The following is a 144,179-nucleotide window of genomic DNA, read 5'->3' on the forward strand; positions in this document are numbered from 1 at the left end:
AGTTTCTCACTTCTGGCGACAGGTATATATCAATGACCTTCGACCAGAATATTTTGCGTGGTGTTCGCCACCAAGTCCTTTATTCACACCACGTGAATTGTACTGCAGTACCTTGAGGGTCATTATCATTATCGGTGATTCCTCTCGCGCTTGTTAACGGTTTACCTCATTGACCGGTAATCAAGCGATGTCTTTCCATGTTCGACTTCAGCGCAATTCTCACATGGATCGACTTGTACTTAGAGTGAAGATCGAACGAGTTTGAAGACCCCGAATCTAGTTTCATCCATCCGGGCTGCGATATATATTCAGGAAAAATAAAGACATTTGACATGTACATCATTGCAGTAGATGATCATCCTACTCAAAGGATGATAATTTCACCAAACTACCATCAGACGATTGTCTGTGCTATGTACAAAAATGAATTTATAAAGCTAAGCATGGGAATGCCCGCCTCAGCTAGATCATGAAAGCAGTATGAATCATAATGTATTGTATTGTATCTTATTACAGGTCTCCTCCTAGCAAATGGATGAACTTCGGACCCTCCTGGATAAAGCATTTCACCCGATAAATGGCCTCATACTTTAGGGGGCAACTGTTATAGAAATTTTTGTGCCTTACAGCATTGAGCATGAAATGTTCATAATCAAGGGATCCAAAGTCCCTAAACATGTTGTTCCTACCCCTAGAGGAACAAGGCTAACTAACCACAGCAATTCACAGAAGTTCTCCACCTAAAACTACTCAAAAACAAGTCAATTCTGGATCATGTCAACTGCTCCACTGAGCATCTGCGCTGAATGTCAACTGCCCCATTGTCTGCCTGTGTTGAATGTCAACTGCAACAAAGGCTACCTGCGCTAAGCGAGTTTGGACAAGTGGCAGGCTCATTCCTCAATGTGTCAATGCCCAGGAAGCTTCCAAAATGACACTTGCATCAGGGAATTCGACTGGTGATGAGTAAGAGGTTCCAAATCTCCAAGTGGAAGCAAGAACCTCCAAGTGGACTCAAGAACTGAGAGAGGGAGAGGACACTAGTCAGATCTCAAGCTGACTCATCCTCTCTCCAAAATAACTATATATAGATCTCTCCTCCATGAGATCTAGAGGCTGGAATTTTGTTATTGCAAAGAATTGTTGTTGGTTTGAGACTGGATCATTGGGTGCTTAATGCTTTGAAGGGAGCTGAAGAAGGAATTCCATTCTGCTGGGAAGGAGATGCTGGATTGGAGCCCTCTGGGTTGTATCTCTTCCTGAACCTTGTTATCAATCAATAAAGCTATCTTGGTTTGCTCCTATATACTGGTGTAGTTGTATGATTGCATTAGTATATTTGATTTACTTCTAATCTTGAATCATTTATGAATATGAATATCTGCCTTTGTGTTGTGTTCTTCTCTTGTCGCAAGTAGTTGTTCTCTTGTCATAAGTAGCTGTTCTCTTGTGATCTCGTGGGAATCAAGTAGCTGTTCTGAAAAGCAAGCGAGGAGGCAAGTAGCTGTGAACACCCAAAGAGAAGAGGATCTAGATCGAGGGACAAACGGAAGACAACGGTAAGTCTATCGATCTCCCCTCTTTCACATTTCATAAAGGAAAGAACCAGAATAGCTGTATCTGTTTGTTGCTAAGGCACTGTCACACCTTAGGTGGATAGGATCGTCCTGCATAGGCATTTTTCCCCACAACAGTCACGAGTTGCATGCGAGGAGGAAATTGAAGGAAAATAATGAAAAATGAAGAAAATACAGGCCTCATTAATGAAAAGGCTTCTAAGTATCAATCGGCAAGCTTGGTCAGTGTTAACCTTTTGTCAGTTCAAGTTTGGATATCTCTCTTTATTTTCTCTCTCTCTCACTCTTAGTCACTTAAAGCTTTCTTGGAGAACTCTAGATTTGGATAAAGAAAGGAAAAGCAAGAAAAAGGAAAGGAAGGAAAGAAAGGATCAAGGAAGACCAAGTATCAAGGATACTTAGCTACCATGAGTACTATAATTCAAACAGAACCTTACAATTTTAAAGAAGTTGTGAAGCACCAAGTATGGAAATATGCTATGGTTGAGGAATATGATTCAATCATGAAGAAAAATGTCTGAGAAGTGGTGCCTAAACCCAAGTACAAGTTGGTAGTCACTTAGAAATGGATCTACAAGATTAAACACAGAATTGATGTAAGTGATGAGAAATACAAGGCAAGCTTCATGGCTCATGACTTCTCACAAAAGGAAGGAATCGTCTATGATGAAATTTTTTCTCCAGATTCCTGATACACCACTATACGATCCATAGTTACTCTTGTTGTGAATCAAGGATGGAGCTTGCATCAAATGTGTAGGTTTTAACCATGTACAACAATTACCTACAAACGAATTATTAAAATAGAAAATATACAATGGTGAGAACATAAAACAAATACACAAAGATTTTCGCCTAGATCCCAAAACCGGGACTACAATATTAATTTTTCGTAATTTTCTTTTCAATGTTATAGTACATATATATACATTGTGAAGCATTCATAAGATTCAAACCATTAACCCTAGATTAGAACATAATTGTAGCTCCATTGACCATATCTACAAAATACCATGGGCAGAAAACTATCATGCCCAAAACCAAGTGCAAAATCCATGCACAAAACAATGTGTATGTCTAATCACCATATTTGAGTCTGCCTCCCATCCTTGGGTCTGCATTCCATCCTTCTGTCTACATATATATAGGGAAAAACAAATCCTGAGGCACTACACCCGATGCACTGAACAGGGGTAGCTTTCTCCCCCTCGCGTGTGTGTATAGTCATGGAAGTAATATAGCACACACCCAACATTCTCCCACTTGTTGTTTTCTTTTCCACACAGGGGATCACATGAGAGCTTAGTCATTGTTCCATCCCTACAACGCCCATTGTTTCTCTATACCAAGAAAACTTCTTAGTGCTCACAGACTTCGTCAATGCATTTGCAACATTCTTCAAAATGTCCACCTTTACAAGCAACACCTTTTTGTCTTCAACCATATCCCTCACAAAGTGATACTGAACATCAATATTCTTTGTCTTTGAATGATAACCAGGGTTCTTTGCCAATAAATGTGCACTTTGGTTGTCATAGTTTATCCTTATAACTCGTTGTACTAGCCCCATACTTGAATACAATCTTTGTAACCAAACTACTTTCTTTCTTGCATGATTGGTTGCCATATATTACACCTCTATAGTTGAAAGTGCCACTACATATTATGTCTTGGTCATCCAACTAATTGCTCCTCCAAATAGGTTAAACACATACCCACTTTTAGATCTTCTCTGATCCAGATCTCGAGGTCAGTCAGTATCAACAAAGCCACGAATGTCCAAAAATCTATCCAATCATGCTCTTCCTTATTAGCATAGATCATAATCACTAGTGCCACAAAAATACCCGAAAACTCACTTCACCGTTGTCCAAATCTCCTTCGCTAATTTTGATATAAACATGCTCGATACTCCCACTACATGTGCAATTTTTGGTCTAGTATAGACCATTACATACATTAGGCTACCGACTGCAATTTCATATGGAAGATGGGACATGTCCTCTTCCTCTTATTGTGCCTTGGGACATTGTTCAACAGATAACTTCACACCTACAGGAATAGGAACCTTCATTGATTTACTATCTTGAATATTAAACCTCTACAATATTGTCCTGACATAGTTCCTCTGGTTTAACCAGAGATTCCTCTTTTCCTAACCTTGTTTAATTTCCATGCCCAAAATATAGTTTGCAACACCAAGATCCTTCATGTCGAATTTGGAGGAGAATTTGGTCTTCAGATCTTAGATAATTTCTTTATCATTTCCCATCAACAACATATCATCCACATACAAGACCAAAAAAATAACACGGTCACCAATTAATTTAAAATAAACATAGGGGTTCGCTTTTCTTCTGGCGAAACCAAGCCCCCATATATATATGTATCAAATTGTTTATACCAGATCCTTGGTGATTGTTTTAACCCATACAAATAATTTTTCAACCTGCATACTAGTTCTTTATTACCCTTCACTGCAAGTCCTTCAGGTTGCTTCGTGTAAATCTCTTCTTCCAGATCCTCGTGAAGAAATGTTTTCTTCACATCCATCTTTTCTACCTCAAAATCAAAAGCAGTAGCAACAGATAAAAGTAATCTAATAGAAGCTAACTTTACAAGAGATTTTTCAGCGTAAATCACATGATATTTCATTTGTTGACGCGTTTCGAACCAAACAGTGTAGTTCATCGTTAGGACAAGTTGAAGAATCAGATCAATCTTAGCATGTTAAATAGTCAGAGCAGAACCTCCAACAATGATAATTCTTGACCGGGCAACGGCTATATTGACCAACGACTATATTTCACTGGGGATCAGTTAGGACCAAGGACATAAAATAAGTTAATCTAATTTATTAAATTGGAAGTTAGTTATATTAAACTAAAAGTCAGAGGGACATATGACTTCACCTTATATCTATATATATATATATATATATATATATATATATATATATATATATATATATAAAGTAATTTTAAATGGTTATTAAGTTAATAGTTAGTTATAAAAGGTATTAACTATTTAATAAATATATAATATAAATATTAGAATAAGTCAAGTGTTAGAAAGAATGATTAATTGTTTATCTAATTGTTAAATTAACCTAGAGGATTTTTAACTATTTAATAAATTATCCAGATTTAATTAATTGTTTATATGAATATACTTAAAGGTTTTAACTACTTTATAAAATTTTATTTATATATATATATATATATATATATATATATATATATATAGTAAAATAAATTATTTTTATTAAGATAATAGTTAGTTATAAAAGGTATTAATTGTTTAAAAATAATAATATTAGAATAAGTCAAGGGTTGGAAAGAATAAAAATATTTTAAATATTCAGTTATAAATAATCATATATCTAATTGTTAAATTAACTTATTATTATATAACGATGCAAGTAATTATATTTTCTATCAGTTAAAATTATTAGCATAAAAAAAAAAAAAGGAAACGAGATAACAAGAACAAGCCAAAAAAAATGAGGGAGGGGGGGAAGGGAAGAAAGAAACTAGGAAGAGAGTGTTGGGACCCAGCAACTACTGATCTTCCAGCCATCCTCTCTATTGAGATTGTTCGGCCTCTTTTCAATATCAAGGGCTTCCCTAAATTTTCGATGGTGGAGCTGCGAAAGTCTAGCAATAACACTAGCCTCCTCAATACAAACATGATGTTTGGTTTTTTCCACATGTTCTGCTAAAGCGGAAGACTTGGTTCTCCTATGTTTAAGGTCAGCTATGTGCTCACTAATCCTTTGATTAATGGAGCAACTGGTCTCACCAATATAGGGGGTCCCACAAGAACAAGGGAAAGTAAATACCCCTTTCATATCCTTAGGGTCAATAGGATCCTTCATTGATCTAAGGGACTTATGAATGGTGTTAAGGGGCCTAAAGGTCACGGGGACATTATGTAACTTAAGAATCCTTGCAATCTTATCAATGGTCCCCTGAACAAATGGAATATGGACACTTGGAACCGCTCCTTTGGTTCTCTTTTAGTTAGAGAATTCTTGGTATCTTTGAGGAAAGCTTTCTGACCCATGTATCTACTATAACCATTCTCAACAAAGACATCAAGGAGATTGGGATTTTTCCTTCTTAAAGCTCTTTTTATCTGAGATCCTTAGGGCACGAGTAGCAAGGGTATTGAGAACACCCATCGAGTTGGGAAATGGTGGGAACTAGCATGAAGATACTGCTCCGTATGTGTTTTCTTTCGAAACATTTGGTGGGAGAGGGAACCATCACTATTCTTAGAAATAAGAATATCAAAGAAAGGGACGCAACCATCGACTTCTTGTTCCTTAGTGAACTAATGGCCAAGGATTGATTGTTGAGATGATCAAAGAAGAGATCTAACTCCTCTTGTCTGTGAGACCAGATGACATTGGTGTCATCTACATACCTTTTCCAAAGCTTGGGCAGGAGGCGGGCTGAATTTAGAGCCTTGGATTCAAAATCTTCCATAAAAAGATTAGCAACGGCAGGGGATAGGGGTGAGCCCATGGCAACCCCATAGGTTTGCTCAAAGAACTCTCCCTCAAAACTGAAAAAGGTGGAAGTGAGGCAGATCTCAACTAACTAAGCGATGTTAGGATCTATTAGGCGGTTGATTACCTCCATGGACTCATTTATAGGGACGCAAGTGTACAGGGAAACTAAATCAAAACTAACAACAATTTACCCAGAGTCAAGCTTAATGTCCTTAAGCTCACCAATAAAGGAAGTAGAGTCTTTTACGAAGGACTCTATACGACCAACTAAGGGCTTAAGCCTTAACGCAAGGAACTTTGCAAGAAGATAGGTAGGACCTCCAATGGTGTTGACAATGGGCCTTAAGGGAGCTCCTTCCTTGTGAATTTTAGGGAGTCCATAGTGTAGCCTAAATCTACCTCAGGCTGGGAAAGGCAGATCTAGGGTAACATCAAACCACGCTTAACCTAGTAGCTAGCCCTACCAGGTTGGGAGACGGCTCTCTCCTTGTAAATCTCATAGAAAATAGGGCAAGTAAGGCTTGATATGACTAATTTGAATACTAATTTTAGGCTAGGTATATGCTCAAAGGAATTTGATTGATTTTAAATGGTTGGTTGCTGGATCAGATGAGGAAGGTAGCTTTGGATCCGGAAAATCAACTCAGATTTGCAAAGGTTTATGTGGGGCGAGGTAGGCAAGTGTTTTAGCACTTTGAAACGAATGTTATGGTGAGTCTAAAGAGGTGTGGAGTTGGAGAGGGCATGCAATTTTCATGGGTCCTCTTCAAACAGTAGAAAGCATTTAAAACTAAATAAACCCCAAGGTAGAGCACTGAACATCAATGGATTCCACCCTTTAATCTTGATTCATTTAGTTATGCAGAGAAAGATAGATGGTGGCACATATACACATAAGATAAACTGAATAACAGAGGAGAAAACAATTCTAATTCACATTACCACAAGAATCCCACAAAATGCTGTAAAATCCTGGTTCATTTCCTTGCCAAACTACAGAAGTGATTTACAAAGTAGCTCAATGCATCCACAAGAGTCCAACCTTGACAAATGACTAAGAAAGTACAAGATATAGGCATCAAACCACCTATGCTAGCCATCAGGGGTTGAATCCATGAGTCAAGGAGCTGTTTCAACAAGATTTAAACTAGGAACTAAAAAATAGGCAGTGGAACAGCTTGCCTCTAAAACTATGGAAACTTATTCATTCATCCTCAAACCAACTCTAACTGATGTATCTACCTCCTCAAGTCATTTTTCATCATATTTACATCATAGTACATCAATTTACATCATATTACATCATGAATTTACCAAAGAGAGAAGAAAAAGTCAAACTGACAGCAAACTAGGCGAAATTCTGAGTTTTTAGGCAAAATTGGCAAAATTTTGCCTGATGCACAGCACCCTGAGCCTGATGCGTAGTGCCACTTCAAGGCTGAGTTTGAAGGCCTTCCACTTCACCAAATTAGGTCCAAGATGGCTTGTTGGAAAGTTCTACCTGTCTACTTTCTAGGATAACTATAATTTTTGGATTTGGAGTCTATTTTCCCCTTCAAAAATCATTTCTCCCAAGACTTGTTCTTGTGGGTCCAAAAAGTGGTAGAGAGGGCATTTTTTAGGTGTTTTTTGCCCTTTAGGTGACCCAGATCTCCTCCACAACTTATGAAACTTTCTGGGTTTCATTATTTCTCCATGAGGAATCCAAAAATGAAGGCCATTTTGCAAAACTCATAGCCAAGTCAATGGGCAGTGCCAGTGGTGCTATGCATCAACTGAAAATTCCTATGTTTTGCATTTAAAAATTATGAAACGAAAAAAAATTTCTCAAAATTTCTTCAAAGTTGTCAAGAGGAAAGCTTACTAATTTCTTTGCTAAGACAATGAAGCTTCAACCAAAATTCTAGGTTTGTCTTGTTCCTTTTTGGCTCTCAAAGATCTCCTTAACTTAGCTTTTAGGCCATTTATCCTTGTCTTGCAAATTTTATTCCGAGCTAAGTAATGATAAGCCATGTGGCACAACATTTTCTTCTCCTTGTTAGCCTTATCAAGCCACTTCTCAAGGTGGATATTCACTCTTTCCAACCATGATTTTCGATCAGCCTCAATTTCTTGCTCTAGGGATTTCATCTTGATTTTCCTTCTTTTTGCCACTTGCCTGTTTTCTCTAATTGTTTGCAACTCCATAATTGCTTGTTTTTCCTCCAGTTTCTTGTTCTCTTGCTCAAGGAAGTTAATAATCCATTTAGCCCTCTCAAGGTCAAGTGATAAGGCTTGGATTTCAGCCTCTTTCTCTTTGATGATCATATCCTTGAGTCTTGAGCTTTGAGAGCCCAAATTAGTGTCATCTTCCTCAACCAAAACAAAATCCCTATCCTACCCTTCAGAAAGCCCTTCATCATGCATTTGTTGCTTTCCTTTTTCTTTGTCCTGTACCTATTCAACTGAAGAAGAAGGAAAAGCCCCTTTCACCCCAGGTGAAGATATCATTTGCCTGTGATCCGGTGAAGAGAACGAGACCCCTTCCACCCCTAATGGAGATAATACTCGTTTGGTAGATGAAAAAAACCTCCTAGTGCCTTTCTCATAAGTTATAAACACAAGAATGTGAGCCTCTTCAGTTTTTCTTTCAGGCTCTTTTTGTTTCCCAGAAGGTTCACCTTCCTCTTGAGGATCTGCAAAAATTTGAGGCCCCTTGAAGCTTTCATGGGCAATGAAAGTTTCCCATGACACTCCCAACTGAGTGAGCTGATGCACAACAATAATTTTAATGACAACAAAGTGATAAATACTGTTGAGCTGTTGTGGGTATGGTTTTCATTTTGCAATCACAGTCATATTCTCTATGTTTTTGCATATGTAATATGGAATACTCATCATTCTGACCCTGGTGAAGTGCATAAGTAATCTGATATGGTAGGCATAGAGTTTGGAGAACCTACCCTCACATGTGAAGTATTTGATGATCAGTTTCATAAGTGGAACATACCAGTCCTCCAAGAACCTGAAAGGAAACACCCTGCTCAGTTTACCATGATATTTGGCCTTAATATATGGTTCATAATGTTTCTTGCTGATATTCTACCTTTTGTTCCACTTTTCCCCTACATCTGGCATTCTAGTGGCTTCTGCAATAATAGCTAGTGAAAGAGTAAAATTGATCCCAGCAAGGTGCACCACATTATTTTCCATGTTTATGACAAACTACCTTGCTAACTCATGATGGTATTTAACCCTCTCAACCATCTCACAAAATTCAAAGAAAGACTGATATCTGAAACAAGTGGTAGCAAGGGGGCAAGCAAGGAGTTCAGTCATGCTAATAGGTTCCTCTCTAATAATTTTTCCACCCTTATGAGGTCTCCTAGGCTGTACATTTCTTTCTCTTGAGCTATCACTTAGTGTTTCTTCTTCATAATTTGATTCATTATTTCTTGTCATGGTGCTTAGTGCTTGTCTTAGGAAAGTGATGTGATGATAATATGGTGGAAAATGGTAATGAGGGAGGACAAGGGAGATGAGTATGAAGAGATTTTACTAATGGGAAATTGAGTTGGGGAATGAAGGGATAGGTTTTGGGAAACTAGGGTTTTGTGAGGGATTTAGGGTTTGATGAAGGGAATGAGTTGTCTTAGGGGAGTGGGATATGGAAAATGGGATTAATGGATTGATTTAGGGCAATGTAAGATAGAAAAGGGGAAAATGATGTTGGTTTTGGTTATGGAGTGAAAATTTTACAGTGAAATGGAAATTAATGAAGACAAGCTAGGGTTTGGTTTGCAAAATGCAAAACTTATGAAGAAAACATGTAGGAGATCAAATTCAACTCAAATGAGGACTTACTTGTAGAAGAGAAATGCAACATTTTTTAGGGTTATTGAGTGATTTGAAATGTTTTTGCAACTTCTAGACTGATGCGCAGCGCACTGGGCCCAATGCGCAGCGCCCTTGTAAATTTACACTGGCTGAAACCCACTGATGCGCGGCGCCAGTCTGATGTGCAGCGCCCTTGAAAATTTACACTGGCTGAAACCCACTGATGCGCAGTGCCAGTCTGATGCACAGCGCATTGCCTCTAATGCGCATCGCCATGCAAATTTGCTTGGAAAATAGGGTTTTCAAATTCCTTTGTTCAATTTGCCTCCAAATCGCGATTTTTTCTCTCCAAGGGTATCTTGCACAATGAAATAGATGAATAGCACTCCTTTCACTTTATACATGGATGTCTTTTGATTTTTCCTTATTTCAAACCCACCTTTATAATGTCATAGTCACTTTTTCTTTAAAAGTTTGTTTTTCATTTGAATTGACTTTTCTTGATCACTTGATGAACTAATGCATTGATGCTTTTGTTTCTTTTTGCAGTGGCTAGAGTTGGCAAGGTGACCAAGGGCAGCAGATGGAACTTATTACATATAGAAAACATTTTTAATTACATAAAGTTTATACATAGAAATAAAAAAACTCTGTTTTCACCTCAAAATAGAGTTTTGAGGTAAAAACCATTTATTGAGCATATCATCAGGGAATTTATGATCTTATGAACTTATAAAACCTCCTCATGTGCCTGCTGACCTTTTATTGAGTTTTGGATGACCATGGTGGCAAACCCTAGACCTAGTGAGACTAAAAACCCTAAAACTGATTTTGGTAATTGAAATGAAACAAAATGACAGTAAATGACCTAAACATGTGAAAACAGGCCAGTGAGTAAATGCCATGAGTGAAATTGACAATGAACCACTACCATCAGTTGATCCATGACCTAGTGGAATGCAGCTGATTGGATGGGACACCTAATATGCATGCAAAAAGAGAAATTTGATCATTGATTGAGGGATGAAGATACCGACACTAACACATAGATCCTAGGAGTGATAGGGTTTCTCTCAATGAGTTTATGGTGCAGGGAGCTCACTGATCCAACTTAGCAACAGGAGAAAAAATATCACCAAAATCAATTCCTAGCACCTGGGAATAACATTTTTCTACAAATCGAGCTTTGTATTTCTCCACCTTTCCTTCTACATTCATATTCTTCTTAAACACCCATTTTCTTCCAATGGGTTTCCTTCCAGCTGACAACTTCACCAGATCCCAAGCCTCATTTTTGTCTAAAGATGCCATTTCATCAACCATGGCCTCTTTCCAGAGTTTTCCACCCTTTGAATCTACTTCCTCCCTGGTAGTTATGGGATCATCATCAGTAATAGATAAATAAAAAATTGAATAGAAAGAATATGGACTATACCTTTCTGGTTTCCTTCTCTCTCAAATTGATCTTCTCAAAGCTATATTTTGTGGCTCTTCATCTTCTCATTCTTGTTTTGTTGTAGATTCTAATTCTTCCTCCTTTACCTCAAACTCTATCTTCTCAGGTTCCTTTGGTAGGAATTCATGTTTATTAAAATATTTCACCTCTATAAACACCACATCTCGGTTGTAAACAACCTTCTTGGTTTCTGGGTTCCAAATCTTATAACCTTTTAAACCATCCTTATACCCAATAATGATGCCCTTTGAAATTTACTATCCAACTTGGTTCTTTATCCTCTATAACATGTACATATGCATCATAGCCAAATACCCTCAGATGTAAAAGAGATGGTTTCTTACCAGTCCATGGCTCATGTTATTGGAAATAGCAACAAGAAATGCTAAAAATAGCATTGCTATATTTCAGGATATATTCCAATTTTAATTTGTCCTCAAATTAAAATTGAGAATTAAATTTCGAAGTTACTCTCACCGGTTGTTTGAAAAATAATTAATTAATTCATCTTGAGTTAATTAGTTGGTGAAAATCAAACATGAAGACTTTGTGAAGACATGCAACAATTATCCCTTTGATTGAGGAAGTTATCCCTTAATGAAGGATATAAGGGTGAGTTGTATTTTGAGTTGTAATTAGTTAGCTCAGTTAACTGAGTTAAGTCTAGTTAGATTAGTTCCAAACAGTTTGTGGAACTAATTGTGAGTTCAATCAGTTAATGCATGCATTCATGCAACTAGTGTTCTTAGATAGATAATTGAATATTCTCTCATAAATAACTCATGCATGTCAATTCAGACAAAGACCTAGTTGATATTAAAGGCAGGGATAGTGTATTAAAAGTTTCTAGAATATTCCCATGTGAATATCTCTTGCATATAGAAGGAATTCATTCCGTGAGGATTGCGCAGTTACTATATAGGTCAGAGTAGTGTGTGAGGTGAGAATCAAACAGGTGGTAGTTGGACGACCCAGGAGAAACTACGCAAGGAAATAGGAGGCTTGGAGGACTGAATGAAGGAATATGTGTTGTCTATTCTGTCTACAAGCAGCAGTGAGGGATTATACTGAGAGTTGGATAGATTGAGAGCTAAAGCTTTATGTAATCCTGAGATATCACCACTTGTATGATAATACAGATAGCGGGGTTTTTAGCTGAGGCTTTCCCCAGAGTATTCTTCTATGTTTCATGTGTGATTGAATTTTCTTCTCTGTTATATGTGTTCTGGTTGATCTTGCTCAAAATCGATTAAGCTTTCGCAAGTTTGATTTTAGAAGTAGATTAAGTATTTTGCTTTAGTACATTGCATAATCACTTTAATCTACAATGAGAATTTCTACATTGTATCAGAGCAAAGGCGATCAAAGTGGAGAATAGTATACAAAGAATGGAGAAGTTTGAATTTTTGAAGTTCTTGATTGTAGGTACAAAATCGTTTTCTTATCACATCTCAAAGTTCACCAAAGGCGTTCAATTGCTTGATACTCGAGTAGGCTCTAGATGGCAGCTTGAATTACATAGCATGGAAGGATTGCATGGAAGTGGTATTAGAGGACAATGGTTTGAAGGACTTAATTGATCAAGAAGTTCCCAAGCCAGCAATAGCTAATGCCCAAGAATTGGCGGAATGGAAGAAATGTGTGGTGAGAGCGAGGAGGATTCTTCTGGAGGGAGTTCGAGACCATATTGTCTCGAGTATCCATGGGAAGGAGACTCTGTTTTCAATGTGGAAGACATTGAAGGATCTATATCAGAACAACATCGACCAGAGGAAGCTAGCACTGAAGGACAAGCTTCAGAAAATCAAGTGTGAAAAGGGCAACACGATCTCTACATATCTGAACAAGCTCACCACTTGTAGAGATGAGCTTGGAAGTGTAGGAATCACAACATCCGATGATGACATGGTGAGTCTTGCTCTCCTCGGTCTTCCTAAGAGTTGGCATAGCTACCAGGACTCAGTGAATGGAAGAGAGAAACTCCCAAATTGGCAACGACTGTGGTCAGATCTGATGCAGGAGGAGATTAGGAGAAGCACCAGAGATGGTTCTTCATCTAAGCATGATGATGAAGAAAATCTAGCCTTAGCAAGTAAGGCTCGGAAAGGGTAAGGGAAGGATTCCCATTCCAAATCGAGTTCTTCCGATGGTGGGAAGAATATTGACAAATCTAAAGTGAGATGCTTTAATTGTCATGAGGTGGGCCATTATGTAACTAATTGTCCATTGAAGAAATCCAAGAAGGGATCCTCGAAGGGATCAGAAGGTGAGGCACTGGCCTCTCAGTTCGAATTAGATTTTACCCTCATCGCATGCATGGTTTCATCGATGGTGGGTTGTGTTTGGTACCTGGATAGTGGAGCCTCATTCCACATGACCAGCGATAAGAGTTTATTCAGTACCTTGGAGGAGAAAGACCTCTAGATGTGCATAGAGATGGGTGATGATGGAATGTACCGTGTTTCAGGTGAAGGTATGGTTGTGTTTTAGAGGGAGCATGGAGCTCCTCTCACCCTGACTGATGTAAAGTATGTGCCTGGACTAAAGAAAAACTTGGTATCGGTCACGATGTTGGAAGACAAAGGCTATGATGTAGTCTTCAGTAAAGGAAAGGCGTTCCTGAGACACATAGCCATGGGTCAGACCAAGAGGATTAGGATTCCAGTGAAGAATCTCTACAAGCTGGAGGTAGATGACTATGCTACATTGAGCTCCAAATCAAAATTGGTGCGAAGCCAAGATATTGGCGAGTTATGGCGTAGAAGGTTGGGCCACTTGCATCATGGGGCCTTGAAGATAATGCAGAAGATTTCTACCAGACTTCCCAAAGGTAAACTTTAGCAAGTGGACACATGCAAAGGTTGTAGCTTGGGTAAGTATGAAAAATCTTCCTTTCATGATCGAGACAATCGAGCTGAATCAATATTGGAGCGAGTTCATACAGATCTGTGTGGACCATTCTCGACAGCCTCCACTACTAAACAAAGGTACTATGTGATTTTCATTGATGATTTTTCTCGTAAATGCTGGATCTATTTCATGTAGAATAAGGATCAAACCTTATCAAGGTTTTGTGAGTTCAAAGCCTTGGTTGAGAAAGGATGAGGAAAGAAGATCAGGGCCTTGCAAAGCGACAATGGTGGAGAGTATATCTCTTAAGAGTTTAAAGACTTCTATGCTACATAAGGAATTAAACAGGAGTTGATGGCACCTCATAACCCATAGCAGAATGGGGTGGCCAAGAGGAAGAACATAATGATTGTGGGAGAAGGTTGGGCGATGCTGCATGACCAAGGCCTACCACTTCATTTGTGGGCTAAGGCATGCAACACAGAAGTTTACTTGCAGAATAGAAACCCGCATCGCATACTTGGGATGAAGACACTAGAGGAAGATTCCTCTGGGAAGAGACCAAATGTGGATCACTTCAGGATATTTAGCTCATTGGTTTATTTCCATGTGACTAAGGATGCCCATAACAAGCTAGATCCGACAACAGAGTTTGGGATACTTGTGGGGTACACTGATACTCCCCACAACTATCGAGTGTATTTGCCTACTAGTCAGAGGAAAGTGGTTTGCAGAGATCTTAAGTTCGATGAGCTGAAGGCCATGTGATTTTCCCTTGAGAGGGAGCTCATGTTGTACGCAGAGGAGGAACTTTTGGTTCCTAAGGAGGAGGAGCCTCAGACTGATGCGGAGAAGCCGCATGCAGAGGTTCCAAGAGTGGAGACATCCACTCATGCAGAGTCTTCTAGAGGGGCAGAAACGTACAAGGGAGGCTAATAGATTGTTGATGGATGCAAGAGAGAATGTGGGAGAGCCATCTTCTTAGCGCAGACAGAGGAGGTCAACTGAGTGGTACACTGGTTACATGGCCCTTGTTTGGGAATGTGTAGAGACTAAACCATCTTCCTTTGAGGAAGCAGTGCAGAAACCAGTTTGGGTTGATGCTATGGTGGAGGAGTATGACTCCATAGTTCGGAACAGTGTTTTGGATGTTGTTCCAAGATCAGAGAACAAGTTAGTTGTGAGTTCCCATTGGCTTTACAAGGTAAAGCATGCCGCTAATGGCAATGTGGAGAAACATAAGGCTATGTTTGTTGCCTATGGTTTCTCACAGGTCAAGGGGATTGACTATGATGAGACTTTTGCTCCTGTAGCAAGGTACTCATCTATCAGATCGATGTTGGCACTATCAGCACAGATGGGTTGGAAGATCCATCAGATGGATGTGAAGATTGTATTCCTCAATGGAAAGATTGAGGAAGAGGTGTACATAGAGCAGCCAAAAGGATTCGAAACCTTCGATTGTGAGTTGCATGTGTGCTAAATCAAGAGAGATTTGTACGGGCTAAAGCAGGCACCTCGTCCTTGGTACACCAGGATCGACAACTACTTCACCGGGTTGGGCTTCACAAAGAGTGAAGCAGATGAGAACTTGTACCACATCATGGTGGAAGGTAAGCAGTTGATCATTGTTCTTTATGTTGATGATCTGATATTGACAGGTGATGATTAGTTGATCATGTCTTGCAAGGACCTTGAAAGAGAGTTCAAGATGAAAGACATGGGTCTCATGCACTACTTTCTAGGCATGAAAGTGTGGCAGAAGGATGGTGAAGTGTTTGTATCTCAAGGAAAGTATGCCAATGAGATACTCAGGAGATTCCACATTGTTGTGGGGAAAAATGCATATGCAAGACGATCCTATCCACCTAAGGTGTGACAGTGCCTTAGCAACAAACAGAGACAGCTATTCTAGTATTCTTCCTTTAGGAATTAAGAATGAAGAGAGATGGATGGACTAACCGGTGTCTTCCGTTTGTCCCTCGATCCGGTTTCTCTTCTCTTTGGGAGTTCATAGCTACTTGTCTTCTCGCTCGCCCAGCTTCAACAGGTCTCTGCAAGATCACAAGAGAAGAACACTACACAAAGACATAGATTCATAATCATAACTAGTTCAGGATTAGAAATAAACCAAACATACTAATACAATCATACATCAAAGATACATCAGTATATATGAGAAACCAAGATAGCTTTATTGATGAATAACAAGGTTCAGGAAAAGATACAACCCAGAGGGCTCCAATCCAGCATCTCCTTCCCAGCAAAATGGAATTCCTATCTTCACCTCCCTTCAAAGCATTAAGCACCCAATGATTCCAATCTCAAACCAACAACAATTCTTTGCAGTAACAAAATTCCAGCCTCTAGATCTCATGGAGGAGAGATCCATATATAGATGTTTGGAGAGAGGATGAGTCAGCTTGAGATCTGACTAGTGTCCTCTCCCTCTGTCAGTTCTTGATTCCACTTGGAGGTTCTTGCTTCCACTTGGAGATTTGGAACCTCTTACTCATCACCAGTCGAATTCCCTGAGGCAAGTGTCATTTTGGAAGCTTCCTGGGTTTTGACACCTTGAGAAATGAGCTTGCCACATGTCCACTCTCGCTCAGCGCAGGTAGCCAGTGTTGGCTTTGACATTTAGCGCAGGTAGCCAGTGTTGGCTTTGACATTCAGCGCAGATAGCCAGTGGAGCCATTGACATGATCCTGAATTGACTTGTTTTTGAGCAATTTTTGGTGGAGAACTTCTGTGAATTGCTGTGGTTTGTTAGCCTTGTTCCTCTAAGGGTAGGAACAACATGTTTAGGGACTTTGGATCCCTTAGATTATGGACATTTCATGCTCAATGCTGTAAGGCACAAAAATGTCTATAACACACATGGATAATTCAAAGTCCATGCAGACTCCTCTAAAAGTAACTAGAGGAAGGAGGATGCTACTTCAAGTGAGGTAGTAGAGGCTACTGTATATCTGTAGCTTGTAGGTTCATTAATGTATTTAGTGAACACATGACTAGATTTGTGATTTGCGGTGAACCAGCTGAGTCAAGCTATGTTTCAACCTACCAAGTTGTTTTGGGAGGCAGTGAAGCATGTTTTGAGATACCTCAGAGGCACATCTCAGTTTGGATTATGGTATAGACGGTTAGAGGGAGTGAAGCTACAGGGCTTTACAGATGCAGATTAGGCAGGGAGTCCATCAGATCGGAAGAGCACATCAGGAGGAATTTTCAACCTTGGTTCAGCTGCAGTTTGTTGGTACAGTAGAAAACAAAGGTCAGTTGCACTTAGCTCAGCAGAGGTTGAATACATGGCTACAAGTTAGGTAGCATGTGAGGCCATTTGGATGTGGAAAATTCTAGTTGGTTTGTTTGATCAGAGGATGGATTCAATTGTGATCTATTGTGATAATCAGAGTTGTATCAAACTCTCTGGGAATCTAGTATTTCATGACAGGTCCAAGCATATCGACATTTAGTATCATCATCTTAGAGACTGTGTGGTGAGGAGGTTCATGTTGTTGCAGTATATTTCAACCAAGGAGAAAGATGCTGACATTTTGACTAAGGCATTGTCAAAGTGTAAATTCGAGTTCCACAGAGACAGGATCGAGGTGACAAATAATCCCTTTCTTGTTGAGAGGGAGTGTTGAAAATAGCAACAAGAAATGGTAAAAGTATAAATGATAAAAATAACATTGCTATAGGTATCATTTCAGGATATATTCCATTTTTAATTTTTCCATGAATTAAAATTCAAATTTAGTCTCACCAGTTGTTTGAAAAATAATTAATTAATTCATCTTGAGTTAATTAGTTGGTGAAAATCAAACATGAAGTCTTTGTGAAGACATGCAACAGTTATCCCTTTGATTGCGGAAGTTATCCCTTAATTAAGGAGATAAGGATGAGTTGTATTTTGAGTTGTAATTAGTTAGCTCAATTAACTGAGTTAAGTCCAGTTAGATTAGATCCAAACAGTTTTTGGAACTAATTGTGAGTTCAGTCAGTTAATGCATGCATGCATGCAATTAGTATTCTCCAGATAACTGAATATTCTCTCATAAATAACTCATGCATGTCAGTTCAAAAAAAGACCCAGTTAAGATTAAAGGCAAGGACAATGTACTATCAATTGCTAGAATATTCCCATGTGAATATCTCTTTCATGCAAAAGGAATTCATTCCTTGAGGATTGCATAGTTACTATAGAGGTCAGAGCAGTGTGTGAGGTGAGAATCACATAGGTGGAAGCTGGAGGACCCAAGAGAAACTACGCAAGGAAATAGGAGGCTTGGCGGACTGAAGGAAGGCATATGTGTTGTCTGTTCTATCTATGAGTAGCAGTGGGGGATTGTACTGAGAGCTGGATAGCTTGAGCGCTAAAGCTTTGTGTAATACTGTGATATTTCCACTTGTATGATAATATAGATAGTGGGGTTTTTAGTTGAGGCTTTCCCCAAAGTATTCTTCTATGTTTCATGTGTGATTGAATCTTCTTCTCTGTTATATGTGTTCTGGTTGATCTTGCTCAAAACCGATTAAGCTTCCGCAAGTTTGATTGTAGAAGTAGACTAAGTATTTTGGTTTAGTACATTGCATAATCAATTTAATCTACAGTGACAATTTCTACACATGCGGAGTCTTATCCTCCAATGTTGATGAAGGTGATTTGTTAACCATTTTAACATGCAGTCCCCACTGCCACTACCCAAAATTCTTAGCCTAACCCAGCATAACTAAGCAAGCTTCTTTCCTTTTCCATCAACGTTCTGTTCATTCTTTCTGCAACTCCATTTTGTCGAGGTGTGTATGGAATAGTATTTTGTGATGCTATACCACACTTCTTACAAAAATTGTCATATTCCTTCTTGCAGAACTCTCCACCATTATCTGTCCTCAACACCTTGATATTCTTCTCTATCTAATTTTCCACCAGAGCCTTAAATTATTTAAACTTGACAAATACTTCAGATTTCTTCCTGAGGAAATATATCCATGTATTCCTTGAGAAGTCATCTATAAAGGAGAGATAGTACACAGACTTACCCAGTGATGGAATCGACACAGGTCCAAACACATCATTATGCACAAACTCTAATATCGCTTTCACCCTCTTAGCACCAAAGGGGAAACTCACCCAATTTTGCTTCCCATATACAAAATATTGATAGAAATCGAAATCCAAATAGAAATTAGACATACCATTACCATGTAGTATTCGAAAGCCCTTCTCTTCAATATGTCCCAACATTGTCTTTTCTCCATAGACCACTAGGTTTTCTACTCCACTTTTAGGAACAACATAACTATTGCACCCATCAATAAAAGTGCTACCTTGAAGCTTGTATAGAGTTCCAATCCAAACTCCTAGCATCAATATGAGTTCTCCCTAAACTATCTTGTAGGTATATTTATCGAACATTGTTTTTACACCTGCATCATCCATCTAGCTTACAAAAAATAGATTTTTGGCTAAAGGAGTAATACACAAAAGACGAGGAAGTGTTCTAATCCTTTCACCTTGCAACTTTAGCTGGAATTTTCTGTGTCTAATGATTATAGCCTTCCTATCATCCCCTAAAAACACATCACCACCATCATATTTCTTATACTCGTAAAACCAATCCCTATGGGGAGTGAAGTGAAAGGATGCACCTAAGTCAATCAACCATGCCTCATGATCTACATGTGTACTTGAAGAAGAATCCAAGTACACATCCCCACCTTCATCTGATGTGTATTTCACCTCTGTAGATGGAGCATCATCAAATCCATTTCCTTTCTCAGGAGCTTTATATCTACAATCCTTTTTTTAGTGTCTGTCCTTTCCACATTTCCAATATACCTTTATAGGTTTTAATGGATATTTAGATATCCCTCTATATTTAGATCTCCCTCTATATTTAGATCTCCCACTTGAGGACTTATTTTTATTTTTGTTCTGGAACTGTCCACGTACAAATACGGCATCTCCATTTTGGCTCTCCATATTTTTCCATCTCATCTCCCCTGATAGCAAGGATGGGACTATTTCATCAAAATTCAAGGTAGTTTTATAGCTACCTATTGCAACAACCAGAATATCCCATGAATATACTAGAGAAAACAACAAATTGATGCACTTATCTTCATTTAAAATTTTTATATCAACAAATAAAAATTGGCTTACCATTGTGTTAAAGGTATTTAGATTCTCTATCATTGCATCTCCATCCTTCATCCTTAGGTTATACAACTTTTTTCTACAGAACAATTTGTTCACCAAAGACTTAGATTGGTATAAAATCCGTAACTTGACCCACAAATCCTTCTTCCTAACTTCCCTTGATACATTCAACAATACTAAATCTAAGATACATAATCATATTGTGCTCTTTTCCTTCTGATCCAACTTTTTCCATTCTTATTCTAATGTTTCCATTGGTTTAGTACCTGAATTTGCCACAATCCACTGATATTTATCAACCAAAAGATCCTCCATCTTGAGCTTCAACAACTCAAAACTTTGACCATTAAATTTCTTGATGTCTATCTTTACACTACTTTCCATATTCTTTCACCACAAGAATCGATCCCGTAGATCTCCCACTGAACAAGGTCTAGCACAGACGTGAGAAAAACCCCTCAGCAGCAGAGGTGTCCCCTTGAAGCCGAAACGAATCTGATACCAAATGTAGGTTTTAACCCTGTACAACAATTACCTACAAATGACTTCTTAAAAAAAGAAATATACAATGGAAATAGCATAAAACAAATACACATATATTTTCCCGTGGATCCCAAAACCAGGACTACCATATTGATTTTTTATTATTTTCCTTTCAAGTTACAATACATGTATATATATATATATATATATATATATATATATATATATATATATATATATATATATCTAGATACATACATACATACATTCTAAAGCATTCATAAACCCCAATCCATTAACCTTGGGTTAGAACATAGCTGTAGTTCCATTCACCAGATCTACAAAATACCATGCCAGGCAGAAAAACATCATGCCCAAAACCATGTGCAAAACCCACGCACAAGACCATGGGTAGATCCACCCACCATCTTTGCGTCTGTCTGCCATCCTTAGGTCCACATCCCATTTTTCTGTCTACATCCCATCCTCTAGTCTGCATATATATAGGGAAAACAATATTTCCTAGGGAAATGCCCCGAACCCCAAGCAGGGGGGCTATCGCCCCCAAGTAAACCCCCCCTCCCTTGTTACCCCCCTTAATGCACACAACGCAATGAACATCGGGGGTTATCACCCCCCTGTGAATGCCCTCGCTCATGTGAATAGTCATGGAAACAATATAACACACACCCAACAAAATGGATGCCAAGACCGAAATCCTACATGGCACACTTAAGGAAGAAGTCTACTTAGAACAGCCTTAGGGGTTTGAAGAGCAAGATAAAAGAACTCACGTATGTAGGTTGAAGAAATCGCTCTATGGGTTAAGGCAGGCTACTAGGGCTTGGTATGAGAGGATTGATAGCTATCTCATGAAGTTGGGTTTACATGGAGCTATGTTGTTCTGAACATATACTTCAAGGTGGAAAAGAACATGCCAATTATTTTGGTCTTATATGTTGATGATCTATTTCTGACTGGTGCAAACCCTCTCGTTTATCAATGTAAGGGGGAGTTGACTTCTAAATTTGAGATGAAGGACCTAGGATTTATGCATCACTTCCTATGCTTGGAGGTCTGGCAAAAGCTAGGTGAGACTTTCATTTCTCAAGGAAAATATATTTTGAAGTTGTTAGAAAGATGTGTCATGGTGGACTGCAAGTCTGTGACTACACCGATCAAACTAAATTTCAAAAAGATATGTCGAAGTGTTGTTGGTCCAGATTTGGCAAATCCTACCAAATATGGACAACTTGTGAGAGTGTTGATGTTCTTGGTGAACACACGACCAAAAATATGCTTTGTTGTTAATAAATTGAGTCAAATTATGGTTAAGCCTTATCATATACATTGAGTTGCTGCAAAGAATCTTCTAAGGTAACTTCATTGTACTATCAACCATGAACTGAGGTACATTACCAGGGATCTAATATTACATGGATATATTGATTCAAACTAGGCTAGAAGTGTGGTCGATAGAAAAAGCACATATGGATGTTGCTTCTCTTTGGGATTTGCTTCCATCTCATGGATGAGACAAAAAAAAAAGTTTGTTGCATTAAGTGCTGCTAATGCTAATATATTCCAACTGGTATGGCTTGTTGTGAAGCCATTTGGTTGAGGAAGCTCTTCAATGGGATATTTCAGCAAATTTTGGATACCTTCATCATTTATTTTGATAATCATAGTGGGATTCACCTTTCATAGAATCTCATGTTCCATGAACGATCCAATCATATTGATATTAGATATCATTTTATCTGAGATATGGTACAACAGGGAGCAATAAGGCTCCAACACATAAGGACAGACAAACAAATTTCTAACATCCTCACAACGCCATTGGGAAAGTCCAAGTACTTATCCTTCAAATGTAAACTTAGAGTCATGGAAAGACCCTCCCATGACAGTCCCGATTGAGTTGGAAATTGAATTTTGGGAGCTTTTGGGGGCCTAGGGTACTTCTTAGATTTATATGAGCAGAGGGTGAGTGGTTCACCTTCCCCTATGGAGTACATACCCCAACTTGTGTGCATAGGGTGAGTGGTTCACCTTCCCCTATGGAGTACATACCCCAGCTTGTGTGCGTAGGGTGATTGGTTCACCTTCCCTCATGGAAACCACATCATGTATCCTACCCTTGTAGTCTAGGACTCTTTGGAAGTAACTATCATTTTTCCAATGAGTTGGGACAAGTGGTTAGAGTTAATTATCACCACTGATGGATATGCCAAGTACTACTATATTCCCTATGGCTAGGATACATGATGTTCAACAACTTGATCACTAAGGATCAAGCCTGGTGAGGATTCTATCCCTCGACATGAGGAATTTCCTCTATCATTTTGGAAAGAGTGGCAGGGTCTTATGACTCACCCTCTTTCAATCCTTTCTTATTAAACTATGATATCAATCTTCAGTAGAGATGAGACAAGATGCAAAGATAACACATGATGGACATGATGGGATAACAATCGATGAATGTTAACAGGTGGAATTCCTCCCTAGTTGAGAGGGAGTGTTAAAGAGTTCAACTAGGGGCTAAGTCCCCAAGTTCGTAGAAGCCTTATATATATATATATATATATATAATTAACTAATTACAATAAAGATGTCCTTTTTTTAAATTGGTCATGCTAGGCATTCTCTACTTCTTTCATCTACTTTTGGCATATGTTCGTTTATTGTTTCATCCATTAACTGAATTATTTTCAAAATTTGACACCTCCACCAGGGTAACAACGAACGAGGCATGAGAAACAACTTAATAATACATGTAATACGATCAATTTGATTAACTCATTTAAAACAAAATGTAGATATCGACATCCAAATCTTACCATTAATGGTATTTATATTAACAATAAATAATGTATTATACGTGTGTGTGCCTACATGGTAAATGAATAAATTTATTCACACTTAAACGATACAAAAATTGTGAAACCTTCATTTACTGAGACGATCCATGCAAGCCATCGAACCTTGTCTGCATCTCATATCGTTCGCGGTGAAATATTTATTTACCATGACGATTGCTATAGGCCCACCGAACCTGATGTACATCTTAATCATTTTATGCTACTCCTCCGGTAGAAAACGATCTTGAGTTTGTGCAGCGAACTCAGAGGTTGATGGATTGAATCTCGTTAAATGAAGAGAAGATATATCAGCCTCATGTGGTCAAGTGCATTTGTTTCCCATTCTTTCTGAGTGTAACGAGAGATCCCTTTCTCATCGATCAAGTTTTATTGGAATGAAGTTGAAGCCACTACTAGGAAGATATCCCCGCTTTGGTTTCCCATTTCCACGCATTTCCATTTGTAGTGTCGCCAGTGAAAGTAAAACAAAACATACTATTGGCGAAGGCCAGAATTTCTATTTGAATTTAAATGATCATTTTGCTATATTTTTTCCACTTTCAAAAATAATCTATTGTGCAGGTGAATATCTGTATTTTTTATCTGAAAATTTCAAGAGAGAGAAGTTAGATCTTCAGGAAAAAAATGTTTAAAATCCAAGCATCCTAGAGTGCAATCGATGCATTTTTATGTTCAGTGTTTACCCTCAAATTCCAGGTTAACGTTTAGTGAAAAAATCAACTACTTTACTCTGGAAATTACAGATTACATTATGTGATCCCCCGCCCACCCCATTAAACTGTAGTAAGAGTCTTAAATATGCAGCGGAAGCTTAAATCATGTAAATTCTAATTTTGTATTTTTCAATTCCGAATGTCATTTGGTTGAAATAAATATTTAAACATTTAACGTCAAAAGTTTGTGATATTCGTACGCATGTGTCCAAAATTCATTTAACTAAACTAAAGGCAACTTGTAGTTCTTGTAAGAATATTTACCTTGAAATTCGAGAATAATATGTAGTTGGTTTATCTTTGCATAAATTCCCATAGTTTCTCAACCTACGACAGTCGATCCTTCACCTATTGCTTGAAATATTAAATATAATGCAGAGTCCGCACCTTGTTTCTTTCCTTTTAAATTTGAGCTACCATAAGCTTACATGGCGATTGCTGAGAGTGTACGAGATAGTCTGATTCAATGGTGCAATGAGATAATGGAGTACTATGATGAGATTAATCCTAAGGAGACTTATTATTTATCAATGGAGCTTTTAGAGGCATGATTCTATCAAATCTCATTCTTCTTCTTCATTTTTTAAGGGTTTGTGATTGGGAATACATCTGAATTCCATTTTCTTCGATGGAGGTGCATGTCTATTAAGTTTGTTTGCTAGGGGATATGAAATTTTTGCTGAAGTATAATATATGTTCGGAGGTATATATATTCAGGGACTATGTATGTTCTAAAAGATGTAACTCCACATTAACAACATAATATATTGAAAGGCATCTAAAGGAAGTTTAGTACACACTGGTATCTAAATCTTTATATTTATATATTTTTTTTGGATGGAACGCTTGTTTATATGTAACTAACCATTGTCCAGAAACAATTTTGACAATTGGTTGAGCTAACTCATAGGGCTACCATCACACATTGAAGCTAGGGTGAGATCGCTTCCTCCTTGCCATCCCCTTCACACATCTAACTAGAATGAGATCATTGGTGCCTTGCCAGGCCTAACTGGATAGTGAAGAACGAATATGCCATTAGCTCGATTTCTATTATGTAACCAACTCACAAAATAGAAGAAAAGATGGATCAACGAATTCAAAATCAGCCTCTTCAAGGGGCCAACCTCCTTTACATTACACAACTAAACAATTCTTGGATGACACGAATGAAAAAACCTCCTTTCTATATATAGGAGTCTAAGGGGTAACAATATAATCAAAGCCAACATAACGATAATAATATAAGGGCACAAAAATAACAATAGTGGGCTCCTATGGGGCACAATAATAACAATATGGGGATAATAGGGGCACAACAATAACAATAAGGGCTACAATAACAATAGTAATGGGGGAATCACTAGTATTGTAGGGACCTAACATGCCCCTCTCCTTCAAAAAAGTATTTTCCTCAATGCTTGAGTAGTTCCAGATGCTTATGTATAAGATTCTCATCCTCCCGTGTGGAATCTTCAGCGGGTAAGTTCTCCCACTTGATGAGATGCTGCGAAATTGATCGATTGTGTAGATGTCGAGTTCTTGTTTCTATTACTGCTTCAGTTTCCAATATGATTTTTCCTTCCTCGTCAAGTTTTAGCAATATTGTTTGAACTGGGAGCTATCACCTATAACCTAATTTAAGCATGCAACATGGAAAACTAGGTGAACTCGGGAAGCTGCAGGAGGCTCCAATTTGTAAGCCATAGTACCAATCTTTTGCAACACCTTTTACGGACCATAATACTCTGGTGATAATTTATTATTCTTCTTAGCTTTCTTGAGGGGCATTTGTTTATATGGTTGTAGCCGTGGAAATACCCAATCAGCTACATCAAAATTTCTTTCGCTATGATGTTGATCTCCATGTTGTTTCATTCTATTCTGCGCCAAAGTGAGGTTATCCTTTCGGAGTTGGAGAACTTGTTGTTGATGCTTGCTATGATCTTCCACTCCTTGAAACTTATAATTTTCTCTTAAATATGATGTGATGGACGGTGGATAATATCCACAAGGTGTCGTAAATGGGGTCATTTTTGTTGCAGTATGGAAGGAAGTGTTATACCATGAGTCAGCCAGAGGCAACCATTTGACCCATTGTGTCTATTTATCATATACAAAGCAACAAAGATATCCTTCCAAACATTTGTTTACTATCTCTGTTTTCCCATCAAATTGAGGATGATAACATGAGCTATGAGCTAACTGAGTAACAAGACAAGAAAATAATTTTGTCCAAAAATTTCCAGTGAAAATGGGATCTCTGTTGCTTACAATAATATTTGGGTTTCCATGTATCTTTTGAATTGTTTCTTTAAATGCAATAGAAACTGTACTGGATTTAAATGGATGAGATAATGTACAAAAGTGTGCATACTTGGTAAGTCTATCAACTACCACCATGATGACACTTTTTCCTTTGGACTTGGGTAACCCTGTGATAAAATCCATTGAAACCTCCTCCCAATGTTGGCTTAGAATGGATAAAGGTTGTAATAGACCTGGGGTCTTAATTTTTTCAACTTTATTTTGTTGGAAAACCAAACATTTCGCCAAAATTTTTTGAATATCAGATTTAAGGCCATCCCAAAAAAACTCCTTCTTAACCCTATGGTAAGTTTTTAAAAATCCTATGTGCCCTCGTAAGGGAGAGGTGTGTGATTCCATAAGAATCTTTTGTTTGAGTTGGGAATTCTTACAGAGGTATAAGCGATCTTTGTACCATAACGAATCATTTTTCCAGCTAAATGTATCAAATATACTAGGATATTGTTGTAACTTTTGAATGAGTGCACACACTTCTTCATCATTATTCCATTCATCCCTCGCTTCATTGTCCAATCTAGTTGGATAATAAAAATGGCACAAAGCAATGCTTCCTTATCCTCATCCTTTCTTGAGAGTGCATCTGCCACAACCTTTTTCTTCCCTTTTTTGTAGATGATTTCAAGGTCATAAGTCAACATCTTTTTGACCCATTTTTGTTGCCCTTTTGAAGATAATCTTTGTTCTAAAAAGTATTTAATACTATCATGATCTGTTTTTACCTTGAAGTGTCTTCCCATTAGGTAGGGCTGCCATTTATTAATTGCATGTAGTATTTCCAACATTTCCTTCTCATAAATAGCTTTGTGTAAACACTTTCCTTTGATTGGAAGACTTTTGAAAGAAATGAGTCTTTCTTCTTGCATTAAAACAACACCAATTCCATTTCCTAAGGCATCACATTCCATAATAAAGGTTTTTGTGAAGTCTGACATAGCTAAGACCAATGTTTGTCACATTGCCTTTTTAAGATGTTCAAAGGCCTTTGTTGCTTCTGGAGTCCATGAAAATGCATCTTTCTTCAATAATTTTGTTATAGGTGCTGTTATTCTCCCATAATTTTTAACAAACTTGTGATAATACCCTATCAACCTGAGAAATCCTGACAATTGCTTTATGAATGTGGGAATTTTCCATTCCTTAATGGATTTAATTTTGCTAGAGTCTGTCTTAACACCTTCATAAGATGCAATATGACCCAGATATTCCACCTCTTGTACTCCAAAGAAACATTTGGAGATTTTTTCATATAATTGTTTCTCCTCAAATAGTTTGAGCACCCTATCAACATGTTGAACATGATCCTTCCAAGACTTGTTGTAGATTAGTATATCGTAAAAAAATACTAACACAAAATTTATAAGGAAGGGTTTGAAAATGGAATTCATCAAACCTTGAAATGTAGAAGGTGCCTTGGTAAGGCCAAAAGGCATGACCAAAAATTCATAATGATCCTCATGAGTTCTAAATGTTGTTTTCAGAATGTCTTTAGTCTTCATTCTGATTTGTTGATATCATGGATGAAGATCCAACTTGGTTAAGTATTGATCCATGCAATCCATCCAATATTCATCAATGACAGGAATGGGAAATTTATCTTTAATAGTGAGCTTGTTGATCTCCCTATGATCTGGACACATAAACCATGATCCATCCTTATTGTGCACCAATACTACTGGAGTAGAGAAAGAACTTTGATTAGGTTGAATTATACTAGCCTCTAGCATTTCTGCAACCATATGTTCAATTTCACTATTTTGGGCATAGTGATATCTATTAGGGCTGATGTTTGGAGGAACACTTCTTGGAATGAAATGAATAGCATGAGCATGATCGCGAATAGGTCGTAGGCCTTTAGGAGTCTCAAATACCTTAGAATGATTGTCCAAGACTTTTTGGATATCTATAGAAATAGATGATTTTGATGCGGGAACCTCTAGTGAATGTAATTGTGAAATTACGCCTCATTATTCTTTCTTTAGAAGTTTTGTCATTCTGTTAGAGCTGATTATCTTTCCCAGTTTCCTTGCAATACCCCTTAATTCAACTTCCTTTCCTTATAAACAACATTTCATGAAAAGTTCTTGAAAATTAAAAGCTATTGTACCCAAGGATTGTAGCCATTGGACTCCTAGTACAACATCAACACCACCCATTGGAATGGAAATCATTGGGATATTAAATACATATTCTCCTCTGGATAGATTGATATTATGGCACTTTCCACAGAAATTAATGGTTCCTCCACTTGCAACCATCACTTGACACTCTGGTGCTAGATATAGGATGCAGTTCAATTCCTTTGTTGTCTTACAACGAATAAAATTATGGGTACTGGCCGAATCAATCAACACTATTATCATTTTCTTCTTGATATGTCCTTCTATCTTGTTAGTTTGAGGAGTGGTAATTTCGCCCAATGCATTACAAGATATCGTTGGATTCACTTCTTCTTTCTCTAGGGTTTTTTCTTGGTGTATATCCTCTTCTTGTGACGTTTCTTGTTCTTTCTCTCCCTCCTCTTTACAATCTATGTAAAATAATTTCTTCTCAACACACTTATGACCTTTAGTGTATTTGTTATCACAACTATAACAAAGCCCTTTTTCTCTTTTTTCTTCCAATTGTTGTGGCGTCAACCTTATAGGTTGTGGAAGGCTAAGGGAAACAACACTTCCATATCTATAGTTGTGAGTGGTAGGCTTCCTTGTTACCATAATTTTTCTTTCTATTTTTCTTGCCAACCTGAATGCCTTCTCCAATGAATCAGGTTCCCAAAGTTGAACCTCACGTTGGAATATATTTTACCCTTATATTCAATTGTTGGAAGTCCTCAATGTGCTCCATCATTGAACCTTCTTGTTTAAGATTTATCAATTGGCTAAAAAAGGTTTTGATTTTTGCATCGTCATAATGTGCTACCATTTCTTCTATAAACATTTCCCAAGTGACAATTTGTTTATGAGAGAAAAGCCATCAATACCATACAAACTGATTTGATTCCAAATATAAAGTTGCAATGCGTACCTTTTGTGTGTTTTGCACATTATGGAGATCGAAATATTGCTCCATCTATAGTATCCATGTTATGGGATCCCTGTCATAAAACTTCCTCATATCGATCTTTGGAACATTGTGGGTCTTAAATCCAATGTTAGAGTCTATGAAATCATGATTAACATTTCTTTTTTTCTCATCATGAGTTTCCTTTACCACCCTTTCTCCATTAGTAAGCATTTCTTGTAGCAACTTTGTCAAATTTGTCTTCAAATCTTCCATGTTGCCTTTAAGTTTTTCTTCTATACCATCCATCTTAGCTTCCATGTCATTTACCTTAGCTTCCACGACTTTCTTTAAACCATCCATATTAGCTTCCATGCCATCCATCTTAGCTTCCACGCCTTTCTTTAAACCATCCATATTAGCTTCTGTTACTTTTTGTGAGAGTTAATTTTGTTGCACTTGGTCTTGTAATTTTGATATATCATGTTGCATTTCTTCCTCTCCTTCATGATTCATGCTAGATATTTCAGTTTTCTTACTAGATGTGTCCATTTTCTTTCTTCGAGGCATCAATTAATGATAATTATTCTTCACTATTCCCCTTGAATTCCTTCAAACTAATTTTTCAAACCAAACTTATGCAAAATTTTAAAAACACTACACACCTTTTTTCACTTTGTAGGAGCTCGATATTGAATCTATTGTATATCTGTAATTTTGTATCTCCAAGGTCTGAACTTATGTCTTTCAGTATTCCTCTGAGTCCTCTTTCGAACCCCACAAGTATGATCAAGATTGGATTCTCCAAGGAAGAGTGATATCAAATCTCCCACGATGACCTAATTATACATTAGTTTAGTAGAGCGAAGTTGTATGAAGTGCCACGCATCACAGTTTTGACCTTAGGACCTGAAACTAATACATGTAAACCTACCGACCATCCTCTTTCTGTAACGTTTTATGAAATTTCAATCTGATTCTCAGAGAGAAATTTATGACGATTTTCCTCAAGTCCCCTGTTTGAGATATAATTCGAGAGCCTAGAAAAATCCTACCTTCCTTGGATCCTATCTCTGAAAATGTATCGAGTAAACATATGAACTTAGGACCCGAGGTTCATAGATATTTATTCTCAAATTGGTTCTAATTTTAGCTTCTGAAACGTCATATAAAAAAATTATAGCGAAAATTCCACGATGACTTGTTTCGAGCAGCGATACCCTAGAATCCAAAGCTCTAATACCAAATGTTATGTAACCGGCTCACAAAATAGAAGAAAAGATAGATCAACGACTTCAAAATTAGTCTCTTCAAGGGGGAAACCTCCTTTAAATTACACCAATGAACAATCCTTGGATGATACAAATGACAAAACCTCCTTTCTATATATAGGAGTCTAAGGGGTCACAATATAATCAAAGCCGACATAACAATAATAATATAATGGCACAATAATAACAATATGGGGATAATAGGGGCACAACAATAACAATAAGGGCTACGATGACAATAGTAATGGGGGTATCACTAGTATTATAGGGACCTAACAATTTCATGTTGAACTTGAATGGGGAGGTTAATGACTTCCTCTTAACCACCCACAATAGACTAAATTGAAAAGAAAAAATAATTTGGAAACATCTCATTCCACCTAAAGCACTTAAACTAGGGTGAGATATTTATTACTTTGCTAGCCCTAATCAACTTGGGAGGGGAAAACATATCGTCGATAAGATTTGAACATGGGTGGGGAGAATAACATATTCTATAAACCACACATTCTAGAACCATTTAACATATGATCCTTAACCAAGCACCCACTCTCCCTTTTTGAATTTGGTTAGGCTAGGCATTGTCTACCTTTTTCATCTCCTTTTGACATCTGTCCATCTGTTTTTTTCCCATTAACGCACATTTGTTCAAAATTTCACACCTCTATTAAGGTAATAGTGAAAGATGCATGAGAAAACAACTTAAATAACAATAAAATTTGTTGCCCTTGAAGTAATATAATTATATCCCTATTAAGGGTCATTACGAAGATCAAACCATAGACCTATGCATGCGAGCGAGCATCCTGCACTTCCTCTTCCACTCTTTTAGTGTGTAAATGGAGCCTCGTTCTTTATATTGTGACTTAAGTGATGCTAACCTGGATGTGGTTTGTGGCCAGAAGTCATTACTGGGTCTCATATCTGAAGGTACTATAAGAATAAATGTGCAACAAAGCAGATGGTGGCGGGGCGAGCTTTAGGGAAAATTTTAGGGGCTAATATTCGTGGGTGGGCTAATTTTCCATGCTTTTTCGAAAAAAAAGATTCGCCAATTTCCATTATTTTGAAAATTGTTTCGCCCAAATTTTATGGTAAAAAAAATATTTTACTCTAAAAATCACCAAAATTTTATATATACTAATATAAAATAATTATAAACCTAAATATTTTTACAAAGATATCATCAAAATTTTTAAAATTTACATATTACGGAGAAGTAAGTTTCGCCAAGGATTCTGAACTTTAAGATAAATTTCCATCCTTAAAATTTTCCATGGCGAGCTTTATTTCATGCACATATTGGTAAAAGGCATAGGTTAGGTTAAAAGGGCAAACGATTTATATATTTCCCAGGGGAATTCTTCTCGTGGAGCACTATACATCCTCTGATCTGATAACCCATTTTCCATTGATTTTCATACTCTGAACTTATGTCTCTTTCTCAGTTATAAATCCAACTTCTGTCTCTTACTCGTTTATCATTAGGGACCCATCTACGTTGGATATGGAGTTATGAAATCAGTGCGACAACAGGGTAGAAGTTCTCCATCGACCCAACCCTGAAATTTGACATTCCACAAAATCCTTCCAACCATTGTGTGAGCTTCCCTCAAACCCCTTCACACATTTAAGCTAGAATGAGATCGTTGGTGCCTTTCGAGCCCTAATTGGACAATGAAGGACGAATATGCCACTAGCTAGATTTGAAGTTGAACTTGAATTGAGAATATAATGACTTCCTCTTAACCACCCACAATAAACTAAATTGACAAGAAAAAAGAAGTTTGGAAACATCTCATTCCACCTCAAGAACTTAAGCTAGAGTGAGATATTTATTACCTTGCTAGCTCCAATCATCCCGAGAGGGGAAAACATATCACTGACAATATTTGAACATAGTTGGGGAGAATAATATCTTCTCTAAACCACCCAAGATAGAACAATTTAACATCTGAGCCTTAACCAAGCACCCCACCCTCCCTTTTTCAAATTAGTTAGGCTAGGCATTGTCTACCTTTTTCATCTCCTTTTGACATTTGTTTTGCCCCATTAACTCACATTAAATGTGACACCTCCGCCATGATAAAAATGAAAAAGACATGAGAAAACAACTTAAATAACAATAAGCTTTGTTATCCCTTAAGTATTATAATTATATCCCTTAACTATTAAGGGTCGTTGCGAGGATCGAACCAGAGACCTATGCACGTTAGCGAGCATCCTACATTTCCTCTTCTGCTCTTGCAATGTGTAAATGGAGTCTCGTTCTTTATATTGTGACCCTAGCGAAGCTAACCTAGACGTGGTTGGAAGTCATTAGAAGTAGCATGTTTGAAAAGTTAATGGGCAATGAATTTACTAGATCTCATATCCGAAGGTACTATAGGAATAAATGTGCAACAAAGTTAATGGCCACGTGAGCTTTACTTCATGCACATATTAGTAAAAGGCGTAGGTTAGGTTTAAAAGGGCAAACGATTTGTAGCTGAGACATTAGGGGGACCACTTCCCGTGGAGCGTTGTACCCCCTCTGGTCTGATAACCCATTTTCGAGTGATTTTTGTAATTTGAACTTTCGTCTCTTTCTCGGTTATCAAGTCAACTTTTGTCTCTTTCTCGGTTATGGTTAGGGATCCATCTACACTGGACATGGAGTTATGAAATCGACACGACAACAGGTTCGAAAATTTCCATCTACCCAGCTCTCAAATTTGACGTTCCACAAAATCCTTCTGAGCATCGTGTGAGCTGGCCTCAAACTAAAAATTATCTAAATAAATAAATAACTTTAAAAGGTTGTACAAAATTAAATATATAAAGAAGTTATTAAATGTGCCACCAATTATGTGTTTTGGGCACACAATCTTTTGTAAAGATTTTATTTTTGGTAAATATTTCTTTTATAATGAAATAATTATTAATTATAATATATATTATTGAGAAATGTTTTAAATTTTAAAATTGAGTAATTTTAATTAATAGAAGAAATGGTGTTTTTATGTGTATATTTTTTGTTGATTTTTTCTTAAATTTGAAAATTATAAATTTAAGGTATTTAATTTGTAGAGTTTTTGTGTTTAAGGGTTTTTCAAGTGTTGAATCTATTTATGCATTCAACATTGCATTTTAAATAATAAGAAGTCACAATCTAGAAATTGTATTGCCAATTCTTCCCTCAAAAATCATTTTTGTATTGATTTTTTTTTTCAAAAATGTTGTAGGAATTTGTATTAAAAAAAAATTGTTTATTAGGGAATTTTTTTTACATATTCGAATCTTCGTTGGACGTTAGAAATTGATCATAGAGACTCAATCCAAACCCTCAAACGAGATCCCCATGACACAAAAAATTTATACCCTTTCCACCTTAAATTTTTCCAAAAAAACTCTGAATGTCCAAATACATTTACATTCCACTATTCACTACTTTAGTTTTTACTTTCTCTGAATAGTAATGATCCATGATATTATAACAAAACCTATTTACAAATTAAGAATCTCCACAATAAAGTAAGAATAGACCTCTATGGTTAAAATTTTTGTTCCATATTTTTTTAAATGTAAATATATTTAATTTATATATTAATTCTTTTTGTAACTAATAATAATTTAAAATAAAGTTATAATAAACTTTTATTGACCCACACTCTCAAACACTTAGTTTAAAAATAAATTAATAATTTAATATTTTCAAGGTTAAATTTAAAGATGTATAAACTAAAGATTCATGTATAATGAAATTTAAATTTATGGTTAAATTTTAATATTTATAATTCAACATTAATGTACAATGAAATTTGAATTTTAGTCCAAAAATACTTAATGACAACCTTTAAACTTTACTGATAAAAATTTCAACCCCTGGACTTTTGAAAATATAGGTGGTAAATAAAGAAATAGACAAATGTAATGTTGGACAAATAGACGTGATTGGGCGCTCTATTAAGTCACTCCTTGATGTGAAGTTACTAGTTCAATTCCACGTAGTGATTTGGGTGATATATTGAACATGATGAAGATGTAGTCTTGCCAAGATTACAAAAAAAAAAATCAAGTTTGTTATTTATTTATTTTTAATCTTTTTGAAATAATAATAATAATAATAATAATAATTTAATTTTAAGATTATGACTAAATTAGATATTAAATTGATATATGAGATTTTTTCATTTAAAGCTTATAAAGGTATATATATTTTAATCCTCTTTGAATTTGAACCTATAACATTTTACCAAAGAAACACATACTCTTAACCGTTGTTTTATATATATATATATATATATATATAGATAGATATACTTTGTTAATATGAAATTGAGATTTATAATTTCTCCATTCCATATACAAAACAAATATATGAAAAATAAACAATTCAATAATATGAAAAAATTTCAAACTATAAATGCATATCATATACTTAGTAGGTAATCCTTCAAATCAAGAGTGATGAGTGTTTACTTATTGTTTCAAATTAAAAATGGGGAAAATGTTTACTCACTCATTATTAAAGAAAAGTAAAGATTATTAACAATGTTAACATTCAAGTGATGGAAAAATCATCACATTAATTCAATAACTCACTCTCATTTAAATTAAATATTTCCATTTAAAAAGTTATTTTATACTTATTTTATTTTTAAATTTAATAATTGTTTAATTTATTGATAAAAATTTTCTAGTTAATCAAATTCACTTTTAATTAGTGTTATTTTTTTAAAATCACATTTAAATCATTGTATTAATAAAAGCTTGATATCCTTACTTTTTACAAATATATCACATATTTAATTATGCACCACTATAATATGACATTTAAAATAAAATATAAATAAGAAGGATCATGCAACAAATCAATTACCGAAGTCATAAAAACTTTTACAAGAAAAAAGTTTTTATTTTATTAAAATATAATGAATTATCTTCCTCTTGGAACTAGGAAACGTACAAAGGTTCTACATAGGTTGATTTTGATTCATGTAATGTGCGGTAAAATATTATTTATATATCATAAATAAAAACTAAATACATTCAATTTTAGGATGTGGTTATGGAGCTTCATGTTCAAAATCCATGATACCTATGATGTAGTGCTTCCCTATATAGGGAACAAACACCTTAAATTAAATTTGATTTAAGCATGTCATTTTCGGCATGGATTTTTACACTATTCTTGATGTTATCATATTAATAAATATGATAAGATTTACATTAAATTATATATTTTTAAATATCTCCTTTAGGTACTTAGGGGATTTTTACGTAAAATGATATAAAATGTTTAATTGAAAAATTAAATGGACTTAATTTTTTATTTTTTTCAACCAATTAACAGCTAGATCATAACCTAACCAATGTTTTAATACTATAGAAAATATCTAAATTTTTTATCAAGTTCGTATTGAAATTCCAACTTTGGGTATTCTTAAGATAACTCCCACATAAAATTACTTTAACTAATTAGGATAGAGTCCCACCTTAAATCGTGTTCAATCTGAGACGCTATTGGGTATTTTTTCGTTTAGGAATGACCATACTTGACATAAAGACTTCTTAACTACAATTAACTTACATGGTCACTCATTATTGTGAGACCCGCACGAACTGTGCAAAGGCAATCGTAAGTACTTCTGGAAAGATAAGAAAGGAAGAAATAAATAAATAAATTATTTTAATGTCCACAATGCTAAAGATAGCCTATGGGATAGATTTCTTTTCCATTTGGTTCTTATATTCAGCCCTTTTCCTATGAAGGACCACAATGAACACTCCCAACTCCTTGACAAACCCCTCGCTGAATAGATTACCCAAAGAGCTAGCTGCCAGAATATCTGCATAACTTTCCCTGTTGTTTTTTAAGGGCCTCACATTTTAAAATGAAATGCTTTTTCTATTTCCACTTTTCTGGAAGAGAAAAAAATACATACTCTTTCCTCCCACGGTTCTTTTGGCCTTTTCGAGTGCCTTGTTTGAAAATAGAGTTGATGAGAATTAGTCCTTAGCTAAGCAATATGAATTTCGTCTCTCCAATAAATATTGGCCCTTGTGTACACTTTTTGTTGATGATTATGATTGGGAATGAACTCTTTAATTGTAGAAAATCATGTAGATTCACAAGCTAATGAAATTTGACAAAGCAAGAGACAAGAATCTACTTCTACTCTTTACAGCAGAAGCCCATAAACATCAAGCAAACAATAATCAATAGAGGAAGAGAATCAAAGGCACATAACACAATAAATTTCTAGCGAAAGCCACAACTCAAAATCCCACTATTTGTTTTGTATTAATCCTGAAAATCAAGATGAAATTACATTGCTTCTTCTCTCAAGACCAATCCCAGCACTCAACAACTTCAATCTCCAACTCATAAGCAAGCTCAAGGTGAAATATTAGCCAATTCACAAGCTCTCCAAGTCTTTATTCCAATGTGTAATTCGTATGAAGGATAACTTGTACTTAAAGGGAAATAAAGCCTCTAAAAATTGTGCAATCCCTTATGGATCAGTTCCTAATTGCATGCACTAGCAATGCAACTCAGAAAAATCTAAAACAAATAGTACATTGTCCCTACACTCTAGTCTCAACTAGCTTTTTCTCAGAATTGACATGTATGAGTTTATGATGAGTAAATATTCAGTTAAATAGAGTAGCACTCGTGGATTTCATTAGTGCTACCACTGACTGTTAACTCACTATTAGTTCTCTTAATCAGTTTGAGAACTAATTTAACTGAACTGACTCATGAAACTGAGTCTTCTATTTTACAACTCACAATTAACTCACACTGGACTCCTACAAAGTAGGGAGAACATATACATGACTTCCAAAAGACTTCCAACTCGAATTTCCTAAGTTAAGTAAGTTTAATAAAATTAATTTAACTATTTTAAGTTGCTATGAGAATAGAATTCAAATTTAATTCACAGTTTAATTTAAGGACAAATTAAACTGGAATTTCTTATTTCCATTTCTCAACACTCCCTCTCAACAAGAAAGGTATTATCAACTATCCCGATCCTGTCTCTATGAAACTCGAATTTACATTTTGACAATGTTGTTGGGTGTGGAGCCTGATTATCTTCTATATTCAAAGGTATCGCCGCAGTTTGAAATGGGGCGGCAACGCCGCCCATAAAGTATTCGCTGCAGGGGGGGTCTAGGGTATAGTAATTTCTAGTCAATCTGGGTCGTTCATTAGGCAGATGATCTGATGGTAGAAGTTATGTTTAATTTAGGGTTTTTTTTCCCTAGAAGGCAACCCCTCGCTATATATGACAGAATTGTATTGCGTCTATGTATATCTGAAGATCTGTATTTTAAGTGAGGAAGAGAGAGGAGATTGAGAGAGAAGAGGGAGTTACAGCGGATTTGTTGTAGGTTGTATCTCTTCAGTTTGCTGGATAATATAAAAAGAAGGGCTGGTTGTTTCTCCGTAGACGTAGCCCAAACTGGGTGAACCACGTATATGTGTGTCTCTCTTGTTTTATGCATTTTATGTGTTTATATTTCTGCAATATTTGATGTGTTCCATTGCTCTGTAATATATAATTTTCTAACAAATTCCTTTGTCAATATGTCAGCATCTTGCTCCTACGTGGGAATTTAATCTAACAATATGATCTACCTCAATACACAATCTCTGAGATGATGATACGACATATCAATATGCTTGGACCGATCATGAAAGACTAGATTTTCAAAGAGTTTGATACAACTATGATAATCACAATTAATAATTGTTGGATCCATCTGCTGACCAAAAAAACCAACCAGGATCTTCCTCATCTAGATAGCCTCACATGTTGCTTGACTTGCAGCCATGTACTCTGCCTCTGCCGAACATAATGTAATTGATCTTTGTTTCCTACTGTACTAAGAAATTGTCGTTGACCCAATACTAAAGATCCCTCATGATGTGCTCTTCCTATTGGATGGAGTCCCTGCCCAATCTACATCGGAGAAGTGTTGAAGCTTCACTCCCTCTGTCTATATGTACCATAAACCAAACTGAGTAATGCCTCTGAGGTATGTCAATACATGATTTTCTGCCTTCCAATACAACTTGGTAGGCCTACCCATCACTTGACTAAGTTTGTTAACTGCATAGAATATATCTAGTCGTGTGTTCACCAAGTACATGAGTGAACCCACAAGATTCCTGTAAGCAGTAGATTCCACTACTTCCACTGGAGTATCATCCTCCTTCGTCCAATTACCAGCTAGAGGAGTCTCCATGGGTTTACTGCTCTCCATGTGGAATCTCCTGAGTATCTTGTTGGCATACTTTCCTTGAGATACAAACAACTCCCCATCTCCCCACCATACCTCCATGCCAAGAAAGTAATGCATGAGCCCCATGTCCTTCATCTCAAACTCTCTTGCAAGGTCCTCCTTACAAGATTTCATGTTATTCTCATCACCTATCAGTATAAGATCATCTACATAAAGAACAATTATCAACAACTTACCTTCCACCACTATGTGATACATGTTCAAATCCGCTTCACTCTTCGTGAAGCCCAGCAGAGTGAAGTAGCTATATATCCTGGTGTACCAATCACAAGGTGCTTGCTTCAACCCATACAACCCTCTTTTCAGTCGGCACACATTCGACTCATGGTCCAAGGTTTCAAAACCTTCGAGTTTCTCTATGTACACCTCTTCCTCAATCATGCTATTGAGGAAGGCAATGCTCACATCCATCTTATGGATATTCCAACCCATCTATGTAGATAGTGCCAAAATATATCTGACGATGAGTACCTTACAATAGGAAAAAAACGTCTCATCATAGTCAATCCCCTCTACCTGTGAAAAGCCACAGGCCACCAATATGGCATTATGCTTCTCCACACTATCATATGTAGCTTCCTTTACCTTGTAAAGCCAGCAGGAGCTCACAACTGACTTGTCCTCCGGTCTCAGGACCACATCCCAAAGACTATTTTGAACTATGGAGTCATACTCCTCCACCATCGCATCAACCCAAACTAGCTACTGCACTGCTTCGTGAAAGGAAGATGGCTTAGTTACAACACATGCACCCATAAGTTCCATGTATCCAGTGTACCTATATGGTGAGCTCCTCTATCTGTGCTGAGAAGAGGGTGCTCCCACATTCTCCCATGCATCATCCAACAATTTGTCAGCCTCTCTAGTGCACATTATTCCCTCTTTGGAAGAATCTAACTGAGTGGATGTATCCACTCTCGAAACCTTTACATGTGTTTGCTCCACATCAATCTGAGGCCCCTCAACCTTAGGAGTCAAAATCTCCTCATCCAAGTGTAGTTCAAGCTCCCTCTCAAGGGATACTCGCATGGCCTTTTCCTCATCGAACTTGATATACATGTGAACCACTGTCATCCGACTAGTCGGCATGTACACCCAATAGTTGTCGGGTGTACTAATGTACCCCACAAAGATCCCCAACTCTACTATTGGCTCAAGCTTCTTCTGTGCATCTTTGGTCACATGGAAATAAATCGATGACCCAAAAATCCTTAAGTGACCTACATTTGGCCTCTTACTGGAATAAGCCTCCTCTAGTGTCTTCATCTCAAGTATCCGATGTGGGCTACGGTTCTGAACATAAATCATTGTGTTGTGCCATATCCCATAGTAGTGGTAGGCCTTGATCATGCAACATCGCCCTTTCTGCCCCTACTATGCTCCTCTTCTTCCTCTTAAGAACCCCATTCTGTTGAGGGTTATTGGGTGTCGTCAAATCTCATTTAATCCCTTCTGCTGCATATAAGTTCTCATTAGAGACATACTCACCACTGTTATAACTCTATATGTCTTTAACCTTCTTGCCAGACTCTTTCTCTACCAATGCTTTGAACTCACAAAACTTTTTGAAAGTTTGATCCTTTTTCTGCATAGAAAATACCCAACATTTACGAGAATAGTCATCAACAAATATAACATAGTACATGTGTTTGGCCGTGGATGCAGTCAAGAATGGTCCACACACATCTGAATGGACTGTCTCTATGTCCAAAGGAAGACTTGGTGTATTTTCCAAAAGTATAGCACTTGCATGTATCAACTTTCTCAAGCGTACCTTTGGGAAGTTCAGTAGATATTAGTTGCAATATCCTCAAAGCCCCATGATGCAAGTGGCCCAATCGACTGTGCCACAACTTGCCGATGCCTCGACTCAACATATTTTCCACTTTTGAACTCAAAGAAGCACAATTCTCTACCTCTACCTTATAGATATTTTGAACTCGAATCCCTATCTTCTTTACTTGACCCGTGGCAATGTGTCAAAGGAATGTCTTTCCTTTCGAAAAGATCACATTGTAGGCATTATGATACAGGTATGATACAGATGTTGTCCTTGATGGCAACTCACTTAGATGATACATCATAGTGCAACAGGTCAATAGCAAAGAATTAATTATCAGAGAGAGGTATATGCAGGTTCACCGTGACAAAGGAGCCTATACACGTGCGTTAACAGACCAAAAGAAGCATATAACTTACACACACACTTTCACAGAAGGAAAGGTGCATACATGTTAGAAAACTAAGTTTTGGTCCGTGGTATTTGGTCCATGGTATTTTGATCCATGGTATTGGTCCAAGGTATTTGGTCTGAGGTATTGACCCTAGGTATTGGGTCCAAGGTATTGGTCCTAAGTGGTTTTGGTCCATAGTATTGAGAGAGGCCTAAAACTATATAAGGAGGAGAAGATCATTAGGCCAAGGTGTGCAAGGTGTGTAAGTATTGAATAGCTGATGAAGTGTGAGATCTAGCATGCAGGTTATGGGTTTGTGATGCTTTGCTAAGGATGCACCTATGTGGCGAATGAAGGTTGATGGACTAGGATCATGAAGAATAAAATGCATTATCATTATATGGTATGAATAGTTCAGATCTGAAAACTGACGTATGTTTTATCCTTTATATATGATGATCTGGGTATGTCTAAAGTAGAAAATTGCAGCTAAGGTATAAGTAATTATTTTCAGATCTGTACGATGGTTGGCTTTGGTAAAAGTGCGTATAAACACTAGTTTGGTTCATAAGTGTAGCGTACACATTATGAGATTTGATATTTGAGGTTGTTGTTGGTTCTAGTGATTGTTGCAGAGTTTTGTGTTCTGCTCTGTGTTTTGGTGACTATGTTTTGATGACAGGGTTTTAGTGATTCAGTGTTGGGTGATTCAGAGATTGATGATGCAGGTGTAGTTGATGGTTGTATTACAGTGGTGATTGATTTTGTGCTTCAATATTGTTGATGGGTCCAGTATGAAAATTGGATGAAACGTGGCCTTCAGATTATGGTGTTGTGATCTAAGAGTATCCAGTCTGAAAATTTATGAAATGTGGTCCCTAGAGGAAGAGAGAAGGTTGTAGCCTTTTGTAGGCTGGTGCCTCTGTATTGGTAATCATATCAGCCAATACAAGAGCTAGGGGGTTGGAGATCCCTTCCAGTAGAAGCTGGAGAACAAGTGAAGGTTGGAGCCTTCAGTAGGTCGGCGCCTACATACTAGTAAACAGATCAACTAGTACAAGAGCTAGGGGGTTGTAGCTTCCTTCCAGTAGTAGCTGAAGAATGAGAAAAGGTTGTAGCCTTCTGCAGGTGGGTTCCTGCGTACTGGTATGATTCTGCGCCAGTACAATATTGTAAATATTTTTTTCTTATATTAAATGGAAGATAGCAGCAAGTGGTTTTTGTCCTGCATTGGGTTTCCACCTTATATCATGGTGTTCATGTGTGTTTCTTATGTGTGATGATCTGTTCTATTTTACTAAACCTGGTTACTGTCTATATGGTTAATGAAGTTTTGATGCACTGATTAAAGATCAACATATGATGAATTAAATGAATCATAAGTTTATTGGATATACGCTAGTTGCATTAAACACAGTTGCGTGTACACACGGGTTCCCTTAACTGAAGTAGCATATATGAATCTGATTATGGAAATGAAAAAGTTATTGATTTGCTAATACTGATTCACCACGCCCCCCCCCACCCACCCTATCAGTATTATTTCTAACAATTGGTATTAGAGCAGGTCCTTTGGTAGAAGCTTGATCGCTTGAAGGAGATCCATGGAATCAATGGGAAAGAAGCTAAAGAAGAAAGAAACTCAAAAGAAGAACACAACTCAAAGGAACAGTGACAGTAAGAGAGACAATTGGCCGTTAGATGGAAGCAAGGATTCATATTACAAATCACCTCAGGATGAAAAAGCAAATGAAGCATCAGATAAAATCATAGATCGACAAGATCTATTTAACAAAAGGGAGTGTGCCCTCAAAGAAGAAGTTACCAGACTAAAAGCTCAGCTGGAGTGTGCCTTTAAAGTACATCAAATGTTACAGGATGAAGTGATATCATTAAAAAATAAGCAGAATGAAGAATACCTCAAGCAGATAAAAATGAGATTCTCAAATTAAGGCAACGAGTGGAAGAAGGAAGAAAGGCTAAAGAAATCCTGAAGAAGCAATCTCTAGAAAAGGAAGAACAACATCAGGTTGAGGTAAATATCTTAAAAGGTAAATTAGAAGAAAAGGATAAACTGTTACGATTTTAAGAGAGTACTAAGATTCTGGATAATATTCTTAGTAGTCAAAGGTGTCCCACCATCAAAACTAGTCTTGGTTTTCATGAATCTGTAGAAGGTGAATCTAGCTCACAATATGAGGCAACGAACTCTAATACAAAATCTGAAATGCTCAACAAGGAGATGAAAGGTCAACCCCATCAACAACCAAGGAAAGAAATCCTTCAAAAAAAATCTTTTACTCCAAATTATGGAAGTGATAGTCGGTTATTTTCTCAGAAGAATAATGTTGAGTGTTATGTATGTCATAATCTTGGACATGTTGCAGTGAGATGCAGAAGTAGAAAGGTTCAAGGCCGTCACACAGTAAGATTATCAGCTTCCAGGTACTTTAAGGGATATTGCTTTTCTCGCAATATGTTTGGTCACAAAGCCATCGACTACTATAGAAGGAATAGGAAACATATGAGATATTATGCTTGTAACAATTTTGGACATATAGCAAAGGAATGCATGAGAAAAATTTGGACACCATACCAAAGGGAGAAAACATCATCACACGCAAAGATATGGAAGAAAAAGGAAGTACAATCAGAGAGATGTGGCATAGCAGAGTATACAGACATGACAGACTCAGAGGTAGCTGAAAGTGTGAAACTTCAGTGTTCTAAATCTCATACGCAAGTTTCATGAAGACAAGTCACGTATATACATGAGTTCGAAGCTACACAGTCGCGTATATGTTGGTTTGAGAAAAATCCGTGGAACAGACTCAGGAAAAGGGGTCTGATATGGTTCAGTCAATTATTTTCTCTATTTTATGATGATTACAATCTGCTGATGATGTGTGGAAATGTGTTGGTACTCATAAGATGTTATTTAGAAGTGCTTTTAACTTGATGTATATCTGATTGACGATGATGCCTTGATACTGCTTGCTTATATATGCATGATCAGATCTGACAGTGAACAAATGGAACAGGTTCAGAGCGAGCATATACTTCGAATAATGCATTGTTGGCATTATGGTTAAAAGTCTTTGGTGATGATGCTTATGTGGCTAAATGATACATCTTGCTATGATACTTGGGGTCACATTGTTGGTATTCAGATAAAATTCATGGATAATCACTTCAGTGGCATATTATTGTTGGTTGGCCAAGAGAATGATATTGCAGGTCTGGATGCTGTTGACAAATGCTTATGGTGCAGATCATATATGGTGTATGATAGTTGCTGATGATTATCATGGTATTGTTTAGATTATTGGTCTTTGTTATAAAAGTCATGTATATCATTTTATGTAAAGGTCATGCAAATACCTAATTTGTAACCCCACTTTGCATGGGAAGGATGATGTAATAATTTCTATTTCAGTCATGTATAAACATTTGGTATATCCCCACTTGGTTGGGTGGATGAGTAAAAAATGGTGTATCCCCACTTGGTTGGGAGATTGATGTATGTATGAGTCATTGGTGATAGGAAGGTCATACTCACCTAGTTGAGTTATAGAGTCATGTTATTCTTTTGAAAAATATTTTTTGCATACTCTGCATGTGCTCAGGGGGAGCATGGACGGATGGGTACATCTTAGTATGTAAAAGGGGGAGCTCAATCAGAGATTTCAGCATGTACTCTTGGGGAGTATGGAAAACATAATGTATATCAAAGGGAGAGAATATCTTGGTCCACCCTTTGCCCTTAATGTCAAAGGGGGAGAGTGACTTGGTGTTGTTGTTGCCATCAAGTCCAAAGGGGGAGATTGTTAGCATTATGATACAAGTATGATACAGGTGTTGTCCTCGATGGCAACTCACTTATATGATAGATCATAGTGCAGCAGGTCAATAGCAAAGAATTAATTATCAAAGAGAGTTATACGAAGGTTCACCGTAAAAAAGGAGTGTTTACACGTGGATTAATAGACCAAAAGGAGATTATAATGTACACACACACTTTCACAGAAGGAAAGGCATGTACATGTTGGAAAACTAAGTTTTGGTCCGTGGTATTTGGTCCAGGGTATTTTGATCCATGGTATTGGTCCAAGGTATTTGGTCTGAGGTATTGACCCTAGGTATTAGGTCCAAGGTATTGGTCCTAAGTGGTTTTGGTCCATGGTATTGAGAGAGGCCTAAAACTATATAAGGAGGAGAAGATCATTAGGCCAAGGTGTGCAAGGTGTGCAAGTATTGAATAGCTGATGAAGTGTGAGATCCAACATGTAGGTTATGGGTTTGTGATGCTTTGCTAAGGATGCACCTATGTGGCGAATGAAGGTTGATGGACCGACATCATGAAGAATAAAATGCATTATCATTATATGGTATGAATAGTTCAGATCTGAAAACGGATGTATGTTTTATCCTTTATATATGATGATCTGGGTATGTTTGAAGTAGAAAATTGAAGCGAAGGTATAAGTAATTATTTTTAGATCTCTACGTTGGTTGGCTTTGGTAAAAGCGCATATACACGCTAGTTTAGTTCATCATAGTAGCGTATACATTATGATATTTGGTATTTGAGGTTGCTATTGGTTCTAGGGGTTGTTGCAGAGTTCTGTGTTCTGGTGACTGTGTTTTGATGAGAGGGTTTCAGTGATTCAGTGTTGGGTCATTCAGAGATTGATGATGCAGGTGTAGTTGATGGTTGTATTGCAGTGGTGATTGATTTTGTGCTTCAATGTTGTTGATGGGTCTAGTATGAAAATTGGATGAAACGTGGACTTTAGATTATGGTGTTGTGATCCAAGAGTATCCAGTCTGAGAATTTATGAAACATGGTCCCTGGAGGAAGAGAGAAGGTCGTAGCCTTCTATAGGCTGGCGCCTATGTGCTGCTAATCATATCAGCCAGTACAAGAGCTAGGGGGTTGGAGCTCCCTTCCAGTAGCAGCTAGAAAACGAGTGAAGGTTGGAGCCTTCAGTAGGTCGGCGCCTACATACTAGTAAAAAGATCGGCTAGTACAAGAGATAGGGGGTTGTAGCTCCCTTCCAGTAGTAGCTGGAGAACGATAGAAGGTTGTAGCCTTCTGCAGGTGGGTGCCTGTGTACTGGTATGAGTCTGCACCAGTACAAGATTGTAAACAAGTTTTTCTTATATTAAAAGGAAGACAACGGCAGGTGGTTTTTGTCCTGTATTGGGTTTCCACCTTATATCATGGTGTTCATGTGTGTTTCTTATGTGTGATAATCTGTTTTGTTTTACTGCACCTGGTCACTGTTTATATGGTTAATGAAGTTTTGATGCACTGATTAGAGATCAACATATGATGAATTAACTGAATCATAAGTTTATTGGATATGCTAGTTGCATTGAACACAGTTGCGTGTACATGCGGGTTCCTTTAACTTAAGTAGTGTATATGAATCTGATTATGCAAATGAAAAAGTTATTGATTTGCTAATACTGATTCACCCCCCCCCCCCTCTCAGTATTATTTCCAACACACATCATAGCCTTTATCCTCAAGCATGGAAATGGATACCAAGTTCTTCGTCAATCCAGGTACATGTATAAGATTCTTCAAGGTGAGAGGATTTGCATGCTCCCTCTGAAAATTAATAGTGCCCACACTAGTAACATTATACTTACCATCGTTACCCATCTCGATATGCATCTTGAGATCTTTCTCCTCCAGTTCATTGAATAAATCTTTTTTCGCCAGTCATGTGGGAAGAAGCCCCACTGTCTAAGTACCAAACACTTCCCATCATTAAAGACACCATGCATGCAATGAGGGAAAAGTCCAATTCAAATTGGGAGGCCAAGGGCTCACCCGCCGCACCTCCTAACGACTTCTCCTTGGACTTCTTCACTAGACAATTTGTAGCAAAGTGACCCAACGTGTGACATTAAAAGCATTTAACTTTCGTCATGTCCTTCTTCTTACGTCCATGATAAGAATCTAATTTGGAACGAGAAATTTTACCTTTCCCCTTCCTCTCCTTAATCGCTAAGGCATAATTCTCTTCATCATCAGTATTTAATGAAGAGCCATCCCTGGTGTTCCTCTTGATCTCATAATGTATCAAATCTGACCATAGTCATTCCCAATCTGGCAGCTTCTCCCAACCATTGACTGAGTCCTGATAACTATGCCAACTCTTTGGGAGTCCAAGAATAGCAAGGCTCACCATATCCTCCTTGGCAACCTTGATTCCAACACTTCCAAGTTCATCCCAGCATTAAGTGAACGCGGTGAAGTACTTTGGAATCGTCTCACCTTTCTCCATCTTGATTTTATGAAGTTTATCCTTCAGTGCCAACTTCCTTTGATCACTGCTATTCTGATACAAGTCCGTCAATGTTTTCCACATAGCATGTGGGGTTTCCTTTCCATGGATACTTGAGACAATATGATCTCAAAATCCCTCAAGTATTATCCACCTTGCCTTCACCACATGCTTCTTCCACTCGGCCAAGTTCTGTGCATCAGTAGCTGTAGGCTTAAGAATTTCTTGTTCAACAAATTCCTTCAATCCATTGTCCTCTAGCACAACCTCCATCATGCCCCTCTAGGTTATGAACTTTGAGCTGCCTTCCAAGGCATACTCAAGCATCAACCAATGGAATGCCATCTATTGATCCTGAAGTATGTATGCAAATTTGGCTTTCACTTGTAACCCAGAAACTCAAAACCTCGAAATCTCCTCTATAGAGCTGATTTTAAATCAGTGATATCTCCCTCATCCGAACTCCAATTCGGCCGATGTTTTTTTTGAATTTGGGTATCTTTTCCCAAGGAATCTAGATCTGCAATTTTTTTTTGAAAATGTTATATAGAAATTCTTAGATCTACTCTGCAAACTCTCGACCCAAAAAAAAATATTGCTTCGATATCAATTAGAAAATCCCTTAGATTTACAAGCTAATGCAATTTTCTAAAGTAAGAGATAAGAAGCTACTTTAAGTCTTTATAGTGGAAGCCCATAAACATTGATAAAACAATAATCAATAGTGGAAGAGAATCAAAGGCACATAACACAATAAATATCTGGGGAAATACACAACTCAAAACCCCACTATCTATTTTGTATTAATCCGAAAAATCAAGATGAAATTGCAATGCTTGTTCTCTCAAGAACAAACCTAGTACTCAACAAATTCAATCTCCAACTCATAAGCAAGCTTAAGGCCAAAGCATAGCTAATTCAAAATCTCTCCAAGTCTCTATTCTAGTGTATAATTCCTATGAAGGATAGCTTGTATTTAAAGGGAAATAGATCCTCCAAAAATTATGCAATCCCTTAAGGATCAGTTCCTAATTGCATGCACTATCAGTGCAACTCAGAAAAATCTAAAACAAATAGTACATTGTCCCTGCACTCTATTCTAAACTGGGTCTTTCTCAGAATCGACATGCATGAGTGTCTGATGAGTAAATATTCAATTAACTAGAGTAGCACTGGTGGAGTTCATTAGTGTCACCATTGACTGTTAACTCACTATTAGTTCTCTCAATTAGTTTGAGAACTAATTTAACTGAACTGACTCATGAAACTGAGTCTTCTATTTTACAACTAACAATTAACTCACAGTGGACTCCTACAAAATAGGCAGAACATATACATGACTTCCAAAAGACTTCCAACTCGAATTTCCTAAGTTAAGGAAGTTTAATCAACTTAATTTAAATATTTTTATTTGCTATGATAATAGAATTCAAATTTAATTCACGGTTTAATTCAAGGACAAATTAAACTAGAATTTCTTGCTTCCATTTCTCAACACTCCCTCTCAACAAGAAAGGGATTATCAACTACCCTGATCCTATCTATTTGAAACTCAAATTTACATCTTGACAATGCCTTTGTCAAGATGTCAGCATCTTCCTCCTCCATGGGAATGTAATCTAACAACATGATCCACCTCAATAGACAATCTCTGAGATGATGATACCGGATATCAATATGCTTGGAACGGTCATGTAAGACTAGATTTTCAAAGAGTTTGATACAACTCTGATTATCGCAATAAATCACTGCCGGATCCATTTGTTGACCAACCAAACCAACTAGGATCTTCCTCATCCAGATAACGTCACATGATTCCTAAATTGCAACCATGAACTCAACCTCTGCCGAACTGAGTATAATTTATCTATGTTTCCTACTGTACCAAGAAACAATTGCTGACCCAATACTAAAGATCACTTTTGATGTGCTCTTCCTATCAGATGGACTCCTTGCCCTATCTGTATCGGAAAAGCTTGGAAGATTCACTCCCTCTCTTCATCTGTACCATAAACCAAACTAAGTAGTGCCATTGAGGTATCTCAATACATCATTTTCCACCTTCCAATACAGCTTGGTAGGCCTAACCATCGCTTGACTAAGTTGGTTAACTTCATAGCACATATCCAGTCATGTGTTCACCAAGTACATGGGTGAACCCACAAGCTACCTGTAAACAGTAGCTTCCACTACTTCCCCTGAAGTAGCATCCTCCTTCCTCCAATTACCAGCTAGAGGAGTCTCCATGGGTTTATTGTTGTCCATGCAGAATCTCCTCAGTATCTTGTTGGCATACTTTCCCTAAGATATAAACAACTCCCCATCTCCCTACCATACCTCCATGCCAAGAAAGTAATGCATGAGCCCCATGTCCTTCATCTAAAACTCTCTTGTGAGGTCCTCCTTGCAAGATTTGATGAGCTTATCATCACCTATCAGTATAAGATCATCTACATAAAGTATAATGATCAAAAACTTACCTTCCACCGCTATGTGATACAGCTTCACATCCACTTCACTCTTCGTGAAGCCCAACCCAGTGAAGTAGCTACCTATCCTTGTGTACCAACCATTGGGTGCTTGCTTCAACCCATACAACACTCTATTGAGTCGGCACACATGTCACTCACGGTCCAAGGTTTCAAAACCTTTAGGCTGCTTTATGTACACCTCTTTCTCAATAATGCCATTGAGGAAGGAAATATTCACATCCATTTGCTGGATCTTCCAACACATATGTGCTAATAGTGCAAAAATAGATATGATTGACGAGTAACTCGCAACAGGAGAAAATATCTCATCATAGTCAATCCCCTCTACCTGTGAAAAGCCGCAGGCCACAAATCTGGACTTATGCTTCTCCACACTACCATCTACAGCTTGCTTTACCTTGTAAAGCCAATGGGAGCTCACAACTGACTTGTCCTCCAGTCTCAGGACCACATCCCAAACACTTTTTTGAACTATGGAGTCATACTCGTCCACCATCGCATCAACCCAAACCAACTGTTGCACTACTTCATGAAAGGAATATGGCTTTGTCACAACACATGCACCCATAAGTTCCATGTATCTAGTGCACCTCTCTGGTGACCTCCTCTGTCTGCGCTGAGAAGAGGGTGCTCCCACATTCTCCCATGAATCATACAACAATCTGTCAGCTCTCTAGTGTGCTTTCTGCCCTCTCTAGAAGACTCTACCTAGGTGGATGTCTCAACTCTTTGAACCTCTGTGTTGAAAAGTGTGAAACAAGAAATGCTAAATTTAGAAAGTGCTAAAAATAGAAATGCTAAAAATAGCATGTATAAAAATAGCATTTCATGGTCCCTTCCTATTTTTAGTAGTCCGTGGTCTAACTATAGGAAGTAAAAATGAATTTGGTCTTAACAACAGCTTAAAATATTAAATAATTAATCTCCATGAGTTAATTAGTTATGGAAAATTAAACTTGAAGTATTTGTGAGAACTTGCAATTAGTTGTCCCACTGATTGAGGAATTTATCCTTGATTCTCTCCACTGATTGAGGAATCAAGTATGAGTTCTATAATGAGAGAATCAGTTGACTTAGTTTATCTTAGTCAAGTCCAGTTAGATTATTTTAACAAGTTGTTAAAATAATGAGATATAGTTTGTTGATGCTTGCATGCATGTGACAACTATTATTTTCAGATAACTGAGTATTCTCTCATGGATAACTGATGCATGCCAGTTAAGATAGAGACCTAGTTGAGTTCAGATGGTGGGACAGTGTACTGTCAGTTTCTAGGATATTTCTAGTAAGTATTCCTTGCATGGAGAAGGATTTATTTCCAAGAGAATTATGTGATATAGGAGATTCGAGGACTTGTGGGCTATATATTGAGGCCTAGGTAGTCTATGATCTTCATCTTCTGATTGCAGAAAGAGCAGGATAGCTCTTGAGTTGATTCTTTTTGTAAACTGAAGAGGATTTCCACTTGATTGATAATACGGTGTTGGGGTTTTATGCTGGTGCTTTCTCTAGTGATATATCTTGTGTTATGGTTGATTATTTCTCTTGAACAGTTATATGTGTTTATGCTTGATGTTTCTCATGAAATCGATTATGCTTCCACTTAATGGTTTGTAGAACTAGATCAAGTATTATGCTTTAGTACATTGCATATATAAGTTTGATCTAAAAGTGTAATTTCTACATGGTATCGAAGCACAGGTGATCAAGGAAGAATAGTATACAAGCAAGAGAAATTCGAAGTTTATTATTCGGGATATAGATCTCAAGTTCTTATCACATCCATTTCACTTATGGCTTTCTTTGGTTTGAGGCGGAAGTATGCCCTTGATGGCAGCTCAAACTATATAGCTTGGAAGGATCACATGGAGGTAGTATTGGAAGATAACGGCCTTAAGGACTTCATTGATCAAGATGTCCCTAAGCCTACTGATGCTACTCAACTGGCGGAATAGAAGAAGTGTGTGGCTAGAGCTAGGAGAATCATCCTGGAGGGAGTTCGAGATCACATAATCTTGAGCCTCCATGGGAAGGAGACTCCGCATGCAATGTGGAAAACATTGAAATATTTATATCAAAATAGTAGTGATCAGAGGAAGCTGGCACTGAAGGACAAACTTCGCAAGATCAAGTGTGAAAAGGGTGACACTATCTCTACGTTCCTAAAAAAGCTCACCACCTATAGGGATGAGCTTACAAGTGTAGGGGTCACTGCAGCTGATGATGATATGGTCAGTCTAGCACTCCTTGGCCTTCCTAAGAGCTAGCATAGCTACCTGGACTTAGTGAATAGAAGGGACAAACTGCCAAATTGGGAATGACTATGGTCGGATTTGATGTAGGAGGAGATCAGACAGAGCATTAGGGATGGATCTTCATCAAAACATGATGATGAAGAGAACTTGGATTTAGCATCTAAAGCTAAGAAAGGGAAAGGTAAGGTATCCCAATCCAAGTCTTCTCAAGTAGGGAAGAAGTTTGACAAGTCGAAGGTGAGATGCTTTCATTGTCATGAGTTGGGCCATTATGCTACTAATTGTCCAAAGAAGAAGTCCAAGAAAGTTTCGTCCAAGGAATCTGATGGTGATGCACTAGCTTCACAATTTGAGATGGATTTCTCACTTATTGCATGCATGGTTTCATCCAGCATGGGATGTGTTTGGTACTTGGACAGTGGAGCCTCTTTCCACATGTTAGGTGACAAGAATATTTTCAGCACCTTTTAGGAGAAGGATCTCTAGATACGGATCGAGATGGGCGATGACGGAAAGTACCGTGTCTCAGGTGAAGGTACGATTGTGTTTCAGAGGGAGCATGGTTCTCCCCTCACTCTTTCCAATGTTATGTATGTACCAGGGTTGAAAAAGAATCTTGTGTCTATTGCTATGCTTGAGGATAAAGGCTATGATGTAGTTTTTAGTTTGGGAAATGTTTTCCTAAGGCATATTGGCACTGGACAGACCAAACAAATAGGGATTCAAATTAAGAATATCTATAAGTTACAAGTAGAAGACTGTGCTGCATTGAGTTCCAAAGCAGAGGTGGTGCATGGGCAAGATATTGGCGAGTGATGGCATAGGAGACTGGGCCACTTGCATCATGGGGCCTTGAAGATCATGCAGCAAATTTCTATTGGATTACCCAAGTGCAGGCTGGAGCAAACAAGCACATGCGAAGGTTGCACTTTGGGTAAGTATGCAAAAGATTCCTTTCATGATCGGGATAGTAGAGCAGGAGCAGTTCTGGAGCGAGTTCATTCAGATGTATGTGGGCCCTTCTCTATAGCCTCCACGACAAAGCATAGGTACTATGTTATTTTTGTTGATGATTTCTCTCGTAGATGTTGGATCTACTTCATGCAAAAGAAGGATCAAACCTTCTTGAAGTTATGTGAGTTCAAATCTTTGGCAGAGAAAGAATCAAGGATGAAAGTAAAAGCCTTGCGGACTAATAACAGTGGAGAGTATGTTTCCCAGCAGTTTAAGGACTTTTGTGCTTCATAAGTGTTAGGATATTTCGACACATAGGAAATAGTTAAGTTCAACTTGGTCTAGTATAGAGTTAGGTATAGAGTTAGGTAAAGTGTGTTTCTTTACCGTTGTACATTTTGTAACTTACAATCCGACGGTCACGATATGTAGTGATCCAACGATTCACTCTCTCCTCGGTATTACTGACACTTGATTCGTGGCTTGACACCCGATTGGTCCATGAGTTCTATTTAAAGCGCATGGAGGGTCATTGTTCGGGTAATCCGTGCATGAGAGAAGCTTATGTAAATTTTCATTCTTTGATTAATAAATTTCCTGTAGTAGCCACGTTGGCGCAGGTCGTGGACTGTTTCCCTCTTTGAGGGTTTTAACCATGTCAAAAATACTGGTGTATTGATCTGAGATCTGGTTGTGAGTGGTGTCCTTTTGGTGTTCTTTCTGAGGAACTTACCCTGTAAATTCCTACATGGTATCAGAGCTATTTGAGGGCCGCGTCCATTGGTGATCCAAATCTGAAGCAGCTGTCGTTTCCTAGATCTGCTATTTCTGACTGCTTTCGGGCCGAGAGGACTGCTCTGTTGCGTTCGGAGCATCTGTTCCAGTGAGGAACCCCTTTCGTTTCACGCGAAAAGGTTTCCGGTAGCCCTAGCTGTGTCATTTTTCAGATCGGGAGGTATACAGTGTTTTTGCAGTTTACTGCTATTTTCTCTCTGCTTATTTCGGTTTCAGTTTATTTAGCCTTTTTTTTAACCAGATCTATACCTTTCATTTCTGCGTATGCTCTTTGCCCTGCGACTCTGTGTGATCTGGGCAAATCAGAAACAGAAAGGAAGGATTTTTCTCATGCGTATGCTCTTTTCCCTGCACCTTAGTGTGATCTCGGAAAATCAGAAACATTGAGAAAAATATTTAGTTTTTCGGCTAAAGCTAACTTTGAGCCGCAAGGTTCATTTTTTTTTTAAAATATCTAGTTTTTTGGCTAAAGCTAACTTCGAGCCGTAAGGTTCGTTTTTCTTTGCATATTCGTGTTGGGTTTTGTGTTTTGTGTTTTGTGTTTTGTAGGGAAAAAGCGCTTTCTCAAGGCAAGCACGCAAACCAAGGCCCCCCCCCTCTCTCTCTCTCTCTCTCTCTCTCTCAAATTTTTTGTATAGATCAATTGGTTCAAAGCTATTTTAAGAGAGTAGAGGTCTTGGGTTCAAGTCTCCATTTTGTGGGGGCGGATTTTTTCATTCCCGCACATTCGCGCACTTTGCCGGCAACTTCAACAACGTTTTTTCAAAAAGCCATAACTTCTTCATCCGGAAGCCTTTTTCAGAGCCGTTTTTTTTAAAACAGCCTAATTGTTCGAGATCTATCCATTGGAACACTTACTTTCAACATCTTCAGCTTCAGTTTCTTTTAAAAAATGGAAAGTCCATGCCAAGTCATTCTTGACAGCACTAACTACTTCCAATGGATAGCCTACATGGAAGATTTACTTAGAAGTAAAGGTCTCTACAGAATAGCCACAGACCAAGAGAAGAAACCAAAAGATGAAGATAAGGCTGCAAAATGGGAAAGTAGACAAGATCAAGCACGTGGTTTGATAGGGATGTCTATTTCTCCTGATCTTAGATTCCATATTGCAGAACTTGAGACTCCTCATGAAGCATTGGAAAAAATCACTAAAGTTTTTGGGATTAAAAATGAAATTAGAGCCCATAAACTTGAAAATGAGTTGCTTACTTTGGATCCTAATAATTTTTCTTGCATTGAAGATTTCTTGTCCAAATTCAAGACCCTTAGATATCTCTTGGAAGGTGTTAAGGTTAAGAAAGAAGATAGTAACCTTATTTATTCCATCCTTACTAAGTTGGGACCAGCCTACTCTGTATTTGTTTCCACTTTCCATTCTACAAGGGAAGCTTTCATTTGTAAAGGAAAAGACTACAAGGCCCCTTCCTTTGACTCCTTTTGTGATTCCTTAATAAGAGAACAAGAAAAACTCTTACGCCTTGGTCTTCTTAATCTTGGAAACTCTTCCAAGAAAGCGTTAGCCGCCCAGCAGCAACCAAATTCAAAGAATCCTAAGAAGTCATATCCTAAAAAGAATGGTCCTAAACCAAACAAGGGTCCTAAGCAAACTCAGCCTCAAAATAAAAGACCATTTCAGCAAAATGATAAGACCAATAAAAACAAATGGAAGAAGACTGATAGACATTGTAACTTTTGCAATCGAGATGGCCACTTAGAATCTAAATGCTTTAAGAAGATGGAAGCCTTGGAAGCCGCAATGAAGAAACATAACATCCATGTGGAGCATACTTCAACTTCAACTTCAAGAATGGCACTTTCTGCATGTCGTTGTCAATCATCTCAGTCTGGTTATGCATTAAATGTATCTTCTTCTTCTCCTTCTCATGAGTGGCTCATTGATTCTGGAGCCTCTTAACACATGGCCAAAAACCAAGCCATGTTTTCTTCTTTAAATGATTGTAACACCAAAAATATATATGTTGGTGATGATAGATCTCTTAATGTTGTAGGGACTGGAACTGTTCATCTAGACAATGGTCAGTTTAATGATGTATTATGTGTTCCAACCTTATCCTGCAACCTTCTATCTGTATATCAGATAACTCATTCAGGTGAAGGTAAAATTGTTGAATTTTCACCTCATGATGTTGTAATCAAGGATCTAAGAGATCCTCAACAGATTCTAGCTACTGGTATTGCTGATGATTCCACAAGGTTGTATAAGTTTCACAACTTTGGGTCATCAAATCTTCCCTCAGTATTTGTTGCTCATAATGATGAAGTGAGCAAACTTTGGTATGAGCGATTTGGTCACTTAAACTATCGCTCCCTTCAGCATCTATGTAAAGAAAATATGGTGACAGGTCTTCCTATGGTATCTTGCAGCGATGGTGTTTGTTCCGGATGTGTACTCTGAAAACATCATCAGGACAGTTTTGAAAAACGTGCCTCTTGGCACGCCTCAGCCCCTTTACAGCTTGTGCACAGTGATTTATGTGGTCCACTTCCTGTTGCTTCATTCTCTGGCTACAAGTATTTCTTAACTTTCATTGATGATTTCTCCAGACGCACTTGGGTATACTTCTTAAAAATCAAGAGCGAAGTATTTAACACATTTTTGGCCTTCAAAGCCTTTGTTGAAAAATAATCTGGACATCAAATTCTTAAGCTAAGAACTGATAATGGTGGAGAATATGTTAAAAACACATTCATCAACTTTTGCACCGAAAATGGAATTCAAATGCAACATACTGTTCCATACACTCCACAAGAAAATGGTGTAGCTGAAAGGAAAAATCACACCTTAAAGGAAATGGCTAATTGTATGCTGCAATCTAAAGGACTCAGTCTTAGTTTTTGGGCCGAAGAAATTAATTGTGCAAATTATATAATCAATCGCACTCCTACTAAGGTTCTAAAGAATATCACTCCAGAAGAAGCTTGGAGTTCCATTAAACCAGATGTAAGTCACTTTCGTGTTTTTGGAAGTGAAGCATGGGCCCATATTCCAGATGAAAAGCATAAAGCTTTAGAACCTAAGAGTGAGAAATGTACTTTTGTTGGATATTTTGAAGATGTAAAAGGTTATAGACTTATTCCATTTAAGTACAAAAATGTTATCATTAGAAGAGATGTAAAATTTGATGAAAATAAATCGGCCTGCGAGCCTAGTCCGGCGGATGTGCCACCTCTTCCTATCTCTTCTACTTTTGAAACATTTCTTCTTCAGATGATGAAAGTGAGGATGATAATCCTCCCCCACCTTCTCAGGATCCTCAACTTCCAAGATGGGTCCGTGCTACTCGGGATGCAGCAGGTGATCTTGCCGGTGATCCTACAGATCAACGACGTACACGTTCTCAGTTTGAAAGAGCCTCTTCTTTACTGGCTCAAGCTCCAGTAAATCATGATCCTGACACTTTTGCAGAAGCTTCAGGCCATCCACATTGGGAAGCAGCTATGAATGAAGAATATCATTCATTGTTGACAAATGATACATGGGATCTTGTTCCTCTACCAAAGGGACGCAAACTTGTTAGATGTAAATGGGTTTACAGAACCAAGTATGGACCAGATGGGAAAGTTGATAAACATAAATCTCGTCTTGTTGCTAAGGGCTTTTCACAGGTTGAAGGCATTGACTACACTGAAACCTTCTCCCATGTTGCCAAAATGAACTCTATCCGCATTGTTCTTTCCCTTGCTGCCTCTTTAAAATGGGAAGTCCATCAGATGGATGTTAAATCTGCCTTCTTGCATGGGGACTTGCAGGAAGAAATCTATATGGAACAACCCATTGGCTTCATACAAACAGACTCCAGCCTTGTTTGTCGACTTAAGAAATCCCTTTATGGTCTCAAGCAAGCTCCTCGGGCTTGGTATGCCAAAATGGATAGCTTTCTTTTAGAATCTGGCTTTTCTAGGTGTCATTCTGACAATACTGTCTACACCAAGAAAGTGGGCAACTCTCTTATCATCCTTGTTCTTTATGTTGATGATCTTATCCTTACTGGTAGTGATCCCAACCTTATAAACCATGTGAAGTCTAGCCTTAAAGGAAATTTGAAATGACAGACTTAGGACACTTACACTATTTTCTCGGTCTTCAAGTCTTGCAATCCCAGGAGGGTATTTCCCTTTCCCAGTCCAAGTATTCTTGTGATATTCTTCGTCATTTTCACATGGAAGACTGTAAGCCAGACCCTTCTCCCTTTCAGTCTGGAGTCAAACTTTCAGTCTCTTGTACTTCTCCTGAAGTTGATGCTACATTATACCATCAACTTGTAGGAAAACTCTTGTATTTAACCCATACTCGTCCTGACCTTTCCTTTGTTGTTGGCCTTGTTGCTCGGTTCATGCAAAACCCCCGTGAAAGTCATTGGAAAGCAGCTTAAAGAATACTTCGTTATGTTCGAGGTACAGTTCAGTTTGGGATTCATTACAGTGCCAAAGCAGCTCCTCTATTAGTTGGTTTCACTGATTCTGATTGGGCTGGTGACCCTGATGATCGGAAGTCTACTGCCGGTTATGTCTTCACTCTTGGTTCAGGACCTATTACATGGGCTTGTAAGAAACAGGCTGCCATTTCTCTTTCGTCAACAGAAGCAGAGTATCGTGGTGTCGTGGAAGCTAGTAAGGAAGCCTTGTGGCTTCGTCAGATCCTATCAGAGTTTGGCTTTGAGCAGTAGCATCCAACCACACTTTGGTGTGATAATCAAAGTGCCATTCAGCTATGCAAAGATCTAGTCCAGCATCAGCGCAGCAAACACATTGACCTACACATGCAGTTCATCAGAAAGCTCATTCATGACCATGTTCTTGAAGTGCAATATTGTTCAACAGATGATCAGGTTGCAGACATCTTCACAAAGGCTCTCACAGAGGCGAAGTTCACTAAACTTCGATATATGCTTGGAGTTCAGGAAGTTGTCACTAAGGGGGGATAGGCTCTAGTGCCTCCTTCCTTCTCCTATTGTGTCATATTTGTAAATCCTTCAATCCTATCCCAAGTTGTTCTTAAGGGGGGATGTTAGGATATTCCGACACATAGGAAATAGTTAAGTTCAACTTGGTCTAGTATAGAGTTAGGTATAGAGTTAGGTAAAGTGTGTTTCTTTACCGTTGTACATTTTGTAACTTACAATCCGACGGTCACGATATGTAGTGATCTGACGGTTCACTCTCTCCTCGGTATTACCGACACTTGATCCGTGGCTTGACACCCGATTGGTCCATGAGTTCTATTTAAAGCGCATGGAGGGTCATTGTTCGAGTAATCCGTGCATGAGAGAAGCTTATGTAAATTTTCATTCTTTGATTAATAAATTGCCTGTAGTAGCCACGTTGGCGCAGGCCGTGTACTGTTTCCCTCTTTAAGGGTTTTAACCACGTCAAAAATATTGGTGTATTGATCTGAGATCTGGTTGTGAGCAGTGTCCTTTTGGTGTTCTTTCTGAGGAACTTACCCTGTAAATTCCTACAATAAGGAATTAAACGGGAACTCATGGCACCTCATAACCCACAACAAAATGGGGTGGCCAAAAGGAAGAACAGATCTATTGTGGGAGCAGCTCAAGCGATATTGCATGACCAAGGCCTACGACTTCATCTGTGGGCTAAGGCATGCAATACAACAGTGTATCTTCATAACAGAAGTCCTCATCGTATTTTGACGATGAAGACACCTATGGAGGCTTTTTCAAGGAAGCAACCAGATGTGAGTCACTTCCACATTTTTGGATCACCAGTCTTCTGTCATGTGACCAAATATGCTCGGAAGAAGATAGACCCAACAGCTGAGTTGGGAATACTTGTGGGGTAAATGGATACACCTCACAATTGTCGTGTGTTTCTGCCTGCTAGTTAGAGGACCGTAGTGCGCAGGGATCTGAAGTTTGATGAGCAGTGAGCCATGCGAGTGTCACTTGAGAGGGAGCTCAAGTTGCATGGTGATGATGAGGAACTATTATTTCCTAAGGAGAAGGAGCCTCCTGATGATCAACCGCATGTAGAGATTGCAGTAGTGGAGATCACCACTGCTAGAGAGTCTTCCAGAGATGGAAAGAAACACTCAAGGGAAGCTGACAGATTGATGCAGGATGCGAGAGAGAATGTGGGAAGCCATCCTCTCAGCGTAGACAGAGGAGATCTCTGGATAGATACTGGATACATGGCCCTGGTTAGGGAGTGTGTAGCGACCGAGCCTTCTTCTTTTGAGGAGGAAGTGTAGCAGCCAGTTTGGGTGGATGCGATGGTAGAGGAGTATGATTATATCATGCAAAACAGTGTGTGGGATATTGTACCTAGACCGGAGGACAAGTCAGTGGTTACTTCCCGATGGCTTTACAAGGTAAAGCAGGCAACTAATGGCAGTATTGAGAAACACAAGGTAAGGTTTGTTTCCCGTGGTTTCTCACAGCTTGAGGGGATTGAATATGATGAGACATTTGCTCCTGTTGCAAGGTACTCATCGATTAGATCGATTCTAGCACTATCAGCTTAGATGGGTTGGAAGATTCATCAGATGGATGTGAAGACAACTTTCCTCATTGGGGAGATTGAGGAAGAGGTATACATAGAGCAGCCTGAGGGATTTGAGACTTTCGATTGTGAGTTGAATGTGTGCCGACTCAAGCGAGCATTGTATGGGCTGAAGCAAGCACCCCGTGCTTGGTATACCAGGATCAACAGCTATTTCACTGGGTTGGGCTTCACCAAGAGTGAAGCGGATGCGAACCTCTACCACATAATGGTAGAAGGTAATCTATTGATTATTGTACTTTATGTCGATGATCTGATTTTGACAGGTGATGATCAGTTGATCAAGTCTTGCAAGGAGGACCTTGCAAGAGAGTTTGAGATGAAGGATATGGGCCTCATGCACTACTTTCTAGGCATGGAGGTGTGGCAGAAAGATGGGGAAGTATTTGTGTCTCAGGGCAAGTATGCCAATGAGATACTCAAGCACTTCCACATGGAGATGTGCAAGCCCATGGAGAATCCTCTAGCAGGTAACTGGAGGAAGGAGAATGCTACTTCAGGTGAGTTAGTAGCTGTTACAATTTATCGGCAGCTTGTGGGTTCACTCATGTATCTGGTGAACACACGACCAGATTTGTGCTTTGTGGTGAACCAGCAGAGTCAAGCTATGGTTCAGCCAACCAAGTTGTTTTGGAAGGTGGCAAAGCATGTGCTGAGATATCTCAGAGGCACTACACATTATGGTATAGGTGGACAGAGGGAGTGAAGCTCCAAGGCTTCACAGATGCAGATTGGGTAGGTATTCCATCAGACAGGAAGAACACTTCTAGAGGGATCTTCAACCTTAGGTCAGCTGCAGTTTCTTGGTATAGCAGGAAACAGAGATCAGTTGTACTTAGCTCAGCGGAGGCTGAACACATGGTTGCTAGTCAAGCTGAATGTGAGGCCATCTGGATGCGGAAGATTCTAGTGGGATTGTCTGGTCAGATGATGGATCCTACGGTGATATATTGTGATAATCAAAGTTGCATTAAACTCTCTGAGAATCCAGTGTTTCATGACAGGTCCAAGCATATAGATATCCGCTATAATCATCTACGAGATTGTGTGGTCAAGAGGACCATGATGTTGCTGTACATTTCGACCGAGGAATAGGATGTAGATATTTTTACAAAGGCATTATCAAAGGGCAAGTTTGAGTTCCATAGAGACAGGATCGAAGTTGATGATAATCCCTTTCTTGTTAAGAGGGAGTGTTGAAAAGTGTGCAACAAGAAATGATAAATTTAGAAAGTGCTAAAAATAGAACTACTAAAAATAGCATGTCTAAAAATAGCAGTTTGGCTAATGAGCATTTTGGCCACCTTGGGTGAGAGGTGAAACTGCTAAAAATAACATCTTCTAAAAATAGCATTTCATGGTCCCTTCCTATTTTTAGCAACCCCTGGTCTAACTATAGGAAGTAAAAACGAATTTGGTCTTAACAACAGTTTAAAATATTAATTAATTAATCTCCATGAGTTAATTAGTTATGGAAAATTAAACTTGAAGTCTTTGTGAGAACATGCAATTAGTTGTCCCACTGATTGAGGAATTTATCCTTGAGACTCTCCACTGATTGAGGAATTGAGTATGATTCTATAATGAGAGAATCAGTTGACTTAGTTTATCTTAGTCACATCCAGTTAGATTATTTTAACAAGTTGTTAAAATAATGAGATATAATTTGTTGATGCTTGCATGCATGTGACAACTATTATTTTCAGATAACTGAGTATTCTCACATGGATAATTGATGGATGTCAATTCAGACAGAGACCCATTTGGGTTCAGATGGTGGGACAATGTACTGTTAGTTGCTAAGATATTTCTAGTAAGTATTCTTTGCATGGAGAAGGATTATTTCCAAGAGGATTATGTGATATAGGAGATTGGAGGACTTGTGGCCTATATATTGAGGCCTAGGTAGTCTATGATCTTCATCTTCTGATTGCAGAAAGAGAAGGATATCTCTTGAGCTGATTCTTTTTGTAAACTGAAGAGGATTTCCACTTGATTTATAATACAGTGTTGGGGTTTTATGCTGGTGCTTTCCCCAGTGACATATCTTGTGTTATGGTTGATTATTTCTCTTGAACAATTATATGTGTTTATGCTTGATGTTGCTCATGAAATCAATTATGCTTCTGCTTAATTTTTTGTAGAACTAGATCAAGTATTATGCTTTAGTACATTGCATATATCAGTTTGATCTACAGGTGAAATTTCTACACTCTGCATGTGGATGCTCCACATCAATCTGATGCCCCTAAACCTTAGGAGCTAAAATATTCTCATCCACATGTAGCTCAAGCTCCCTCTCAAGGGATACTCGCATGGCCTTCTCCTCATTGAACCTGGTATCCCTGCGAACCATTATCATCCAAATGGTTGGCATGTACACCCAATAGTTTTCAGGTGTATCTGTGTACCCCATAAAGATCCCCAACTCTGTTGCTGGCTCAAGCTTCTTCCATGCATTTTTGGTCACATGGAAATAAACTGATGACCGAAAAATCCCGAAGTGACCAACATTTAGCCTCTTACTGGAATAAGCCTCCTCTGGTGTCTTCATCTAAAATATCCGATGTGGGCTACAGTTATAAACATAAACCGTTTTGTTGCATGCCTCATCCCACAAAAGTAGTGGTAGGCCTTGATCATGCAACATCGCCCTTGCTGCCCCTACTATGTTCTTATTCTTCCTCTCGACAACCCGATTCTGTTGAGGGCTATGGGGTGTCGTCAACTATCGTTTAGTCCCTTCAACTGCACAAAATTTCTTAAACTCATTGGAGACATACTCACCACCATTATCACTCCATAGAGCTTTAACCTTCTTGCCAAACTCTTTCTCTACCAATGCTTTGAACTCACAAAACTTTATGAAAGTTTGATCCTTTTTCTACATAAAAAATACCCAACATTTATGAGAATAGTCATAAAAAAATATAACATAATACCTATGTTTGGCCATGGATGTTGTTGAGAATAGTCAACACACATCTGAATGGACTCTCTCTAGAATAGACTTTGCTCGACTGTCTCTGTCTCCAAAGGAAGACTTGGTGTATTTTCCCAAAGTATAAGCCTTGCATGTATCAACTTGCTCAAGCGTAAATTTGGGAAGTTCGGTAGAGATTTTCTGCAATATCTTCAAAGCCCCATGATGCAAGTGGCCCAATCACCTATGCCACAACTCGTAGATGTCTCGACTCAACATCTTTTCCTTATTTGAACTCAAAGAAGCACAATCTGCTACCTCTATGTTATAGAGATTCTAAACTCAAATCCCTGTCTTCTTTACTTGATCCGTGCCTATGTGTTGAATTAACGCCTTTCCTTTCGAAAATATCACATCATAGCCTCTATCCTCAAGCATGGCAATGGATACCAAGTTCTTTGTCATCCCGGGTACATGCATAACATTCTTCAAGGTGAGTGGAGCCACGTGCTCCCTCGGAAAAGCAATAGTGCCCACACCAATAACACTATACTTACCATCATCACCAATCTTGATATGCATCTTGAGATATTTCTCCTCCAGTTCACTAAATAAATATTTTTCACCAGTCATGTGGAAAGAAGCTCCATTGTCTAAGTACCAAACATTTCCCATCATTGAAGACACCATGCATGCAATGAGGGAAAAATCCAATTCGAATTGGGAGGCCAAAGCCTCAGCCGCCACTCCTCCTGAGGACTTCTCCTTGGACTTCTTCAATGGACAATTTGTAGCAAAGTGACCCATCGTGTGACAATGAAAGCATTTAACTTTCATCATGTCCTTCTTCTTACCTCCATGATAATAATCTGATTTGGAACAAGAAATTTTACCTTTCCCCTTCCTCTCCTTAATCCCTAAGGCATAGTTCTATGCATCATCATTCTTTAATGAAGAGCCATCCCTGGTGTTGCTCCTGATCTCATCCTACATCAAATCCGACCATAGTCGTTCCCAATTTGGCAGCTTCTCCCGACCATTGACAGACTCCTAATAAGTATGCCAAATTTTTGGGAGCCCAAGAAGAGTAAGGCTCACCATATCCTCCTCGAAAACCACGATTCTAACACTTCCAAGTTCATCCTGACATTGATTGAACTTGGTCAAGTACTTTGGAATCGTCTCGCCTTTCTCCATCCTGATTTTACGAAGTTTATCCTTCAGTGCCAATTTCCTTTGATCACTTCTATTCTGATACAAGTCCGTCAATGTTTTCCACATAGCATGTGGGGTTTCCTTTCCATGGAGACTCGAGAAAATATTATCTCGAACTCCCTCAAGGATTATCCACCTTGCCTTCACCACTCACATCTTCTACTCAGCGAATTTCTGTGAATCAGTAGTTGTTTTCTTAGGAATTGCTTGTTAACCTCATTCCTTCAAGCCATTGTCCTCTAGCACAACCTCCATCCTGTCCCATCGTGAAGTATGTATGAAAATTCAACTTTCACCTGTAACCCAGAAACTCAAAACTTTGAAATCTCCTCTAAACCGTTGATTTTAAATCAATGATATATCCCTCATGCGAACTCCGATTCAGTTACTTTTATTTTTATTTTTATTTGAGTATCTTTTCCCAAGGAATCTAGATCTGTAATTGGTTTCTGAAAATTTTGTACATAAATTCTCAGATCTGCTCTAAAAATGCTCGGCCCAAAAAACAATGTTGCTCCGACACCATGTAGAAAATCCTATAGATTCAAAAGCTAATGCAATTTTATAAGAAATAGACAAGAATCTACTTCTATTGCTTTCAACGGAAGCCCAAAAATCATCAAGCAAACAATAACCAATAGAGGAAGAGAATCAAAGGAAAATAACATAATAAATATACAGGGAAAGCCACAACTCAAAGCTCCACTATATGTTTTGTATTAATTCGGAAAATCAAGATGAAATTACAATGCTTGTTCTGTCAAGAACAATCACAGCACCCAGAAAATTCATTGGTTCCTATACCAATAAGAGTCATAATTTTGAATGGCTAAGGTTAAGCCTTGTAATATGTGCATATATTTGCTTTCTGCAAACTTTTTCCACATTGAAAAATCAGAAAATGAAAAGAGGGTATGTCCTAAAAGAAATATCAAAGGACAAAAAGAATAAGAAAAGGTCCAAAAAAGTGAAAAATATGCACCCCAAAAAACCATAAAAGTGTGCAAGTCGAAATGCCACTACTATTTACTTTTATGCATAATAATGATTGTGTCCAATTTGTTATTCATGTTGTAATCCATGGCAATCAAACTATTTAATCTTGATTATGCCATGCTTTAAATTTCATGTTGATAGTTAGAGAATAAAATCTGACCAAACTGTTTAACCTTGGTAGATCATCAGATAGGTAGAGTAAATAAAAGGAGTTCATCAATTTAATCTAAGCCCTTGGATGATATAACATTATAATTAGATAGCTTCCTTCTTTAAAAGAAAATGGATAAGGGTTTTCTAGCCTAAATGCACCCAAATAAGAAGAAAAAATGGTAGGATGATTAGATAGGTAAGTAGAAGAAAGGTTGCAGAAGTATGGTGATTGATTAGACAAAAGCACATTTATCATCTTTCAACATGTATTTCAAATGTGAATGGGCAATTGAGCATGCATAAGGTTTACAAAGTCAATTAATTAACTTCTCCCATTCATTTGACCCCTTTACTTTACTAATTTCCCATAATAGAGTTCAAAATGCTGAAAAACCTTAAGTCAAAGAGGCTCAAAGCATTTCTCTCACTTTTGGAGGGATCGGACCCTCGGCTCAATGTGATTTATGGATATCAAGTACTAAATTCCCCTCATAAAAATTCATCCCCCCTTCAGTTCTGTTATGAAACTAGCTCAAGAAAAAGATAGAAAAGATAGATCAACGCCTTATAATTTAGCCTCTTCGAGGGGGCAAACTCCTTTACACTACATAAATGAAAAATTCTTCGATGATTCAAATGACAAAATCTCCTTTCTATATATAGGATTCTAAGGAGTCACAATATAACCCAGCCGACCTAACAATAATAATATAAAGCCACAAAAATAACAATAGAGGGATTATATAACAATATGGGGACAATAGGGGTACAACAATATTAATAAGGGATACAACTACAATAGTAATGGGGTAATCACTAGTATTATAGGGACCCAACATGCCCCTCTCCTTCAAAAAAGTGTTGTCCTCAACGCTTGAGTAGTTCTGGATGCTTCTGTATAAAATTCTCATCCTCCCATGTGGAATCTTTAGCGAATAGGTTCTTCCACTTGATAAGATACTCCGAAATTGATCGATTTTGTAGCTGTCGAGTTCTTGTTTCTGTGACTGCTTTTAGTTCTAATATAATTTTTCCTTCCTCTTCAAGTTCTGGCAATATTGTTTGAACTAAGAGCTTGTCGCCTATAACCTTCTTTAAACATGAAACATGGAAAACTAGGTGCAATCGAGAAGCTACAGGAAGCTCCAATTTGTATGCCATAGTACCAATCTTTTGCAACACCTTGTATGGACCATAATACTTTGGTGATAATTTATTATCCTTCTTAGCTTGCTTGAGGGGCATTTGTTTATATGGTTGTAGCTATAGGAATACCCAATCACCTACATCAAAACTTCTTTCGCTGCGATGTTGATCTGCATGTTGTTTCATTCTATTCTGTGCCAACACGAGGTTATCCTTTAAGAGTTGGAGGACTTGTTGTTGATGTTCGATGTGATGTTCCACTGCTTGAACCTTAGAAATTTCTCTTAAATATGATGTGATGGATGGTGGCTGATATCCATAAAGTGCCATAAATGGGGTCATTTTTGTTTCTGTATGGAAGGAAGTGTTATACCACCATTCAGCCAGAGGCAACCATTTGACCCATTGTGTCTGTTTATCAGATACAAAACAACAAAGATATCCTTCCAAACATTTGTTTACTATCTCAGTTTGCCCATCAGATTGAGGATGAAAACTTCCAGTGAAAATGGGATCTCTGTCACTTACAATAATCTTTGGGTTTCCATGTAGCTTTTGAATTGTTTCCATAAATGCAGTAGAAACTGTACTGGCTTTAAATGGATGTGATAATGCACAAAAGTGTGCATACTTGGTAAGTCTGTCAACTACCACCATGATGACATTATTTCCCTCAGACTTGGGTAAACCTGTGATAAAATCCATTGAAACCTCCCAACGTTGGCTTGGAATGGATAAAGGTTGTAATAGACCCGTCATCTTAATTGTTTCAACTTTATTTTGTTGGCAAACCAAACATTCTGCCACAAAATTTTGAATATACGATTTAAGGCCATCCCAAAAAAATTCCTTCTCAACCCCATGGTAAGTTTTTAAAAATCCTGAGTGCCCTCCTAAGGGAGAAGTGTGCAATTCCATAAGAATATTTTGTTTTAGCTGGGAATTCTTACAGAGGTATAAGCGATCTTTGTACCATAACGAATCATTTTGCCAGCTAAATGTATCAGATGTATTGGAATCTTGTTGTAACTTTCGAATAAATTCCCACACTTCTTCATCATTCTTCCATTCCTCCCTTGCTTCGTTTATCCAATCTGGTTGGATAATAGAAATGGTGCACAACAATGCTTCCACATCCTCATCCTTTCTTGAGAGTGCATCTGCCACCACATTTTGCTTCCCTTTTTTGTAGATGATTTCAAAGTCATAACCCAACATCTTTGTGACCCACTTTTGTTAATCTTCGGAGGATAATCTTTGTTCTAAAAAGTATTTAAGGCTATCATGATCCGTTTTTACCTTGAAGTGTCTTCCCATTAGGTAGGGTCGCCATTTCTTAAGTGCATGGAGTATTGCCAACATTTCCTTCTCATAAATAGCTTTGTGTAAAAACTTTCCCTTGATTGGATGACTTTCAAAAGCAATGGGTCTTTCATCTTGCATTAAAACAGCACCAATTCCAATTCCTGAAGCATCACATTCCACAATAAAGTTTTTTGTGAAGTTCAGTGTAGTTAAGACCGGTGCTTGGCACATTGCCTCTTTAAGATTTTCAAAGGCCTTTGTTGCTTCTGGAGTCCATGAAAATGCATCTTTCTTCAATAATGTTGTTAGAGGTGCTGCTATTCTCCCATAATTCTTAACAAACTTGCGATAATACCCTGTCAACCCAAGAAATCCTCGCAGATGCTTTATGGATGTGGGGATTTTCCATTCCTTAATGGCTTTAATTTTGCGAGGGTCTACCTTAACTCCTTCATGAGATACAATATGACCCAGATATTCTACCTCTTGTACTCCAAAGAAACATTTGGATCTTTTTGCATATAATTGTTTCTCCTCCAATAGTTGTAGCACCCTGTCAACATGTTAAACATGATCCTTCCAAGACGTGCTGTAGATTAGTATATCATCAAAAAATACTAACACAAATTTTCTAAGGAATGGTTTGAAAATGGAATTCATCAAACCTTGAAATGTTGAAGGTGCATTAGTAAGGCCAAAAGGCATGACCAAAAATTCATAATGACCTTCATGAGTTCTAAATGTTATTTTCGTAATGTGTTCAGTCTTCATTCTAATTTGATGATATCTTGAACGAAGATCCAACTTGGTGAAGTAAATTGATCCATGCAATTCATCCAGTAATTCATCAATGACAGGAATTGGAAACTTATCTTTAATAGTGAGCTTGCTGAGCTCCCTATAATCCAGACACATGCACCATGATCCATCCTTCTTGTGCACCAATACTACTAGAGCAGAGAAAGAACTTTGACTTGGTTGAATTATACCAGCCTCTAGCATTTCTGCAACCATACGTTCAAATTCACTCTTTTGGGCACATGGATATCTGTACGGCCTGATGTTTGGAGGAACACTTCCTGGAATCAGATGAATAGCATGATCATGATCATGAATAGGTGGGAGACCTTTGGGAGTCTCAAATACCTTGGAATGATTGTCCAAGACTTTTTGGAGATCTAGAGAAATAGATGATTCCAATGTGGAAACATCTAGCGAACATAATTGTGCAATTACACCTCTTTGTTCATTTTTTAGAAGCTTTTTCATACCGTTAGAGTTGATTATCTTTCGCGGTTTCCCTGCAATACCCCTTAATTCAACTTCCTTTCCTTCCACAAAAAATTTCATGAAAAGTTCTTGAAAATTAAAAGCTATTGTACCCAAGGATTGTAGCCATTGGACTCCTAGTACAACATCAGCACCTTGTTAGGATATTCTGACACATAGGATATAGTTAAGTTCAACTTGGTCTAGTATAGAGTTAGGTAAAGTGTGTTTCTTTACCATTGTACATTTTGTAACTTACAATCCGACGGTCACGATATGTAGTGATCCGACGGTTCACTCTCACCTCGGTATTACCGACACTTGATCCGTGGCTTGACACCCGATTGGTCCATGAGTTCTATTTAAAGCGCATGGAGGGTCATTGTTCGGGTAATCCGTGCATGAGAGAAGCTTATGTAAATTTTCATTCTTTGATTAATAAATTGCCTGTAGTACCCACATTGGGACAGGCCGTGGACTATTTCCCTCCTTGCACTTTGAGGGTTTTAACCACGTCAAAAATACTGGTGTATTGATTTGAGATCTGGTTGTGAGCGGTGTCCTTTTGGTATTCTTTCTGAGGAACTTACCCTATAAATTCCTACATGGTATCAGAGCTATTTGAGGGCCGGGTCCGTTGGTGATCCAAATCTGAAGCCGGTAGAACTGCATGCGGCTGTCGTTTCCTAGATCTGCTGTTTCTGACTGCTTTCGGGCCGAGAGGACTGCTCTGTTGCGTTCGGAGCATCAGTTCCAGTGAGGAACCCCTTTTGTTTCACGCGAAAAGGTTTCCGGTAGCCCTAGCTGTGTCATTTTTCAGATCGGGAGGTATACAGTGTTTTTTTTGCACTTTACTGTTATTTTCTCTCAGCTTATTTCGGTCTTAGTTTATTTATCCTTTTTTTTCTTAACCGGAGCTATACCTTTCACTTCTACGTATGCTCTTTGCCCTGCGACTCTGTGCGATCTGGGCAAATCAGAAACAGAAAGGAAGGATTTTTCTCATGCGTATGCTCTTTTCCCTGCACCTTAGTGTGATCTCGGAAAATCAGAAACATTGAGAAAAATATTTAGTTTTTCGGCTAAAGCTAACCTTGAGATTTTTTTTAAAAATTTCTAGTTTTTTTGCTAAAGCTAACTTCGAGCCGCAAGGTTCATTTTTCTTTGCATATTCGTGTTGGGTTTTGTTGGATTTTTTCATTCCCGCACATTCGCGCACTTTGCCGGCAACGTCAACAATTTTTTTTCAAAAAGCCATAACTTCTTCATCCGGAAGTCTTTTTCAGAGCCGTTTTTTTTAAAACCGCCTATTTTTTCGAGATCTATCCATTGGAACACTTACTTTCAGCATCTTCAGCTTTAGTTTTTTTTTTTTAAATGGAAAGTCCATGCCAAGTCATTCTTGACAGCACTAACTACTTCCAATGGGTAGCCTACATGGAAGATTTACTTAGAAGTAAAGGTCTCTTCAGAATAGCCACAGACCAAGAGAAGAAACCAAAAGATGAAGACAAGGCGGCAAAATCGGAAAATAAACAAGATCAAGCACGTGGTTTGATAGGGATGTCTATTTCTCCTGATCTTAGATTCCACATTGCAGAACTTGAGACTCCTCATGAAGCATTAGGAAAACTTGCTAAGGTTTTTGGGATTAAAAATGAAATTAGAGCCCATCAACTTGAAAATGAGCTGCTTACTTTGGATCCTAATAATTTTTCTTGCATTGAAGATTTCTTGTCCAAATTCAAGACCCTTAGATATCTCTTGGAAGGTGTTAAAGTTAAGAAAGAAGATGGTAACCTTATTTATTCCATCCTTACTAAGTTGGGACCAGCCTACTCTGTATTTGTTTCCACTTTCCATTCTACAAGGGAAGCTTTCATTTGTCAAGGACAAGACTACAAGGCCCCTTCCTTTGACTCCTTTTGTGATTCCTTAATAAGAGAACAAGAAAAACTCTTACACCTTGGTCTTCTTAATCTTGGAAACTCTTCCACGAAAGCGTTAGCCGCTCAGCAGCAACCAAATTCAAAGAATCCTAAGAAGTCATATCCTCAAAAGAATGGTCCTAAACCATCTCAGCCTCAAAATGAAAGATCATTTCAGCAAAATGATAAGACCAATAAAAACAAATGGAAGAAGACTGATAGACATTGTAACTTTTGTAATCGAGATGGCCGCTTAGAATCTAAATGCTTTAAGAAGATGGAAGCCTTGGAAGCCGCAATGAAGAAACATAACATCCATGTGGAGCCTACTTCAACTTCAACTTCCGGAATGGCACTTTCTGCATGTCATTATCAATCATCTCAGTCTGGTTATGCATTAAATGTATCTTCTTCTTCTTCTCATTCTCAAGAGTGGCTCATTGATTCTGGAGCCTCTTGTCACATGGCCAAAAACCAAGCCATGTTTTCTTCTTTAAATGATTGTAACACCAAAAATATATATATTGGTGATGATAGATCTCTTAATGTTGTAGGGACTGGAACTGTTCATCTAGACAATGGTCAGTTTAATGATGTATTATGTGTTCCAACCTTATCCTGCAACCTTCTATCTGTCTATCAGATAACTCATTCAGGTGAAGGTAAAATTGTTGAATTTTCACCTCATGATGTTGTAATCAAGGATCTAAAAGATCCTAAACAGATTCTGGCTACTGGTCTTGCTGATGATTCCAAAAGGTTGTATAAGTTTCACAACTTTGGGTCATCCAATCTTCCCTCAGTATTTGTTGCTCATAATGATGAAGTGAGCAAACTTTGGCATGAGCGATTTGGTCACTTAAACTATTGCTCCCTTCAGCATCTATGTAAAGAAAACATGGTGATAAGTCTTCCTATGGTATCTTGCAGAGATGGTGTTTGTTCCGGATGTGTACTCGGAAAACATCATCGGGACAGTTTTGACAAACGTGCCTCTTGGCACGCCTCAGCCCCTTTACAGCTTGTGCACAGTGATTTATGTGGTCCTCTTCCTGTTGCTTCATTCTCTGGCTGCAAGTACTTCTTAACTTTCATTGATGATTTCTCCAGACGCACTTGGGTATACTTCTTGAAACTCAAGAGCGAAGTATTTAACACTTTTTTGGCCTTCAAGCCTTTGTTGAAAAACAATCTGGACATCAAATTCTTAAGCTAAGAACTGATAATGGTGGAGAATATGTTAAAAACACATTCATCAACTTTTGCACCGAAAATGGAATTCAAATGCAACATACTGTTCCATACACTCCACAACAAAATGGTGTAGCTGAAAGGAAAAATCGCACCTTAAAGGAAATGGCTAATTGTATGCTGCAATCTAAAGGACTCAGTCTTAGTTTTTGGGCCGAAGCAATTAATTGTGAAAATTATATAATCAATCGCACTCCTACTAAGGTTCTAGAGAATATCACTCCAGAAGAAGCTTGGAGTTCCATTAAACCAGATGTAAGTCACTTTCGTGTGTTTGGAAGTGAAGCATGGGCCCATATTCCAGATGAAAAGCATAAAGCTTTAGAACCTAAGAGTGAGAAATGTACTTTTGTTGGATATTCTGAAGATGTAAAAGGTTATCGACTTATTCCATTTAAGTCCAAAAATGTTATCATTAGAAGAGATGTAAAATTTGATGAAAATAAATCGGCCTGCGAGCCTAGTCCGGCGGATGTGCCACCTCTTCCTATCTCTTCTACCTTTGAAAACATTTCTTCTTCAGATGATGAAAGCGAGGATGATAATCCTCCCCCACCTTCTCAGGATCCTCAACTTCCAAGATGGGTCCGTGCTACTCGGGATGCAGCAGGTGATCTTGCCGGTGATCCTACAGATCAGCGACGGACACATTCTCAGTTTGAAAGAGCCTCTTCTTTACTGGCTCAAGCTCCAGTAAATCATGATCCTGACACTTTTGCAGAAGCTTCAGGCCATCCACATTGGGAATCAGCTATGAATGAAGAATATCATTCATTGATGACAAATGATACATGGGATCTTGTTCCTCTACCAAAGGGACGCAAACTTGTTAGATGTAAATGGGTTTACAGAACCAAGTATGGACCAGATGGGAAAGTTGATAAACATAAAGCTCGTCTCGTTGCTAAGGGCTTTTCACAGGTTGAAGGCATTGACTACACTGAAACCTTCTCCCCTGTTGCCAAAATGAACTCTATCCGCCTTGTTCTTTCCCTTGTTGCCTCTTTAAAATGGGAAGTCCATCAGATGGATGTTAAATCTTCCTTCTTGCATGGGGACTTGCAGGAAGAAATCTATATGGAACAACCCATTGGCTTCATACAAACAGACTCCAGCCTTGTTTGTCGACTTAAGAAATCCCTTTATGGCCTCAAGCAAGCTCCTCGGGCTTGGTATGCCAAAATGGATAGCTTTCTTTTAGAATCTGGCTTTTCTAGGTGTCATTCTGACAATACTGTCTACACCAAGAAAGTGGGCAACTCTCTTATCATCCTTGTTCTTTATGTTGATGATCTTATTCTTACTGGTAGTGATCCCAACCTTATAAACCATGTGAAGTCCAGCCTTAAAAAGAAATTTGAAATGACAGACTTAGGACACTTACACTATTTTCTCGGTCTTCAAGTCTTGCAATCCCAGGAGGGTATTTTCCTTTCCCAGTCCAAATATGCTTGTGATATTCTTCGTCATTTTCACATGGAAGACTGTAAGCCAGCCCCTTCTCGCTTTCAGTCTGGAGTCAAACTTTCAGTCTCTTGTACTTCTCCTGAAGTTGATGCTACCTTATACCGTCAACTTGTCGGAAAACTCTTGTATTTAACCCATACTCGTCCTGATCTTTCCTTTGCTATTGGCCTTGTTGCTCGTTTTATGCAAAACCCCCGTGAAAGTCATTGGAAAGCAGCTAAAAGAATACTTCGTTATGTTCGAGGTACAGTGCAGTTTGGGATTCATTACAGTGCCAAAGCAGCTCCTCTGTTAGTTGGTTTCACAGATTCTGATTGGGCTGGTGACCATGATGATCGGAAGTCTACTGCCGGTTATGTCGTCACTCTTGGTTCAGGACCTATTACATGGGCTTGTAAGAAACAGGCTGCCATTTCTCTTTCGTCAGTAGAAGCAGAGTATCGTGGTGCCGTGGAAGGTAGTAAGGAAGCCTTGTGGCTTCGTCATATCCTATCAGAGTTTGGCTTTGAGCAGCAGCATCCCACCACACTTTGGTGTGATAATCAAAGTGCCATTCAGCTATGCAAAGATCCAGTCCAGCATCAGCGCAGCAAACACATTGAACTACACATGCACTTCATCAGAAAGCTCATTCATGACCATGTTCTTGAAGTGCAATATTGTCCAACAGATGATCAGGTTGCAGACATCTTCACAAAGGCTCTCACAGAGGCGAAGTTCACTAAACTTCGATATATGCTTGGAGTTCAGGAAGTTGTCACTAAGGGGGGATAGGCTCTAGTGCCTCCTTCCTTCTCCTATTGTGTCATATTTGTAAATCCTTCAATCCTATCCCAAGTTGTTCTTAAGGGGGGATGTTAGGATATTCCGACACATAGGATATAGTTAAGTTCAACTTGGTCTAGTATAGAGTTAGGTTAGAGTTAGGTAAAGTGTGTTTCTTTACCGTTGTACATTTTGTAACTTACAATCCGACGGTCACGATATGTAGTGATCCGACGGTTCACTCTCACCTCGGTATTACCGACACTTGATCCGTGGCTTGACACCCGATTGGTCCATGAGTTCTATTTAAAGCGCATGGAGGGTCATTGTTTGGGTAATCCGTGCATGAGAGAAGCTTATGTAAATTTTCATTCTTTGATTAATAAATTGCCTGTAGTACCCACATTGGGACAGGTCGTGGACTGTTTCCCTCCTTGCACTTTGAGGGTTTTAACCATGTCAAAAATACTGGTGTATTGATTTGAGATCTGGTTGTGAGCGGTGTCCTTTTGGTATTATTTCTGAGGAACTTACCCTGTAAATTCCTACACACCTCCCATTGGAATGGAAAGCATTGGGCTAGTCAATACATATTCTCCCATGGATAGCTTGATATTATGGCACTTTCCAGAGAAATTTGTTGTTCCTCCATTTGCAACCATCACTTGACACTCTGGTGCTGGATATAAGAAGCAATTCAATTCTTTGGCTACCTTACAATGAATAAAATTGTGGGTACTTCCTGAATCAATCAACAATATTACCTTTTTCTTCTTGATTTGTCCTTCTATCTTAATTGTTTGAGGAGTGGTAATTCCCACCAATGCATTACAAGATATGGTCGGATTCATTTCTTCTTTATCTAGGCTTTTTTCCTGGAGTATATCCTCTTCTTTTGACCTTTCTTGCTCCTTTTCTTCTTCCTCTTCACAATCTATGTAGAATATTTTTTTCTCAGCACACGTATGACCTTTAGTGTATTTGCTATCACAACTGTAACAAAGCCCTTTTGCTCTTTTTTTTTCCAATTGTTGTGGTGTCAACCTTATAGGTTGTGGAAGACTAGGGGCAACAACACTTCCATCTTTATAGTTGTGAGTGGTATGCTTCTTGGTTGCCATAATTTTTCTTTCCATTTTTCCTACTAACGTGAATGCCTTCTCTAATGAATCAGGTTCCCAAAGGCGAACATCATGTTGGATATTATCCTTTAAAGTCCCTATGAACACATCAATCCTATGCTCCTCTGGAATATTTTCTACTCTTATGTTCAATTTTTGGAACTCCTCAATGTGCTCCATTATTGAACCCTTTTGTTTGAGACTTATCAATTGGCTAAAAAAAGTGTTGCTTTTTGTATCCTCATAATGTGTTGTCAATTCTTCTGTAAAAATTGCCCAAGTGATAATTTGTTTACGAGAGCAAAGCCATTGATACCATACAAACTGATTTGTTTCCAAATATAAAGTTGCAATACGTACCTTTTGTGTGTTTTGCACATTATTGAGATCGAAAAATTGCTCCATCTGTAATATCCATGTTGCGGGATCCTTGCCATCAAACTTACTCATATCGATTTTTGGAATATGGTGGGTCTTTGATCCCACATTAGATTCTATGAAATCATAATTAACATTTCTTTTGTTTGCATCATCAGTTTCCTTTACTACCTTTTCACCATTAGTAAGTATTTCTTGTAGAAAATTTGTCAAATCTGTCTTCAAATCTATCTTCAAATCGTCCATCTTAGCTTCCACACCCTTTATCTTAGATTCCAAGCCATTTATCTTAGCTTTTGTGCAAGTGACACTTGTTGCACTTGGTGTTGTAATTTTGATATATCATGTAGCATTTCTTCCTCTTCTTCATGAGTCATGCTAGAGCTTTCAGGTTGCTTACTATGTGTTTTCATTTTCTTTCCTTGGGGCATTAGTTACCGATAATAATTCTCTACTATGCCCTTTGAATTCCTTCAAAATAAATTTTCAAACCAAGCTTAAGCAAAAATTAAAAAAAAAAACTACACACCTTTTTCACTTTGTAGGAGCTCGATATTGTCTCTGATGTATCTCTGTACTTTCGGATCATCTAGTTCAAAAATTGCGACCTGTAGTAGCCATCTGTGTCCTCTTTCCAATGCCACCAGTCTGATCCAAATTGGATTCTCCAAGGAAGAGTTATGCGAAATCTCCCACAGTGACCTGATTATAGACTAGTTCAGTAGAGCGAACTTGTACGATGTGCCACGAGTCACGGTTTCGACCTTTGGCTCTGAAAAATATATACAAGAAACTATTGTCTGTTCTCTTTCTATACCTTCTGAAGAAATTTCAATCTGATGCTCACAGAGAAAGTTATGACGATTTTCCCCAGGTCACCTGTTTGGAATGTAATTCAGGAGTTTGCAAAAAGACCAACTTCCTCAGATCATATCTCCGCAAATATAGCGCCAAAAGCCCTAAAATTCAGACTCGAATTTAAGCTTGATTTCTTCTCAAATGGGCTTTTGTTTTAGCTTCTGAAATGTCACAGAAAAAAGTTATAGCGCAAAGGCCATGATGACCTATTTGGAGCAGCGAAACCCTAGAATCCAAAGCTCTGATACCAAATGTTATGAAACCAGCTCAAGAAAAAGACAGAAAAGATAGATCAACGCCTTAGAATTCAGCCTCTTCGAGAGGGCGACCTCCTTTACATTACATAAATGAACAATTCTTCGATGATTCAAATGACAAAACCTCCTTTCTATATATAGGAGTCTAAGGAGGCACAATATAACCCAGCCGACCTAACAATAATAATATAAAGCCACAAAAATAACAATAGAGGGATGCTATGGGGCACAGTAATAACAATATGGGGACAATAGGGGCACAACAATATTAATAAGGGATACAAATACAATAATAATGGGGTAATCACTAGTATTATAGGGACCTAACAAGTTCATTCATTTTCCTAATAATATTCCTTTCCTGAGGTTAAAACACTTTTGCCTAGGAAAAGCATTTTCCCCCCCTCACATAAAGCATTTTCATATAAAAAACCCACCAAAACACATTACCCTAAGTATTAATGTTAATATGTGAAAAAAACATCAAATTCACAAAAAGAGCATTTACTTAGTGATTTTTCCCTTTTTTGCTCATCTTTTCGTATTAATTAATAATTTTATTATATTAAATCCCGATAATAAGACCCATTCCCCGGTATATATATAGCTCCTATGTGTTAATTAACCCTACACCCTAGTTTAACTATAAACTATTAGTCTCACCTAAAAACCCTGACCAAACCTACTAACTAATCGATCTAAGATTATGTTAGGCAAAAGCTCGATTAAATCCTCTGCTCATCACCCCGATGGCTTAATCCCACCTTAACTCATCATTAACCCCGATACTGCCGCACTTAAGTGCCCGCTGGAGCCCCCACTAGTCTCCATGCAGCTTCCCCACCTGATCACCGTGCAATCGTCTCCCTCCACATCCAACAGCCCTAATCCATATTGGGCCAAACCATCCACCGAAAGATACCCACCAGAAAAAGTGGTTTTCTGCCCGGCCCTTGATGCTACGTGTCATTCAAGGAATGGAATCAGGCGACCCCTCCCAAATACCATCAATCCCACAAAAGTGGTGCAAAATAAACTACTTACCACCCTCTCGCTAAATGACAAAACCGTCTATTGTTCACCTTGCGCCAAAATTCAAAAAAATCAAACCTTTACCCATTTAAACACGAAAACCCCAGTTTTGCTCGTTTTCGCCTGTTTGTGTAGTAAAACCCTATGTAACCCTTTTGCACCATCTGAAGCCTATGTTAACCAATTCAAGCATGGTTTACCTCTCGAAAGCACTTTGGACTCACTCCATAGACCTATAAAGCTCGATAAAACCATTAATGACCCTCCCTATTAACCCAACATTTTCCTAACAGTTTGTTTTATTTTACAGTGAATCAAAAGACCGCAGCTTTGGATAAACAGTCTTAATACTAGTCATAAGACTTTCTTATTCCAAGATTGTTATCAAATCTATTCAAACAAAGATGAAAAATAAAACATACTGTTAAAATACAAGCAGAGGAAATATGAAATTAAATTATTTACTGTTGAAATAGATAGTAAAAACCTAAAATATACAGTGAATGTAAAAGGACATAGTGAAGAATAGTCAAAGTGTATGAAGGTTAAAGAGTTTTCATTGAAGACCAAGTCAAGTAAAGCATCTAGCTTGAAGACAAATAGCAGGGAAGACAGTTACAAAGCATACAGATTCATGTCAAAGTGAAGATAGATGAAAAAACAGAACGGTAAAGTAAACAGTAAAACTAAACATGGAGGCAGTAAGGGTTAAACAGAGATGAAAACACTTTCATCAGCAACAATGAAGTTTATCCAAAGTAAAAGTGAAAAAAATTTAAAAGAAATTTAAGGTTAAAAGATGAAATCAGAGTAGAAATGGTACATTCTTCAGAAATTTCCTGTTTAAGCCATAGTTTTACAGAAACTATCTCGACCAATACAAGATGAATTTTGTGAAATGGGAGGAGGCTTGTGTTACTAAAAGGCTAATCCACAACAACCTATCTCATGTTTTACAAAGGTATTACCAAAAGTGATATAAGTGCATGTCTTCACATCCTATTTTTCGGACTGTGCAAAGTCCTGTTTTTGACATCTTTTTGCAAAGAATATTGTGAACAGTTGGAGCTGAATTTTGGTAAACTGGGAGAGGTTTATCTCAAGCACATACTTATCTACAATAAGTTCCTCTTTCACTTTGTACATATCTATCTCATATTGAGATATACAAAGGTATCAATGGACCCTAATTTTGTAGAATTGTTGGGGTAGAATGCACAAAGAAAGGATGCAGTTGGTGACTTACATGCCTCATCATCAATTAAGAGTTTCTATCAAATTCAACTTTCTATTCTTTTTCACCCTCAATCCATAAATATAGTGCCAAATAGATTCATTAGTTTTGAGTGTCCTTTATTTAAGTTCTATTAATGTAAAACAGTTTGAGATATTTGTAAAACCAATCTTGATATTTTTTCAAGATATTTCAGTTTAGAATTTGTATAAATACTTATTCATTTGAAGTATTTTGGGTAGATTCCAAGACATTTCTATAGATGTTTTCTCTCAAATTAGAGTTCTATTGTATCAATGACTGGATTGGCTTGTTGGATCAAGGAATAATGATCAGATATTTTACAGGATTCTTGTGTAAAGCGAAAAACAAATAAGTATTCTCTCATGTTAAATGTTGTTTCTCCTTATGTTTTTCCATAATATTTTGTGTAAATTTCTAAAATCTAAATGTTTAACAAGGAATGGTATTTCAGAAATTGCTTAAATGCACTTTGTCTTGACTGTTTTACATTCTGAATGTTTTCTCCTAAACTATCTTAGCTAGGGAAATCTTAACTACTCCTTAGCTTCTGTAGTTTCTCCTCTGATCTATAGCAAAGGATTATTAATTGACCATTGTTCATGATCATCCTCTATTCCTCATTCTAATCTCGGTCAAAGGATTCTTAAGTACCCGTCCACCCTGGTTAGAATTACTTCACCCATTAGGCCTAAAGATTTGCATTTTGCTTTGCTAGTCTGCCCTGTGAACATTCCATTTAATGATTTGGTCCAGTTATGCTATCCATTTGTTGACTCCATAGCCCAATGGCTTGAAGACCTAGTTCTATCCATCTACTTCAAGAATTCCGCCACCCAATCTTCAACACAAATCAAAACCCCCATGAACTTTCATGACTAGCCTAATATCCCATCAAACAAAGCTAAATCATATAGAGAGAGCCCTCTTTGGACTTAGGTTGGCTAGAGCCTAAGCCTAAAAGTTGGTTGTGGTTACTTCGGAAATCTCTTTCTTTAATCTTGAGAAATTTCTGAGTGATAACATAGTGGCGACCATACTAGGGAGAACTAATGTTTTCTTCATAATCGCTTTACAAGTTTAGATCTGATCTATGATGGTGGACAGTGATCAGACACACAAAGGTTAATCATCCACCTGGTGACTCCAAATCTATTTCACAATCAAGACTCCACTTGAGGAATGAACCTAAAAGAACCATGTGAAAAGTTTAGACTTTTAACTTGGATTGTTATCCAAGACATTATGTTCTTTCTTATTAACAAATTTTTTCAATGTATATTGTATTTTAGAGAAGATTTTAGATTAATTTTTTATTATTTCCCTTTGAAAAATGTAGATTTAAAGTCTCCTTACACATTTGAACAATGGTCTTCTAACTGTTATGAAGATCATTTTCCAATTGAGGAGCATTAAACAATCAAGACTAATCATGCAATCCCTGTATATATTCCAGTACTTCATAAAGTTCCTGATAGATATAAGCCACTCATCTTACCTCCTACACTCCATGCTTTCCCTAACAATTATTACAAGTATCTCCCTAGATTTGATGGAGATAATGGTATCACTGCTCAAAAACATATTCAAGGTTTTGAGAATTATCTAGACTTATTTGAAATTGATGAAGATGATGTTATTATCGGGATTTTTACTATTTCTTTGCGAAGTAGAGTAAAGAGCTGGTTCAAAAATTTACCTATTGCAAGCATCTCAAATTTCCAACAGTTTGTCAAAATTTTCCTTGATAGATGGATAATCAAAGTCAATCTTCTTGTGACCATAGAAGAATATAATCAGTTAATAAGATAGCGAGATGAAACAATACGACAATTTTTAGACAAATTTAATCAAGCCTATTATTCAATGTCATCAAATATAAGGCCTCCCGCTGATTCAGCTCTTTTGCATTACCCAAGAGCATTTGATCCAGAGATAGAATTTTAGGTAAGAGAAAGAAACCCCTCAACACTGGAACAGATGCAAAACATGGTAGTAGATGCAGAAGTTAATCTGCAAATTAGAAGAAAAAATTTGAAAGCAGAAGTAGCAGAAACCAACACTACAGAGGAAAAGCTTGACATTTTGATGAAGAAAACAGAGGAAAGGATGCAGAAGATCACCATGAAAGATGAATTTTTTGCTCAAAATCACCATGACACATTTATTCCACAACAAGAAGAGATTGAGAATCATGAACAAATTCCTACTAATTCCAACTACCATAGATCAGAAGATAGATTCATAAAGCAATATGTGGAGGAGAAATCTCCTGATCTAATGTGTATGATTTATGACATTACTTATTTTGATGATTTGCCCAAATATGATCAGTATGATGGTAATTATGTTCTTCAAATCCAAGCTAACTTTATAGAGCAATCAAAAGCCAATTTGGGGAATAAGGAAATTTAGTTTCAGTAGCTTGAAAACAATGATCATTTTATCCATATCAGCTATGAAAGTGAAGAAGAAAGTGCAGAAAATTTGGAAATAAGTGAAGCTTCTTTGCCTCTTTGTTTTGAATCATTTCAGTTTTTAAAGGAAATGTGGTATAACATCTCTAAAGAAAAGGATGAGCAGCTTGTAGAAACCTATGAAGTTCCATTCAAACCTATATGCAATAAGTTGCAACAATCCTTCCAAGTTGTTTATAGTCCAGTAGCTGATAGGTTGGATGATGAGTGCAATCAGAATTTTTCTCCATTAATAGACTATGAGAGTCAAAATCAAGATGATAAAGGTTTCACCAGACAGACATTACAATCAGTAGAAGTATCATCACAAAGCTCATCTAAAAGTCTGCAGGGTGTTAAAGATAAAAGTGATATTTCAGTTTCATGGCATGGAAGCCATCCAGAACAAGTGTGCAGTTGCTTAAATCAGTTGAACAATAGTGTATATATTTTGGAAGATCCTTTTGTACAGTTTTTAGAGCCTACAAAGGAAAGAAAGTATTTCCTTATCTTCTCATTGGTTGACAAGGTTATATTTTTCTTTAGAACCTCAATTTTAATCACAAACAAGCCCAAGCAGTAAAATCTACCAATGTATATGATGCTTGAGTGGTTGCATTGGTTGTTTCATTTTACCTAACCAGCAGTCGGAAAGCTAATTAGATTAAGTAGGTAGGATTTCAGTTTGAACAAATTCAGTTTTCAGCAACAACTTTATGTTTGATCAAATTTCAATTTGCAGAAAAGGGTGTATTTTTAGTTCAAAAGTTTTAGTCACAAAGATTATAAAACAGAGCATATACATGTGTGGTATTTGCCCAATGGATCAAGCTACTAGTCGACAGTGTTCTTGACATTTCACAAATAAATTCCATCCCCAAGTGGAGCCACTCTTAGATTCCTATACCAATAGGATTCAAAATTTTGAATAGCTAAGGTTAAGCCTTGTAATATGTACATACCTTTCCTTTCTAAAAATGTTTTCCATATTGAAAAATCAAAAAATGAAAAGAGGGTATGTCCTAAAAGAAAAATCAAACGACAAAAAGAATAAGAAAAGGTCCAAAAAAGTGAAAAATATGAACCCCAAAAAACCATGAAAGTGTGCACGTCAAAATTCCACTACTATTTACTTTTATGCATAATCATGATTGTGTGTAGTTTGTTATTCATGCCACAATCCACGGTAATCAAACTATTTAATCTTGATTATGCCATGCATTAAATTTCATGTTGATAGTTAGAGAATAAAATCTGACCAAACTGTTTAATCTTGGCAGATCATTAGATAGGTAGAGTAAATAAAAGGAGTTCATCAGTTTAATCTGAGCCCTTGGATGATATAGGGTTAGAATTAGTTAGTTTCCTGCTTTAAAAGGAAATGGATAAGGGTTTGCTAGCCTAAATGCACCCAAATAAGAAGAAAAAATGTTAGGATTATTAGATGGGTAAGTAGAAGAAAGGTTGCAGAAGTATGATGATTGAATAGACAAAAGCACATTTATCATCTTTCAACATGTATTTCAAATAAGAATGGGCAACTAAGCATGCATGAGGTTTACAAAGTCACTTAATTAACTTCCCCCATTAATTTCATCCCTTTACTTTACTAATTTCCCATAATAAAGTTCAAAATGCTCAAAAACCTTAAGTGAAAGAGCCTCAGAGCATTTCTCTCACTTTTGGAGGGACCGGACCCTCAGCTCAATGATTTATGGATATCAAGTACTAAATTCCCCTCATAAAAATTCATCCCCCCCTTCAGATCATTCATTTTCATAATAATATTCCTTTCCTGAGGTTAAAACACTTTTTCCTAGGAAAATCATTTTTACCCCCTCACATAAAGCATTTTCATATAAAAAACCCACCAAAACACATTACCCTAAGTATTAATGTTAATATGTGAAAAAACATCAAAGAGTATTTACTCAGTGATTTTTCCCTTTTTTGCTCATCTTTTCATATTAATTACTAATTTTATTATATTAAATCCCGATAATAAAGCCCATTTCCCCGTATATATAGAGCTCCTATGTGTTAACTAGCCCTACACCCTAGTTTGACTATAAACTATTAATCTCACCTAAAAACCCCGACCAAACCTACTAAATAATCAATCCGCAATTATGTTAGGAAAAACCCCAATTAAATCTACCGTTAATCACCCCGATGGTTTAATCCCGCCTTAACCCATCATTAACCCCAATACTGCCACACTTAAGCGCCTGCTGGGCCCCTCACTAGCCTCCGTGCATCTTCCCCGCCCGATCACCGTGTGATCATCTCCCTCCACATCCGACGACACTTATCCATATCGGGCAAAACCATCCGTCGAACGATACCCACCCGAAAAAGTGGTTTTCTGCCCGGCCCCCGATGCTACGTGTCATTCAAGGAATGGAATCGGGCGACCCCTCCCGAATACCATCAAGCCCACAAAAGCGGTGCAAAATAAACCGCTTACCGCCCCCTTGCTAAATGACAAAACCGTCCACTGTTCACCTTGTGCCAAAATTCAAAAAAATCAAACCTTTACCCATTTAAACACGAAAACCCCAATTTTCCTCATTTTCGCCTGTTTGTGCAGTAAAACCCTATGTAACCCTTTTGCACCACCTGAAGCCTCTGCTAACCAATTCAAGCATGGTTTACCTCCCGAAAACACTTTGGACTCACTCCATAGACCTATAAAGCTTGATAAAGCCATTAATGACCCTCCCTGTTAACCCAACGTTTTCCTAACATTTTGTTTTATTTTACAGGCGATCAAAAGACCACAACCTTGGATAAACAGTCTTAATACTAGTCATAAGACTTGTTTACTCCGAGATTGTTATCAAATCTATTCAAACAACGATGGAAAATAAAACATATAGTTAAAATACAAGCAAAGGAAACATGAAATTAAATGATTTACTGTTGAAATAGATAGTAAAAACCTAAAATATACAGTGAAGGTAAAAGGACACAGTAAAGAATAGTCAAAGTGTATCAAGGTTAAAGAGTATCCATTGAATACTAAGTCAAGTAAAGCATTTAGAATGAAGACAAATAGCAGGGAAGACAGTTACAAAGCATACAGATTCATGTCAAAGTGAAGATAGATGAAAAACAGAGCGGTAAAAGTAAACAGTAAAACTAATCATGGACACAGTAAGGGTTAAACAGAGATGAAAACACTTTCATCAGCAACAATGAATTTTATCCAAAGTAAAACTGAAAAACAGTTAAAAGAAATTTAAGGTTAAAAGATGAAATCAAAGCTGAAATGGTACATTCTTCAGAAATTTCCTGTTTAAGCCATAGTTTTACAGAAACTAGTTTGGCCAATCCAAGATGAATTTTGAGAAACGGGAGGAGGTTTGTGTTCCTAAAAGGCTATTCCACAAAAACCTATCTCACATTTTACTTAGGTATTACCAAAAGTGACATAAGTGCATGTATTCACAACCTATTTTTCGGACTGTGCAAAGTCCTATTTTTGACATCTTTTTGCAGAGAATATTGTGAACAACTAGAGCTGAATTTTGGGAAACTAAGAGAGGTTTATCTCAAACACATACTTATCTACAATAAATTCTTTCACTATTTACATATCTATCTCGGATTGAGATATACAAAGGTATTAATGAACCCTAATTTTGCGGAATTGTTGGGGTAGAATGCACAAAGAAAGGAAGCAGTTAGTGACTTGGATGCCTCATCATCAATTAAGAGTTGTTATCAAATTCAAATTTCTCTTCTTTATCACCCTCAACGCATAAATATAGTTCCAAATAGATTCATTAGTTTTGAGTGTCCTTTATTTAAGTTTTATTAATGTAAAACAATTTGAGATATTTGTAAAACCAATCTTGATATTTTTTCAAGATGTTTCAGTTTAGAATTTGTATAAATACTTCTTCATTTGAAGTATTTTGGGTGGATTCCAAGACATTTCTATACAATTTTTCTCTCAAATTAGAGTTCTATTATATCAATGACTGAATTGGCTTGCTAGATCAAGGAATAAAGATCAGATATTCTACAGGATTCTTGTGTAAAGTGAAAAACAAATAAGTATTCTCTCATGTTCAATGTTGTTTTTCCTTATGTTTTTCCATAATCTTTTGTGTAAATTTATATAATATAAATGTTTAACAAGGAATGATATTTCAGAAATTGCTTAAATGCACTCTGTCTTGACTGTTTTACATTCTTAATGTTTTCTCCTAAACTATCTTAGCTAGGGAATTCTTAACTGCACCTTAGCTTCTGTAGTTTCTCCTCTGATCTATAGCAAAGGATTCTTAATTGCCTATTGTTCATGATCATCCTTTGTTCCTCATTCTAATCCCGATCCAAGGATTCTTAAGTGCCCTTTTGCCCTGGTTAGAATTACTTCACCCATTAGGCCTAAAGATTTACATTTTGCGTTGCTAGCCTGCCCTGTGAACATTCCTTTTAATGATCTGGTCCAGTTATGCTATCCATTTGTTGAATCCATAGCCCAATGGTTTGAAGACCTAGTTCTATCCATCTACTCCAAGAATTATACCACCCAATCTTCAACACAAATCAAAACCCCCCTGAACTTTCATAACTAGCCTAATATCCCATCAAACAAAACTAAATCATATAGAGAAAGCCCTCTCTAGACTTGGGTTGGCTAGAGCCTAAGCCTAAAAGTTTGTTTGTGGTTACCTCGGAAATTTCTTTCTTTAACCTTGAGAAATTTCTAAGTGATAACATAGTGGCGACCATACTGGGGAGAACTAACATTTTCTTCAAAATCGTTTTACAGGTTTAGATCTGATCTATGATGGTGGACAATGATCAGACACACAAAGGTTAAAATCATCCACTCGCAACTCCAAATCTATTTCACAATCAAGACTCCACTGGAGGAATGAACCTGAAAGAACTATGTGAAAATATTAGGGTTTTAATTTGGATTGTTATCCAAGACATTATGTTCTTTCTCATTGATAATTTTTTTCAATGTATATTGTATTTTAGAGAAGATTTTAGATTAATTTTTTGTTACTTCCCTTTGAAAAATGTAGATTTAAAGTCTTCTTACACATTTGAATAACAGTCTTCTAACTCTTATGAAGATCATTTTCCAACTTAGGAGCATCAAACAATCAACACTAATCATACAATCCTTGTACATATTCCAGTACTTCTTAAAGTTCTTGATAGATATAAGCTAGTCATCTTACCTCCTACACTCCATGCTTTCCCTAACAATTATTACAAGTATCTCCCTAAGTTTGATGGAGAGAATGGTATCATTGCTCAAAAACATATTCAAGGTTTTGAGAATTATCTAGACTTATTTAAAATTGATGAAGATGATGTTATTATCAAGCTTTTTTCTCTTTCTTTGTGAACTAGAGTAAATAGTTGGTTCAAAAATTTACCTATTGCAAGCATCTCAAATTTCCAACAGTTTGTCAAAATTTTCCTTTATAGATGGATAATCAAAGTCAATCTTCTTGTGATCATAGAAGAATATAATCAGTTAAGAAGACAGCGAGATGAAACAATACAACAATTTTCAGACAAATTTAATCAATCCTATTATTCAATGCCATAAAGTATAAGACCTCCCTTTGATTCAGCTCTTTTTCATTACCCAAGAGCATTTGATCCAGAGATAGAATTTTAGCTAAGAGAAAGAAACCCCTCAACACTGGAACAAATACAAAACATGGTAGTAGATGTAGAATTTAATCTGCAAATTAGAAGAAAAAAGTTGAAAGCAAAAGTAGAGGAAAACAACACTGCAGAGGAAAAGCTCGACATTTTAATGAAGAAAACAGAGGAAAGGATGTAGAAGATCACCATGAAAGATGATTTTTTTGCTCAAAATCACCATGACACATTTATTCCACAACAAGTAGAGATTGAGAATCATGAACAAATTCCTACTAATTCCAACTACCATAGATCAGAATATAGATTCATATATCAATATGTGCAGGAGAAATCTCCTAATCTAATGTGTATGTTTGATGACATTACTTATTTTGATGATTTGCCCAAATATTATCAGTATGATGATAATTATGTTCTTCAAATCCAAACTAAATTTATACAGAAATCAAAATCTAGTTTGGGGAATAAGGAAATTCAGTTTCAGCAGCTTGAAACCAGTGATCATTTTATCCATATCAGTGATGAAAGGGAAGAAGAAAGTGCAGAAAAATTGGAAATAAGTGAAGCTTCTTTGCCTCTTTGTTTTGAATCATTTTAGTTTTTAAAGGAAATGTGGTGTAACATCTCTAAAGAAAAGGATGAGTAGCTTGTAGAAACCTATGAAGTTCCATTCAAACTTATATGCAATAAGTTGCGGCAATCCTTCCAAGTTGTTTATAGTCCAGTAGCTGATAGGTTGGATGATGAGTGAAATCATAATTTTTCTCCATTAACAGACTATGAGAGTCAAAATCAAGATGATAAAGGTTTCACCAAACAGACATTACAATCAGTAGAAGTATCATCACAAAGCTCATCTGAAAGTCTATACGGTGTTAAAGATAAAAGTGATATTTCAGTTTCATGGCATGGAAGCCATCCAGAACAAGTGTGCAGTTGCTTAAATCAGTTGAAAAATAGTGTATATATTTTGGAAGATCCTTTTGTACAGTTTTTAGAGCCTACAAAGGAAAGCAAGTATTTCCTTATCTTCTCATTGGTTGACAAGGTTATATTTGGCTTTAGAACCTCAATTTTAATCACAAACAAGCCCAAGCAGCAAAATATACCAATGTATATGATGCTTGAGTGGTTGCATTAGTTGTTTCATTTTACCTAACCAGTAGTCAGAAAGCTGATTAGAGTAACTAGGTAGGATTTTAGTTGAATAAATTCAATTTTCAGCAGCAACATTATGTTAGATCAGATTTCAGTTTGCAGAAAAGGGTGTATTTTTAGTTCAAAAGTTTTAGTCACAAAGATTATACAACAGAGCATATACATGTGTGGGATTGGCCCAATGGATCAGGCTACTAGTCGACGGTGTTCTTGACATTTCACAAAGAAATTCCATTCCCATGTGGAGCCAGTTAGGTTCCTATACCAATAGGAGTCATAATTTTGAATAGCTAAGGTTAAACCTTGTAATATTTACATACCTTTGCTTTCTGCAAATGTTTTCCATATTGAAAAATCAAAAAATGAAAAGAGGGTATGTCCTAAAAGAAAAATCAAAGGACAAAAAGAATAAGAAAAGGTCCAAAAAAGTGAAAAATATGAACCCCAAAAAACCATGAAAGTGTGCAAGTCAAAATTCCACTACTATTTAATTTTATGCATAATAATGATTGTGTGCAGTTTCTTATTCATACCACAATCCATGGTTATAAAACTATTTAATCTTGATTATGTCATGCTTTAAATTTCATGTTGATAGTTAAAGAATAAAATCTGACCAAACTGTTTAATCTTGGCAGATCATTAGATAGTTAGAGTAAATAAAAGGAGATCATCAGTTTCATCTGAGCCCTTGGATGATATAAGGTTAGAATTGGATAGTTTCCTGCTTTAAAATAAAATGGATAAGGGTTTGCTAACCTAAATGCACCCAAATAAGAAGAAAAAATGGTAGGATGATTAGATGGATAAGTAGAAAAAAGGTTGCAGAAGTGTGATGATTGATTAGAAAAAAAGCACATTTATCATCTTTCAACATGTATTTCAAATGTGAATGGGCAATTAAGCATGCATAAAGTTTACAAAGTCAATTAATTAACTTCCCCCATTAATTTCACCCCTTTACTTTACTAATTTCCCATAATAAAGTTCAAAATGCTCAAAAACCTTAAGTCAAAGAGGCTCAGAGCATTTCTCTAACTTTTGGAGGGACCAAACCCTCGACTCAATGACTTATGGATATCAAGTACTAAATTCCCCTCATAAAAATTCACCCCCCCACTTCAGTTCATTCGTTTTCCTAATAATATTCCTTTCCTAATGTTAAAACACTTTTTCCTATGAAAAGAATTTCCCCCCCTCACATAAAGTATTTTCATATAAAAAACCCACCAAAACACATTACCCTAAGTATTAATGTTAATATGTGAAAAAACATCAAATTCACAAAAAGAGCATTTACTTAGTGATTTTTCCCTTTTCTGCTCATCTTTTCATATTAATTACTAATTTTATTATATTAAATCCCAATAATAAAACCCATTTCCCCATATATATATAGCTCCTATGTGTTAATTAACCCTACACCCTAGTTTAACTATAAACTATTAGTCTCACCTAAAAACCCTGACCAAACCTACTAACTAATTGATCTGCGATTATGTTAGGAAAAACCCCAATTAAATCCTCCGTTAATCACCCTGATGGCTTAATCCCACCTTAACCCATCATTAACCCCGATACTGCCGCACTTAAGCACCCGCTGGTCCCCCCAATAGGCTCCATGCAGCTTCCCCGCCCGATCACCGTGCGATCGTCTCCCTTCGCATCCGACAACCCTTATCCATATCGGGCCAAACCATTCGCCAAACGATACCCACCTGAAAAAGTGGTTTTCCGCCTTCCGATGCTACGTGTCATTCAAGGAATGGAATCAGGCCACCCCTCCCAAATACCATCAAGCCCACAAAAGTAGTGAAAAATAAACTGCTTACCGCCCTTTCGCTAAATGAAAAAACCGTCTATTGTTCACCTTGCGCCAAAATTCAAAAAAATCAAACCTTTACCCGTTTAAACACGAAAACCCCTGTTTTGCTCGTTTTTGCCTATTTGGCAATAAAACCCTGTGTAACCCTTTTGCACCACCCGAAGCCTCTGCTAACCAATTCAAGCATGGTTTACATCCCAAAAGCACTTTGGACTCACTCCATAGACCTATAAAGCTCGATAAAGCCATTAATGACCCTCCCTGTTAACCCAACGTTTTCCTCACAGTTTGTTTTATTTTACAGGCAATCAAAAGACCGTAACCTTGGATAAACAGTCTTAATACTAGTCATAAGACTTGTTTACTTCGATACTGTTATCAAATCTATTCAAACAAAGATGGAAATTAAAACATACAGTTAAAAGACAAGCAAAGGAAACATGAAATTAAATGATTTACTGTTGAAATAAACAGTAAAAACCAAAAATATACAATGAAGGTAAAAGGACACAATAAAAAATAGTCAAAGTGTATCAGGATTAAAGAGTATCACATTGAATACCAAGTCAAGTAAAGCAGCTAGCATGAAGACAAACAGCAGGGAAGATGGTTACAAAGCATACAGATCCATGTCAAAGTGAAGATAGATGAAAAAATAGAGCGGCAAAAGTAAATAGTAAAACTAAAAATGGAGGCAGTAAGGGTTAAACAGAGATGAAAACACTTTCACCAGCAACAATGAATTTTATCCTTGGTAAAAGCGAAAAACAGTTAAAAGAAATTTAAGGTTAAAAGATGAAATCAAAGCAGAAATGGTACATTCTTCAGAAATTTCCTGTTTAAGCCATAGTTTTACAGCAACGATTTCGGCCAATCCAAGATGAATTTTGAGAAACTGGAGGAGGTTTCTTTTCCTACAAGGCTAATCCATAAAATCCTATCTCACATTTTACACAGGTATTACCAAAAGTGAGATAAGTGCATATCTTCACAGCCTATTTTTCAGACTGTGCAAAGTCCTATTTTTAACATCCTTTTGCCGAGAATATTGTGAACAGTTGGAGATGAATTTTGAGAAACTGAGAAAGGTTTATCTCAAACACATACTTATCTACAATAACCTCTTTAACTTTTTACATATCTATCTCGGATTGAGATATAAAAAGGTATCAATGGTCCCTAATTTTGCAGAATTGTTGGGGAAGAATGCACAAAGAAAGGATGCAGTTAGTGACTTGGATGCCTCATCATCAATTAAGAGTTGCTTCTTTGTCACCCTCAATCCATAAATATAGTGCCAAATAGATTCATTAGTTTTGAGTGTCCTTTATTTAATTTCTATTAATGTAAAACAGTTTGAGATATTTGTAAAACCAATCTTCATATTTTTTCAAGATATTTCAGTTTAGAATTTGTATAAATGCTTCTTCATTTGAAGTATTTTGGGTGGATTCCAAGACATTTCTATAGAATTTTTCTCTCAAATCAGAGTTCTATTGTATCAATGACTGGATTGGCTTGTTGGATCAAGGAATAAAGATCAGATATTTTACAGGATTCTTGTGTAAAGCGAAAAACAAATAAGTATTCTCTCATGTTCAATGTTGTTTTTCCTTATGTTTTTCCATAATATTTTGTGTAAATTTATAAAATCTAAATGTTTAACAAGGAATGATATTTTAGAAATTGCTTAAATGCACTCTGTCTTGACTGTTTTACATTCTGAATGTTTTCTCCTAAACTATCTTAGCTAGGGAATTCTTAACTACTCCTTAGCTTCTGTAGTTTCTCCTCTGATCTATAGCAAAGGATTCTTAATTGCCCTTTGTTCATGATCATCCTCTATTCCTCATTCTGATCCCGGTCCAAGGATTCTTAAGTGCCCTTTCGCCCTGGTTAGAATTACTTCACCCATTAGGCCTAAAGATTTGCATTTTGCTTTGCTAGCCTGCCCTGTGAACATTCCATTTAATGATCTAGTCCAGTTATGCTATCCATTTGTTGACTCCATAGCCCAATGGCTTGAATACCTGGTTTTGTCCATCTGCTCCAAGAATTCCACCACCCAATCTTCAACACAAATCAAAACCCCCCTAAACTTTCATAACTAGCCTAATATCCCATCAAACAAAGCTAAATCATATAGAGAGAGCCCTCTCTGTACTTAGGTTGGCTAGAGCCTAAGCCTAAAAGTTGGTTTTTGGTTACCTCGAAAATCTCTTTCTTTAACCTTGAGAAATTTCTGAGTGATAACACAACTCATAAGAAAGTTCAAGGCCAAATCTTATCCAATTCACAAGCTCTCCAAATCTCTATTCCAATGTGTAATTCTTATGAAGGATAGCTTGTATTTAAAAGGAAATAAAGCCTCTAAAAATTGTGCAATCCCTTAAGGATCAGTTCCTGATTGCATGCACTCTCAATGAAACTCAGAAAAATATAAAACAAATAGTACACTATTCCTGCACTCTAGTCTCAACTGGGTCTTTCTCGGAATCGATACACATGAGTTTGTGATGAGTAAATATTCAGTTAACGAGAGTAGCATTGGTGGAGATCGCTAGTGTCACCGCTAACTATTAACTCACTATTAGTTCTCTCAATCAATTTGAGAACTAATTTAACTGAACTGACTCATGAAACTGAGTCTTCTATTTTACAACTCACAATTAACTCACACTATTCTCCTACAAAGTAGGGAGAACATATACATAACTTCCAGAATACTTCCAAATCAAATTTCCTAAGTTAGGTAAGTTTAATAAACTTAATTTAGCTATTTGAATTTGCTATGAGAATAGAATTCAAATTTAATTCACAGTTTAATTCAAGGACAAATTAAACTGGAATTTCTTATTTCCATTTCCCAATGTCCACAATGATAAAGATAGCCTATGGGATAGATTGCTTCTCCATTTTGTTCTTATATTCAACCCTTTTTCTATGAAGGATCACAGCAAACACTCCCAACTTCTTGACAAACCCCTCCCTGAATAGATTACCTCAAGAGCTAGCTTCCAGAATATCTGCATAAGATTCCTTATTGTTTTTGAAGACCTCGCATTCTAAAATGATTTTATTTTTCTATTTCCACTTTTCTGGAAGAGAAAAGAATACATACTCTTTCCTCCCATAGTTCTTTTGGCGTTTTTGAGTGCCTTGTTTGACAACAGAGTTGATGAGAATTAGTCCTTAACTAAGAAAGACGAATTTCGTCCCTCCAAGAAATATTGGCACCTATGTATGCTTTTTGTTGATGATTATGATTGGGATTAAACTCTTTAATATAGTATTTTTTTCTTTCTCCCTAGCTCCTTACCCCAAGTACGCTTGTGGAACTTATCCATAAATTGTAATTTTCTTTAGTTTTAAATATATTTTTAATTATAAATAAATTTAATTTAAAAACATGTTATATTATTTAGTCAAATTGTAATTTTATGTTTTTTAAAATATATATATATTTTTATAAATAAATTCAACTCGCTTATAACATTAAAATTATGTGAATTTAATAAATACAATTACTAAAAAAACAAAAACCAAAAGGTAGAAGATTTAAAGAACAACCTTTTAGTTTAGATCCATTTTAACCACAGATTTACCAAGCGTAGGATCCATTCTCTTGATATGTGAACCTATTATAGAGTGAAAAACTTGAAAAAAAAAATATGCACCTCAAGAGATTTAATCATCTTCAAAATGGATCTATATTGGTTCTATATATGCATATAGCATGTGTAACTTTTCATTTCTAAAACTATATTTTTGAATGCATAAATGGATACAATGCCTTGAAAGTTTACTTGGAAACTCGGATTTTGTAAACTACACCACATAAATTTGCAATTCCAATAAATATTCGCTAGAAAAAATTTAAATTTAAATTTTAAACTGGAATTAATGGCTCCAAGAAAATGGCTCTGAATTAATTTAAAGAGATAGCTATAATTCTAAAACAAACCCCCTTCTTTATGTTGATTGTGGAATATCCTGGAATCTAAAGGTCACTTGAGTTAAAGATGCTCTTTATTTAATCCCATTATAAACACAAACTGACTTTAGTCATTTCCTATGTGCAATTACATTTTTTGTGCGTTAGCGCCAACCAAGACCTGTGGTAAGGTTTCTCCTCATTACCTTGCATTTAATAACTTGGATATAATATGTATATAATATTTTGACATAGTGATATGATTGGGAAAAAATGATTTAGCCAGTAATGATGGTTCGAGCAACATCTGTCACGCAGACATCGACATAAGTGTGAGACTAGTGCAAGCCTTAACACACTTCCTCCCCTCCATCCTCCACCCTTTAGTTTTTTTGCACAAATCAGCGTATTATATTAGCGTAAGAATACATATTTTACAAAAGGTCTGCACGAGCAGACAACAGACTGCCATTCTACATAGCATGCACCAAGAAATGGCCAAAAAGACCAGCCAAACAACCCCAGGCACACCACGCAGGGCGGCAGAGAAAAAAGGGGGTTTACAAAAGAAATAGAGACCAGACCACTAAACAACTAGAGCCACAGATAATGAACATTGAGTTCCTGAGCAAAAATATAACAAAACCAAGAAAACCCACCAAGGTAGGTAGAGACAACAACTGACCCAACCTCAGGAATTCAGCAAGAACGATAGCCAAGACCCGTTACATTTCAAGAAAAATATAATTTTTGGAGGTATCCGGCGTAGACGCTGTCTTAGCTTTGCCTGCCTGAGCAAGCGCTGGACGAGTGCTCTGAAAATCGCCAGTGCGCTCCTCCATCCTATCCTCAGCATACCTGGCATCAGGACCTATAGTATGCCTCAAGAGACTAATCAGAACCGAGAGTTTCTTTGACATGCTGTCAAGCTGTTGTTCCAGTTCGCTTATCTTGAACTCCAAGCTTTCCAGAATTACAGTGTGCTCCTCTGACGCAGCTGCAGTCGCCTTTTGGGCTTGACGCACTTGGTCAGAATAGTTCCCCTGCATACTCAAAGCCTTGGCCAATATTGTCTTCATTCTCCACATCTCTGCTTGCGTTCACACAAACTGAGTTGCACGCGTTGTAATCGAGCTAGGGTCCTGAATCCAGTCAATCTCCTTCTCCAGCTCTTAAGCCTCCAAATTTTCCTCCTCCTCCGTGGCAATGGCCTCCAACTCCTCGATTTTCCGTTTTTCTTTCTGCGAGATGCGGGTCTCATATGCTTCGCGAACTCTTTTTAAATCTCTGTTGGCTGAAGCGTTACGACTTCCCTCTCCCGCCATGATTTCAACCACACTCGAGAGGCAGCACAGCGTTCTACGAGCTAAGGAAGAAAGTTTCAGCCTCCAAATCAAAGAAAGAGTGCCTCTACCTCTGCGTGGAGCTACCAATAAATAGATGAGATTGGGGGATTCACTGGCTGTATGCCGATCCATTCGCTATTTCCTGTTGTTCTTATCATAATTATTCCTGTGAGGTGGTGTATTATTTCAGTTATGGCTCGATTTCTTGCCCTTACGGTCACCTTTCTTGCCATCCTCCAAAGCATGCCAAGTGTACCGTCTACTATAAGGGCGTCGGCAGCGCACATTCTTTTTTATCATGTATCGGATGCGAATGCCTTCCTCCTGCTCGAGCATTGAATGCTCCCGAACTACCTATCCTTCGCTCCTCTGCCAACCTTTAAATCTACCTACTGTACGCATGATCCTAATCATGACGTAAACCTTGCCTAAAGCGCCGACCCTTCGGCCTTACTTTTCATTCATCAAATCCTTCCTCGAGAGCAGGGTACACCTATCTTTTAATTCCGGGCATATGATGTCCTGCCAATAGCTGTCCAATCTGCTAGTGAGGTTCTCTATACCATAATTCGCCAGATGGTCCACGACTACGTTGGCTTTACGTCTAACAGCCTAAAAGATCAAACCTTTCAGCCACCCCAAATGTTCAGCTATGTTTTCCGTAACTTTAGCCAGTCTCCAGTGATGAGTAACCTTACTAGCTTTGGCTCCCGCATACATCTTTCTAGCTGTTGTTATCGCAAGCTAAGAATCCCCCTCAACCACTGCTGCGCTTGCCTGTAAATTTCTGAGAATTCTAAGACCCTGTTCCATATCTGCGAACTCCATCTCATTGTTCATTCCTTCTCCTAAGGCTCTGCCATAGATGTGTTGAATTTCTCCTGCACTATTCCTTATAATTCCCCCGATGCCGGCGATTCCTAGATTGCCTCTCGAAGCTCCATCGAAATTTAGCTTGAGGAAGCCTGCAGGTGGTCGTTTCCAGATACTCAACGTGGTACTCATCTCCTGTTGGTGATTCGATGTAGCCACACTCATTCCATTATCCAGGTTAAAGGCTTTTAAAATTTGTAAGTCCTAATTTGATACTTTGTTATCTTGGTCTGCTTTGCTTTTGACAAGAACCAATTGTCTTACATTTTGGGTAATAATTTCTAGAGCGTGAATTATATCTCTGGTTTCGTTTAAGAATACTCTCCTGTTTCTTTCTTTCCAAATTGTCCAGGTAATGAACCCCGACATTATTTTCCAAATGGTATTGATCCTCTGATTACTAGAAAAGTTGCCCCGCCAGTTCTCAATGGTCTCTTGGATGGAATTTCTGGTTTTGTCCATTTGCTGCAAAGTGTTTTCCGCCCAATTCCATAGGTGGTTAGCCCACTCGCAAGTGTTGAAGAGATGATTCATAGTTTCTTCTTCCTTATTGCACATGGGGCACCTAGAAGGGCCGCAAAACCCTTTCTTGTGGAGATTCTCCCATGTGAGAGATTTCCTGTGCATTAGGAGCAAGAGGGAGATTTTAATTTTCGGCCAGAATTAAGAATCCCAGACCTTGTTGCTCCATTGAACCTCTTCGACTGGCTCTGAGTTTTCGATACACTCTCTGGCTTCTTTGAGCGTGAAATAGCCCCCTCCTTGCTTTCCCCATCTTAGTTGGTCTCTGTCATCAGCCTTCCTTATTCTTCTTTTGTTTAATAGATTCTGCAGGTTCCTGACGTCGTTGTTAGCCTCAGTTGTGTTTTCTGTATCATTGATCGTCCATTCTCTCCATTCCAGGTCCCTTCTATTGGGATTCCAATAGTGATTCACCGTGGTTCCCCCCAGCCCTTGATAATTTCTTTGTAGGTCTGCAAACTCTGGCCTCTCTAATTTCGGGATTTGTTGCCAGGCATCCTCCCAAAACAAGGTCGTTTCCCCATTACGAATTTCCCAAAAGCTATTCTCCTGTACAATACCTCGATTTCTCCTTGCAAGGTTCCATATCAGAGATCCTTCTGGATTCTCTTGCATTCTGATTAAGTTCTGAGTGTTGTGCAATGGAGCGTATTTTTCCTTCCAATGTGTAGCCCAAGGAAGATTGGGTTCCTTCAGCCATTTCCACCAAATCTTAGCCCCACGGGCTCTATTGATGGTAAAGGGATCTAGCAAGTTTAACCCTCCCAATGTTTTGGGTTTGCACAATTTATTCCATGCCACTAGTGCCCACTTTTTCTTCTCTGCATTTCCTGTCCATAAAAAATATCTTTGAATCACCCTCATCTTCTGCAAGACTCCCTTGGGAGCAGGGATTATGGAGAGCAAGTATTGAGGAATAGCTTGCAGAACTGCTTTGGTTAACACTAGCCGCCCTGCAAAATTAAGAGCTTTATGGGTCCGGTGATGACATCTCTTCTCCAAATTGGCTAGGATCTTCTCCCAATGCACTTTTTTCCAAGGTTTTTCTGTTAGGGGAGCACCTAGGTACCTCGACGCCAGACTTCCTCTGCGGAAGCCTAGAATGCTAGACAGATTTTTTTGCACAGCTAGATGCATATTGAAGAAAAAGATGGTAGATTTAGATAGATTAATTTCCATACCTGAGGCTTCACTGAAAAGATTGAGGATCCTCTTGTAGCCCAAGGCTTCTTTGACTATAGGAGAACCATGTAGCATTCTATCATCAACAAATTTTTGGTGAGTGGTTGCTGGAATATGGGGCAGGGGCTGTAACCCTCTAATCTTTCCTTCCTCTTTAGCGCTGCGAATGAGTCTGCTCAAACCTTCCATCAGGATAACAAAAAGGAAAGGTGATAAAGGGTCTCCTTGTCTGGTTCCTCGTGAAGGGGAGAATTTGTTGGCAGGGGAGCCATTAACCAGAATATAAAATTTGGTAGATTTAATCAAAGCTAAAACCCATTTAATCCATTGATTGGCAAACCCGAAAGCTTTTAAGATTGCTTCAAGGTAGTTCCAGTTGACTTTATCATAAGCCTTTGATAAGTCCAGTTGCATCATCATGCTTGCAGTTTTCCTAGATTGAAGAGTATGAATCATTTCCTGAGCCAGTAAAATATTGTCCAGAATTTGTCTTCCTTCAACATACCCTGATTGTTCTTCTGAGATGAGGCTCAAAAGAATAGGTTTCAATATATTGGCAATAACTTTAGAGATAATCTTATAAATGACATTGCATAAAGCAATGGGCCTAAACTTTGCTGGGGTGTTGGCTTCTTCTTCTTTGGGAATCAGGGCTAGGAAAGTTGAATTTAGAGATTTGAGAATTGAGGCAGAGCGCCGAGAGTCCTCCACCACTTCCCAAACCTCATATTTGACAATTTCCCAACAGGCTTTATAAAAGTTGATGGTAAAGCCATCAGGCCCAGGCGCTTTGTCATTCGGCATACTCTTCACAGCTTCTTCCACCTCTTCGAGAGAGATTTCCCTACTTAATGCAAGATTTTGCTCATTGGTGATTGTTTTGGGAATGGATTTAATGAGTTCAATGATTCCATCTGTTCTATCCACCTCAGGTTCCTGAGCTATGCTGTTAAAATGCTTAGTGAGCAGGGTTGAAATTCCTTGATGATTCTGAAGAATGTCTCCCTGATCGTTTCTGAGACTGAGGATTTTATTGGCGCCTCTGTAGTCTAGTGCTGATCTGTGAAAGAATTTGGTGTTCTGTTCCCCTTCCTTTAGCCACTGAATACGGGACTTTTGCTTCCATAGGGTTTCTTCTTGTTGGCAGTGAAGCTGCCATTGTTGCATCAAAATTTTTTCTTGGTCTGCAGAGTCTGAGTTGCTATCTCCAGTTATCCATCCTTTGTGAATCTGCTCTAGCTGCTCATCTATTTTGGCTATCTCTTTAAATATATTCCCAAAAACTGTTACATTCCATGCTTTGATTTTATTTCTGATGTATCTCAATTTACCTTGTAATTTGTACATTTTGGTGCCTCTTATGTCCATCGGTTCATGCCACCACTTCTCAACAAGTTGAATAAAGTCCGGGTGATTAAGCCAAAACTTCTCAAATCGAAATGGCTTGTTTCTAGGAGTGCCCTGGATCGCAGCAATTAGAGAAATGGGCCAATGGTCTGACCCTCCACTAGGTAGAATGTCTGATTCTACTACCACTCCCTCCAACAGAATGCTTTCAGATATAAGAAATCTATCAAGACGAGAGGCGATTTGTCTTTCACCTCCCCTTTTGTTATTCCAAGTGAAGGCCCCACTCTTGGGTTGAATATCCACTAATTTAGCTAAGATGATGAAATCTAAGAAAGCTTTAGAATCTTTGTTGAGTCTCCTGATCCCTCCTTTCTTCTCTAAAAGTGTAGTGATCATATTGAAATCTCCTCCTATGATTGCCTTCGCGCTGGGATATCTAAGCTTCAGATTCAAAAGAGTTCCAAGAAAAATGTATTTCTCTTCTAATTTCTGAGGTCCATAAACGTTGGTGCACAGATAAGTCTTTGAGTTGCCTATCACTTGAACTTCTAGAGCTATAAAGGATCTGTTAGCTTCAACTGAGAGGATATTGATTACATGCGGATCCCACAGGGTAACTAAACCTCATTCCCATCCATGACTAGCAGTCTCCATGTATTTCATTTTTCTCCCTAGCTTTTTGCTTACATTATCAATAATGTTACTTGCGCATTTGGTTTCTTGCACAAATACAATATCAGGTTTTTCCTTTTGGACCTTCCTCTTTAAGAGCCTTTGTTTAGTTTGGATATTGAGCCCTCTAGCATTCCAAGAGATGAATTTCATTTAAAACTAAAGAGAAAATTAGTGATTAAGAGAAAAGGCTTCTAGAGCTTTCATCTTACCAGAGTTTAAAAGCAAGAGTCCCAGTTCCTGCAGTGCCTCATTGTTGGATCTGCGCCCTCTCTTCTTCCTTTGTTTAGAGCTAGTTGAAGTGTGAAGTAGGCTTTTTGTATGGATTCCCATTCCTTTTGCTATGCCCAGATTCTTGTTTGTCTCTCAAACTCTGCCTTCTGTCTTGCAACAAATAGCTCATTAATTCTTCTCACCTCCTCTTCCGAAATGTTTTCCATCCCTTGCTTTTTCCAGTTTTCCACCATGTTTGGTAGGTTAACTCCTTCCTTCTCTAAAACCTCATTGAGCTCCATTTCCTCACTTCCGATGTCACTTATCAGCATTTCTGCATCTTCATCTGTCCCTTCTATTACTTCCTGAGTCTGTTCTATGATGTTTTGAATGTTTTCCTCCACTACTTTGGTTGCATACTCTGTTTTATTTTTGTTTTATTCAAAGGTATTTTGTTCCTTATTATGGTCCTCTGATTCAGTGTCAGTCTCCAAAACCTCAAAAGCATTACTGGTATTACCTTGTGTTGCGCCTGTTCTGACCGGTCATTTCCTGTTTTCTCTCTGTCTTGCTCTTGGTCTTATGAAGGTATCCCTGTTCTTTTCTGCCTTCTCTCCCTTAAGTTCTTCCACTGATCTGTTTAATGGACATTCTCTTATTAAATGTCCATGCTCATGACACTTCCTGCAGCGAAATGGAATTTTCTCATAGTCAATAGCTTGGAAATAGTCCTCATCCCTATATTCCAACCACAGTCCTTCATGCAAAGCCCCCGACACGTCCAACTCCACACAAATTCATGCACAGGACGTATATCTTCTTTGCAGAGTGGCTTCTGAAGCTTTGATAAAAGTTCCTAGATTGTCACCTATTTGTTTTAGAGCTGAATAGCCCCAATAGTCTAATGGAAGGGAGAATAGGCGAATCCAAACTGGGACCTGCTTAAAGGTTTCTTTCTCTGGCACAAGTTAGGCTTCCAAGGTCTCATATAGAGACCTGCTGAAGCAAAGAAGTAAGGTCCCCCATCAAATATTCTATCCTTATCCTCTAGATTCGAAAAAACAACAGTGAAAACACCTTTGGCTCCTAAGTGCAGTCTAACATCACCTTTGGGTTTCCATTGTTGCTTGATCCATTGACACAGTGCTCTTTCCGTTGGCCAGAGTCCCATGAACTTGCAGATCACTGCGTGTTCAGTCATGTGTTCTCTGTAGGCTTGAATTTCCGGGTCTTTGATCACCACCCTTAGGGCTTCTGCTGTTTTAGACTTGCATGGTCCCCGGCGTTTTTTGTCATTGAGATTGTTTGGTTTGTCCCCTTTCTCCTCTCTCTCTCTTTCCAGGGCTTGTTCTTCTCCGTCTTGTTGCTCCTCTTCTTGTTTGTTCTCCTGAGCAATATGTGCTTACGCTGTCTTCTCCTTGCTCCTGCTGTTTGCTCTACCTTCACTCTCCTTTCCTTTCATTTTCTGAGTGTTGTCTTCCGCCTTGTTCGCATATTGTCTCCTTCCCTTGCTGGTTCCCTCCTCTTTCTGTGACCTTTCAAACCCTGTGATTCGCACACCTTCCTGTGCTATTTGTTTTTGCATGATTATTTGTTTGAAAGTTTGGGTCCCTATGGACCCCTCGTTGACCATCTGTCGGGTCAAGCTCTGACCCCTCCTGAGAAGCTCTGCTACTCTGATCCTGTTCCTCTCCAGGTCAAACCCAAGGTCTGCAAATTTCAAGATCTATAAACCCTAAATTCTGAACCCGCTCCTGAACAATTTCATGCTCGGCAGCTCGTAATCTCCCTTTGACTAGTAATTCCACATTCCTTGTTAATATGTATAAAGGTCCCTCCACCCTTTAGGTTATTATCTTTCCTTTATTGCAATTTTTTTGTAGTAACATCATAGGCATGTTATATTCCTTTGTAATTAGTGTTGAAGATTCATGTATCTAAGAACATTACCATTCATTGAAAACAACTTATACTCGAGTAAATAACATATTTACCATAAGTTACTACCCACCATAATTTAAACAAGTATTTGCATAAAAGATGGGATAAGTAAAATTATGTAAATACTTACCAAGTGTTACTTCCCACCATTATTTATGAGTTCTTCAACACTTTAACATGGGTATAAATATAAATATGTGAACTTACCGTAATTTAATTTACAAAGATAAGTGATCTAAAATTACAAAGATAAGTGATCTAATTTACAAACAAACATGTCTCTTGGGTATCTTGAGTATAAAATAAATTTGAAACTTTTCATTTTATACAATTCACTTATCATCTCATATCTTCTTGTACTTATTGTTGATGTTATATCTACAATTTCTATCAATGGCTATCTAATGTGAATGCCATTGAAGTTTTAATGTGATTGTTATTGGAATATGAAGTAAAGTTGTTATTGGGTGAATAAGACATTGAAGTAATTGTTGAAAGCATAGAACATACCATAATGATCCTTGGACATAATTTATTTATGCTTTTCTTAAACCTCATCAAAATTATAACTATCAACATTTATGGTTGGAAATAGTAAATCTTCTAATGCATAAAGGAGAATCAATTCAAGAATTTTATAATAGATTTAAATTACGTAATTTCAGATTTCGTCTCAAGGAATTTCATTTAGCTAAAGAATTAGTAGATTGTTTTCATTTCCTTGTTCATTCTTTGTAGAAATTATGGTGTCGAATTGCAACTGTTCATGAAATTTTAATCTAAATCAAGAGACACAATCCTACTCTACTTCTTCGCGGAATTCAATTCACAATTCAGAGCATCAATAAAAAAACACGCAATGAGAAATCACATATCTGAAGGTACTATAGGAATAAATGTGCAACAAAGAACATGGTGGCGGGGTGAGCTTTACTTCATGCACAGATTGGTGAATGGCGTAGGTTAGGTTAAAAGCACAAACAATTTGTATGCTTCCCGGGGGACCTCTTCCCATCGAGCATTGTACCCCCTCTAATCTGATAACCCATTTTCCAGTGATTTTTGTACTTTTAACTTTCGTCTCTTTCTCTATATTCAAGCCAACTTTTCTCTTTCTCGGTTGTCATTAGGGCCCCATCTACGCTGGACATGGAGTTATGAAATCGACACGACAACAGGGTAGAAGTTCTCCATCTACCCAGCCCTGAAATTTGAGATTCCACAAAATCCTTCCAACCATCATGTGATCTGGCCTCAAACGAAAAATTATCTAAATAATAAAATAACATTAAAAGGATGTATAAAAATTAAATATATAAAAAAGTTATTAAATGTGTCACCAATTATGTGTTTTGGGCACAAAATCTTTTGTAAAGATTTTTTTTTTTGGTAAATATTTCTTTTATAATGAAATAACTATTAATTACAATATATATTGTTGAGAAATGTTTGAAATTTTAAAATTGAGTAATTTTAATTAATAGAAGAAATGGTGTTTTTATGTGTATATTTTTTTTTTTTTCTCAAATTTGAAAATTATAAGTTTACGGTATTTAATTGGTAGAGTTTTAGTTTTTTTAGGGTTTTCCAAGTGTTGAAATTACTTTATGCATTCAAAATGTCATTTTAAATAATGAGAAATCATAATATAGAAATTGTATTGCCAGCTCTTCCTCAAAAAATCATTTTTCTATTGATTTTTTTTTCAAAAATGCTATAGGAATGTGTATTAAAAAAAATAGTCTATTAGGGAAAACTTTTTACATATTCCAATCTTCCTTGGAGGTTAGAAATTGAGCACAGTGCTCAATCCAAACCCTGAAACGAGTTCCCCATGATACAAAAAATTTATACCCTTTCCAACTTAAAATTCTCCAAAAAAACTCTCAATATCCAAATACATTTACATTCCACTATTCACTACTTTTGTTTTGAATTTGTGTGAATAGTAATGACCCATGATATTACAACAAAGCCTATTTACAAATTAAGAATCTCCATGATAAAGTAGGAATAAATCTCTATGGTTAAAATTTATGTTCCATATTTTTTTAGATGTAAATATATTTAATTTATATTTTAATTTTTTTATAACTAATAATAATTTAAAATAAAGTTATAATAAACTTTTATTGACCCACACTCTGAAACATTTAGTTTAAAAATAAATTAATATTTTCAAGGTTAAATTTTAAAATTTATAATTTAAAGATTCATGTACAATGAAATTTAAATTTATGGTTAAATTTTAAAATTTATAATTCAAAGATTCATGTACAATGAAATTTAAATTTTAGCCCTAAAAGACTTAATGACAACCTCTAAACTTTATTGATAAAAATTTCAACCCCTGGACTTTAGTAAAATTTATAACAGTTGAAAATATAGGTGGTAAATAAAGAAATGGACAAATGCAATGTTCGACAATCTTTGTTATATGTAAATTGTTTAGTGTATTCCCTTTTCATTTTTTTCCCAACAAACTTGTCTTTCTATCTTGCATGAAACCTGTGATTTTCAATTTTGGTGTGGGTGTGTGTGTGGAAATATTTTTTAGTGGTATTATATTTAATTACTTTTTAATATATAAATTAAAACTAAGTTTGTTGTCCATGGGGCCTTGGATAGAGGGTGATTGGGCGCTCTATTAAGGCACTCCTTGATGTGAAGTTAGTAGTTCAATTCCCCGTCGTGATTGGGTTGATATATTGGACATGATGAAGATGTAGTCTTGCCAAGCTTACAAAAAAAATCAAGGTTGTTATTTATTTTTTTAATATTTTTGAAATAATAATAATCATAATAATAATAATTTAATTTTAAGATTATGGCTAAATTAGATATTAAATTGATATATAAGATTTTTTTCATTTAAATTTTATAAAGGTATATATATTTTAATCCTCTTCGAATTTGAACCTATAACATTTTACCAAAGAAACACATACTCTTAACCATTGTTATATATATATATATAATTTCTCCATTCCACATACAAAGCAAATATATGTAGAATAAACAATTCAATAATATGAAAAAAATTCAAACATCATATACTTAGTAGGTAATCCTTCAAATCAAGAGTGATGAGTGTTTACTTATTGTTTCAAATTAAAAAGGGGGAAAATGTTTACTTACTCATTATTAAACAAAAGTAAATGATAATAATAAAATTATTAACAATGTTAACATTCAAGTGATGGAAAAAGTATCACATCAATTAAATAACTCACTCTCATTTAAATTAAATATTTCCATTTAAAAAATTATTTTATAATTATTTTATTTTTTTAATTTAATAATTGTTTAAGTTATTGATAAAAAATTTCCATTTAATCAAATTCACTTTTAATTAGTATTATTTAAAAAAAAAATCACATTTAAATAATTGTATTAATAAAAGCTTGATATCCTTACTTTTTACAATTATATCACATATTTAATTATGCATCACTATAATATGACATTTAAAATAAAATATAAATAAGAAGGCTCATGCAACAAATCAATTACCAATTCATAAAAACTTTTACAAGAAAAGAGTTTTTATTTTATTAAAATATAATGAATTATCTTCATCTTGGAACTAGGAAAGGTACAAAGGTTTTACATAGGATGATTCTGATTTGTGTAATCTGCAGTGAAATATTATTTATATATCATAAATAAAAACTAAATACATTCAATTTTAGGATGTGGTTATGGAGCTTCATGTTCGAAATCCATGATACCTATGATGTAGTGCTGCCCTATATAGGGAACAAACACCTTAAATTAAATTTGATTTAAGCATGTCATTTTCAACACGGATTTTTACACTATTCTTTATGCTATCATATTAATAAATATGATAAGATTTACATTAAATTATATATTCTTAAAGATCTCCTTTAGGTGCTTAGGGGATTTTTAGGTAAAATGATATAAAATGTTTAATTGAAAAATTAAATGGGCTTAATTTTTTATTTTTTTCAACCAATTAACAATTAGATCATAACCTAACCAATGTTTTAATACTATAGAAAATATCTAAATTTTTTATCAAGTTCGTATCGAAATTCCAACTTTGGGGATTCTTAAGATAACTCCCAAACAAAATTACTTTAACTAATTATGATAGAGTCCCACCTTAAATTGTGTTCAATCTAAGACTCTATTAGGTATTTTTTTGTTTAGGAATGACCATCCTTGACATAAAGACTTCTTAACTACAATTAACTTACATGGTCACTCATTATTGTGAGACCCGCACGAGCTATGCAAAGGCAACCGTAAGTACTTCTCAAAAGAAAGATAAGAAAGAAAGAAAGAAAGAAAGAAATTATTTTAATGTCCACAATGCTAAAGATAGCCTATGGGATAGATTTCTTTTCCATTTGGTTCTTATATTTGACCCTTTTCCTATGAAGGATCACAATAAACACTCCCAACTTCTTGACAAACCCCTTGCTAAATAGATTACTCCAAGAGCTAGCTGCCAGAATATCTGCATAACTTTCCCTGTTGTTTTTTAAGGCCTCACATTCTAAAATAAAATGTTTTTCTATTTCCACTTTTCTGGAAGAGAAAAAAATACACTCTTTCCTCCCACTGTCCTTTTGGCCTTTTCGAGTGCCTTGTTTGACAACAGAGTTGATGAGAATTAGTCCTTAGCTAAGCAATATGAATTTCGTCTCTCCAAGAAATATTGGCCCCTATGTACGCTTTTTGTTGATGATTATGATTGGGATTAAACTCTTTAATTGTAGAAAATCATGTAGATTCACAAGCTAATGCAATTTTCCAAAGCAAGAGACAAGAATCTACTTCTACTCTTTACATCAAAAGCCCATAAACATCAAGCAAACAATAATCAATAGAGGAAGAGAATCAAAGGCACATAACACAATAAATATCTGGGTAAAGCCACAGCTCAAAATCCCACTATCTGTTTTGTATTAGTCTGGAAAATAAATATGAAATCACAATGCTTGTTCTCTCAAGACCAATCCCAACACTCAACAAAATAAATCTCCAACTCATAAGAAAGCTCAAGATGAACTCTTAGCCAATTCAAAAACTCTCCAAGTCTTTATTCCAATGTGTAATTCCTATGAACGATAACTTGTATTTAAAGAGAAATAAAGCCTCTAAAATCTATGTAATCCCTTAAGGATCAGTTCCTTATAACATGCACTAGCATTGCAACTCAGAAAAATATAAAACAAATAGTACATTGTCCCTACACTCTAGTCTCAACTGGGTCTTTCTCATAATTGACATGCATGAGTTTATGATGAGTAAATATTCAGTTAACTAGAGTAGCACTCGTGGATTTCATTAGTGTCACCACTAACTGTTAACTCACTATTAGTTCTCTCAATCAGTTGGAGAACTAATTTAACAGAATTGACTCATGAAACTGAGTCTTCTATTTTACAACTCACAATTAGCTCACACTGGACTCCTACAAAGTAGGGAGAACATATACATGACTTCCAAGAGACTTCCAAATCGAATTTCCTAAGTTAAGTAAGTTTAATAAAATTAATATAACTATTTTAAGTTGCTATGAGAATAGAATTTGAATTTAATTCATAGTTTAATTCAAGGACAAATTAAACTGGAATTTGTTGTTTCCATTTCTCAACACTCCCTCTCAACAAGAAAGGTATTATCAACTACCCCAATCCTATCTTTGCGAAAGTCGAATTTACATTTTGACAATGCCTTTGTCAAGATGTCAGCATCTTGCTCCTCTTTGGGAATGTAATCTAACAATATGATCTAGTTCAATACACAATACCTGAGATGATGATAACACATATCAATATGCTTGGACCGATCATGAAAGACTGGATTTTCAAAGAGTTTGATACAACTTTGATAATCACAATAAATCACTGTTTGATCCATCTATTTACCAAATAAACCAACCAGGATCTTCCTCATCTAGATAGCCTCACATGTTGCCTGACTTGCAGCCATGCACTCTACCTCTATCGAACTAAGTGCAATTGATCTTTGTTTCCTACTGTACCAAGAAACTATCGTTGACCCAATACTAAATATCCCTCCTGATGTTCTCTTCCTGTTGGATGGACTCCCTCCCCAATCTACATCGGAGAAGCGTTGAAGCTTCACTCCCTCTGCCTGTATGTACCATAACCCAAACTAAGTAGTGCCTCTGAGGTATCTCAATACATGATTTTCCACCTTCCAATACAACTTGGTGGGCCTAACCATCACTTGACTAAGTTTTTTAACTGCATAGAACATATCTAGTTGTGTGTTCACCAAGTACATGAGTGAACCCACAAGATGCTTGTAAATAGTAGTTTCCACTAATTCCGCTAAATTAGCATCCTCCTTCCCCCAATTACCATTTAGAGGAGTCTCCATGGGTTTACTGCTCTCCATGTGGAATCTCCTGAGTATCTTATTGGCATACTTTCCCTGAGATACAAACAACTCCCCATCTCCCTGCCATACCTCCATGCGAAGAAAGTAATGCATGAGCCACATTTTCTTCATCTCAAAATCTCTTGCAAGGTCCTCCTTGCAATATTTCATGATATTCTCATCACCTTTCAGTATAAGATCATCTACATAAAGTACAACAATCAACAACTTACCTTCCACCACTATGTGATACAGGTTTGCATCTGCTTCACTCTTTGTGAAGCCCAGCTGAGTGAAGTAACTATCTATCGTAGTGTACCAAACACAAGGTGCTTGCTTCAACCCATACAACGCTCTTTTGAGTCGGCACACATTCGAATCATGGTCCAAGGTTTCAAAACCTTCAGGTTTCTCTATGAACGCCTCTTACTCAATCATGTTATTGAGGAAGGAAATCTTCACATCCATCTTATGGATCTTCCAACCCATCTATGTTGATAGTGCCAAAATATATCTGATGACAAGTACCATACATTAGGAAAAAAGGTCTCATCATAGTCAATCCCCTCTACCTGTGAAAAGCTATAGGCCACAAATCTGGCCTTATTATTATCCACACTACCATTTGCAGCTTCCTTTACCTTGTAAAGCCAATGGGAGCTCACAACTGACTTGTCCTCCAATCCCAGGAGCACATCCCAAACACTATTTCGAGCTATGGAGTCATACTCCTCCACCATCGCATCAACCCAAACTAGCTACTGCATTGCTTCGTGTAAGGAAGATGGCTTTGTCACAACACATGCACCCATAAGTTCCATGTATCCAGTGTACCTATTTGGTGGCCTACTCTGTCTGCACTAAGAAGAGGGTGCTCCAACATTCTCCCATGCATCATCCAACAATTTCTCAACCTCTCTAGTGCGCATGCTTCCCTCTCTGGAAGAATCTAACTGAGTGGATGTATCCACTCTCTAAACCTTTACATGTGGCTGCTCCACATCAATCTGAGGCCCCTCAACCTTAGGAGTCAAAAGCTCCTCATCTGCATGTAGCTCAAGCTCCCTCTCAAGGGATACTTGCATGGCCTTCTCCTCATCGAACCTGATATCCCTGTGAACCACAATCATCTGACTGATCGGTATGTACACCCAATAGTTGGGTGTATCAGTGTACCCTACAAAGATCCCCAACTCTGTTGTTGGCTCAAGATTCTTCTGTGCATCTTTGGTCACATGGAAATAAACCAATGACCCAAAAAACCTTAAGTGACCTACATTTTCCCTCTTACCGGAATAAGCCTCCTCTGGTGTCTTCATCTCAAGTATCTGATGTGGGCTATGGTTTTGAACATAAACCATTGTGTTGCATGCCTTAGCCCACAATAGTGGTAGGCCCTAATCATGTAACATCACCCTTGCTGCCCCTACTATGCTCATGTTCTTCCTCTTGGAAACCCCATTCTGTTGAGGGTTATGGGGTGTCGTCAACTCTCGTTTAATCCCTTCTGCTGCATATAAGTTATTAAACTCATTGGAGACATACTCACCACTGTTATAACTCTATATATCATTAACCTTCTTGTCAGACTCTTTCTCTACCAATGCTTTGAACTCACAAAAAATTCTAAAAGTTTGATCCTTTTTTTGCATAAAAAGATACCCAAAATTTACGAGAATAGTCATCAACAAATATAACATAGTACATGTGTTTGGTCATGGATGCTGTCAAGAATGGTCCACACACATCTGAATGGAATCTCTATAGAATAGAATTTGTTGGACTGTCTCTGTCTCCAAAGGAAGACTTGGTGTATTTTCCCAAAGTATAACCCTTGCAGGTATCAACTTTCTCAAGCGTACTTTTGTGAAGTACGGTAGAGATTTTCTACAATATCCTCAAAGCACCATGATGCAAGTGGCCCAATCAACTGTGCCACAACTCGCCGATGCCTCAGCTCAACATCTTTTCCGCTTTTGAACTGAAAGAAGCACAATTATTTACCTCTACCTTATAGATATTTTGAACTCTAACCCCTATATTTCTTACTTGACCAATGGCTATGTGTTGAAGGAACACCTTTCCTTTCAAAAAGATCACATCATCGACTCTATCCTCAAGCATGGAAATGGATACCAAGTTCTTCATCATTCCAGGTACATGCATAAAATTCTTCAATGTGAGTGGAGCCGCATGCTCCCTCTGAAAAGTAATAGTGCCCACACCAGTAACATTATACTTACCATCATCACCCATCTCGATATGCATCTTGAGATCTTTCTCCTCCAGTTCATTGAATAACTCTTTTTCGCCATTCATGTGGGAAGAAGCTCCACTGTCTAAGTACCAAACACTTCCCATCATTGAAGACACCATGCATGCAATGAGGGAAAAGTCCAATTCAAATTGGGAGGCCAAGGCCTCACCCGCCACTCCTCATGATGACTTCTCCTTGGACTTCTTCACTTGACAATTTGTACCAAAGTGACCCAACTTGTGACAATGAAAGCATTTAACTTTTGTCATGTCCTTATTCTTACCTCCATGATAAGAATCTGATTTGCAACAAGAAGTTTTACCTTTCCCCTTCCTCGCCTTAATCGCTAAGGCACAGTTCTCTTCATCATCAGTCTTTAATGAAGAGCCATCCCTAGTGTTCCTCTTGATCTCATAATGCATCAAATATGACCATATTCGTTCCCAATTTGGCAGCTTCTCTCGACCATTGAGAGAGTCCTGATAACTATGCCAACTCTTTGGGAGTCCAAGAATAGTAAGGTTCACCATATCCTCCTTGGAAACCTTGATTCAAACACTTCCAAATTCATCCCAACATTAAGTGAACTCGATCAAGTACTTTGGAATCGTCTCGCCTTTCTCCATCTTGATTTTACGAAGTTTCTCCTTCAGTGCCAACTTCCTTTGATCACTGCTATTCTGATACAATTCGGTCAATTATTTCCACATAGCATGTGGGGTTTCCTTTCCATGGATACGTGAGACAATATGATCTCAAAATCCCTCAAGGATTATCCACCTTGCCTTCACCACACACTTCTTCCACTCGGCCAAGTTCTGTGCATCACTAGCTGTTTGCTTAGGAATTGCTTATTCAACAAATTCCTTCAATCCATTTTCCTCTAGCATAGCCTCCATCATGTCCCTCCAGGCTATGAAATTTGAGCTGCCTTCTAAGGCATACTCAAGCCTCAACCCATGGAATGCCATATATTGATACTGAAGTATGTATGCAAATTCGACTTTCACCTGTAACCTAGAAACTCAAAACTTCGAAATCTCCTCTAGAGATCTGATTTTAAATCAGTGATATCTCCCTGATCCAAACTCCAATTCAGCTGATGTTTATTTTTTAATTTGGGTATCCTTTCCCAAGGAATCTATATCTGCAATTTGTTTCTGAAAATTTTATATAGAAATTTTCAAATCTTCTCTGCAAACTCTCGGCCCAAAAAATAATACTGCTTCGATACCATGTAGAAAATCTTGTAGATTCACAAGCTAATGCAATTTTCTAAAGCAAGATACAAGAATCTATGTTTACTCTTTATAGAAGAAGCCCATAAACATCAAGAAAATAGTAATCAATAGAGGAAGAGAATCAAAGGCACATAACACAATAAATATATGTGGAAAGCCACAACTCAAAACCCCACTATTTGTTTTGTATTAATTCGGAAAATCAAGATGAAATTACAATTCTTATTCTCTCAAGAACAAATCTAGTACTCAACAAATTCAATCTCCAACTCATAAGCAAGGTTAAGGGCAAAGCTTAGCCAATTCAAAAGCTATCCAAGTCTCTATTCCAATGTGTAATTCCTATGAAGGATAAGTTGTATTTAAAGGGAAATAAATCCTCTAAAAATTGTGCAATCCCTTAAGGATCAGTCCCTAAGTGCATGCGCTATCAGTGCAACTCAGAAAAATCTAAAACAAATAGTTCATTGTCCCTGCACTCTATTCTCAACTAGGTCTTTGTCATAATCGATATGCATGAGTTTCTGATGAGTAAATATTTAGTTAACTAAAGTAGAACTGGTGGAGTTCATTAGTGTCACCACTGACTGTTAACTCACTATTAGTTCTCTCAATCAGTTTGAGAACTAATTTAACTGAACTAACTCATGAAACTGAGTCTTCTATTTTACAACTTACAATTAACTCACACTGGACTCCTACAAAGTAGGCAGAACATATACATGACTTCCAAAAGACTTCCAACTCAAATTTCCCAAGTTAAGTAAGTTTAATAAACTTAATTTAACTATTTTTATTTGCTATGAGAATAGAATTCAAATTTAATTCACGGTTTAATTCAAGGAGAAATTAAACTGGAATTTCTTACTTCCATTTCTCAACACTCCCTCTCAACAAGAAATGGATTATCAACTACCCTGATCTTGTCTATGTGAAACTCGAATTTACATCTTGACAATGCCTTTGTCAAGATGTCAACATCTTGCTCCTCCATGGTAATGTAATCTAACAACATGATCCACCTCAATACACAATCTCTGAGATGATGATACCGAATATCAATATGCTTGGACTGGTCATGAAAGACAATATTTTCAAAGAGTTTGATACAACTATGATTGTCACAATAAATCGTTGTTGAATCCATTTGCTGGCCAACTAAGCCAACCATGATCTTCCTCATCTAGATAACCTCACATGCTGCCTAAATTGCAGCCATGTACTCAGACTCTGCCGAACTGAGTATAACTGATCTCTGTTTCCTGCTGTACCAAGAAATTTTCGCTGACTGAATACTAAAGATCACTCCTGATGTGCTCTTCCTGTCGGATGGACTCCCTACCCAATCTATATCAGTGAAACCTGGAAGATTCACTCCCTCTCTTCGTCTGTACCATATCCCAAACTAAGTAGTGTCATTGAGGTATCTCAATACATCATTTTCTTCCTTCCAATACAGCTTGGTAGGCCTAACCATTGCTTGACTAAGTTGGTTATAGCACATATCCAATTGTGTGTTCATGAAGCACATGAGTGAACCCACAAGCTGCCTGTAAACAGTAGCTTCCACTACTTCCCCTAAAGTAGCATCCTCCTTCCTCCAGTTACCAGCTAGAGGAGTCTCCATGGGTTTACTGCTCTCCATGTGGAATCTCCTGAGTATCTTGTTGGCATAGTTTCCTTGAGATACAAACAACTCCCCATCTCCCTACCATACTCCATGCCAAGAAAGTAATGCATGAGCCCCATGTCCTTCATCTCAAACTCTCTTGGAAGGTCCTCCTTGCAAGATTTGATGAGCTTATCATCACTTGTCAGTATAACATCATCTACATAAAGTATAATGATCAACAACTTACCTTCCACCACTATGTGATACAGGTCTGCATCCACTTCACTCTTCGTGAAGCCCAACCCAGTGAAGTAGCTATCTATGCTGGTGTACCAAGCATAAGGTGCTTGCTTCAACCCATACAACACTCTCTTGAGTTGGCACACATGTGACTCATAGTCTAAGGTTTCAAAAACTTCAGGCCACTCTATGTACACCTCTTTCTCAATCATGCCATTGAGGAAGGAAATATTCACATCCATTTTTTGGATCTTCCAACCCATCTGTGCTGATAGTGAAAAAATAGATCTGATTTACGAGTACCTTGCAACAGGAGAAAGGGTCTCATCATAGCCAATCCCCTCTACCTATGAAAAGCCACAGGCCACAAATCTGGCCCTATGCTTCTCCACACTACCATCTGCAGTTTGCTTTACCTTTTAAAGCCAATGGGAGCTCACAAATGACTTGTCCTCCGGTCTCGGGACCACATCCCAAACACTATTTTGAACTATGGAGTCATACTCCTCCACCATCGCATCAACCCAAACCAACTGTTGCACTGCTTCCTTAAAGGAATATGGCTTTGTCACAACACATGCACCCATAAGTTCCATGTATCTAGTGTACCTCTTTGGTGACCTCCTCTATTTGTGATAAAAATAGGGTGCTCCCACATTCTCCCGTGAATCATACAACAATATATTAGCTCTCTAATGCACTTTCTTCCCTCTCTGGAAGACTCTACCTAGGTGGATGTCTGAACTCTTTGAACCTCTGCATGTGGCTGCTCCACATCAATCTAATGCTCCTCAACCTTAGGAGCTAAAATCTTTTCATCCACATGTATCTCAAGCTCCCTCTGAAGGGATACTTGCATGGCCTTCTCCTCATTGAACATGGTATCCCTGTGAACCAAAGTCATTCGACTGGTCGGCATGTACACCTAATATTTTTCAGGTGTATCTGTGTACCCCACAAAGATCCCCAACTCTATTGCTGGCTCAAGCTTCTTCCATGCATCTTTGGTCAGATGGAAATAAACTGATGACCGAAAAATCCTTAAGTGACTAACATTTGGCCTCTTACTGAAATAAGCCTCCTTTGGTGTCTTCATCTAAAGTATCTGATGTGGGCTACTGTTCTAAACATAAACCGTTGTGTTGCATGCCTCATCCCACAAATGTAATGGTAGGCCATGATCATGCAACATCACCCTTTCTGCCCCTACCATGCTCTTGTTCTTCCTCTCGACAACCCCATTCTGTTGAGGGTTATGGGGTGTCGTCATCTCTCGTTTAATCCCTTCCGTTGCATAGAATTTCTTAAACTCATTAGAGACATACTCACCATTGTTATCAATCTGTAGAGCTTTAACCTTCTTGCCAGACTCTTTCTCTACAAATGCTTTGAACTCACAAAACTTTGTGAAAGTTTGATCCATTTTCTACATAAAAATCCCCAACATTTACGAGAATAGTCATAAAAAGATATAACATAATACCTATGTTTGGCCATGGATGCTATCGAGAATAGTCAACACACATCTGAATGGACTCTCTTTAGAATAGACTTTTCTCGACTGTCTTTGTCTCCAAAGGAAGACTTGGTATTTTCCCAAAGTATAACCCTTGAATGTATCAACTTGCTCAAGCGTAACTTTGGGAAGTTCGGTAGAGATTTTTTGCAATATCTTCAAAGCCCTATGATGTAAGTGGCCCAATCGCCTGTGCGACAACTCGCAACTATCTCGCCTCAACATCTTTTCCTCCTTTTAACTCAAAGTAGCACAATCCGCTACCTCTATCTTATAGAGATTCTGAACTCAAATCCATGTATTCTTTACTTGATCCATGGCTATGTGTCAAAGGAACGCCTTTCCTTTCGAAAATATCACATCATAGCCTCTATCCTCAAGCATGGCAATGGATACCAAGTTCTTTGTTAGTCTGGGTACATGCATAACATTCTTCAAGGTGAGTGGAGTCGCATGCTCCCTCAGAAAAGTAATAGTGCCCACACCAGTAACACTATACTTACCTTCATCACCCATCTCCATATACATCTTGAGATCTTTCTCCTCCGGTTCACTAAATAACTCTTTTTCGCCAATCATGTCGAAAGAAGCTCCACTGCCTAAGTACCAAAATCTTCCCATCATTGAAGACACCATGCATGCAATGAGGGAAAATTCTAATTCCAATTGGGAGGCCAAAGCCTCACCCACCATTCCTCCTGAGGACTTCTCCTTGGACTTCTTCAATGGACAATTTGTAGCAAAGTGACCCATATTGTGACAATGAAAGAATTTAACTTCTGTCATGTCCTTCTTCTTACCTCCATGATAAGAATATGATTTGGAACAAGAAATTTTAGCTTTCCCCTTCCTCACCTTAATCGCTAAGGCACAATTCTATTCATCATCATTCTTTAATGAAGAGCCATCCCTGGTGTTCCTCCTGATTTCATCCCACATCAAATCCAACCATAGTCATTCCCAATTTGGCAGCTTCTCCTGACCATTGACAGACTCCTGATAAGTATGCCAACTCTTCGAGAGCACAAGAAGAGTAAGGCTCACCATATCCTCTTCGGCAACTGTGATTCCAACACTTCTAAGTTCATCCCGACATTGAGTGAACTTGGTCAAGTAATTTGGAATTTTCTCGCCTTTCTCCATCTTGATTTTACGAATTTTATCCATTAGTGCCAACTTCCTTTGATCACTTCTATTCTGATACAAGTCCATCAATGTTTTCCACATAGCATATGGGGTTTCCTTTCCATGGAGACTCGAGAAAATATTATCTCGAACTCCCTCAAGAATTATCCGCCTTTCCTTCGCCACACACATCTTCTACTCGGCCAATTTTTGTGCATCAGTAGCTGCTTGCCTAGGAATTGCTTGTTCAACTCATTCCTTCAAGCCATTCTCCTCTAGCACAACCTCCATCTTGCCCCTCCAGGCTGTGAAATTTGAGCTTCCTTCTAGCATACTCAAGCCTCAACCCATGGAACGCCATATGTCGATCTTGAAGTATGTATGAAAATTCAACTTTGACCTGTAACGAAACTAAAACCTTCAAAATCTCCTCTAGAGAATTGATTTTAAATCAGCGATAACTCCCTCATCTCAACTTCGATTCGGTCCTTTCTTTTTTTTAATTTGGGTATATTTTCCCAAGGAATCTAGATCTGTAATTAGTCTCTGAAAATTTTGTACAGAAATTTTCAAATCTGCTCTGAAAACGCTCATCCCAAAAAACAATCTTGCTCTGATAGCATGTAGAAAATCCTATAGATTCACAAGCTAATGCAATTTGCTAAAGCAAGAGACAAGAATCTACTTATACTATTTACAGCGGAAGCCCATAAACATCAAGCAAACAATAATCAATAGAGGAAGAGAATCGAAGGCATATAACACAATAAATATACCGGGAAAGCCACAACTCAAACTCCACTATCTGTTTTGTATTAATCCGAAAAATCAAGATGAAATTACAATGCTTGTTCTATCAAGAACAGTCCCAGCACTCAGAAAATTCAGTGTCCATCTCATAAGCAAGTTCAAGGCCAAATCTTAGCCAATTCACAAGCTCTCCAAGTCTCTATTCCAATGTGTAATTCCTATGAAGGATAGCTTGTATTTAAATGGAAATAAAGCCTCTAAGAATTGTGCAATTCCTTAAGGATCAGTTCCTGATTGCATGCACTATCAATGCAACTCATAAAAATCTGAAACAAATAGTACACTATCCCTGCACTCTAGTCTCAACTGGATCTTTCTCGGAATCGACATGCATGAGTTTCTGATGAGTAAATATTCAGTTAACTAGAGTAGCACTGGTGGAGTTCATTAGTGTCACCACTGACTATTAACCCACTATTAGTTCTCTTAATCAGTTTGAGAACTAATTTAACTGAACTAACTCATGAAATTGAGTCTTCTATTTTACAGCTCATAATTAACTCACACTGGACTCCTACAAAGTAGGGAGAACTTATACATGACTTCCAAAAGACTTCCAATTCAAATTTCCTAAGTTAGGTAAGTTGAATCAACTTAATTTAACTATTTTAAATTTCTATGAGAATAGAATTCAAATCTAATTCACAGTTTAATTCAAGGACAAATTAAACTGGAATTTCTTGTTGTCATTTCCCAATGTCCACAATGATAAATATAACCTATGGCATAGATTGCTTCTCCATTTGGTTCTTATATTCGACCCTTTTCCTATGAAGGATCACAATAAACACTCCCAACTTCTTAACAAACCCCTCACTGAATAGATTACACCAGGAGCTAGATGCCAGAATATTTGTATAAGTTTCCCTATTGTTTTTGAAGGCCTCACATTCTAAAATGAATTTTTTTCTATTTCCACTTTTCTGGAAGAGGAAAAAAAAAATACTCTTTCCTCCCACAATTCTTTTGGCCTTTTTGAGTGCCTTGTTTGACAACAAAGTTGATGAGAATTAGTCCTTAGCTAAGAAATACGAATTTCATCTCTCCAAGAAATATTGGACCCTATGTATGCCTTTTGTTGATGATTATGATTGGGATTAAACTCTTTAATATAGTATTTTTTCTTTCTCCCTAGCTCCTTATCCCAAGTACGCTTGTGGAACTTATCCATAAATTGTAATTTTCTGTAGTTTTAAATATATTTTTAATTATAAATAAATTTAATTTAAAAACACGTTCTATTATTTAGTCAAATTGTAATTTTATGCTTTTTAAAATGTTTTTTTTGTATAAATAAATTCAACACGCTTATAACATTAAAATTATGTAAATTTAATAAATACAATTATTAAAAAAAACAAAAACTGAAAGGTAGAAGATTTAAAGAACAACCTTATGGTTTAGATCCATTTTAACCATAGATTTACCAAGCGTAGGATCCATTCTCTTGATATGTGAACCTATTATAGAGTGCAAAACTTGAAAAAAGTATGCACCTCTAGAGATTTAATCATCCTCAAAATGGATCTATATTGGTTCTATATATGCATATAGCATGTGTAACTTTTCATTTCTAAAACTGTATTTTTGAATTCATAAATGGATACAATGCCTTGAAAGTTTACTTGGAAACTCGGATTTTATAAACAACACCACATAAGTTTGCAATTCCAATAAATCTTTGCTAGACAAAATTTAAATTTAAATTTTAAATTGGAATTAATGGCTCCAGGAAAATGGCTCTCAATTAATTTAAATTTTTTAAAAGGAGATAGCTATAATTCTAAAACAAACCCCCTTCTTTATGTTGATTGTGGATTATCCTGGAATCTGAAGGTCACTCGAGTTAAAGACGCTCTTTATTTAATCTCATTATAAACACAAACTGAATTTAATCATTTCCTATGTCCAATTACATTTTTTGTGCGTCATCGCCGACCAAGACCTATGGTAAGGTTTCTCCTCATTACCTTCCATGTAATAGCTTGGATATAACATGTCTATAATATTTTGACATAGTGAAATGATTAGGAAAAAATGATTAGCCAGAAATGATGGTTCAAGCAACATCTGTCAGGCAGACATCGACATAAGTGTGAGACTGGTGCAAGCCTTAACACATTTCCTCCCGTCCATCCTCCACCCTTTAGGTTATTATCTTCACTTTATTGCATTTTTTTGTAGTAACATCATAGACATGTTATATTCCTTCATTTTATCTTTGCACCTTTTGGGGAAATTGCTAGTAATTAGTGTTGAAGAGTCATGTCTCTAAGGACATTACCATTCGTTGAAAACAACTCATACTCACGTAAATAACATATTTACCATAAGTTACTACCCACCATAATTTAAACAAATATTTGCATAAAATATGGGATAAGGAAAAATATGTAAATAAATATACTTACCAAGAGTTACTTCCCACCATTATTTATGAGTTCTTCAACACTTTAACATGGGTATAAATATAAATATGTAAACTTACTGTAATTTAATTACAAAGATAAGTGATCTAATTACAAACAAACATGTCTCTTGGGTATCTTGAGTATAAAATAAATTTGAAACTTTCATTTTACACAATTCACTTATCATCTCATATCTTCTTGTACTTATTATTGATGTCGTATCTACAATTACTATCAATGGTTATCTAATGTGAATGCTATTGAAGTTTTAATGTGATTGTTATTGGAATATGAAGTAAAGTTGTTATTGGGCGAATAAGACATTGAAGTAATTGTTGAAAGCAAAGAACATACCATAATGATCCTTGGACATAATTTATTTATGATTTTCTTAAGCCTCATCAATATTATAACTATCAACATTTATGGTTGGAAATAGTAAATCTTTCAATGTATAAAGGAGAATCCATTCAAGAATTTTATAATAGATTTAAATTACGTTATTTCATATTTCATCTCAAGGAATTTCTTTTATCTAAAGAATTAGTAGATTGTTTTCATTTCCTTGTTCATTCTTTGTAGAAATTATGGTGTAGAATTGCAATTGCCCATGAAATTTTAATCTAAATCAAGAGACACAATCCTACTCTACTTCTTCACGGAATTAAATTCACAATTCAGAGCATCAATCAAAAACACGTAATGAGTAATCACACAATATTTTTCTAGGGGAAAGAAATTGTTAAAAACCCCTTATGCCTACTTGCATTAATCTGATGAATAAAGATATATTACAATTGCTTTCTCACTCTAAGCACAACTTGCAAGTGAATAACCTATCTCTCTTGTCATTGAGAAGCTCTGGCCCAAAATTAGTCAATTTGTTGCTCTTCTTGAGCCCTAATTTCCTTTCTCAAATCCTGAGGAATTAGGCCCCTATTATTTAGGAATTTACCTCCAACTGATTGTGCAATTCCCAAGCCTAATCATATGACCTCATACAACACCTTTATAGTCAATATTAGTCTACAAATCATGTTACACTACCTTGGAATCTCCACCACAATTGGGGAACCTGAATTCTTTGCAAACACTAGCTATTTTTGGATCATTGATCAGTTAACTGAATGATCACTGAGTTAGACTGTTGTCTCACAACATAACTGGCCTTCCACTAGTTTTTATCAACAATTAAATCTAGTTTAACTGAAAACAACTTGAAATAACTGACCTTGATTGCTACAACTTAGAAATAACACATGCTTAACTGAACTCCAAGCCATATAAATCGAATTAACTGAGCTAACTGAGTCAAAAGATCCATTTCATGCAAGTTAACTGCATCCAAGTTGTTTGTTGATGTGGAAATTCGAATTTTATCAAGTTGACCAAGACAAAGTCAAATTGAGACTTTCTTGTTGCATTTTTCAACACTCCTTCTCACTAAGAAAGGGATTATCAACCACCCCTATCTTGAACCTGTGGAATATATTGTAGCAACACCTCTCACTGTTGTTGTTTCTACTACAACATCTACAACTAAGAAGAATAAATAAAAACATTGAATCAGTAGTCTACAACTATCTACTGGGAAAATTTTGTTTCTACTATGCTTCCTTCTCTATTATCAACACTCCTTTGCACTCCTCAATATCTGATGGACACTAATCTTCCTACTATTGAGTAATGTGGGCTCCTACAGTAAGGTAATGATCCATGAGGAGAACACATCAATGGAACCTACCCAAATCCTTCCAATTATGGGGCTAGAGATCTACATAACTCCACCTCACTCTTGGAGGTATAGATGCAATTTATCTCTACCCACTTGGCTCAAAATCTTCCTCTAGTGGAGGTCTCTTCTTGAGTGGATGGCTCCACTCTCCCTGTTATGTCCCTAGACTACTAGTGTGACCTGTTATTATTTTTAGTGAAACCCCCTTATTATATTGTTGTGCCCATGTAGTCCCCATATTGTTATTATTGTTCCCCATAGAAGCCCACTATTGTTATTTTTGTGCCCCTACATTATTATTGTTATGTCAGCTTTGATTATATTATGACCCCTTAGACTCCTATATATAGAAAAGAGGTTGTGTCGTTTGTATCATCCAAGAATTGTTCATTTGTGTAATGTAAAGGAGGTTTCCCCCTCTAAGAGGATAATTTATAAGGCGTTGGTCTATATTTTCTATCCTTTTGTGATATGGTTTCATAACATTTGGTATCAGAGCTTTGGATTCTAGGGTTTCACTGCTCCAAACAGGTCATCGTGGAATGTTTGCTATGAATTTTTTCTGTGACGTTTTAGAAGCTAAAAAAACCCATTTGATCTGAAATCTCTCTGAACCTCGGTTCCAAATTTCAGATATTTTTTCGCTATATTTTCGGAGATATGATCCAAGGAATATAGGGTTTTTGCAGGATCCCGAATTATATTTCAAACAGGTGACCTAGGGAAAATCGTCATAACTCTCTTTCTGAGGATCAAATTAAAATTTTGTAAGAATTCACAGAAAAAGGATGACCTGTAGTTTTCTATGTATTAGATTCAGGTCTGAAGGTTGAAAATGTAACATGTGGAACTTCGTACAAGTTCGCTCTGCTGAAAAAGTATATAATCAGGTCATCTTGGGAGATTGTGCATAACTCTTTCTTGGAGAATCCAATTTCGATTAGACTAGTGGCATTAGAAAGATGACACAGAGGGCTATCTCAAGTTGCAATTTTACACCTTGTAGATCCGAAATTTCAGAGATAAAACAGATTCAAGATCGAGCTCCTAAAATCAAGAAAAAGATCGATATGAGGAAGTTTGATGGCAAGGATCCCATAACATGGATACTACAAATGGAGAAACATTTCGATCTACATGATGTACAACTGTTACAAAAGGTAAATATTGCATCTTTATACATATAACCAAATCAATTTGTATGGTATATAGGGCCTTGTTCTCATAAACCACTTGTCACTTGGTCAATTTTCATGGAGGAAATGATAGCACATTATGAGGATACAAAGAGCAACACGTTCTTTAGCTAATTGATAAATCCCAAACAAAAGGGTTCAATGGCAGAGCACATTGAGGACTTCCAAAAATTGACTATAAGGGTAAATGATATTCTAGAGAAGTAAAGGATTGATGCCTTCATAGGGACTTTAGAGGATAACATTCAACATGAGGTTCGTCTTTGGGAACTTGATTCATTGGAGAAGGCATTCAGGTTGGAAAGAAAAATTGAAAGCGAAATTATGGAAACAAGGAATCCTACCACTCACAACTAGAAATATGGAAGTGTTTTTGCTCCTAGCCTTCCACAACCTACAAGGTTTACACCACAACAATTGGAAGAAAAAAGAGAAAAAGGGATTTGTTATACTTGTGATAGCAAATACACTAAAGGTCATAAGTGTGCTGAGAAGAAATTATTTTACATAGACTGTGAAGAGGAAGAAGAAAAGGATCAAGAAATGTCAAAAGAAGAGGATATACACCAAGAACCAACCCTAGAGAAAGAATAAATGAATCCGACCATATCTTTTAAAGAATTGGCAAGAATCACCACTCCTCAAACTCTCAAGATAGAAGGACATATCAAGAAGAAAAAGTTGAAAGAAGTGAAAGATCACATCGAGCATCAAGAAATGAATCCGACCATATCTTGTAATGCATTGGCAAGAATTACCACTCCTCAAACTCTCAATATAGAAGGACATATCAAGAAGAAAAAGGTTCAAGCAATGAAATATCACATCGAGCATCAACAACAAGTTCTCCAACTTTTAAAGGATAACCCCACTTTGGTGCAGAATCGAATGAAACAACAGGTAGATCAACATCACAGTGAAATAAGTTTTGATGTAGGCGATTGGGTATTTTGACGAATACAACCATACAAACAAATGTCCCTCGAGCAAGTTGAGAAGGATAATAAATTATCACCAAAGTATTGTGGTCCTTACAAGGTGCTGCAAAATATTGGTACTATGGCATACAAATTGGAGCTTCCTGCATCTTCCCGAGTGCCCCCATTTTTCCATGTTTCACACTTAAAGAAGGTTATAGATGACAAGCTCCCAGTTCAAACAATATTGTCATAACTTGACGAGGAAGGAAAAATCATATTGGAACCTAAAGCAGTCATGGAAACAAGAACCTGACAACTACATAATCAACCAATTTCAAAGTATCTCATCAAGTGGAAGAACTTATCCACTGAAGATGCCAAATGGGAGGAAGATAATTTTATACAGAAGTATCCAGAACTACTCAAGCGTTGAGGACAACACTTTTTTAAGGAGAGGGGCATGTTAGGTCCCTATACTACTTGTGTAACCCGTTATTGTTATTATTGAAACCCCCTTATTATATTGTTGTGCGCATGTAGTCCCCATATTGTTATTATTGTGCCCCATTGCAACCCACTATTATTATTTTTGTGCCCTTACATTATTATTGTTATGTCAACACTAATTATATTATGACCCCTTAGACTCCTATATATAGAAATGAGGTCTTGTCATTTGTATCATCCAAGAATTATTCATTTGTGTAATCTAAAGGAGGTTCCCCCTTGAAGAGGCTAATTTCTAAGGTTTTGATCTATCTTTTCTATCTTTTGGTGAGATGGTTTCATAACACTACCTCCTCTAATCCGCTCCATTTATGGATTCTCCACAACTTCCTGAGGCGCCTCCTAAGGATCCATTTTAAGAGGTTTATCTTGCTCCCTCTCAACCAACCTATCTCTAATCTTCCTTGCTCCTCAAGGCTACATCTTCTACCTCAAGTGAATATACGTTCTTCCCTTGAACCCTAATCTACTTCACCTATCTAGTGGCTATGTGTCTGAGGAATGCTTTCCCTTTGCCAATGATCATATCATATCCACAATCTTCCAAAACTACTACAAAGATGAGATTTTTCTTTAGGCCTGGAATGAACATGACATCTTTGAGTCGAAGAGGAGATCTTGACTTCCTCTTAAAGGTTACTATACCAATCTTGGTAGCATTGTACCTTTCGTCGTCCCCAAATTCAATATGCATCTTGAGATAATTCTCCTCTAAGTCACTAAAAAAATCTCTACCCCTTGTCATGTGGAACGAGGCACGAGAGTCCAAGTACCACACACTCCCCATCATTGTGCTAGCCATGCATGTGATAAGGATGAATTCAATCTCGAACTATGAAGCCAAAGCTTCATTTGTTGCTCCCACTACAGGCTCCTTCTTGCTAGACATTTTTTGTGGACACTTTGTAGAATAGTGCTCAAATTCATGATAATTGAATATTTTTATTTTGGATAGGTATTTTTTCTTCCCCCTTGGCTAGATTCAATATTGCATTAGGAATTATGTTCCTTGGCCTTCAATCCTTTTCCAACTATAAAAAATTCATCTTGCACTTCTATGGATGTGATCCAGGTGGATTTTGGTGGCCACCCACCTATCCCATCTGGACCCCCACAACTGTCTCTTTCAATTTTTCAGTTTCCGAGATTGTAGCACAATTTACTATTTTTAGCAGTTTTTCGGGTCCTAAACTTCCGAATCCGTTTTGAGGCCCTAAACGACGTTTTTTGGGAAATCTAGGAGCAACATAGGTCCATGGACCGATGTTTCTCTTCCCAAGGTTTTAATGTTCAGATAGATCTTTCTAATGAGCTATTGTACGCGTCAAACGGAGATCGGGTGCCAAAGTTATGACCCCTAGAAGTTGATGTACCAACTTACCCAAAACGGGGCCCACAATTTGGCGTTTCATCTTCTACGGTTAGGTTTTGGGATGTGAAGGGTTTTCGATTGTCTCTCAACAATAAATAGGCCTTCGAGCCTTGGTGTAACATAGTTCAGAGGCATGTAGCCACCACATCTCTTCTCAGAGATAACCTACCATAGCCCTAGCTGGTTTATTTCCATTGTTGTTTGTAAGCATATTTCAGTATTTTACATTAATGAAATGAAGTATTATTTCCACTGCATCTCTGTGTTTATGGTTATCTCTGTAATTTTTTGCATTCTTATTTAAATCCAGATCAGTGGTATTAGAGCGGTCTGCTTTTTTTTCTCTGTTTTTCTTTGCATGTCCCCAACGAGGTCGGGATATAAGGAGTTAGGGCTTGAACTGGTCAAACCTTTGCAAGATCATCCTCACAAATCCCGATGACCTCCCATGGAAAATGAAAAGAAAGATGAAGCAGGGGATCCTATCAAAATCTTGCTTGAAGAAGCCCTTGAATGACAAAGGAACACGATGATGGACAACTTTGCCCAGATCCTTTAGCGGCTACCCACGGGTGACGCATCGGCTTCCAGTAGCTACTCTGGAAGCGCCACACTGTTTAAGGTACAAGTTAATTTTGAAATCCCCATATTTTAGGGTCAGATAGATGGAGATATCGTTGATAAATGGTTAAATCTGCTAGAGGGTTATTTTTCTGTTCATGATTTTTCCAGTCGGGAAAAGATTACTTTTGCTCTTCTCAAAGAATCCTCGCATGTCAAGGACTGGTGGGAAACCTACTGTGAGCTGAAGGATGAAAGTACAGGCTCACTATTTTCAGCTACACCCACTTGGGATTCATTATGGGATGCCATCAAGGAGTAGTACTACCCTGTCGGAAGCTATGAGGATCAATACATAAAGTGGACCACGCTGCGACAGGGAAGGGACCAAGACGTGTCAGAGTTTACCAATATTTTTCATACCCCTCACACAAAGTTGGGTATCAAGGATTCGGAGCAGCATTTGGTACTCAAATACTGCAGCTACCTTCACAAGTACATCCAGGAAGAAATAGAATTCCTGAACATCCCCTCGGTCGGCACAACATACCGATATGTCGTCAGGTTCGAGCAAAATTTTAAACAGAAGAAGCGAGACTTTGGATCTGCGAATCCAAAGCAACGGAAAGGTGCCCCCAAACCACAGAACAAAGGACAAAGCCAAGGTGGGATGGCCCAAGACAACCCGCCAAAGCTGCAAGCAAAGAACAATGCCATTGTTACAGGGAAAACTAGTGTCTTTTCGATCTGCTAGTCCCACTAGGATGGGTAGCTATCCTAGAAACAAACAATCAAAGTATTTTGTGATTTCCTCTATGTATGATAGATAAGAGAGAAGCAAAGAGACCAACCTGGATCTTCTGCTTGACTCCTTGCTTGATTTCTCTCCCCTTTAACAGAGCTTGCAATTCCTCTCCTACTTGTCCCACTTAAAGAATACTTGTAGAGGCAAAGCAACAAAACACCATCAAAGCATTTCGATCTATGATATCATAAACAATGCAGAATCAGAAATACATTGCACATACAATTGCATTCACAAATAACAAGATCCACAAATACACGATTGTATGAAGGAAAACTCAAAGAACTTTATTAATAGTAGAAGAGAGGATTACAACCCAGTTGTCTGATCTAGCATCATCCTCCCAGCATCAAAGCCCTTTTCACCTCATGAAAAGAAAGATCACCCAACAATACAATGCTTCTTCTCAAAGACAAACTAACAGCACGTCTTTACAAATTACAAAATTCCAGCCCCCAAATCTCTCAGATGAGGGATGTATTTATAGATGTTTGCAGAGGTGTGAGTCATCTCTGGGTCTTTTATTAGTGTCATTCCACTTGTAGTTCTTAGTTCCACTTGGAGATTTCTTGGATCTCTTACTCATCCCTGGGCGAATTCAGAGAGGTAAGTGTCATAGAGGAAGTATCTAGCAGATTCCATGAGCATCCGCTTAGCAAACTGCCTCAGACATTTTTCCATTCTCGCTCATCGCACCCCACAGAAGGCCTCTTCAATATGCATCGCACCTGGTTAGTGTAGGAGTCAATATGCATGGCACCCTGACCATGGAGCAATCAGTATGGTCCAGTTTTGGCTAGTTCTGAGTGGTTTTTCAGGTGGAACTTCTGGGAAATGATGTATTCAGTTGATCATGATCCTTTAGGGTATGAAACAACACTTTTAGGGGTTAAATATCCCTTGGTTTATTGACATATATGATTGGGGTTGAAGTGCCCAAATATGTCTATAACAATTGCCCCCTAAAGCATGAGGTCGTAAATCTTTTGATGTCGAGTGAAATGCTTTATCATGAGGATCTGAGGTATTCGAACTGGAAGGTGACCTGTGTAAGATAAAATAAAATACATAATCATCATATTATTTTCATGATCTAGCTGAGGCGAGCATTCCCATGCTCAGTTTTATAAATTCATTCTCATGTACATAGGACAGATAATTGTCTATAGTTGCGGACTGGAGAGTCATCATCCCTGGCTTAGATGACCATCTCTGCAGCTTCTGTGTACATTTGATGTCTTTATGTTCCGGAATATATCGCAACCCAAATGGACGAAACTAGATCCGTGGTCTTCAAACTCGTTCAATCTTCGCTCGATGTACAAGTCAATCCATGTGAAAAGATGTTCTGAAGTCGAACATGGAAAGACATCACCTGATTACCAGCCAATAATGTAAGCTGTTAACAGGCGTGAGAGAAATCACTGATAATGATAATGACCTCAAGGTAGTACAGTACAATTCATGTGGTGTGAATATATGATTCGATGTCAAACACCACGCAAAATCTCTCGGTCGAAGGCCATTGATGTAAACCTGTCAGCGGAAGTGAGAACTTGCCATTAAGGCATGCAAGCTTCAAAGTACTGAAAGGGTTGTTTCTAAGTGAACTTCTTGGATAATGAGCTGATGTCGACAAGAAGTGACCCGTTGTAGGAAGGCCTTAATGTATTCCACATCTATGACACGAAACGAAGCAAATGATTTTCTGGAGGTGAAAACGATCTGATGATAGAAGGGTCAAGAGTGGCGGTCATGAAAAATGGAGGGTGAAGGTATTGCAGCGGATGAGGCATTAACTAGATGGGGGATTCTTTGAATGACTTCTCTTGAACATATCAGTGACACTGAAATGGATTGGTAGCATTAACCCCAAAAGATGGATGGTACGGAGGACCAATGGTGATATGATAGGTGAACGGAATAACCCAACCCAACTCAATCATGATGATGGAGTGAAAGTGTCATGTTCAAGAGCGACCTGCTACCAATGAAGTTCTTCAAGTTTTCTTCCCTTTTTCCCCAGTCATTTCTAACCAATACCTCTTTATTTTTGTCAAGCTTGAGGAGGATAACATATGCTTGTTCTATAATTTTCCCTTCAGGAAAACCTGTCGCCATGTTTTAGCGAGCCTAGCGATAGTGAAACTTGTTCTTGTCTGGGTGGACAAGTTTTTCACTATTGTTTTAATGAGTTTAACGACAAGGATGACTTGGTCCTTTTCATGTTTAGAGAGTTTGAAAAGGGATGAAAAGGAAACTCCAGTAGTCTTTTTTCGTAGCATAATCCCTTCATTCTAAAAAAGTATAAAATAATACGAAAGGGATGACTCTTTGATCGTTTTAGTGAGCCGAAGAAGACACGTGCTTGATCTTTTTGTGGGATAATCCCTCAAGTTAAAAAAGATTAAAATGTATAGGAGGGATGGTGCTTCCCCTTACTTTAATGAGCTGGAAAGGCCAATAGCTCGGTAATCTTTTTATATTTAACGAGTCTAAAAATAGCTTAAAAGGGACTTATTTTTGAGGAACGAGTGATGTTTTCGGGTAGCAACTGGTTCCAGGTAAGTTTGGAACTTTTCAAAACATGGCGATGTGAAGAGGGTGGCTAACAGAATCATTCATCGTAGTTGTTCCTCAAAATGGTAAACAATCAAGTGGAAGCGCATGATTGGCCAAAAGAATGGAGGTGATGGTAGGAACACAACCAAGGTTCAAAAAGGTTGATAGCATGGCAATCACAGAGGTCGTTTACTGAAGGCAGGTTTATTTTTTAATGAGATTGAGCTTTGCGTTAACATATGCTCAGTGGCGGGTTTATTTTTTAACGAGATTGAACCTTGCGGAAACATTGCTCATGATAGTGGTCAAAGATGTTCAATTCACCATTTAACACGTTAGATTCTTTCGTCGGTCGTTCAACATGCTCAACTGCTCCATCAAATTGATTAGAACTATACATGCCCGAAAAATGAGTTAAAAACCAACATTTTACTTGAAGTACGTGAATAGTAGAATAAAAAGTAGTTTTTCCTCTCATTTTTACCATTTTATTTCAAATTTGGGATTTTGGAGCTCTGGAGTGGTTTTTCTCCTCAAACTTCAGCAACTAATTTTGGGAGATCTGGTGGACTATTCCCCACGCCGTCAGGACTAAGTAGGAGCCAACCCTGAGCTCTTCATTTGCATTCCATCCTTTTCTGATTTTGAGCAAGTTTTTCCCTACTTCCAGGCCCTTGGGGTTTGAAGAACTCGTTCTCCCTCCATCGCACCTAGCCTGCATCAAAATGTGCGATGCATACTGAGCTTGACACTGGCCAGTCAATATGCATCTCACCCTGTGCACAGGCAGGGTGCGATGGGCGTAATATTTTCTCGATGCATGGGATCCAATCAACCAGGTATTCCAGATTAGAGGCAAATCCATTCCATTGATAGTCGAGGATATCTACTTTTTGACGGGGTTATCGAGGCGTGGTGCCCCTCTCTCACTATCAGGATCTGCCCATGGGGGTGAATCTGTGAGGATTATATTCACCAGTTTTTTAGAGATGGATCTCAGCCCAGCAGGGATGGCAAGATCAATATCTGATATGTCACTGATCAGCCCTTGAGGACCATTTTATTCACCTTTGCTATATTGGCTAGTAGTGTGGCTCTTCATTTGGCCAATAGATCTTATATGCAGTACGCCCTGGAATGCCTGGAACGAAAGGTATTCAACAGGTGTGAGGCGGTACTTCCAATCATAAAGGAACAACTCTCCAAGGCAAAGAATGGAATATCCAAGAACTTTGTCTAAGTTTCCATCTTGACTCCTTTTGCCTTGGAGAGGATTCCACTGATGTAGCCTCAATACATTTCACTAGGGTTTCCAGCACCGAGGGAACCACGGATGTAGATATGGGTTGATCTGATGGCCAGACATGCTGGTCAGTCCCAGATTTCTTTCTCTCATGCCTTTTGAGTGGTTCAACCATCAGGAGATGGTCTTTGCGGAGTATCCCTACGTTGGGATTGATTTCCGAGGCAACCCGGATTTGGCGTTACCGGCTGGCGAGCAGTGGAGTGTTATGGGTAAAATGATTTGACCATGTCTTTGTTTATCAGTTTTATAATGTTTTTGTGTTTTTAAAAGTTATCAAGACTAATCAAACTCGTATATGTGTGTAGATGTTGGGCCAGCGGCGCGCCCAAGGGCAGCAGCTGACGTTCCAGTAGGAGAGGCTGTTGGGAGGGCTATCCTTCACGATCTAGACATAGCGGAGACCCTGGCAGTGCTGTAGGACCATATCGAGCGTCTCACTCTTGGTATTCAGGATGTGAGGACCGACGAGTTACCTCTGAGGTTACATCGCCATACTACTGGTGTGTCGAGTCGCTGGACTACACTCTTGCATATGATCGCACAGGCGGTGACATGTTATCACCAGCATCATTAGTCTTAGGATGCTTTTCTGCATTTTTTGAGTTTTTGGGTCATATGACCAATTTTGTCTTGGACACAAAACATTTTGTAAAAACTATAAACAGTTATACATTTTTGGTTTTCGAAGTTTTATCTTGGTTAAGTTATGCAATCCTGATGCAAATGTTAATGTAAAATGTTTTCTTTACAAATGTTGCAAATGTCTATGCTAATGAATTAGTTAATGTGTTTAAGTTTCTGGAAATGTGTTGATATTGAATGGAATCAAACTGCCTTTCCAAAATCCTGACTCTTAGGAACATACGATAGATAGCTAGGTTCCGAACGGAATAGATGCCAGTAAGCTGTAGAATGACGAGTTGTGAATCTAGCTTGACAACAAGTCGGCGTATGCCATGTGAAATGGCATCAAAGAGAAGCTCCATCAACGTGCTATACTCAGCGATGTTGTTCGTTGATCGACCAATACATAGCCCCTTGAAACTCACTAACTCGCCGCTTGGAGCGAAAATGGCCTAGGCCGCAGAAGATAGGTTCCACGTACTACGACTAGCTCCGTCAACATACCCAATGAATGTTTCCAAATAGTCTGACATCTGCAACAAATGCAAAGTGGATTACCTAACCAAAATGACAACTCTTAACGAAAAAAAAAAAATGTAACAAAAGCATATTTACTAAGAGATTACTACACTTAATCAAGCATAGTAATGCTTAAGATACAACCCGTTTCGGGGTTGCGATAGTGGAATCCCATCGTAATCTACTAGCTTGTAGGCTCCTTTTTCCAATACCTATTTAACAATGTAGGGGCCCATCCATAATGGTTCAAACTTACCTGCTCCCAATTTGTCAGAGTCCTAATCGTACAGCAAGACCAGGTCACCTTCTGAGAAGATGCGAGGCTTGACATTTTTGTCAAATTGTGCTTTGACACATTTCTTATGTGCTTCGTTAGCCAACGCAGCGTCACGACGAGTTTCGTCTAAGTGGATTAGTTCCATGAAATGAGCCTCTTCCTCCGAAGTTTCGGGAAGTAGATCAATTGTGAGCTTGAGAGATGAAATTTCACACTGAATCAGTAAGACAACTTCTAGACCATACACCAACTGAAAGGGCGTAAATTCGGTCGCATTTCTCACCAATGTCCTATATGCCCACAGAGCTGAGTACAGGATTAAATGCCAATTCCGTTTGTGGACTCCAATCATCCTTTGCAGCATGCACTTCAGGACTTTGTTGATGGCCTCAACTTTTCCGTTAGCCTGTAGATAATATGGAGTAGAACTATCGTGGGACAGTCCTAATTTGGCAGTCAATTCAACCATCATGTGATTGCGAAAATACGATCCATGATCTGTGACTATAGCCTGCGGAACACCAAATCTAGAGACTACAAGATTGAAAAAGAATAGAGCAGTCGTTTCGCCGCTGTTGTTTAATGTAGGCATCGCCTCGACCCATTTTGTAAAATAGTCGACAACAACTATGATATACCCATGCCCCCTCGCCGAGGTGGGGTTACATGTCATGAAATCTATGCCCCATTTAGAAAATGGCCAACAACAACTACTGGATGCAGCGGTGCAAGCGGTAATCTGGTTTTGCGGTCGAAAATCTAACAAGTATGGAAATTTCTAACTGCAATTATGCAATCTTTGAATATAGTGGGCCAGAAGTAACCAGCTCATAAGATATTTTGTGCCATAGTGTAACCATATTGATGCCCCTCATACGCACCTGAATGAAAATCATTCAGGACTTTTTCGGCCTCCTCATGCATGAGGCACCTTCGCAGAATAGTATCGACACCATGATGGTAAAGTGTATCACCGACGATCACGTAGTCTTTGGCTTGGTATCGAGTACATCGCTGTTCAGAGTGAGAGGTGTTAGGCCTAAAGGTTTGGGTTTGGAGATAGATTAGTATATCTCCATATGACGGATCACTTGACGATATCAGAAACATAGTTTCATCCATGATTGATGCTTTAGATGTTGAATCGTTGGACGACGATGGGAGATCACAAAGTAACTCTACGAAGACTAGAGATTTCTTTGATTTGGATTTAGTGAATTCCAGATCAAACTCTTGCAAAATGGCTATCCATTTGGAATATTTGCCCCCTAGCAATTGACGTTGTAGGTCATAGGGTTGCAATCTAACAAAATGGTGGTTTTGCAAAAGAGTATATAGTGTCGAAATCTTTGTACTGCTTGAACTGCTGCTAGAGCCAACATTTCAACATAGGAGGACTTGCTTTCTGTATCATTTAAGTTGTGGCTTAAATAATACACAGGATGTTCTATTCCATTATCTTCTTGTACTAAAACCATGGTGATGGTTGTATCTGTAGCGGCGAGATACAAGTTAAAGTCTTTTTGATAGTCAGGAGTGTACATTAATGACGCTTTTACTAGGGAATCCTTTTAAGCATTAAAGGAAGCTTGTGAAACCTGATCACAATTGAAGGGTACTTCTTTTTTCAAAAGACGTGTAAAACCTTTAGCAAGTTCGGTGTAATTTGGAATGAACCTCCTTAGAAATTTTGTTTTCCCTTGGAGTTTCTAAATCTGAAGCAAATTTGAAGGTGGAGGCATGTCAATAATTCCCTGAACCTTACATGGGTCGAGTCGAATTCTGTCCTTAGAAACTACGAAACCAAGTAATCAACCAGATCCAACACAAAACACACACTTGTGTGGATTGAGTCGTATCTTGTAGTGTCAGCAATGCAGAAATATAGCTCTCAAATGCTTCGGGTGATTAGTTCGCTTTCGTGAATGAGCCTGTAGATTGTCGAGATATGGTAGAACAATGTGCTTGATGTCATGGAAGGCATAGTTCATTTCCCTTTGAAAATTTTCCACTGCGTTCTTCAAACTGAAAGGTAGTTTACGGTACGCGAATGTGCCCCACAGACATATAAATGCAATCTTTGACTAGTCCTATGGGCGGATATTGATTTGATTGTATCCGGAAAATCCATCCATGAATCAAAAGATTTCGCATCTAACACATTCGTCAATTATCTGGTCGATAAAGGGTGTAGGGTAGTTGTCTTTTGGACAAGCTTGATTTAAATCCCTATAATCGACACACACTCTAATCGTTCCTTGCTTTTTCATCACAGGAACAATATTCGATACCCAATCAGTGAGGGGAACAGGGTAAATGAAACCAGCATGTAACAGTTTTTCAACTTCTGCCTTAATGGCAGTGGCTTTCTTCAGGTGTACCAGTCTAAGCCATTGTCGTACTGGTTTGACATCTAGATACATCTTGATTTCATGTTCAACGATACTCGAGTCAATGCTTGGCATCTCTTCATATGACCATGCAAAGACATCTCTGTTCGCGAAAGACAGCACAGTATATTTCAAGTTTTGAAGGAGAAAAAGTTTTGCCAACATGAATATTCTCTACAACATTAGGTTTGGTCGAGATATTAATGGCTATAGTTTCCTCAATATTGGACAGATTTCGCTCGGAATCCACTGTATTTATAGTATTTGATAAAAAATTGAATACTGAAGGATGTTTAAGGTTGCCGGAATAATATTCGTTGTTATCTTGAAGATGGAAACGATGGCGGTAATCTTCCCATGGTTCCTCTCCTATCATCATTGACTGAATGATTTCTTCGTCTGTAGAATGTATACGAGACCAAGGATCGGAAGAGGTGCCATACTCTAGAGACCTGTCTATCCAAACACTTGTTGAGTGTTGATTTGGGTTTGCCGCCCAGGCCCAGAAAATTGATTGCTACAAAATTTCTATGGGGCTTGGGGGCAACACCTCGCGATGATCCATACTATCAAAATGGTCAGAGTTCTTCTCAATCTTTGATAATGTGGAAGATATCATATGACAGGTCTCCACTGTGGCCACTTCCGCCAGATTACTCGAAGGCAGGAGGGCAAAAGTACCCATTAAGGCAGGGTCTTCTAGGAGACCTACTCCGACATTTTGAAGTGATTGAGAGCTTCCATGGATCATTGGAATGCTTCCAATAACTTGTGAACTGTTGGGGAAAAAGGTTAGTTGGTCAACGATTGTAATTCTGCCTTGGAAGGGAAATGCAGTCTTTCTAAAATAGGTTGACAAAACAGCAGCCATAGCATAAATCCAGGGCCTTCCTAGAAAGATATTGTATTCAAGGTTTCCATCAATGACTTCGACTTCAATTTCTACTGTCTTGCCCCCAGTTCAACTTGCAAGTTACTTAATATCCCATATGGCGTGTATGTCCTTCCATCGAATGCTTTTAATGTCATTGATGATTGTGACAAGGGTGGTGAGCCTAAATTTTTCCAACAACTCATTGACATAATACAGGTAGATGCCCCCTCATCAATGATTGTTCGATGAACAGTTTTGTTGAGGGTTTTTACTTGCATAAGGAAAGCAAGTTGGGCCAGTAATTGAGGTTCATATCCTTTATGGTTAAAGGCCACAAGATTGGAATCTGTTGGATCGATCCCACCTATTGCTGATAACAAAGCCTGCTTTTGGGAGGGGCAATTCTGCAGTACTTCAAGTGTCGACACAGTGGATGGCGATTGAGCTAGATCCTCCATTATATTTTAATTTTGTGCTGCTTGGGCACTAGGATTAAATGATGATTCATGTACTACTCCCTTTGGTGGCTTTATAGTTAATTCAAGAACGATGGGCAGAACAACTTCTGGCGAAGTTGTTGTCGAACTACTGGGTTGATCGTTAGCCTTGTTGTTCGATGACTGTGGATTCCCATAATCTTTATTCCTTGTCGATACCAAAGCATGATTTTACTGTTTCGAGATGGATAACATAAGCACTTGGGATGGGGAAGCATGATCGATAGAATCCAGATTAGTTTTGGGGTTTGGAAATGGATCAATCAATGCTGCTGAGGTACTTGAAGTTTTTAAGAATTTCGTGACCTCGGCTCGATGTGGACGATCTCTCGTGTTATCTCAAAATTAGACCCTAGAAGGCTGCTGACCAGGAAGGCCTTAAGTAACTATTTCAAACCTACTTTAGGCTAAGGCTTAGCCTCCCCAACCTGAGAGGGCTCTCTCAAAGGATTAATGATTTCTGATTATGATTAAGATGGCTAACTCTTGTGAAACAAAGATAGAAAAAATGAGAGTGGTGGAAACAGAATTAAAAAGTATCCATTGGGCTTATGGAGTTAGATATGTTTCAGTATTATCAGTAGGGTTAGCTCTACATAGAAGTCAAGGCATTCAGAATCCAACATATGTAGAACACATCAAATACATAGAGGGCCAGTACAGTTTACGAATATACGAAGGAAATTAGAGCACTGTTAGTGATTTATAACTAATCACATATTCATAACACTGTAGATAATAGGAAAAAACAACACAAGACATTCATCACATTGAATTATTTATGATTCTTGAGTAGTAAAGCGAGTATTGTATTACTAAAAACAGAGTTTTTACATAAAACCAAATATCATAGCTTTTCTCAATAAATTTCCAACCCTTTGTACATCAGATGTTCTGCTATATATAGAGCTCTTTACATACTTGAGATTCCTCCTCCAGCATGAGGGGAATTCGAATTCCACCTATTATGACACCTATTGACACCTAAAACTAATTATTAAATGAAACTAATTGTTAACTGGCAGTCCTAGAGACCTAAAACAATTAGGAGTGTAACTCCTCATTATGATTAAAACAACCTTATCTAGGAATTAAGTACTCCCTATGACACCTATAACCCCATGAATTCTAATTTTAAAGTGTTCATAACCCTCCAGCTGGCCCTTGATGACTCATCCTTTTACTGTTCCTGGAAACTAGGAGGTTGTTCCTTGCTCCCTTATGGCTGAAAAATGGGTCTTGGGACAGAGCTCATAACTTCTCACAAAAAACGTATTTGGAAAACATGAAGGAGGCTTTTGTGAACCAATCCATGATAAAAAAAAACCTCTCTTTGTTTTTTGAAAAAGCTTCCCTACCTCCCAGAATGTGTCTTTGAAAAAAATGTGTAAAACAGAGAAATATGCCTGTGAAAAACTTGCACCTACAGCAGTTTCGTAGCGCAAGTTTAGTCACCCATTTCTCCCAGATCATAATCAATTTGAAAAAAATGAAAGCATTTTTTCTATTTCAGTATGTTATGAATAAAAACCTCTTTCAATTTCCAAAAATATGCTTTCAGTTGCTCTAGAGACCTCCTGGAAGTTGACTACCTAAAACAGTTTTTCTCCTGAAAAAGGTTGCTTCAGTGGTTTCATAGCGCAAGGTTTGGCATGTTTATATGTCTTCATTTCTTGAATTTTCCTTTTGATTAGGGCTCCAACCTTCTCAAGTGATCTTATTACACCTCTGCAGCAACATCCCTTTCAAAATAATGTTCTTTTTCTTTCAAGGTATATCCTCAAAAAACAAAACTGTCACCTTCAGCAGTTTCGTAACGCGCTATGAAACTACTGTGTGAGTCAAAAACACAGTTTGTTTTTTTTTTTTTTTTAAATTGTCTTTCTTGGGATTTTTTGAATGGCTTCACCTTATGCCAATAGGACACATATCTTTGACATAATTCATCCATAAACAGCTTCAAAAAGGTAATGTTCTAACCAAAATTGGGTTAAGGCTCCAATCACTTACTGCCCGGTTCTTTTATGCTGAGATTGTCCTCCTGGTTTGCTCAATTGAATGTGTAGGTCCTCAATCTATCTCACTTACCTCTGGCTCTGCCTCTTGTAACCTTCTTAAATTCCTAGTCACAAGCCTTCTTGGCTTGAAAACAAACTCTGAGATCTCGTCATCAAATTGAAGCTTTTTGGAAGATTTAACTCCTTTGGTTTTGTTCTTGTTGGCTTCAAATAGCTCTGTTTGGACCAGAGGAGTCTCTTCTATGTAGATGGTGTGGAGAAGGTGGTTCAAATTTCCCTTTGAAGCTGGGCTTTCATTAACAATCATTGTCTTCCCATTTTCCTTGGCTAATTGACTGTGACCTCCCTGGAGTTTTTTTTTTTTTTAGCAGCCTACCTGTTTGAATGCTTCTTCAACCTCTCTATTCCTCGTGAGAACATATAAGCCTTCAAGCTCAGGTCTAAGACATCGGCCTGATCTGTGATTCTTCCTTTCTTGAGCTTATTTGCATTTACCTGCCTACCTACTAGCTGCAATTTCCACTTTAGGTCAAGCAACATGATATTTCCAATAAAGCCAATCAATTGTCCTTTCTGATATTGGAGGCTCTTGATTGCATTCGACCTCAAAATAACCATGGTAGTGAGATGACCAAAACAACTCATAATATACCTGCTCTTCATAATGCAAATGAAAATGAAAAATTGGTGTGCAAAGCTTGGCCATGTATTCATTTATAGGGTCAAAGAGGAAATGGTTGTTTTGATGATCATCATAACATTCTACATCTTTAGACATTTGATTCTCAGCCACACATGATTTCTTTGATATGCTATCCCATTGCCTTTCTGAATGATACCCACAAACAATGTAATTTTCTTCATTATTATGATCATTCATTGATGTAAGCTGCTGCAAGGAATTACAAAATTGAACAACCTTTTCCTCTGCCTGAGGGCTATGAAAGCTATTTTCCAGTACTTCTTCTTGATGTTTGTAATCAATTTCATACACATAATGATCCGAAGCTTGACAAGTCTGTTGCATCTCTACATCAATCTCAGAGGATGTAATATGATTTTCATAAGCCAACCCCTGCTAATCTTCATGCTGCATTTCATGGGATGTTATACATTCTTGGTGTTAAAATGTATTGTTATGAAGAGCCTCTAAAATTTCTTCATCCATAAACTCATCATCATCATCATAACAATCCTCCAAATATTGAATAAAACTCATAGAATGTTTACAACAATATTTGACCAGCAGTAAGGAGGGATGACACTCTTTATACATCTCATAGAATTCATCATGAAAATTAGCAAGTGAATATATTGAACCATTTTCCAAACTTTTATACCAAGACCATGCTTTTCCTTCTAAAGTTGTCATAAACATCCTCATGAGACAATCCTCAGGAAACTGAACCTTAAGATTGCGTACATGCATATGAAACCTAACCAAATGAAGAGCAGCATTGTCTTTCTTTTCATCTTTGAATATCGGAAGATCCTCTAACCAATCAACCTTTGGCATAGGATTTGGAAAACCAGGGATATGAGACTGATTCATAGGAGCATACCTGGCATTCATTCTTGCAATGGAACTCATCTTGAAACTTCATCAAGCTACTGATCTTCTAGCAGTGGAGTCACCTTCCAATTTCTTATTCAATGTGTGGAGTCGCCAAGGTAGTTTTGCAGCCTCAAAAAGATGTTTGAGCTCCTGCTACCTTCAGAAGTTCAGCCTCTTAATTTCGGGAATGAATAGACTTCAGGCTCCCGGCAGACGCACCAAAATGTTATCTCAAAATCAGACCCTGGAAGGCTGCTGACCAGGAAGACCTTAAGTAACTATTTCAAACCTACTTTAGGCTGAGGCTTAGCCTCCCCAACCTGATAGGGCTCTCTCAAAGGATTAATGATTTCTGATTATGATTAAGATGGCTAACTCTTGTGAAACAAAGATAGAAAAAATGAGAGTGGTGGAAACAGAATTAAAAAGTATCCATTGGGCTTATGGAGTTAGATATGTTTCATTATTATCTGTAGGGTTAGCTCTGCATAGAAGTCAAGGCATTCAGAATCCAACATATGTAGAACACATCAAACACATAGAGGGCCAATACAGTTTACGAATATACGAAGGAAATTATAGCACTGTTAGTGATTTCTAAGCAATCACACATTCATAACACTGTAGATAATAGGAAAAAACAACACAAGACATTCATCACATTGAATTCTTTATGATTCTTGAGAAGCAAAGCCAGTACTGTATTACTAAAAACAGAGTTTTTACATAAAACCAAATATCAGAGCTTTTCTCAATAAATTTCCAACCCTTTGTACATTAGATGTTCTGTTATATATAGAGCTCTTTAAATACTTGAGATTCCTCCTCCAGCATGAGGGGAATTCTAATTCCACCTATTATGACACCTATTGACACCTAAAACTAATTATTAAATGAAACCAACTGTTAACTGGCAGTCCTAGAGACCTAAAACAATTAGGAGTGTAACTCCTCATTATGATTAAAACAACCTTATCTAGGAATTAAACACTCCCTATGACACCTATAGCCCCATGAATTCGAATTTGATAGTGTTCATAACCCTCCAGCTGGCCCTTGATGACTCATCCTTTTACTATTCCTAGAACTAGGAGGTCGTTCCTTGCTCTGTTCTGGCTGAAAAATGGGTCTTGGGACAGAGCTCATAACTTCTCACAAACAACGTATTTAGAAAAACTGAAGGAGGCTTTTGTGAACCAATCCATGCTAAAAAAAACCCTCTCTTGGGTTTTTGAAACACCTTCCCTACCTCCTAGAATGTGTCTTTGAAAAACAAGTGTAAAACAGAGAAATATGCCTGTGAAAAACTTACACCTACAGCAGTTTCGTATCGCACGTTTAGTCACCCATTTCTCCCAGCGCATAATTAATTTGAAGAAAATGAAAGAGGTTTTTCTATTTCAGTATGTTAGGAATAAAAACCTCTTTCAATTTCCAAAAATAGGCTTTCAGTTGCTCTAGAGACCTCTTGGAAGTTGACTACCTAAAAGAGTTTTTCTCTTGAAAAAGGCTGCTTCGGTGATTTCGTAGTGCAAGGTTTGGCATGTGTATATGTCTTCATTTCTTGAATTTTCCTTTTGATTAGGGCTCAAAACTTCTCAAGTGATCTTATTACACATCTGCAGCAACATCCCTTTAAAAATAATGTTCTTTTTCTTTCAAGGTAGATCCTCAAAAAACAAAATTGTCACCTTCAGCAGTTTCGTAGCGCGCTACGAAACTGCTGTGTGAGTCAAAAACACAGTTTTTTCTTCTTTTTTTTAAATTTCCTTTCTTGGGATTTTTTGAACGGCTTCACCTTATGCCAATAGGTCACATATCTTTGAAATAATTCATCCATAAACAGCTTCAAAAGGTAATGTTCTAACCAAAATTGGGTTAAGGCTCGAATCACTTACTGCCCAGTTCTTTTATGCTGAGATTGTCCTCCTGGTTTGCTCAATAGAATTTGTAGGTATTCAATCTATCTCACTTACCTCTGGCTCTGCCTCTTGTAACCTTTTTTAAATTCCTAGTCACAGGCCTGCTTGGCTTGAAAACAAACTCTGAGATCTGGTCATCAAATTGAAGCTTTTTGGAAGATTTAACTCCTTTGGTTTTGTTTTTGTTGGCTTCAAATAGCTCTGCTTGGACCAGAGGAGTCTCTTTGTTATGAAACTAGCTCAAGAAAAGATAGAAAAGATAGATCAACGCCTTAGAATTCAGCCTCTTCGAGGGGGCAACCTCCTTTACATTACATAAATGAACAATTCTTGGATGATTCAAATGACAAAACCTCCTTTCTATATATAGGAGTCTAAGGAGTCACAATATAATCCAGCCGACCTAACAATAATAATATAAAGCCACAAAAATAACAATAGAGGGATTCTATGGGGCACATTAATAACAATATGGGGGCAATAGGGGCACAACAATATAAATAAGGGGTATAACTACAATATTAATGGGGTAATCACTAGTATTATAGGGACCCAACATGCCCCTCGCCTTTAAAAAAGTGTTGTCCTAAATGCTTGAGTAGTTATGGATACTTCTGCATAAAATTATCATTCTCCCATGTGGAATCTTCAGCGGATAAGTTCTTCCACTTGATAAGATACTCTGAAATTGATCGACTTCGTAGCTCTCGAGTTCTAGTTTCTATAACTGCTTCCGGTTCCAATATAATTTTTCCTTCCTCGTCAAGTTCTGGCAATATTGTTTGAACTGGGAGCTTGTCGCCTATAACCTTCTTTAAACATGAAACATGGAAAACTGGGTGCAATCGAGAAGCTGCAGGAAGCTCCAATTTGTATGCCATAGTACCTATCTTTTGCAACACGTTGTACGAACCATAATACTTTGGTGATAATTTATTATCCTTCTTAGCTTGCTTGAGGGACATTTTCTTATATGGTTGTAGCTGTAGGAATACCCAATCACCTACATCAAAACTTCTTTCACTACGATGTTGATCTGCCTGTTGTTTCATTCTATTCTGTGCCAACACGAGGTTATCCTTTAAGAGTTGGAGGACTTGTTGTTGATGTTCGATGTGATGTTCCACTGCCTGAACCTTAGAATTTTCTCTTAAATATGATGTGATGGATGGTGGTTGATACCCATAAAGTGCCATAAATGGGGTCATTTTTGTTGTTGTATGAAAGGAAGTGTTATACCACCATTCAGCCAGAGGCAACCATTTGACCCATTGTGTTTGTTTATCATATACAAAGCAACGAAGATATCCTTCCAAACATTTGTTTACTATCTCAGTTTGCCCATCATATTGAGGATGATAAGATGAGCTATGAGCTAACTGGGTACCAAGACAAGAAAATAATTCTGTCCAAAAATTTCCAGTGAAAATGGGATCTCTGTCACTTACAATAATCTTTGGGTTTCCATGTAGCTTTTGAATTGTTTCCATAAATGCAGTAGAAACTGTACTGGCTTTAAATGGATGTGATAATGCACAAAAGTGTGCATACTTGGTAAGTCTGTCAACTACCACCATGATGACACTCTTTCCCTCAGACTTGGGTAAACCTGTGATAAAATCCATTGAAACCTCCTCCCAA

The sequence above is a fragment of the Pinus tabuliformis genome, chromosome 9 (assembly GCF_031772625.1).
Source record: "Pinus tabuliformis cultivar Carrire ecotype Pingquan chromosome 9, CPIR1, whole genome shotgun sequence".
NCBI lineage: Eukaryota > Viridiplantae > Streptophyta > Pinopsida > Pinales > Pinaceae > Pinus > Pinus tabuliformis.